This window comes from Lepidochelys olivacea (assembly GCF_965140295.1).
Source record: "Lepidochelys olivacea isolate rLepOli2 genome assembly, chromosome: 5".
Taxonomy (NCBI): Eukaryota; Metazoa; Chordata; order Testudines; family Cheloniidae; genus Lepidochelys; species Lepidochelys olivacea.
The window spans coordinates 82,474,762-82,618,940 of NC_140415.1; the positions used below are offsets into that span (position 1 = coordinate 82,474,762).

Here is a 144,179-nt window from a genome sequence, read left to right on the forward strand (position 1 = left end):
TCATCAAGGAGAAACAAACAGAACTTTCACACCGTAGCCTGGCCAGTCATGAAACTGGTTTTCAAAGCTTCTCTGATGCGCACCGCACCCTCCTGTGCTCTTCTAACCGCCCTGGTGTCTGGCTGTACGAAACCAGCAGCCAGGCGATTTGCCTCAACCTCCCACCCTGCCATAAACGTCTCCCCCTTACTCTCACAGATATTGTGGAGTGCACAGCAAGCAGTAATAACAGTGGGAATATTGGTTTTGCTGAGGTCTAAGCGAGTCAGTAAACTGCGCCAGCGCGCCTTTAAACGTCCAAATGCACATTCTACCACCATTCTGCACTTGCTCAGCCTGTAGTTGAACAGCTCCTGACTACTGTCCAAGCTGCCTGTGTATGGCTTCATGAACCATGCATTAATGGGTAGACTGGGTCCCCAAGGATAACCATAGACATTTCAACATCCCCAACGGTTATTTTCTGGTCTGGGAACAAAGTCCCTTCCTGCAACTGTTGAAACAGACCAGAGTTCCTGAAGATGTGAGCGTCATGTACCTTTCCCGGCCATCCCATGTTGATGTTGATGAGACGTCCCTTGCGATCCACCAGTGCTTGCAGCACTATTGAAAAGTACCCTTTGTGGTTTACATACTCGCTGGCTTGGTGCTCTGGTGCCAAGATAGGGATATGGGTTCCGTCTATGGCCCCACCACAGTTAGGGCATCCCACTGCAGCAAAGCCATCCACTCTGACCTGCACATTTCCCAGGGTCACTACCCTTGATATCAGCAGATCTTTGATTGCGTTGGCTACTTGCATCACAGCAGCCCCCACAGTAGATTTGCCCACTCCAAATTGATTCCCGACTGACCGGTAGCTGTCTGGCATTGCAAACTTCCACAGGGCTATTGCCACTCCCTTCTCAACTGTGAGGGCTGCTCTCATCTTGGTATTCTTGCGCTTCAGGGCAGGGGAAAGCAAGTCACAAAGTTCCATGAAAGTGCCCTTACGCATGCGAAAGTTTCACAACCGCTGAGAATTGTCCCAGAACTCCAACACTATGTGGTCCCACCAGTCTGTGCTTGTTTCCCGAGCCCAGAATCGGCGTTCCACCACATGAACCTGCCCCATTAGCACCATGATGCCCACATTGCCAGGACCCGTGCTTTGAGAGAAGTCTGTGTCCATGTCCTCATCACTCATGTCACCGCGCTGACATAGCCTACTCGCCGGGTATCGCTTTGCCAGGTTCTGGTGCTGCATATACTGCTGGATAATGCCTGTGGTGTTTAATGTGCTCCAAATTGCCAAAGTGATCTGAGCGGGCTCCATACTTGCCGTGGTATGGAGTCTGCACAGAAAAAAGGTGCGGAACGATTGTCTGCCATTGCCCTGACGGAGGGAGGGGCGACTGACGACATGGCTTACAGGGTTGGCTTACAGGGAATTAAAATCAACAAAGAGGGTGGCTTTGCGAGAAACTGAATGGCCCCCTCAAGGATAGAACTCAAAACTGGGTTTAGCAGGCCGTTGATTTCACAGAAGGAGGGAGGGAGGAGAAAAAGAATACAAAACAAACCTGGTCTATTTTTTGTTTTGAGCCACTTCATCTATCTTTATACATCTTGCTGGCAGCAGACTGTGCAGTATCACCGCTAGCCATCATCATCTCCTGGGTGCTCGGCAGGAGACGGTGCAGTATGACGACTAGCCATCATCTTCTGCTAGCTGGAGGTTAAAAGACAGTGCACTGCCGGTAGGACTCAATCGCCACGAGACGAAACAAGGGAAATGACCTGCTGAGTCACTCCCATGTTTGCCCAGGCACCCAGTTAAAAGAGCACCCAGGACTACGTCGATGACGGCTACCAGTCATACTGCACTGCCTGCTGCCAAAAGGCAATAAACTGCTGCTGTGTAGCAATGCAGTACCATGTCTGCCAGGACCCAGGAGACATATGGTGATGGTTAGCTGAGCGGGCTCCATGTTTGCCGTGGTATGGCGACGGGTAACTCAAGAAAAAAGGCACAAAATGATTGTCTGCCCTTGCTTTCACGGAGGGAGTGAGGGAGGGAACGGGGGCCTGATGATGTGTACCCAGAACCACCCGCGACAATGTTTTAGCCCCATCAGGCACTGGGATTTCTACCCAGAATTCAAATGGGCGGCGGAGACTGCAGCAACTGTGGGATAGCCACCCACAGTGCAATGCTCCAGAAGTCGACGGTTGCCTCGGAGCTATGGACACACTCCGCTGACTACATGCACTTAGAGCATTTGTGTGGGAACACACAATCAACTGTATAAAAACGCTTTCTACAAAACTGACTTCTATAAATTTGACCTAATTTTGTAGTGTAGACATACCCTTAGTTTAAAGAGAGGAAGTTTGTAGCAGATGGGGTTTGGGCTGGGCAATGGAAGATTAGAAGAAAGGGCGAATGGACACAAGGGGCGGGGAGTAGAAGCAGAATCTGATGATGCTAATTTAAGATCCCTAACCAAAGAAAGAAGATTAGGTGCTGTTAACCCTTGTGAAAGTGGTTGACTGGATTAAAAGAAAAATAGAGGGTAAGAGCTAAAAGGCTGTGAGATAGTAATCCTTTAGTTCAGTGGTTCTTAACCTTTACTGCAGCCTGCCCCCTCCCCCCCCCCCCCCCCGGTTCTCAAAATATGTTCTTGCACCCCTTATCAAAAATTGTTGAAGTAGGTTAGTTCTTTAAATCTGTTTGTATATTACAGTAATTGTTAAATGTGTAATATTAATACATACATAGGTCTGATGAAACAAAGTAGTTGTACTTACATGCCTGTGCTTAATTTGTGTTTTTGATGATTTACCTTCTAAAAAAATCTGGCATATGCACCCCCGGTTAAGAACCACTGCTTTAGTTGAATGTTAAAACTGATAAACTGCTAAAGAATAAAATGCTAGGGAAAGTTGCCAGCTCTAAAGTATTCCCCTGAAATAAAAGGGGGTAAGGTATGGTGTGCCATTAGAGCTGAGCAATGATGAGATTATCTTCTCCTATGATTTTGGTTAAGTGTTAGTAAGTCAGTAAAACAAAGAGGAGAAAGCAAGCCATCCACAGCTGTACTGACAACACTTAAGGGAGGGACTCTGCCTGAGAAAGTAACAATAGGATTTCAGTTATTCAGAAGCCAAGACATATATTCCCCCTCCCTTAAGGTGTTGTAAGTGCCATTGGTATGGCCACATAGCAACAGTTTGTAAATGGAAAACAAGATGTAAGTGTGGGGAAGAGCATTTCTATGAAAATGTTGTTATACCAATAACATAAAAACCAGCAGGATCTTATTAAAGGGACAAGGCAAAATGCCACATTTATTGTAAATATAATAAAGAAATATAAAACTCACACTGTCCTATCGTTACTTATTCCTTACTTAACTATATATATATATATATAGTTCGTTCATTCATTCATACCAGTTCTGCATAGGGGTTTATAGTTACCAGCCTAGAAGTTGCTCGTGACAGAGTACTGGCCAGGTAACCTGTACACGAGAGTGGAGCCGAGTCCGTGTCAGATGCGCATCCGATGCTCCTGAAGGGTAGTGGCAGAACTGGAGACTCAAAGTTCTCAGTCCTTAGTGTCCATTTTTATAGGAATTTCTTCCTATGCCAGTCCGTGGAATTTGCTTTGTCATATTGTTAGTCATGACTGCTCCAGGCCGGCTGTCAGGTGCTCATCAGCTTTCTTCATCCTTTGAATTGGTCGGGTGGATCCCAGTTTGCCCTCTGGTGGGGTTCTCTGGTTGTCTCCACCTGACGTCTTCTTCAACCAATTGATGTTAAATTCCTAGGCTGGCACTTCCCTGATTATTCAAAACCCACCATTCATTCACATACATTCCTTACTCTAATAAAAACACATTTCTCATTTCACTGAGTGTTGTTATTTTATTTGAGACTCCCTGTCTCTTAACATTCCTTCGGTATTGACTTTCTTTTATCATACAAAGGTGTTATTTATTTGAGACTCCCCATTTTTTAACATTCCTGATCCAAACTATAGAGGGTGGGAGTCTCTATGTGACATTTCTATGAGTGCCGCTCCAATTCGCGGTTCTTCATGGGTGTTACAAACGAGCATGTCAATCTCCATTACAAAGTATCCGTTTGCAAAGTAGAGCCAATTGAACATAACCATTTGAGAGAGTAACATTAATTGATTGGTTTACATTTATAAGCGTCAATCTCAATTACAATCAATGGAAAGTGCCAATACAGAGAAAGCAGAGTCAATTAAGCTGTTTAGTTTTACAAGCGTCAATCTTAATAACAAGTGAGAGAAAGTATAAATTTAGAGTCAATATGAGCGGTTTGGTTTTACAAGCCTCCATCTTAATAACAAGTGAGAGAAAGTATCAATTTAGAGAAAGCAAAGCCAATTGAGCGGTTTGCAAGGTCCGGTTTGCAAGCTTTAATACAGAATTGTAAATTAATATTGCAGATTTACAATTATGTCAAATAGAAGAATTATAAATGCAGATTTAATTGCAGATTTACAATTATGTCAAATAGAAGAATTATAAATGCAGATTTAATAAATATTATAAATCAATATTGCAGGTTTACAATTTATTATGAACAGAATCACAAATATTGGAATATGCCTACATAATCCCCCTTTTGACACTAAGATATACAGATAATCGTCAGTGTCACCTATTATGTAGCCTGTTCAAGAGGAGGTACTGTGAGGCTATTTGACTCTGCGATTCTAATCGAGTGTACATTCTTTTTATCCAAAACCCCATACCACACATTCCGATTATGCAGATAAAATTTAATAATAAAACTATTATCAAGGGATGTAGCATTACTGATACCAGTGGTGGTTGGGGACCATCCAGAGAATATATCATACCAGTGATAAGTTGTTATTTGTTTCTCTGCTGTGGCAATTCTTAACATGTCCCCATTGGTATGTATAATATGAATAGTTTGATTTCCCACCTGATCATTTGTTTGTTCTAGAAAATGTGTCACTTCTTTACTTCTTATTAGACTATCAGTAAGGTCATGCCATTGAATTCCAAGGTCAATGGAGAATTCAGCCAACTCCGCATTTAATGTTAGCTGAGACTTTTTTGGCTGTGGTAAATGGTATGTGTGACTTTTAGTGAATATAGCACTTACATTGCACTTACATTCATCTACTGGAGGACTGCTAACACTCCCGTCTTCCCAGAATACTTCCTCCCAAGAATTAATACACACACATTGTCCATTATACAATACTTTGGTCTCATTATCCAATTCGTCCCATATACATGATCGTAATGAGGTGTCTTTACTACAAGGTTCTGGAGCAACAGGCAAGGTGAGACACACCCACTGTTGAGGAGTCCATTCGGTACAACCTCTAGTGTCCAATAGCTTCCCTCCCTCCCCAGCCCACTGGCTCGAGGTTTGGGGTAGCCAGAAGGATCCCATGTGTAATATAGGAAGTGGGCTAACCTTCCATACCTTTGCCTCCAGGGACCGTCGGTGTGCAATTTTGACAACAATTTCCCCTATTAACAAGTCTGGTTTTACACTACTGGAAACGTACTGCATCCAGTCATATTGATAAGTGTCAAATAAAGATCTCTTTCTTTGTTTTACCAAATGCATCAAAACCTTAATATTTCCCTATATGACCCAGAACATTTCATGTTCCAACGTGACTAGGGCAAGTATCTGCATTTCAGTGCATCCCATGGCTATGGCCGTGTGGTTTCCTATGTCTAAACTTTTCTTGTGCATAAGCCATGTAGTAGTATTGAGCCATTGCCAGAGATTCCACTGTGCTTTTAAGTTGCCCAGACCAATTTGGACCAAGTCTACATTGGCATGTACTTGTTTTTGTATCAGGTTGTCCTGTAGTTGAGCCAGAGAGTTTAATTTGTTTTTAATAGTTTTCAAATCTACTGAGTTGGCAAGTCCTGCTCCTGCTCCGAACCCGCCTAGCATGGTATCCATAATGTCTCTTTTAGTTCTGGGGTGAGGGGTATCTGGAGGGGACAGCTTATGTGTCTTTATCCAGGCTAATAGTATGGGGAGAGAAAAAGGCATACACTTGGGCTCTACTTTTGATACATTTAGTCGTGTCCAATCCATATCAATTCTTACTTTTACCAGCAGGGGGCTCACCAAGGCTTTTACCGGGGTAGTCTGGGTTTTAAATAATGCTGGTTTTGCCATTTGTACCGGGGTGTTTCTTATAAACACATATTCTTTTTCCCAAGTCCATTCACACCCATCTGGGAATGTCATTGCATGTGTGTGACTTGGGCAGTAGACTACAATTACGGTTACAAGGTCCTCTGATTTTATAAACCCCTCCCATATATAAGGGAGCGAGGGGTAGTCTGAAAGTATGGTGATATCTCCCACATATCCTGCCGTCCGTACCCCCACCATCCAATATTTTTTCCTTCCTGCGGTGACTGAGATATTTACTTGTAGCCCCAGTTCCCCTTCTCCAATATATACATGTGTTTCCCCTAAAGTTGTTAATGTGAGATTAGTTTTTAAATCAACCCATCTTAAGTGAATGTCTGTCTCTTGTGGTGGAAGCCATGGTCTTTTGTTGGCTTGTGCATGTATTAGTAAGGCAGTGAGAATTGATTTACCTTGTCCCATGTATCCCGGAGCATGGATATCATTGTTATTGATGGACATGGAAGCGCCTGAGTGTTGTGTTCACCACTGTAAGTAGGGTTAACGCTTTGATCCAGACCGGGGGCTGCCGAGTCTGTTGCAGCTCTGGTTTCCATCTCATTGGAGGCATTGTTTTGCCCTTTTGATAAGGATCAGAGCTGGCGGTTTTAAGCAGCAGTCTTTCGTGCCTGCAGGAATGAAAATAAACGCACCACGTCTGCAGGTCCTGGTTCACAACTGTTATCAGGGTGTTGTGTCTGAAAATACAATTACAGTGTGAGAGGATTAAGTCATGAGAACAGCTTGAGTTGTGAAAGGTGAACCCATTTTAATTTCCCATTCTTGTCTATGCGATAAATGAGAGGGCTGAGGCGATCAACTATGGAGTAGGGTCCAGTCCACTTCGACTCTAGTGTGTGATCCCTTTTGCCCAGCCTTAAGTACATTACCTGATCCCCTGGCTCCCATAATAGTGAGTCCCCAGGTTTTTTGTTTTCCATTCTTGTATTCATGAGCTCAATGGCTTGGCTCACCCTATGCTGTAAGGTGGCTTTATCTTCCTGCAGCTGCTTTAGCCACTGCCAGTGCTCATGAGCTCCGAGCGGATCATTTATCTCCGTATCTGATGTTTGCTCAGGGTTACTGACCAGCCTCATTGCCTGCCCGAAGAGGATTTGGTAAGGCTGTATTTTAGTTCTCAGCCTGTTGCTGCTGCGGATAGCTGCCAGTATTAGTGGAAGCTTCTCAGGCCAGTCTTTACCGGTGCGGTCCACAACTTTCCTGAGAGCTTCTTTAATAGTGCTGTTCATTCGTTCCACTTGTCCTGAGGACTGGGGTCTGTATGGAACATGGAGTTTGTGTGACACCCCCAAGGCTTTAAGCATTAGGATAAATATGTTTCCCACGAATGATCCTCCGTTGTCTGAGTCAATAATTTCAGGAGTCCCATATCTGCAAACTACTTCAGAGAATAGTTTCTTAGCCGCTATACGAGCGCTATTGTCCCTAGTAGGGAAAGCTTCGACCCATCCTGAGAACGAATCTATGATTACTAGCAAGTACTGGAATCCTTCTTTACTTCGTGGTAATTTGTCAATGAAATCTATTTGGATCCTATGCCAGGGACCCAGCCTTCTTTGATGTAGCAGTTGAGGCTGGTATGGGGGTTGGGCTTTATCTCTGGCGCACTGAACACAGTTCCTGACCCATGTTTCTATATCATCTCTCATCCCCCTCCATTCTGCCACTTGCTTCAACCTTCCCAGAGTCCCCTCCACTCTTTCGTGCATGAATTGGTGAGTTATATTCACTAGTTCCTGCCTTTCAGTTCTTCCTGGGACGTGGACTGATCCCAATACCTTCTGTTCCTGCCTTCGGGTTACTGCTGCTATCCCTTCATAGTCTCTGGCTATAGCATCGGCACGGTTATTCCAGATGGTTTCAGCTGCTGAGCCTTTCCCATGTGCCTTTACATGTTTGATTTTTAACTGATTGGGATGAGAGGTAACCCAGGCATAAATCCATTTCCATTCCTCTATATACGCTATTTCTTTACCATCCGCGGCTTTCCAGCCGTTCTTTTGCCAATCAAACATCCAAAATTGCACTCCATTCACGCAATAGTTGCTGTCAGCATAGATGTATACAGTTTTGGGGCATTTTTCTGCTGCATACTGTTTTAAAACTTGATATATTGCATGGAGTTCGGCATGTTGTGCCGAGCCCTGATCTAAATACCCTGTTAACACCTCTTCTTCTAAATTTATGGCTGCATATCTGATTCTCTTTTTACCATGGATCACCATGGAACTGCCATCGGTGAACCAAATGTGTCTTTCCCGACCCACTGTATCTAGTTCTTCAAGGGGGGGCGCTTGGGCTTGCATGATTCTCTGTTCTAGTGTAACTAGTGGACATTCATGCTTAGTCCCCCTTTCGATAAGAGCATGAGTCAGCATGTCAGGTTTAGCTACTGTGTCAGCCCGAACTCCTCTATTTACCAGGGTTAGGGTCCATTGTGCCATCCTGGTATTAGATACCCTGCCTCCTATCAACTTTCCAGACAGGATGTATTTCAGAGGTGTATGTGTGCTCTGTATTGTAATTGGGGCACTGCCGGTAAGCGGCTCAAAGGATTGAACAGCCCATACTGCTGTCAGGCACTCCCCTTCGCAAGTGTCCAAATTTAATTCAGCTCCCTGCAATTTCTTAGATTCGTATGCTACGGGTATCAATTTCTAGTTCTCACTTTGTTGTAAGAGGATACCTGCCATGGCCACTTCATTAGCTGCTAACCGGATGACAAATGGTTTTGATTCATCCGGGAAGCGCAAAGCAGGGGCGGTTAGGGCTTTTTGTTTTAAGGTGTTTAAAGCGGTATCCTGGTCTGGACCTCATTCCCATTGTGTCTTTTTCTTAAGCAATTTCCATAAAGGAAGGGTGATCTCTGCATATTTATAGATATGGGGCCTTAAAAAGTTGAATCCCCCTAGCAAAACCCTTAAGGAGTGTACATCGGTAGGAGCTGGCATTTCAATTAATGCCCTCACCTTCCTTTGATCTACCTGCCTTCCCTCTTGACCAATGATAATCCCTAGGTAACTGACCTGGGTTTGCACCAATTGTGCTTTTTCCAGGCTTACCTTGAAGCCGGTGTCCTGGATTAGTGTGAGGACATCCTCTCTAAGCCTTTGTACCTGCCTCTGGAGTTCCCCGAAAACCAAAATATCATCCACATAGGAAAAAACGAGTAGTCGATCTGCTGGACTTAATTGATCCAGCATATCTACCACATGTCTGTGGGCAATAGCTGGAGAGTCTTGGAATCCTTGGGGTAAGCGTTGAAATGTGTATTGCTGATCCCTTATGGTGAAGGCAAACCGGTCCTGTGAATCAGGGTGTAAGGGTATTGCAAAGAAACAGTTAGCCAGATCTATAACTGAAAAGTACCTGGAGGTGGCTTGTACTTTTTGGATAACTTGTGTCATATCTGCCAGGATGGAAGCCATGGGTATGCTTCCTTTGTTGATCCTCCTGTAGTCAATAGTTAGTAGCCAGGACTGTCCGTCTGCCTTTATGACTGGCCACACAGGGGCATTAAAGGGAGAGTTAGTTTTCCTGATAACGCCCTGTTCTTCCAGGTCCTTGATGATCTGGATCAATTGTGCTTCAGCTTCTTTGGGGTACCTGTATTGTTTCTGGGGCGGTATTAGTTCCCCTATAATTTTGACACAAGCATTGATTTTACCACAATCTGTTTTCTTCTGGGTCCAGACCACGGGAAACTTTGCACGCCACTCCTCTTTCTGTTGGGCAGTGAGGGCTACAATTGATCGGTCTCCTCTTTTGGAAACCACGTTGTTTTGGCTCTCTGTTGATAAAAAAGGGGGGGAGGGCTTCCAGCCTCCACAGGGCACTCCGGGGTAAATCGATTAGGATATTGTTTTTAAACAACCAGTCTGTTCCTAGAATTACATCGTTAGTCATGTATTTTGTTTGAATTAAGTTCCCAGTTGTGCTATAGCATTGCACTGAGAACGGGAAACCTTGTACTGTGAAAGGGACTTGTGTCCATTCTTGTCCCATACTGGGTTTCCCCTGAAATGACTGCAGGATTACCTCCTGCCCCTTCCTGCCATTGTGGGGGGTTGCCTTACTTAAGGAGACTGAGGCTCCGGTATCAATCAGGGCTAGGGTAGGAGCTTGGTCTCCCTGCTGAATGTATATGTGGGGTCTTCCTCCTGGATCCCATGTTAACTTTCCTATGAATCTCCACTGCTGTGCTCCTATACCAGGTGGGGATTCGACATTCAGCGGGCTTCCCTAGAAGTATTCTTGATCCTCTGCAGGGGGAGGAGGCAAATCCATCGGAGGAGCGCTTGGGGTGGTTACCCCAGATACCCTCCTCTGCTGGCTTTGCAGTCTTAGGATTTCCCTCATGATATCAGCCATAGGAGCCTTGTCCCATTTTTCCCGATCCCCTCCCAGCTGCATTAACAATCTCCACATCATTCGACGCATATCTGGATTGAGCTTATCGGGACATCCCTGAGGTGGTCTATTCTCCTCAGTTATTTGAGCTCGGTGTGTTTCTGGATATAACCTCCCTCCTGCATGATAATTTCCCCGTCCTCGAGACCTCCCTCTCCAGGAACCTCCACGGGGTGCTAAAATTCCCTTTTCCCCACTTTCATTTGAATAGGTGACTGTTGGCTCCATGGCAGCCACATATGCCATTCTTTCTTTTTTTAATGTTAGGTTTTGGTCCTGCATGTGTGGTAATTTGCTGCACCATCCCCCTTAATTCTTCTAAAGTAGAAGGATGGCCATCCTGCCAAACAGCCAGTTTCCCTGAATAATATGGTGGTAGTGACGCGGCACAATCTCTCAGGGAGGAGATGGGGAATGGTAAGGTATATAAATTGGCAATGCCAGCCACGGTTACTAGACCAGCCATCACCTGCATTAATGCCCATCGAGTAAGATAGTTTTCTGGGTCTTCATTGGGATCCTGGGCTGAAGCTACAGCTTGGGCTATAAAATTTCTCCTGCCTATTTGTTCCCTGAAAATCGCCATTAGGGATAATTCATTGGTAGCTTCTTCTACCCTAATGCAGTCCAGTGTGGCTCTTATTTCTGGAGCTGCGCATATCCCCATAAGCTGGTAGATCTCTGTAGTGGTTAATCTCTCCCTCCCGGCTAATAGGAAGGCATCGGTACACCACCAGGAAAAGGATTCCCTATTTAGTGTACCTAGGTGGTCAGCCATTGCTTTTAGGTCTGCTGCTGACACCAGGATAGTTGTGATTTGTTCATTACCCCTTCCCTCAGCGTCCACCCTGGGGGTAGTAATGGTGTGCCGTTCTAAAGCAGCCACTGGGGCTGAAGGACTTTCCTTTAGGTCTTCCAAAATATCTTTCTCCCAAATTCCTTGGGGGTCCCAGTGATCCCAGGCTTCCCCCCTGCAATCTGATTTTAGATTAAGGTTGGCAGGCTAACAGCCGCGATTTGAGGGGTGGCAAAGCCCAATTTCAATTTAAGCTGTTTGATAATAGATTCACAACAACTGTGGTTTACTGGAGTTCTGCCTTGTTCTAATGTTAGCTTTTTAACCATCCCTTGTAGGACCTGATTCTCTTTAATTAGGGCTTGGTTTTCTTTTTCTATTTGTTTAAATGCAGTAGTTTGCTCTGTCAGGAATCTTTCTTTACTTTTGTATTCCTGCAGTGCCTCTTATTATTTCCATCTGGCTTTGTGAGTTTATTGCCACCACTTTCCAATTTTCTATCCCTTTTTCCAATTGGGTTAGTTTTTCCTGCAGAGAAATTTTATTTTCTTTACAGGTAGTTAGGCGGAGGTAACTGTTATTACATGCCTCCCATAATAGCCAAATAGCTGCTGCGTCTCGTTTGGCAGCACTAGAAGGTTTGTACATGAGGATGTATTGAGCCAATCTATCCTCTAGGTCTGATATAGTACAGACATCTACAAGGACTTGTTCAGTCCATGGATTATGTCCATATCTTTGGAGGACTTGTTTGAAAGGTGTAATTTCTCTAATGAAAGCTGAGGCTGGAGCTCCCTGCGGTTTCATTCCTCCCTCCATACTGCTTTACGCTGTTTTTTCTTTAACATTCTAACAAATTTTTAATTTTTCTATCACTCCTGATTTTATTCAGTGCTTAATCTATGCTTGTTCTCCCCTGCTACCTTCTCAGAGGCCAGCAGGTCCCCTGCTACCTTCTCAGAGGCCAGCAGGTCTGGTTAACCTAATAGAAATGCCTAGCTCACTAGAGCTGGCGGTGTGCACACCAATATTTACAATAACTGAGGTCTTTCGCCAATATTCCCCCTTTCACAATTCTCCACCAAAATGTTATACCAATAACATAAAAACCAGCAGGATCTTATTAAAGAGACAAGGCAAAATGCCACATTTATTGTAAATATAATAAAGAAATATAAAACTCACACTGTCCTATCGTTACTTATTCCTTAAGTGTGTGTATATATATATATATATATATATATATATATATATATATATATATATATATATATATATTATTTTCATTCATTCATACCAGTTCTGCATAGGGGTTTATAGCTACCAGCCTAGAAGTTGTTCGTGACAGAGTACTGGCCAGGTAACCTGTACACGAGAGTGGAGCCGAGTCCATGTCAGATGTGCATCCGATGCTCCTAAAGGGTAGTGGCAGAACTGGAGACTCAAAGTTCTCAGTCCTCAGTGTCCATTTTTATAGGAATTTCTTCCTATGCCAGTCCGTGGAATTTGCTTTGTCATATTGTTAGTCATGACTGCTCCAGGACGGCTGTCAGGTGCTCATCAGCTTTCTTCATCCTTTGAATTGGTCGGGTGGATCCCAGTTTGCCCTCCGGTGGGGCTCTCTGGTTGTCTCCACCTGACGTCTTCTTCGGCCAATTGATGTTAAATTCCTAGGCTGGCACTTCCCTGATTATTCAAAACCCACCATTCATTCACATACGTTCCTTACTTTAATAAAAACACGTTTCTCATTTCACCGAGTGTTATTTTATTTGAGACTCCCCGTTTAACATTCCTGATCCAAGCTATAGAGGGTGGGAGTCTCTAGGTGACATTTCTATGAGTGTCGCTCCAATTCGCGGTTCTTCATGGGTGTTACAAACGAGCATGTCAATCTCCATTACAAAGTATCTGTTTGCAAAGTAGAGCCAATTGAACATAACCATTTGAGAGTAACGTTAATTGATTGGTTTACATTTATAAGCATCAATCTCAATTACAATCAATGGAAAGTGCCAATACAGAGAAAGCAGAGACAATTAAGCTGTTTAGTTTTACAAGCGTCCATCTTAATAATAAGTGAGATAAAGTATCAATTTAGAGAAAGCAAAGCCAATTGAGCAGTTTGCAAGGTACGGTTTGCAAGCTTTAATACAGAATTGTAAATCAATATTGCAGATTTACAATTTATTATGAACAGAATCACAAATATTGGAATATGCCTACAATGTTATAGAAGGGACACGTCAAACGTAGCAATTGTGGTGGTAATCACAGTGTAGCATGTAGAAAATATATTGCAGCAAGGCAAGCTAAAGAGATACAAAAGAAAAATTAACGTATCTTATACAGAAGCCATAAGGAGATTCTCAAAGCATCAGGTGGGGAAGGAAGAGAATCAGCGCAGGAAACGGAACTGCGGACAACCTCATTCTGCAAAGAATATGATAAACTGTGGAAGGTCTAGGTGGTGATATAGAATAGAATAGAGAAAAAAAATTATTGCATTAATGATAGAAGTGACAAACTACATCACAAACTGGGGGAGGGAGAGAATCAAAAAAGGAAAATTCTAGCAAAGGACAGTGAAAAAATACTTTTATTAGCAACTTGTCAATGGAGCATATTCATGCAATTTTGAATGAAGTTGAATGATTAAATATGACTAGCATGGGGACCTCAGTCTTTTGCTGAAATAGCACATGTTGAAGGACTAAAAGAAAATATCCTGGAAATGAAAGCTAAAACCAAATAGCCTATGTATCCAGGAAATAGGGCTTGCTGAAAAGCTTGCATGTCAAATTTCAGGGTATTTTGCCATTAGGTAAGACTAAAAACTAGGAAGAGGAGGTGGTGTTTGTACTTCCATAAGGGAAAGATTAAACTACCTAGCAGAGAATGAAGAGGTAATCCTAGACTACAATGGTGTTGCAATCCGAATGCAGAAAAGTTGTATATCTTTAAGGATGTATAGTATCTCTAACCCATGTGGGAAATTAGAAAGTTCAGAGCTACAAGAAAGAGGGAAGAATGTTAGAAGGCCATATGCTGTGTGGTGACCCAAATAGTCATAAGTTGTGGGGAAGTAAGAGAATTGATAGAACTGGTGCATGCTTAGAAAAGTTCACTGATCAAAACAATCCAATGGTTTTAAACAGGGATACCCTGTCACAGGATATTCACTCACTGTGGGTAGCACTACCTCCTAGCTGCTCTGGGGATTAGCTCTTCCAAGTCCAACACTTCCCCTGTTGTCTCTCCACAGGTTTCCTCTTTCACTTTACAGCCCCTCTCTTGCTCCAAGAGCTACAGCTACCTCTTTATCTTCCAGCTAGGTCACTATGTAGTTTCCCCTTCTAGCACATAGTCTCACTGGACACATTGGGCAGGCAATGCCTCTGTCGGTGGCTGGTAGGGTACCTGGGCCCACTTGCTACTCAAGATTCTAGCCAGGGAACCTAGAACACTCAGCTGAGATCTGTTCAGTCCCCAACCTTGCTATTCACTCCCTGGGTTACTACCTACTCATCTCCCACAAGCTTTCTTCTCCCACCATTCTCTTTCCAGGGTAAACCCTTCCCTAAGGGCCAGGATCCTACTCTTTCCTAGATTCCCTCCCTAATACACAATAAAGTAATTACAGACTCTCCCTTTTTTTTTTAAGCCAGCTTCCTGGTTTTATCCTAGCCCACCCCATACCTACTCAGGTGACCTTCATTCTTCAATCAGGGGTTGCTCTACCAGCCTAATCCTCTCATGTGAGGCCTATCACACTAATTGGCCCTTTCTGTGCTTCCTTAACCCATTCAGAATTTAATACAGCAGATGGTAGTTTTTTCTGCTTAGACCTGGGAATTATAGTAGCAGATATTGCAAATAAATGCAACTGGGAAATATATAAGGAGGAAGCAATGTTTAATTTGTGCCAAGGCTGAGCCCCAGCATCTCTAGGCCTGGCAGTTTATAGCTCCAGCACCTCTGGGCTTGCTGCATCAATTATGAATGTAAAAAAATTGCTTGAGCCCCAGCACCTCTTTATTACAAAATTAAGCACTGGGAAGAAGGAATGGGGAGTGAACATTTCCCTATACTTATTACTTTTCAAGACTGAAGGTAATTAAAAATTACCTGCCTGGAATTTGAAGAAAGCTAATTGGGAGCTATTTACAAGTAAATGTACTGAATTTGTGAATAGTCATTGTGTGAGTGACAACATAGAGAATTTCAATGATAATGTAACAAAGGGATTAATAGCAGCAGCTGCTATAGCCATACCTAGGATATTGAAGTACTCCAAAACTATAAACTCACTTTCATGGTTGAATGAGAAGTGCAAAATGGCAGTTAAAGAAAGGAACAAAGCCTATAAAAAAAGAAGATAGTGAGGCTCTAATGAAGTATAAAAGTAGTAAGGTAATAACACAAAGAATTATAAAAAAAAATCAAAGAGAGTTGGAGGAAGTACTGTGGGTGGATAAACAAAGATACCAAGACATCAGCAATATATGGCCAAATTAGAAGAATGAAGGCAAAGATAATATAAACATCACCGGCCACTGACAGTACCAGGAGGTGTGAGCCGGTACGACATCGTGCATCAACTAGGGGAAAGGGACTGAGAGACTTTTTCCATTGGAGCATATGAACTGGAACCATAAACTCACTGAACATTAAATCCCACCAAATGAGGGTAAATCCATCCTCATCATATCCACTCATTATACTCCACACCTGAACATAGCCATTATATGAACAACATACCCTCATATCTCAATGTCTGTACTTTGACCTGTTAAACTTTTACCCCCAATCGGCGAGATTGCAGATTATGTATTCCTTACACCACCCATTCCTAAACAGAATTTCACCCCCCTTGATAATCTGTACCTTATTCCTTGATAACCAGAAACTTCTATGCTTAAACTCTGTACCGTTTTCTTTTTACTTCAACATCATCTTAATAAAATTATTAAATGTCTAAAAGTATATCTGACTATGTAGCTGTCATGACAGCCAAACTAGTAGCAATAATGCTAGCACTAAATTGGATCTGGGCTGTATACCCAGCAGTAGCAATCATTTTTTCAAATTCAATCCCAGGCCTTATAGCAATAAAAAGGGGACTCAGTATGTAGAAGTGATTTAATCAGTGAAGTTACATTTTTAATAACAGAGTTAGTACAGATGCGGATACATATAGCATTAGCTTGGATCCCAGCACATACTGAGATAACAATAACAGAAAACAAAATAGCAGACAAATTAGCTAAAAATGCTGTAAGTAATGGAAAGATTGACACAGAAATACCCATTGAGTAAACAGGAATTCAAAAGACTAGTTCAGAAAAATTTAAAAGATGAATGACAAAAAATTTGGACTAATGGAAAAAGATTTTTTTGAATTGTGCCCTATATTTGAGGATTATGATATACTTCAGGGCCTGGAAAGGACTAATAAAATGTTTTTGTTTAGACTGCTAAATGGCCATTGTGGCTTAAACAAAAATCTTTTTCAAATAAAAAGACAAAGGTGGACTAAGTGCACAGTGGAAGAAAACAATTGATCACCTTTTATTGGTATAGAAAGGCTTTGATAAAGAAAGAGAAAAGCTTTCTGAGCAATTCAAACATCTTCAGGTAAAAAAAAAATATATTAAGTGATTTAGTAAAAACATTGGGGGAAATGAAGTATTATTAAAAAGGTGCTGATACATTACCTGAAAGACACAGGGCTGAGTGAAAGGATATAAGGCTATAGACTATTCAGTCAAGTCTGCTTCACCATAAAAAAAGAGAAAAAGAAAAGATGGGGCCTGTAGGGAGAGAGGTAGGAATTTTGCAAGTCACTCTCTGGGATCAGAGGGAGCCCTAGCCCTACAAGAAGGGTGAACTTAGAGGTTGTAGGAGAATCCTGCTTACAGGCTTGATGGTAGGAAGAAGTCTAGGGAGGTGGGAGCAAGGCATTTGAGGCTTGAACCTTATCTTAAGGCCCCCTACATTGGAATCCAATGTACATAATGGCCCTGGGTTTGTCTACTAGGCACCAGTGAGGTGGTGTGAACCCTCTGAGGAGGGGATGGGTGACTAGAAGCTCTGAGGAAAGAGCACATGAACCACTAGGCCTGGCATCAAGGCTGGTGGAGTGGACAGAGGGATTGGACATTTGTTATGTGTTAGCCTCTGTTACCCCAAAAACGGGTGTGACTAAACTGTGACTAGGCCAAAAGGCTGCGTTATAGAAAGAGAAACCACTGGAGCGACTGTTGGCAGGGAGCACCAGAGGGGGGAAAGAGCTGCTATGCCATGCCTAGCCGTGAGGGGCTGTGCCAGTGGTGAGGAAACTCTTTAACGGTGTCTCATTTACATTTCATACAAGAGGGTACAATATAATTCAATTTACCTTAAGCATCTGATTTTCAGAGGTGCTGAGCATGCGCAGTTCCAAATGGAGTCAATGGGAGTTGCAACAGCTCAAACGTCTGAAAATCAAGCACTAAACAACTTTACTGTATGCATTATGGGCTATGCCATAATGTAAAGTACTGCAAGAAGTGCAGCTGCAATAAAAATAAGTGGATTTGATTTAGAGGAATCTCACAGGAAGGAGTGCAGGGTGGGGGAGGAGAGGTGAAGGAGCAATGTGACCAACATGCTGAGCATAATGTAACCAGGAGTTCCTATGCTCTAGCAGTTCCCATTAGTCTTCAAAAACCAAGATGCCCCAAAATATATAATTACACAATAAAAAGTTACTTTCCCAGCAGCCCAGACAGATTTTCAGCAGAATCTAGGGAGTTGCATATGTGGGGAAGGTGTAGCAGATGTCTGGAGAATGGGTCTTGCTACATCTTCCTTTTCCCGCTGTTCACAGTGTTACCACTGATAGAAGCTATTGTATCAAGGTGACAGATGAAGTGGCCTAGGACATATGCGGTGCCACCCATGGTAGCCACATTTGGCATACTTCTGTATCTCAGTACTACCCAAATCTCCTTTTCCCTCTGGCTCTTTGATGGCTTCAGTGTAGCCCTCTTCCCTGTTACTTTCAGTGCAGCAACAAAGAAAAAGAGGAGGCAGCTGAAAAGTCAGGCATAGTAGCCTAGGTCAGGGGTAGGCAACCTATGGCATGCATGCCAAAGGAGGCACACGAGCTGATTTTCAGTGGCACTCACACTGCCCAGGTCCTGGCTACCGGTCCTGGGGGGGCTCTGCATTTTAATTTAATTTTAAATGAAGCTGCTTAAACATTTTAAAAACCTTATTTACTTTACATAAAACAATAGTTTAGTAATATTTTATAGACTTATAGAAAGAGACCTTCTAAAAACATTAAAATGTATTACTGGCATGCAAAACCTTAAATTAGAGTGAATAAATGAAGACTCGGCACACCACTTTTGAAAGGTTGCCGACCCCGGCCTAGGTCGTCTTCACCGAGGTCAATGGGAGTTTTGTCTGACTTCAATGAAGCCAAGATTTCACACACAGTGTCTCATGGTGGGTACTCTAATGAGTGTACACTTCTGAAAATTTGGCTGCATTCAAAATACAAAAGGACAAAAAGAATATGCGTGGACAAGCAGTTCTACATTTATGTGATTCCCACCCCGACCCCCACCTTTGCTACATCTTCCAAACAAAAAGGAAAATCACTACCAAAACAGCTAATTTAACTGTCATTCTGGATACCAACTTGAAAGAGTTGAAGGTAAACTGAACTCCTTATAGAATACGTTCAAGGGCAATGAGGTGCTCAAAAAGAAGGTCTGCTAGCTTAAAGATGATGCAAAAACAAACAAGTGAGGCACAATATGACAGAAGTTCAATTTAAAGTTAGGACATAAAAGCTTGCAGTCTGAGAACAGAGGCAAACTAAAAACCAGCTGGGATCTTAGGCCTGCCTGAGGGATAGAAGGTAAAACACCATGTTCTAACCCTCTGGAGGATAGCTCTAACTGCACTTTCGCTTAGAAATTCAATATGATGAAAAGATTCAGTGCCTGCTCATGAGATTGGTAACCACTCCAAGAACCCCAGATTATCAACATTTTCTATAATTTATTTTTTTTGTGATCTCCAACAAGTTTCCAAAAAGCAAAGGGAGAAGAAGCTGCAAGTGCTAAGCGCTGCAGGTAATTTCTTAGGGCTAGATTCTGTCACCCTTACCCATGTCATGGAGTAACTTATTCCTTTAGCAGCTGGTGTGACTACGTGAGAAGCAAGACATGCTTCAGTTTGAGGAATAGTGGTAGAACCTGGCCCCAAATCAGTAATGACTTGAGACAAACCACTTCAGACATATCTCTGATATCTGTACTTTAGTTCATATCAAGTTATGGACAAAAGGCAAGATCATGGCCCAAGTTGTGCAGCTGTGCAGGGGAGTAAGTGTGCCCTTGTTCCCTGGCATGGGCCACTTATATTGTGAACTGCTGATGCAGAACTGCTATGCTCTCCCGCTATGTATATGGGTGGGCGAGGACAGAAAACTGGTCTGACCCTCCAGTGTTCCAACCAGCATTGCTGGGCTGAGGGACTGTGGAGGGGTGTACTGCCTCTTTAAGGAATAATCTGCAGCTTGTGGCCAAGATGGCCTGGGAAAAAACAAAAGCACTATCTCACATGGAGTCTGGGCTACATACAAATGAAGTTGGGCAAGAATGAGGGGGCCAGAAGTCATGCTGTTAGTTGTAAGCCACAGGTAAGTAGTTTGACTTACCTGAGGCTAGAGGGTGTTTTTTTTATTACTACAAGTTTGGTTGCTCTTTACTAAGAGCCTTGTGAACTAGGTTAACTAGCTCCCCTTCCTGATCTGACACCTCAGGGAAAGAGAGAAAACCACCCTGCCTCCTTAGATCAATAGGAGAACTAGGAACTCTGCTAGCTGAGGTTGATTTGGAGGCCTTTTTAAGGGGGACATTTTGTTTGGATTTAGTCTCCCCCTTCATGGATCCTGTACAGGGATAAATGCTGCACCAGGTATACAGCTAAGGGAATATGCCCCAACCCGTGCAGTAGGAGAAACTGAGAGGTAGCATCTGACTCTAATTTTCATTCTGCTTCCTGGGCTGCTCCCGGGACAGTGCAACAACATACTGCCTCTTGGTTAAGGCTCCTGGAAATCTATGCTTTAGTCCTGAAGACCAAATTCATCCCTGGTGTAAGTCAATACAAGTCCATAGATGTTTTAATCATATGGAGATTATTTATACCTTGCTTTAATAAAATCTTCTCTGAAGTATTTAACCATCTTTATAAAGAAATTTGCTGCATTGAATAGCAATGTTCTGCTCTATTAATTTTGTGTAGTGTTGGCTTTTAAAAGTTTCTTGGTCTTAAAGCAATATAACAAACTATGGACAAGCATTGTGAAACCAGACATGTTCCTCCCTAGCAATCTCATATAACTCCCATTTAACATCTGTCTTCCATTAGATGATACATTCTTCTCTAATGACAGTTCTTCAGTTTTGTTGTTAATCTTATAAACTAATAGTTCTCATAAGGCAATTTCTGCTATAAAAGATGAGTGTTAATACAAGACCTTTTTCACCATCTAATGTTCAGTTTCTGCACAGCCAGGAAGAATTTCAGTCCATTTTGTATAAAAGCCTGTAGTCTGATATAATGATTCAGACAGTAACTTACAATTCTATACTAATTTTAACAGTACTATCCTAATTCTCTCAAATTTGCAGAAGTCCAGTAACTCCTTAGATTTTTAAGTTGTTGCAATTCCATTTTAGACTAACCAGTAAACTATGCTGTAATGTTAATATATTTGACTATTGTCTGATCAACACATTTAATTCATGCTTCCATGCTTCTGAGAGACTGAAATGCACAAATAGGACAATGACAGGCCAAATAACAGCATAAAATTCTGCTACCAGATGATGATGCAGGCTGATTTTATTGTAAGGATTATTAAAAAATTCAGGTGTAGAGTAGGAATGTGAATAACCTGAAATCACATGAAAACTTGGTAGCTCACCAAGGTAAACCCATCTTGAAAGGATGCAGATATACCTAGCATGCTCTCCTGATACAAATCTATAGAGGAAACACTAACCATTTATCATTCCTTCAGCTAAAGGACTTTGCTTATTAGCTTTTGTTTTAAATTCTAGCACTGATCCAGATGGTTGTGTCAAGGATAAATTGTTACATTGTTCCACAATTTGTGCCCTGAGCCAAACATAACTGCTAAACTTCAATAATGGGTCAGCTTTCTCATTTGTGTTTCTAGGAAGAATTGCACACTTCGTTTTTAGCACTTTTAAATGTATTTTCAGTGTATAAATGATTCAGTAGATCCAAGATAACAAGTCAAGTGTGCCAGACACTTGCATAACAATCATGTTGACTGATTGCTTGGAAATGATCTGCCCCCTATCATGGTATTATCAGAACACTTCACAAACATTAATGAATTCTGACTTGGAAGCTGTAAGGTATCTTGTCTTACAAACTTCTAATCTTACTTGTCTTACTAGTAGACCTGTCAAACTTGGAATCTCTCTTCTGCAGGAAATTGACACTTCAATTTATTTTTGTCCTAAATCAGAATGAAGAATTGAATATATGGACCAATACCAGAGGGGGGTGAAACACACACACATACCCCTTATCAGTGGATTTCACTGACATTTGCTACCAAATGAATTGTGAGACTCAGGAATCTTGGGTTCAAATCCAGGCTTTTGAGAAGTGTGTTCTAGTTAGCACAGACTCCGCTGTTCTTTCCCTCCTCCAGCTGGTCCCTATCACCATCCCATATCTCGCCCTTAGTCCACCCTGCCCCTAGTCTCCCATTATTGGGACCTATCTGTCTCTGTCTCCCTTCCTCAGCACATTGGGTAACCCTAAAAAAAAAAAAAAATACTATCTGCTTCATAAAATGCCTTTGTCCTACTACCTAATCCACAACTCAAGAAATGACCATTTTTTTTACCTGCCTCTTTAGGGAGCTTTAAAATCAATATAAACCATTATGATAAAGGGAATTCAAAGGATTGAAATATTATTCCATTACACAAGGCTGCTGCATTTGGTCCCAAGTATAGCAATCTATCTGCTTAATGGTTGGTGAGTCTTCTTTCATCTGAACGGTAAACAGTATGAGGCATATAGGAGAATATGTTTAAACTTTTAGCTGCCCAAGAATTATTACCTCCAGAGTTACACAATAAGATTTACTGACAGCTAATCCAACAAATATCTAAATAATGTTAAGAAGTTTTATGCATACCTGAGTGTAACCAGCTATTTTAATTGATCACTTTATGGAAAGATTTAAAAGTTAAAAATTAACACAGACAACATGGAAAGTTGCTCCGCTCACAAAGAAATGAAAATATCAGTAATTAGAAGTACTTACCCACAGTAGGATAGTTTGATAGGTCACAGTATATCAACAATTTCAATATTAAGCTGAAAGTTTTAGCAGATGTGAAAAAAGATATGCACTTCACCTTAATGGAACTACGATTAATCTATTTCACTACTAAATGCAGAGGTAAAGATCTAGTCTCATTGCTAGACTATAGATAGAAGCAGCCACAGTCATCTATCCTTGACTGGTGGGATTAATGAGAAGAAGCAAGTCAGCTTTGGGAAGGGGACTCCATACATTTAATGTGTGTGTTCATCATTCACCTCAACTGTGAATGTCAGTGTTTCTCAAGTCAGATCCAAGAGTCTCAAGTATAGCACCCTGAAAATAAGGAACATACAATTAGTGACCATCTGTGAAAAGTATGGTTGAAGTGACTTGCCTACCATCACAGGGCAAAAGCAGGGATAGAATCTGTTCTCCAGGGCAGCACTCAACTGCCTTCACCATGAGATTATCCTTTCTCTTCCTCTGATCCCCTGCCTCGCTTGCTACATACCTTCCAATTTCTGCAAAAAAATGAAGTAAGGGTCCCACAGACAAATCTCTTTGGCTACATGCCTCGGATTCATCCCCAGAAAAAGAAAATGAATGATTTTTTTTTTTTTGCAGAAGTAGAGAATGAATACAGGAGTCTGTTTAGAAGACTGCAGTACCACTCTTCTATCACCTTTAACAAAAATAATTTTTGAAAGTTTTTGGCTGTGAAATTTACAGAACTTTCCATTTGAAAGCTGCTCATCTTTTCCACCATTGTTAGATTGTTCTTCTTGCATTGGTCTGTAGTAACATTTGTATAAAAATACTGGGTAGAAGCTTGAACATATATCTTAAATTGTTCCTTTTTCCATTAAATTGGAAACATTACATTTGTCCAGAAGGGACCATTTTACATTTTTTTACTTTGCTTTCTTTTTAAGAAGAAGAAGAATGTTCCCACTCTCTTTAACTTTCATTCAGTTTTTCTGTCATTTTACAATCCCAATCTCATTACCAGAATTTTTACTTTCCCATTCAAATTGAAATTAAAGAAATCAAAAAGAAAATACAAAAGTGAAGTAACATGCTAAGCTCTCATGGAGTCTACTCTACAAGCAACTCTGAGAACAAAATTCTTGGTGAACTCTGCACGCAGCAAAAGTACTTAGAAATTTAAAGATGTACTACCACTAACAAAACTAATCATATCATTCATAACTTTACACATTGCACTGTATAGTTATTATAATTTTTTTCAAATGCACGATATTTCCCCAGATGTCCTGTCCTCAACCTGACAAGTTTTTCTTCCCCAACCTTCCCCTCTTCCAACTTTTTCCATTTTTGACAACACTCTAATAGCCACCATAACCAAGCACACAACCTCTGTGATTATTTTTTTTGTGTGTGGACCCCTCTCTTACCATCTCAGCCACATGCAGAAAGTGGCCAATCCTTTTCCATAACAGTGTTGCCAACTCGCTCAATTTAATGTGAGTAATGCAATTTTAGTCCCTACGGGAGCAGTTCTTTCTCCCTCCCCTCCAGACCCAAGAGGTGTTAGGTGGGGAAGGGATAGGGAGGAGGGAGCAGCCAACACCATTTTCACAAGAGGATGAAGGATGCATAAAAACCCAGCACCTTGCAACACCAAGCCTAGGAAGTAGAAGAGGGGAGTTAAGAACCCATGGAGCTCCCCCGCCGACAACTGTGGTCAAGAAGAGAAAAGAACCTCGTTGCAGCTGCCCACTGAGGACTGAGAGAGAGGAATGAAGTATCCATGGAGCTTGTCAAGGTTCCTCCCCCACTCTGAACTATAGGGTACAGATGTGGGGACCTGCATGAAAACCTCCTAAGCTTACTTTTACCAGTTTAGGTTAAAACTTCCCCAAGGTACAAATTAATTTTATCCTTTGTCCTTGGAATAACCACTGCCACCACCAAACTCTAACTGGGTTTACTGGGAAATGTAGTTTGGACACGTCTTTCCCCCCCAAATCCTCCCAACCCTTGCACCCCACTTCCTGGGAAAGGTTTGGTAAAAAGCCTCACCAATTTGCATAGGTGACCACAGACCCAAACCCTTGGATCTGAGAACAATGAAAAAGCATTCAGTTTTCTTACAAGAAGACTTTTAATAGAAATAGAAGTAGACAGAAGTAAAGGAATCACCCCTGTAAAATCAGGATGGTAGATACCTTACAGGGTAATTAGATTCAAAACATAGAGAACCCCTCTAGGCAAAACCTTAAGTTACAAAAAAGACACACAGACAGAAATAGTCATTCTATTCAGCACAATTCTTTTCTCAGCCATTTAAAGAAATCATAATCTAACGCATACCTAGCTAGATTACTTACTAAAAGTTCTAAGACTCCATTCCTGTTCTATCCCCAGCAAAGCAGCATACCAACAGACACACAGATCCTTTGTTTCTCTCCCTCCTCCCAGCTTTTGAAAGTATCTGGTCTCCTCATTGGTCATTTTGGTCAGGTGCCAGCGAGGTTACCTTTAGCTTCTTAACCCTTTACAGGTGAGAGGATTTTTCCTCTGGCCAGGAGGGATTTTAAAGGGGTTTCCCCTTCCGTTTACATTTATGACAGAGCTGTAAGAGGAGCAGAGGTGCGCTGAGAGATAAGGCAAAGAAGAGCTAGGAGGATGGGTTGGACTCTCTGATATTCCCAGTATTCTGTATTATCCAGGGCCTGAAGAACATGGCAGGGTCCTGGTTTACAGGATTACAGTTTGGTTTAGTATTGTGTCTGTGGGTTGCCTCTGAATCTCCCTGTGTATTTTTCCAATACCTCTTTGGTCATGGAAATGCTTTCCTCAGAAATTGTCATGCTGTCCCTGGCCACTGCTACAATCTCCTGGGAGAGCTCCCTGACTTCTTCCTTCTCCACCCACAAATGCTGCCTCCCATCTCTTTGCCATTTTGTTTTTTCTTTGGGACACTGTCATAAGATTTGAACATTTTATCCTGAGTTTTCTGTTTTTTGCCTTCTCATATTGTCCAGCTGCTTGGCCATTGATAAGGCCCTATCCTTGAGGGTCTTGCTGTTGTAGGTACCCTGACTGTGGGAGTATGAAAAAACACAGTTGGTTGTTCATATTCCAGACTTGGAAATGCTTCTAGCTCACATCCACCTAAAATGGCAGCTGCCATGGGGTACCCATAACAGAAGCTAGCATGCCCATATAGCATGATGCAAATAAATTGTAAAGATAGGTTCTCACATGCTGAAGCTCCCGCCAGATGATTTGCCTCTTGGGTCCTGGTATGGATGTTTGGCTGGGACTCAGGCTCTGTTGCTGCAAGGGAGGAATCAGGGTGGCCTTCTATATGGCTGGCATCAGGATCTTGAGTCCCAAAAAGATCCTGGCTGTCAGGGGATAGCTCCTCACTGGCCTCCTCATTCTCATCCTCTGAGTCTTGCTGATCATGCTCAGAGGCTGGGGGTATTGAGCGAAGAGAGGGGGCAGCAGGTACCACAACCTTTCTGGGTTCCATGGTTGTGTAGTTGTGCAAATTCTGTCCAGTTCTTCAAAAAACGGACAGGTTACATGTCCCGTGCAGGATTTTTTTTCTTGCCATCCCTGATTTTAATGTAGATCCTCCTGAGCTACTTGCTCAATATTCGGTACTGGTTGGCATCCCGGTCATGTCCCCTCACGGACATCTGCTTTGCAATGTCCAAAATCAGATCTTTATTTCAATGATTGGCCACAACAGCTTCCTGCACCAATGTTTCACCCAAGATGGTGATGAGATCTAGGGCCTCAGCATGGCTCCAAGCTGCCTGAGGTGTGATGTGATGCCTCTGTAGCAGTTTCCCATCATTGCTGATATACTGGAATCCAGGAGCAAATAGGCAAAATCTGGCCTTGTGCCAGTTTGAAATAGAGAGGAGACATCCTGTCACCTTAACAGCAGAGCAGTGGACGTCACACAGGTAAACAGACAGGTCAGTAATGGTTGCCTGCAAAGCATTATTAGATAGTTGTTGGAGGACTGCCAAAGTGGTTCTCAGCAGCATTGCGTACACATGAACAGTAGACCAAGCGAATTTGTTTCACAACAAACATAGTGCACTTGGCAAGATGACTCCAGGGTTCATGAGAAATGCAAAGTTAATGCGCTCAGATGGACTTTTGTGTGTATGCAAGTGTTTTCAAACCAGATTAACTCAACTTAATCTGATGTAAACCCCTAGGGTAAACAAGCCCTTAGTTAAAGTAATTTATTCTGAATGTAACTTTTTGCAGTTCACTTTCCACATCTTTATAGCAGCATATTCAATATTTACTTTTAAATTCTTTTAAAGAGTTAAAAACAATATTATATTTAGCATTGTGTTTTATGAGAAGGAAGCAGATATACAGTACAATATGTCTGTTTACAGAACAGTTAGCTATACTAACTCTATTCTTTTGTGTGGCTTTTTAGATTCTTTATATAGAAAACTCTCTAAAGTAAATACAAAAAGCTGTGATGATGGAAGAAGTCACTTTAACATGGGCTTTTGTTTATATTAAGACAGTAGTACATCAATTTATAATGCAGCTAAAAAAGGTAAGTAAGAACCATCTTTGAAAGATGAAGGAATAAACAAGAGCTACAAAACTTTAACCAACATGACTACCTCTGTATTAGTGCAAGTGCATTATATAATAATGGCTTATGTGATTTATTATATTGGTCAGAATTTGTTTCTAAGCTTAGGTAGAAATGGATTTTCAGGTAGCCACAACTGCCAAAAGTTGCCATTCCGATCTGATAGGAATTGGGTACCTACCACTTTATTTGTGTGTTTGAAAATCTCCCTCTCTTATTCTTTTAGCTAATAATAAAACAATGCCTATTCTTAATGTATTTTCAGTGCATGTCCTACCATGAGGTGTAATATACACAGTTTTGGACAATTCCAGTTTTTGCAACAATGTTTGAATTTTCCTGCAAGTATTCAGATAACTTGGAACACAACCATGACATGTGAAGAACACATTTTATATTTACATAACTTTGACATTTAAATCTGCAATTTGATTGGTAAGTAGCTATTTCTGGAAGGCTATTTGTGTTAGAGGAGATTCATCTGTGTTTAATTTTAAAAAAATGCAGTCCCAACTGCATTCCAATTCTTCTTCACAATTTATTTCCAAATCTGATATATCATTTGTTGCTAAGATAATAAATCTGATGCTTTCCCCCCCTTCATTATATTAATACCTAAGACACAGATTCTAGCTTACATGAATTCTTGAGTCCCCTTGCCCTCAGTTTCTGTGGGCATGGAAAGGAACCTCAGCAAGGCTGAGGCTGTGAAAGTGATCCATGCCCTTTTTATAACAGTCAAGTTTTCTTCCAACGAACAGTGAACAGTCTTCTCAGCAGAGCTAAGCAAATAACTGATTGTTTAGTTCACTGGCAATTCTGAAAAAATAAAAAAGTTGTATTTCAATTTATTTAAAAAATGAATGTTTGAAATTTCTGGTTTTAAAGGCCTAGTTTGGCATGTTGTTATTAAAGAATAAAAAATTTTGAGATAAATTTAAAAGGTGTTTTAAATATAAGGGTAGGTTAAGAGCATTTAAAAGAGTTAAATAAAAGAAAGTGGTTAAAAAAGAACACATGGCAAAAAAGGGAATTTACTAACTCAGAGACTGTTTAGTAAGCACATAGTAAAATGTATAAAGGGAGGTTAATAGAAAAGCATTTAAAATGTTAAATATAAGGGTAGGTTAAGAAAAGAGCATTTAAAAATAATTAAATAAAAGAGAAACATATAAAAATAGGTTAAAAGTGAGAACAGGGCAAGAAAAGGGAAAAGAAAGCCCCTTTGCAAAGCAAAGATAGACACACATAGTTAAGTCAGAGAGAGAGAGAGATCTTGCCCTACCAACTATTCCTGGGGAAAGAGGGAGCTTCCAAGGTTCACAGCCCCTCAGGCTAGTTATCTCCACCTTTGGATCAGACCAATCAGATGCTGTTCTACAGTTGTGTCATAGAATACATTTTCCTGAACCAATCCTATTTTCCTGAACCAGGTCAAGATTTTTTAAACAAGAGCCATCTCCCATTCCTCCCTATCGCTAGGAACAGTTGGTAGGGCAAGATCTCTCTCTCTGACTTAACCGTGTGCTGTCTATCCTTTCCCTTTGCAAAGAGGCTTTCTTTTCCCTTTTCTTGCCCTGTTCTTACTTTTAACCTATCTTTATATGTTTCTCTTTTATTTAACTCTTTTTTAAATGCTCTTTTCTTAACCAACCTTTATATTTTTACCACATGCTTACTAAACAGTCTCTGCTTTTAGTAAATTCCCTTTTTTGCCATGTGTGTTTTTTTACCTCTTTGTATTTTTCTCTTTTATTTAACTCTTTTAAATGCTCTTAACCTACCCTTATATTTAATACACCTTTTAAATCTCAATTTTTTGTATTCTTTAATAACATGCCAAACTAAACCTAAACCTAACCAAACAACCTTTCTTTCCTCTAAACTTTACCAAAGCCTTCTTTTTTAATCTTTAAGCTCTCTCACTGTATCCTTTCTACCTTTTTCTCTAAACAAGCAACCAAATATATCCAAGCACAAGCACGCAACATACTCCCTATTCAAAAATAAAAAATAATCAAAAATTTTTTTTCAAAAATGGTTGATGGCACCAAACCTTGACACCAACTGAAATGGGGATGGAGGACAGGACATAAGCCCTAAATGGGTACTGGAAACCTATTAAAAAAATACAGGGTGATGAATGCTATTGAGGTATACACTACTCATGGGTATGTATTAAAAAGCGACCTTCACTCCAGAGTTAAAGTTATAAACCAAAGCACTATTTTAAAAACTCACACAGTGGGTAAATAAATATTGTAACATTAACTATAGTGTTTTTCATACAAATATATTTTCTCCAACCACCGTACAACTGTGGAGTTCAGTATTCAAACATGGACAGTGGAGAGTGCAAATTAGTAGTCACATCTTACGATACAAATGGGAATTCATACTGGCCCTTAATCAGAGCCTGATTTTTTCACTGCTCTTGTATAGTCATTGACACATGTGCAAAGTGGATATAAAATGCCATATTGAGAGAGAATTCTTAGGACCTGAAAAATGTATCCCATAGTCCAACAATTAGGTCCCTTCACTGAGGTGAATAATATTTGTGCAGCTACAACTCTTCAGGCCACATAGCCTCCCTACAATCAAATATTTAGGCTGTTACCTACAGATGAGCTCCACAAAAAGAATAAAACCATTGTAAATGGTATTGGCCTAGAGAGCTTCTTTCTTAGAGAGAGAGATTGGTGAGGGGAGAAGGGGTGCAGGTAGGAGAGCAAAATTACAGAAGTGACTGTCTGTATAAAGTTTGGTTTAAGTGACTTGTCCAACATCACAGAGGAACTCAGTGTTGGCAGAGAGAAGGAAGAATTGAAGTCTCCAGGAAGGCATTCAACTGCCCTAACCACAAGACTATACCTTCTCTTCCTGCAATCCCCTGCCTCACTCAGTACAAACCTTCCATAGCCCCTACCCCACAAACCCCTCTGACACACCACCTGAGTCAGCCCGAATTCCATCTAGTTGGTCCCTCTCTGAACTATGCCCCACTAACATATTTACACACACATACTCCATACCATCCACTTCCTCACTGTTTTGTGTCCTCCTACCAACACCAGGTGGCGGGACCTGCTGCACCCAGCAGAGGATGGGAGCCCCAGTGGGCCAGCCTGTACTTCACCCTAACATGCCATGAGCATAGGTGTGTGGTTGGCATCATTTATAGAGTCCCCTGACACTTGTCCCTTCTGTGGCAAGAGGGAGACGCTGGCACACATCTACATAAAGTGCCAGCCTGCAACCCTTCTTCTGGCTCCTCCAAAACCTCCTGCTGAGGTTCTGGGTTTATTATTCTGCATACCTCCTTATATTTGCACACCATATCCATGGCCCCACAAACTCGTGAGACCTCTGTCAACCTCCTCCTGACACTGGCCAAGATGGCCATTCACAAGACCAGGAGGAGGAAGCTTGATCGCGCAGGGGTGTGTGTGTGTGTTCTATCACTGTGGGGTCTATTTCCAGTCTTTTGCTGTATCACTTCTCCAGGAAGAGTTCTTTTGAGCGGTGTCCACTGGGTCCTTAGACTCCTTTGAGGAGCAGTGGGTGCTGTTCAAGATTCTCTTCTCTGTGTCCCCATCCAGGACCCTGTTTCTCAACTAATGACCCACTCTCCTATTCCTTTTTTTGCATTTGTTGTCCCCTGACTTAAGTTGTGGCCTGGGTTCTGTTGTTCCTCCCCCTTGGTTGAGGGGGTGGGCCTTTAGTTTTGGGTGTGTCTGTCCCAGTACCTGCAGTAGATACAAACCTTCCAACTTTTGCAATAAATGAGGTGTGGGTCCTACCCACAATAGACTGCTTCACTACACAACCCCAGTTCATCCTCAGAGCACATCTGTCCTATGCACTTGAATGAGGTAGGGGTCTTGTAGAAAAACAGTATGTGATCTGTACCTACCATGTAATTGTATCATAATGTATATACACAAGGGGCTGAATTAAGGTTGCATAGCAAATGTTCATTCTGGCATTTCCTAACTTGAGAGTGCTTGACTATCCACCTTTTTAATCCTTAGCTTTGTATTTCCTAATTTTTATGGTTTAGTTTATTGATGAGAACAATCTTAATTAACATTAAATGAAGAATTTTTGTTTTGAGAATTTCATTAGTTTTTTTAATAGAAAGAAAATCTTTTATATGTGTGCTATTTAAATAATAAAGCACTTACACATTTTAGGTCTTCAATGTATAGTCTGTTGCCTTCATCTTTGTAAAGCTCCACATTTCACCATAGCGCTGTGTTGAACAATATATTGAAAATAATTACATTTAACTATTCAAACATAACATGTTTGTGTTTAATGCAACTTCAATTTACTGCAACTTCTAATGTTTTCTAGGGGGGATTTGGTTTTGTTTTGTTTAGTTTTCAATTGTGTAACAGAAAACTAAGTAGGGATGAAAAATGTATAATGTCCTGCTTTTTTAAAAAAGGTAAATATTCAGAAAGCCCTCTTTTCATGAGCAGTATATATAAACAATACACACCCACACAGGAAAAGCAGTTGTAATGTGTTGTCTTATTTTAATGTAAACCTTTGTGAGGAAAGTTATCAACAATTACCCTTTAAAACCCTTACCGCAGTACAACCCTAAAGGAGCATAGAAGGACCTTATCCAAATCCAGTGTGCTTTCATTATTGTTCCTCCCGGGACCCTGCTTTGCACCAAAGTTATGGTGGTCTGAGGAAAACCAGTTACCAAAGGCAGCTGTCACCATGACAACTAGTGCAGTAGTGACTCTTCCCAAGTATGCACATAAACTGGAGGAAAGGAGTACTTGTGGCACCATTGGTTAGTCTCTAAGGTGCCACAAGTACTCCTTTTCTTTTTGCGAATACAGACTAACACGGCTGTTATACTGATAAACTGGAGGGAGGGAATTATGAGTGGCTGGCTATTTCTGATGTTACTACTTAGGTAACAGCAGAGGGCAGCAAATCATGAGTGCTGTATGGAAAAAATCAGGCTTTTCCAGTGTTCCTGAAAAACCAACACCTGTCAAACACAAAGTACACATTGGAGATCATTGCATACCCATTAGTGATGAATCTTTGGTTTAAATTCCTTGTGGCATGTTTATATATAAAGGGTTCCAAAAAAAAAAAAGCGAGACACAGAGATACAGACCCTGTAAAATAGAAAACTCTGATGAAAACTTAACTGTGGCCTTCCTACTGCGAGACCATAATAGAGTTTTGCATCTGTTTTGCCCCAACTTCACCCAGTTCTATGTGGGCATGTCTACACAGTGACAGAAGACCTGTGGCATAGCTGCAGCTGGCCCAGGTCAGCTGAGTTGGGCTTGTAGGGCTCATGCTGCACAGCTAAAAACCACTGTGTGGATATTGACTTGGGAGCCTGAGTTAGAGGATCTGGCCCAGCTGTGAGTTTTTTATGCCTTGTAGACATACCCCGTGAATCCATAAGGTACAACCCAAGCCAAGCCAATACATACTATTTTCCATACTCAAGTCTTAATGTAGCATTTGGGTGTGCTAATTAGGCACAACATTTGAAAATGGGTGTCAATTTATTTCTATGTTTGTTAATACAGTTTTCTTATCTAAAGCTGTACTAAGATGTAGTTTGTAGGAAAAGTTTTATACATAACTAAGTTCTAGATAATTGCTGGAGCAGCCTATTAACTTCCTTCCCTGATGAGAAAGGAAAGGGTCGGGGGGAAGGAGAGTAGCTGAATAGGTTGCAGGGAGAGAGACAGACTGGCTGAGGGATAGATAGGACGGAAGGAAGAGCATGTGGATTTCTGAGAGTGAGAATGAGTGCAGCAGAGTTGCAGAGATGGAAGGGACAGTGGCTGAGTGAGATATGGCAGGTAGGGTGGAAGAGTGAGTGCCTGTATGTATGAGTGGCTGGCAGGGAGATAGAAATAGAGTGGCTATAATATTTTGATGTTTTCTGCCTTACAACAATTTCTGCAGATGCCTTGAAAAATGGACTATGTGTGGTACTACCACTGAAAAGAAAAGACTATGACTGCAGAGCTACATATGCACTCAAAGCCTGCACAACCCTATTCTTTTTTTTAATTAAAAAGGGAAACTGGTAGAGCAGCTGTGGTTTTGGAAGAGAGAGGTGAGGCTCTGGACTGCAGGCTGCTGACAACCCAGGTTCTGGTTGTGTTGTGTAAAAGTTATGTAATGTTGAAATAAAACCAAGTATTCAATACAAGCTCTCCTCCATGCCTAGCGAGAAGAGCAGCACACCACAGGGTGGATTGCAGGCTGTGAGAGTAACTGGGATGCAGAGAGGGAGAAAAGAAGAGCAAGAAGGCTGGCAGAGGTGTTGCAGCGAGCGAGATAGGGTGGCTGAATGGACTTGTAGGCAGTGTGGATGGGTTGTTGTTCAGAAAGAGAGAGATCATAGCTGTAGTTACACACCAGTTGTAGGGGTTACAGAGTGGGAGAGAAACTGTCTGGTTAAGACGTTCCAAGGAAGGCAGGATGAAGGGAAGGAGAGTAGCTGTCAGGAAACAGAAAGCTGGGCTCGTGAAGAAGCCCTTCTGCCAGTGAGCAGAAATTGCGTATGCTCTGGGTTTCCGTGGCCACATCTGTAGGGTGTTCTCCAGCATAGGAAACCCAACCCTTTTCAGGTATGTGGCTTCTGACCCTATTTATTTTATTTTTTTTAATAGGCATCAGGTTTAATACAAACAAGGGGAAATACTTTTTCCACACAATAGCATGTTAAACTGTGAAACTCATTGCCATGGGATGGTGATGGCCAAAAGTATAACTGGGTTCAGTGAAGAAAGAGACAAAGGATAGGTCCATCTATGGCTATTAGCCAAAATGGTCAGAGATGCAACTCCATGCCCAAGGCAACCCTAAACTTCTGACTGTCAGGAAGGGAAGACAGGTGGATCACTCTAACTACCTAGTTCTGTACACTCCCCCTGAAGCTCTGGTACTGGCCACTGTTGGAGACAGGATGCTGGGCTAGATGGACCATTGGTCTGACCCCATATGGCAGCCTATGTTTTTATGTTCTCAAGTTACACACAAATGGCAGGGAAGGGGGCAAACCACAGAATCCGCCGTGCAGCTTCAGGAGCTTCTAGCCTGGCAGGAGGCAATGAACAAAGTCTGCAGGCCCAATGTGCACAATACCCTAAAAGGCAGAACTAGAGTCTAACATGATCAGTCTGCGGGCCATAAAGATCTTCATTGCCCAGAGAAGAGGGCAAAAACAGCAGCCAGCACATTTTCCCACCAGTAGCAGTTACCATGTAAGTATGGCCTTCTTTGCATACCCAGCAGAATTTGCTACCCTAGTGGTCCAGCACTGACATGTAAGTACAATATTAATATTTAAATTTATTACATGGTAAAAATGAGAAATTAAGGAATTTATTAATATTTCAGTTGATTAATTTTATTACATGGTAAGACTGAGATCCCCATCCCTATTTTTGCAAACACGGCAGGTGGCTCATCCCCTTGGGATAACTGTTACCCCTTCTCCCCATCCCAGATGTTCTCCCTGTGCAGAGATTTTGGCTTCTGACATGATCTACAGCATCTCATCCCTGGGCTTATCCCAAGCTCCTACTCCTCCTCCCTGATTTTGCCCCTCAGCCCCTCTCCTGCCACTACTTACAGCTGCTTGACCATCTGGCCAGTAAATTTCCACCCCCTTCTCAGACCCTGACCAGTCGCCCCCGATTTGCCACCTTTTAAACCTTGTGAAGAGCAGGCAGCAGTCTGAGTCCAAGGAAGGGCAGAGTGAGGGCAGCAGCATCAGTAGATGTTACTGAGCCTCCTCAGTACAACCTAGATAGGAAATTCTGCCAGGGAGCTGTATGCCTCCTCCCCTTGATGGAGGGAGGGAAAGGCAACCACTCTGCTTCCCTGGGGAGTCTGAGAATAAATGAGTTTGGTGGAGAGGTGTGCCTCAGATCAGATGAAGGTTGGAGCAATCAGGGGCTGGGGGAGCCTCTGGGTTGAGAGGAGGCAGATGACTGCAGTAAGGTGTTTGAAGGAGATAGAGGGGGAGCTGCCATGTTTGAAGAGACTTGGGTGAGGTACTGGGGAGCCACTGGATTTGTTGGGGACTTAGTATTGACAGCCCCAAGTGTTCAAAATCAGGTGACTGACATCCAGATAATAACATTATTAAATAATACAGGTTTGGGTTCTTTTGATCTATCTTCTGGTTTTCTAAACTTCGGGTGCACTTGGGTCACATTTTCAAGCTTCTCTCCCCAACCAGGAGGACCAGAAATTTGATTGTCACATACAAATCCCATCTCTGTTGGCTCCCAAGATCTGTTGGTTTTTTTAGGGGGTGGGAGAGGGGGAAGAGAGAAGGTTGTGAGATACCTTTCCCAACAACCCAGTACCCTTTGTGATGTATAGTGTACCTGTGGGATCACTGGTTGGGGGTTGAGATATGTATGTGTAGCTGGGCTCTAGGGTTGTGGGCTTGGGAGAGGAAGGGGGCACTGGGCTGAAGCAAATAGAGGGGCCAGCACTATGACTGCATGTCCCAGGAAAGAGCTACAGCCAGAAGGTTCCTGGTAACGTGGGACATATGGTAACACTAGTCACCTTTGTCTCACTTGAGTGAGAGCTGTAGGCAGCCTAACCCCGCTGCTCGCCCCGTCTGCTCTGCAAGGGGTCCCGACTCCCAGTTCTACTCACTAGCTCCAGCAATGGCTTTGGCCGGGGCCAAGTAGCGTGCCCGGCTAGCCAGCGAGCTCCTGAGCCGGGGGCGGAAGAGGGCGGCTCCCTTTCCTGTGTTATATACAAGAGCCGTCCCCCAACGCTGCTCCCGGCGGGACGAAGCAGCAGAGGGTATAGCAAGGAGCGCAGTACCGAGGCTCCCCACCACCTTTTCCGCAAGTCCCTGTCTGACCTTAGCCCCAGGCAGGAGGTCGCGCTCGTCAGGGAGCCCCGGGGGAGTGTAGGGGAGAAGCTTGTTCCACTCAGTGGGTCTTGGGGCCGGGGGCCCGCACTCACCTTGCTCTGCCTGCTGAACGCTGGGGACCCTAGTCCCGCTCCGCTCCTTGGGGGGCCGCGGGCTCGTTGTGCTCGCTGGGTGCCGTAGGCGCGGCGCGGCGCGTTCCCCTCCTTTTGCTGTGAGGACAGGGCGCTCTTGCCACCTCTGCTCGCCGAGCCTCTGAAGTGCAGCGCGGGGAGCTTGCCTCGCTCTGCCTAGAGACTGACCGAGGGTGTTGGCTCGCTCCGCTTGGTGGGACCCCGGGGGCAGGAGCTCTTGGCTCGCGTTGGTCAGTGGGTCCTGCTGCGGGGATGCCCATCTTCCACCTGTTGCCTTGTTCTGAGCTTCTTTGAGGCGCTCGTGCGCGTCTCTTCCTGCCCCGGGTTCCCCCGGCTTGCTCATTGGGGGAAAGCTGCCGGAGTTCCTGAGCTTCCTTTCGGACTCTCCCATCTGGACTCTGACCCGTCTCTCCAGACTCAGGGGCGCCAGTAAAGCACCCCAGTACTGCTGGGTGAGGCGCTTACAGCTGTTGCTTGTTGTCCGCAGCTTGTTTGCTCCGGCTGTTCCGATGTTACCCTATTGGGTAACGGGCGCCGCAGCTGGGATCGTCTCCCTGCATCTCATCCAGAAACTCCTCTTCCCCTACTTCTGGCACGACCTTAAATACCTGCTGAAAGTGATAAAATATGGGCTGACCATGGAGATCTACAGGCTGCGAGGGAAGATTTTCACGGTGCTGGACAGGTTTGTGAAACAAGCTGAAAGGCAGCCCCACAAGCCATTCATCGTCTATGAAGGAGATGTTCACACCTACCAGGACGTGGACAGGAGGAGTAACAGGGTAGCTCAGGTCTTCCTGCAACAGGGAGCGCTGAAAAAGGGGGATACCGTGGCCCTGCTGATGAGCAATGAACCTGACTTCATTCATGTGTGGTTTGGAGTGGCCAAGCTGGGCTGTGTGGTGGCTTTCCTCAACTTCAACGTCCGCTCCAGGTCCCTTCTGCATTCTATCCGGAACTGTGAGCCCAAGATACTCATTGTGGGAGCAGGTACAGTATATACTTGTTTTGTATACTCATGCTTTAACCTCATACACTGCATTTCTCCCCACCTCCTTTCTTTGGAGACCTGGTTTAGACAGATAATGTAATGTTTGTATTAAAGTAGCACCAAGAGGCTCACAAATCATGAGTGGGTCCCTTTTGTGCGGTAGGCTTATGAGGATATAGTTCCTAACCCAAGCAGCTGACAGTCTTAAAAAGTTTTGTGTTATTTGTGTGGTATAGATGAGATGAGACCGCTACAGACTTACAGTAGACAACTAACATTTAGGAGATGGCATGTAATAACCAGGGGTAGCTCACTTTGTTAGCTTCCAAATTATGGGTGGATTTTTGTTGAGTGTTCAGAGGAGATAGAACTCCTTTTTTGACTTGCATGTATTGTACAATGTAATTAGTTTTTATGAGAGAGGGCCCCAAACCAAAACCACATATCCAAAACCAGAGCTTGATTGGTAAACAGCTTCAGCATCCAAATCCAGGTGCTAATTTTTGCAAACGGCTCTTTATCTTTATTAAAAAACTAAGCAAAATCTCAGACTGGAACATTTCTGATCTTTGGGGTTGGAGCGTGTGTGTTTCAAAATTTACACTCTAAATATGCAGCTTTGTCCCATCTCTAAAATTATTACCTCTACCTGCACTCTGTGCCTTGTTTCTGGTTTTCTACGTATTGCTGTGCCTTTACTAGGCTGCGAGAGGGATTTTGTACCCTTTTCACCTGATTGGTGGAATTTCCTTGTTCATGCTATCTACAGTGGTGATTTTCTATTTTTAAAAGTAATCCTAAAACTTCCCCCTGATTATTTTTAGTTTCATTGGATGTTTTGTACTACTGTTCGTATGGGTGTTTGAAAAATATGAGTGGAGAAGAGTGTTATTTACGCAAGCTACTGAAATGAGAACCAGCAATGCAAATTCAGCAGGATCACAAAACACATAATGACTACAGTAGGTGGCAGATAGTTTTCCTATCCCATTCAAAAATTTTCCTGCTCCTCATTGTGATGAAACTAAATCTTTTCAAAGTTTTAAGAGTGAGACCCCCAGAATAGCCAAAAGCTTGGTGATTACGATGCCCACCTGTGATGAGGGAGACCCTGCAAATGAGGCCAAGTAGGAGCTTGATCTCCTACATTCCAACGGAGGGCTGTAACCACCAGACTTTGACTATTCTAATGTGAGGGCTCTTTCAGTCTCTCTTGTTGGGGCTGTTTCACTTTGTATAAATAACTAAGTGAGTGGGGGGCACGGGATGAGACTGACTGCATAGCCTGGTGGAAGACTCTCACCTGGGAGGTGGGAGAAAATGGGTCTGAAAGTTTCAGTTAACAGTTTCTGACCCCCCCCCCCCACCAAAAAAAAGTTAGGTTGAAAAATTCCCAACCATCTCTAATAATGACCTATTGAGTTTACATTTTTCTTGTTCCCTGCTTACCTTATTCAATATATATATAAAATATCTCAATGTAATAGTTTAAAACAGTTAATCCTGCTGGATTGATGGTATTTAGTGTTAGAGTGGAAGGAGGAAATTCGCTTCTGTGAAACTTCTGCTCACTTACGAGATCCTGCCACCCTTACCTATATTGAAACTATAAGGACAAAGTGAGTAGTAAGGTACTACTTAAGATGAGTAAGGGCAGTGGAATCTGATCCTTAAAAGAGCCAAATCATGCAGTCCTACCTAGGCTAAATGAGAGTTTTTGACAAAAACTGTAAATTGTATCCCTTACTGCAGGAAGTTGTATGGACGCAGTAAGTGTTAACAGCATAGATGTAGTACCAGAGTCACCCCAGCTAGCACAGGAAAGTGAACATGGAACTTCCTGGCACCTGTAATGGTAGCTGAACCCTTCCAAGGGTTTAACCGTTGACAGTACATGCAGTATTTCCAGCTCTGGAGTTGCTTGGGGCTTTCCACTGAGAGAGGGTTGCTTTGTCAGTGGCCCCTGACAACTCAGGCTGCTCAGGGGGATGTGCAGAATTGTATCCCCTAGCTGTTCTGATTATGGCTCCTTTTTGACCAGTGTTTCCCACTTTTTTTTCCCCCTAGCTTCACTGACTGCCTAGGAGCCTCCTGGCAGAGGGGAAATTTCTGTTGCTTTCTGCCACTGCTGTGTGCCCTTGTGGAAGTTTTGTCGCTATGGCTCCTGAACCCTGGTTTATGCTGGCAGAAGTCAAGATAAACTAGGAATGAATTTAGATCATAGTCTATGAATGCCCTGGAGAAGGGGAATGAGTGAGATATTTTCAGGAGCTTGTGAATTCAGAACAGCTACTATGACATACAAGCAGCAGAATCCTTAATCAGCTTTTAAAGGGGAAATTGTTTTCTTGATAAAATAAATGTGAATTATTATCTAATACCTAACTTGATTATTTAAACTAAATGATAAAAATAAGAATTATGAGACATCCAGAGCAGCACGGAGTTAAAGACATGCAGTGTGGACTCTTATGGACTGTTCCAAGATGGGATTTGGCTCTCCATTTTGATTGCTTGCTTTTTCCCTTTCCTGGAAACTCACTGGGTCCCCTACCTGAGTCCGTGCCTCCTTCAGATACATCCCAGTGTTTGATCAGTAGTATATGCTAAGTATTTGTAGTTCCTGTACACATTCTAGAATCTTTTGCATGGTCTTCAGTGCATTTCAAGGGAGGCATGGCAGCCAACATAGATTCTTAGCTACATCTGATGACTCCTACAAGCTTTTGCCATAGGTTCTGGAACCATTTTTATAGTGGGGGAGCTGAAAGCCATTGGAACCAAATCCTGTGTATAATGGAAATCACTTCAAACCAAGGGTGCTGCCATACTTCCAGCACCTATGGCTTTTGCTGAACACAATTTAGCAGGAACAGAGAGCCTTTTTGACAGGGAACTAAGTATATGGAGGGAATGCATCTAAAAATGGGGAGTTTGGGACTGGCCTTTTATTGTTCAAAGGATCATTGGTGGCTACCTGGATTGTCACAGCTTATTTAGCATATGCATCAGAGTGCCCTTCAAATATTTTGTCAGCAATATTTCATAAAACTTTTTGAATGAACTGACTAAGATTTTGCTCAGTACACGTTGATCTCATAATCTGATTTCTGTCAGTTATTACTGAGGGTTCATATTTGCCTGCCAATAAATAATTGCATTATTTCCTTGCTCAGAAAAATAGAGAACCTTTTGTATGACTAGCAATGCAGGATGGTAGTTTAGAACCAAAAGGTGTATTGTCTATTATTCGAATGTCACAATTAACAATTATTTATGTATTCAGGTTGTTTGCATCATGTCACAAACCTGCTCAATTGTTCGTAGGGAAGCAGGAGAAGGAACAGGGCGTGGGGGAGATCTCCACCTTCAATAACGCATGAATTTTCCCAGGGAAGTCATGTAGTTAATGTATGTTTGTTCAGCATGTATTGTGTAAACAACACACAGGACTGCTATTTACTCTATTATAGTTAAAGATTAGGTATAATAATAACTCATTGCAAAACAAACCCTAAAAGTTTCTTAGTATGTTGCTAAGAAAAATAGAGAGAGCTTAAGTTCACAACCTGTGACTTGCTTTACCATCTGCTTATGTACATGTACCAGGAACCACCAGAAATGATGTATTGCATTTCTTCCAAGAGAGCTGTTTATTCCGGACATATGGGTAATACAAGTGTAAAATGAGCATCAGGTTTTTAAAAAACATCTGGTGGAGAAATTCAGTGTGCATTAAACAATACATCAACATTGGACATAGTCTTGGATCTTTTTACATTGGTATAAGTGCTCTTTGGAAATATATTAGTACAACGGAGAGTTTATCTTCAGCTCACATTGTTCATGCATGATGCAGAATTAATCTAAGGCTTCCGGCTCTTTTAATATTAGGAAAATATTTAGCTATTTCTGATTGTCTTTTTTTCCTTCAGGAAATTGCTTATGGTTTTTTTGCTGTGCTCTCCTATCTAACCTGGAATCTTTCAAGATAACAAATGGCTACAAACAGTTCAGATACTGTTCCAAATTTTTAATACCAGAGTGCAACTGAAAAGTCTTTTGTAGAACCAACTCACAGTATTAATATTCAATACTAGGTGAAAAAAACAAACCCGTACACAGAAACAAACTTTAGGTTAACTGAGTAATTTTAGAAGTGGAAACAGTAAATCAAGGATATTTTCAGTCTGGGCTTGATCTTAATTGGAATAACATAAAGAAGATGTGCTTCAGTCTAGGAAGTGGGAACCACTGCCTTTCTGCCATTCTTGAATCCTAAATGACAGTTTAAATTGGACTGTAACTATGATATTTTTCCCCTTAGAAAGGATTGCCTGATTAGACCATAGGGTAGTCTTATGACCACAGCCCCCTTCTTGCTTGACTTGTCTGCAGTTTAAATATAATTGACATTTCTCAAATACATTAAGAACTCAGTGTAAATTTATTTCTAAGACTACTGCACTGAAAAATAAAAAATCAGAATTATACCTGAAATTCTGAATGACCATAAAATCAGTGACCAATTTCTTAGTGTTCTTTATGCTCAGTAAGAACATAAGAATGGCCATACTGGGTCAGACCAAAGGTCTATCCAGCCCAGTATTCTGTCTACCGACAGTGACCAATGCCAGGTGCCCCAGAAGGAGTGAACCTAACAGGTAATGATCTAGTGATCTCTCTCCTCCCATCCATCTCCACCCTCTGACAAACAGAGGCTAGGGACAGCATTCCTTGCTCATCCTAGCTAATAGCCATTAATGGACTTAACCTCCATGAATTTATCCAGTTCTCTTTTAAACCCTGTTATAGTCCTAGCCTTCCCAACTTCCTCGGGCAAGGAGTTCCACAGGTTGACTGTGCGCTGAGTGAAGAAGAGCTTCCTTTTATTTTTTTTTTAAACCTGCTACCCATTAATTTCATTTGGTGGCCCCTAGTTCATATATTGTGGGAACAAGTAAATAACTTTACCTTATTCACTTTCTCCACACCACTCATGATTTTATATACTTCTGTCACATCCCCCCCTTAGTCTCCTCTTTTCCAAGGTGAAAAGTCCTAGCCTCTTTAATCTCCCCTCATATGGGACCTGTTCCAAACCCCTAATCATTATAGTTGCCCTTTTCTGAACCTTTTCTAATGCCAGTATATCTTTTTTTGAGATGAGTATTGTATGCAGTATTCAAGATGTGGGTGTACCATGGATTTATATAAGGGCAATAAGATATTCTCCGTCTTATTCTCTATCCCTTTTTTAATGATTCCTAACATCCCGTTCGCTTTTTTGACTGCCGCTGCACCCTGCGTGGATGTCTTCAGAGAGCTATCCACGATGATGCCAAGATCTTTCTCCTGATTAGTTGTAGCTAAATTAGTAGTCATAAACACAGGAAAAATAGTTTTCTGTAAATAAGCCAATGCTGCTTTGGCACCAATTCCATAAAATTGCAAACATTTCTGGGGATGAGAAACACAAGAGACAATAAATCATGGTAGTGGCTCATTTTTTACTTGTAGTCTGTGTATGTTTGGAGAATGGTGACATCTGTTGCTGCTTTCTGCCATGCCATTTGCAAGGGGATAATTTTGGATTAAGCAGACCACTAGAAACACTGCAGTTGTGTCACTAGTGTAGACACTTACTTCAGCGACGGAAGGGGTTCTCTGCTCTCCGAGGCAGTAGCTAAGTCAATAGAAGATTCTTTCACAGATCTCGCTATGCCTATACCAGAGCTTAGGTCTACATAAGTACATTGCACAGGGCATGAAATTTTTCAGTCTTGAGCAATATAGTTAAGCTGGCCTAGCTTTGCAACGTAGACCAGCCCAAGTATCCATAACTAAACTGCAATGCATGAAGGCAGATTACCTTGCCAGATGAAATCTGGAGAGAAACATTAACTACACTTCTCATCTGAAACTTGACTGTAAACTACCCAAGACTGGGTGTGGCCAAGAGATGGTAGTTATTGCTAGTGGGTTTTCATGGAGTGCTGGCTAAAATTTAAAGCATGGGAGTGACAGCAACTGTATGTACCATTGTTTGTCCTTTTCTACATGAAGTCCACCCGACCCACAGGGCACCAGCACCTGATTATATTCCCTTACTCTCACAGAGGTGAATCGGGCTCCTTGTATTTTGCTAACATAACTCTAAAACATTGAAAAACTTGCTTTAAGTTTAGCTTTCTGTAAATACATTATAAAATAGGTAACAATGTTGTTGTTATTTTTTAAGATATGCTTGGGACATTAGAGGAGATTCTTCCTAGCCTCCAAAAAGATATTGGTGTTTGGGTAATGACAAAAGACTGCACTCTGCCAAGTGTTAATACCCTTTTAGACAAACTGGAAACTGCATCTGAAGACTGTGTACCAGTTAACCTCCGCTCTGCAAACAACCTCAAATCCTCTGTACTCTACATTTTTACTTCAGGAACTACAGGTACAGCTCTTTTTTTCCCATGTTTCCATCATTTCCTGAAACTGTTTATGAAACCATCAGTTAATGTGTCTGTATCAGACACTCTAAATGTCTCACTTCAGCCTACAGGAGAAGGTATCAGAAGCTCAAGAAAGGCATTGGTCGTTTCCAAGGCTGTTGGCATAGGGGATCCCGCAGAGGTAGCTCCTTTTTCCCTGCCCAGCCGAATTGCTTAAATCCTGGGGCAGGGCATTATGCCCTTTTATTAAATAGCTACTATTACTGGTGCCTGCTAGTCAACACTGCAAACATAATACTAATATTTTGTGATTCTGTAACACAGCTGTAGAGTTAATGTGTACACCTAGAACTTTACAACATCCTTTTAGAACAAGTTACTATGCACTTATTATGAAGTGGGTCTTCATTAAGCTGCTTTGAATGCAGGTCACCAAAGAGACCGAAAATAGGATTAAGTTACTAGCCTTTTAGTTTAGAAACAGATGGCTGGTTTCATTACCATTGCTCCAGTGGCTAAGAAGTTAAGACTTTTAAAAAAAACTCTGATCAGTGGCATAAAAAGCAGCATCATGATGTTAGGTTAAACAGATTGGTGTTTCTTATTCAACTGAAAACTAACTTGTGGTTTCAGTCATGAGATGTTTTAAAAATAACTTGCATCTTACAACTTGTTTTCCCTGCCCAAGCATAATTATTTTATTGATTTTTATTTGCCTCCATAGAACCATACGTTAGTTTATTTTAGAACTAAATTCTGTTTGTTTTTTAAAGTAATTAAAAAAACCAGAACTGTTGCAAACATTATTCAGAGATTAACTATGTTTGAAATAGTGATGAAAAAATATAGCAGAGCTTGCTACTGTGGATAGAAATTTTGTTCTGAATACTCTTAGTTAAATCATGTTATAGACTTCCCTAGGTAGTCTGTAACCTAGTTCTCAGTGTCATTTAAGGCCTCCATATGAAGCTGAGGTGGAAAGATGCAATGCCCAGAATTAATCTAATATAGTTTAGTTACTTACAGAGGTAAGAAAATTTGAGTGATTGTATGTAGCCTATGCACACTGAAACTTTTATCTCTTTTAAGTACAGTGTGATTGCAAGAAGAGCAGTTATTTAGCATGAATAAAAGTTTAGAGGGAATTGAATCATTATGTTTAAAATCATGTCTTGTGCAATCTGATTCATCTAGTACAAACAAATCCAGCCATCCTTTTCATGCTTTCCTATAATACAAGAACACATGATTGCTGATTATAATTAATAGTCTAGATTTTCTGGCCAAGTTAAAAGGAAATAAAATGTTGTGCAGCTTTTAAACATCTTTTGGAATCTAGTCAGGGGAAATCCAAAAGCAAAAAATCTGTGGATGGATTTTTCAAAGTGTTAGATTATTTTGTTCAATAAAATTTGTGATTATGCATGTTAAAGTAAGAGTGAAGGCTGATTCCTAAAGGAAGGAATCTTTCCTTCACATAAAGCACTGCACAGTGAGCTATTGGTAGGTACAGTATGGTGGGCAGGTTTGTGTGCCTCTGGAATGTCAAGTAGAGGCCACAGTCAGAGCCAGACAGGAGGAAATACTCAATGAACCATTGATCTGATCAGTATGGAACATCTTTTTTTTGTCCTGCGGGTGTATAATTAATCGATCATCCTTGGAAACGATATGTACTTGTGAGTGGCTCTCACCCCAAATACAGCTGTATAAACGTGCTCAGATTACTTAATATAAACTCCTAATTGGTTTTTAATTTTGTATATTTAAGATCAATTATGCAGTCTTTGCTTGTCTTTCTGAGTTTGGAGCACCATCAGCTGTCGTTGTTTAATGTGAGAACAGCATTCATCCAGGAGCACAAGAAAGAGAAAAAAGTTTTTAGAACTCTTTTTCAGAAGGCAAATATCTTACTGCTTCCCACATCTTCTAAGGAGCTAGCTTTTGGGATTGGGGGTGTCAAGCAGAGGCAGGGAAGCCCTTGAATCTTACTGGAGAGAGATGCCATGAAATCAGTGTCAGGTGATGATAGTAAAGAATCCTAGAAAGAGCTAATTTCTTCTAACACTGAACAAGGATTAGAAATAAGGAAAATGATGTTGGTTTATAAAGCTTCTGCTTCAGCTTCACTGTAGTGCTTGTGTCTAGAACTTCCCCAGTCTGCCTCCGAGCAGGATCCCTCGTACGGTTTCAAAGAAACTCTACATGTCCACACATAGATTGCTGTGTGTGAAAAACCAAAATGAAATGGAGCAAAGCATGACAGCTGTGATTTCGTAGATTTCCACCATAACGTCAACCATCCATCCATGAAACTCTCTCTAGAGTACTACCACACCAGCATCAAATTCCTGGACACCACTATCCGCTTCAGCAATGAAACCCTACAGACAACTATACATAGGAAACCCATCGATCGCCACACTTACCTTCACACATGTAGTAACCATCCCCAAACACACCAAGAAATCTTATCTACCAGGCACTCGGATATCATAGAATGTGCACTGAGGACAGAGTCCAGGTACAAACCTTAACACACTTAAAATCACCTTCACCACACAAGGAAACTCCATCAGAAAAGTAGATCACATGATGGAATGGGCTACCGAAATAATCTGACAGAACCTGCTTTAATATGGGGAGGGGAAACAAACCTCCCACTGTACAACCCTAGTCACCTAATACCCTGCACTAAAACCCACACAGGGAATCATGAAACTCGCACCCCAGACTTGATGGGGACCACATCCTCAAATAAATCTTTCCCAGACTCCCTCTTCTGGCCTTCAAAGAGCCCCCTAGCCTCGCCAAGCTTGTCATCAGAAGCGAGCGAGCTCCCCATACACTAGGACATACCAGCTCAAAGCAGTACCATCCCCCACTATAACACCAGATGTGAAACCTGCAGATATGTCCTCACTGTTATGAGGATCAGTACCCCCCACAACACACCTTTCAAGCAGTGGCATAGCCAGGCGGAGAAAACAGGGGGAGCGTAGATTTAAAAAGGTGCCACCCGCTAGTACTCCCCCAGCAGCGCTGAAGGACCCCCCCCACCACTGGAGCGAGTGAAGTACTGCTGAAGACCCAGAGCACCGCCGGGAGAGTAAAAATTAAAAAGGCGCCAAAGAATTAAAAAGACTCTACTTCCGCTTGGTGGGGGAGCGGCCGCTGCCCCGCTCCCCGCCTAGCTATGCAACTGCTCTCAAGATCCATGGTTTCTACCCATGCCTATCATACCAATGTGGTGAACCTTATCCAGTGCACCAACTGCCCTAATAACTACGTGGGGAAAAACCGGACAATCACTGCGCTCTCAAAGGAACTCGCATAGAAAAATGATAAAAGACACAAACTTGGATGAACACTATTCACAAAATGATCACTGCATATCTGACCTCTGAATCCTCGTCCTCTAAGGAAAGGGAACTTAAATTCATAACTCTGCTAGACACCAAAAATCATGGACTTAATAAAGACACTGGATCTGTTCTACCCTTGTATTTAGCTTGACACTCTGGGCATGTCTACACTTAAAACGCTGCATTGACGCCACTGTAGTGCTTTAATGAAGATGCTTTTAGTCAATGAAAGAGAACTCTCCTCTTCCGCTTTGTTAATCCACTTCCCTGAGAGGCAGTAGCTATGTTGATGGGAGAAGTTTTCCCACTGACCTAGTGCTGTCTACACAGGGGGCTAGGTTGGTGTAACTACATCACTCAGGGGTGTGGATTTTTCACACTGCTGAGCAACATAGTTATATGGATATAGGACCCGAACTCTGGTTACCTCTCCCGGACCTGAAGCAGAGCTCTGCGTAAGCTTGAAAACTTGTCTGTCACCAGAAGTTGGTCCAATAAAAGATATTACTTCACCTACCTTGTCTATTTTAACTATACATCAGGCCTGGAGCTCCTTCATATTGCTTCACATCCTGGTCCATCTGTTGTTGAATCAGATGACCCAGTGTGCAGTGAGTTGATGCAGCTATGACTTGCTTGCATACCCCTTACTTCTATAGGACCAACAGACCTAGTGCCACATTAAACTTGCAAACAAGTTCTTAGATGTCTGTTTAGCTAAGTGGCTAGCAGAAAAATTGGCTCTAGAATATAGAAAGGTAGGTAATATTAGTGTTGTTGAAGTTCGTAACAGACTGGATACTCATGTACTCAACAAAAGTGAATGTTGACCTCTCTGTAATGTATAGTTTTATGTCTTTACAGGTCTACCAAAAGCTGCAGTTATTAGTCATCTGCAGATCCTAAAAGGAGCTGCTGGATTATGGGCATTTGGTGCTACTGCAGATGACACTGTTTATATAACTCTCCCTCTTTACCACAGTGCAGCTTCTGTCCTTGGCATTGCTGGATGTATTAAATTGGGTAGGCTCACTTTATTTTATAGCGTTGTTGATTGAAGAGGGGATTAATTTAGAACTGCATTAAAACACAGTGCAGAATCGTTATCAGTGGAGTTAATTAGACTTGGCTTGTATCTTCCTTTCTAAATCAAAAAACAAATGAATCTGGAAATAATTGTAACCAGTTTTGTGATTCCATTGACTAGGTTTTTTTTTGTTTGTTTGTTCTTTTTAAGAAACTGCAGTAAGGTCCATATTGTCCACTTTTATTTTAGAAAATTAAGTAAAATTCTGTTCATCCACGGTTTTGTTTTTGGCATTAGGGTAACAGGCCCTTAAATGAAATTGGCCTCAGAACCCCTGTTGCAGTCCAGGTGTGCCTGTGTTGGTGTAATGAGGCGGGTGGGGCTGCCCTGGGAGTTAAAAATGAGTTCAGAGGCTTGAGAAGGGAATTCGGAACTCCAACCCTGAGGGAAAGCTTAGAAGGAGAGTTCAGAACCCAGAATTTAAAAGGGGAGAGTGTCTAGAGTCCTGAGAGTAAAGAGCTCAGAGGAAGGACAGGGCTGGGCTGAGAGCTTCAGCGAGGAGATGCCCGTGAAGGATGAAATGGTGTGAGTTCCCAGTTTAGGCAGTGAACCCAGAATAATAGGCTGGTGAAGGCAGTTGGGGTCACCTGCAAACTTCTCCAGGCTAGAGAGCCATAACCAGGGAGGGCTGAAGGCTGCGAGCAGTAGAGGGAGATGCTGAGCCAGACAGCTGAAGACGGAAGACCAGAGAGGGCTGAAGGCTGGGGAACAAGGGAGCGACAACCTTGCTGATATCTCCAGGCAAGAGCCGGAACCCTATCCGGGAAGAAAATAGGGTAGATAAACATCTGAGGTGAGGCGAGGTGCGGGGTGAGATGCCAGAGTTGTACCTGGGAGCTGGGCTGAAGCAAGATGAGGGATGTCTGAGCCACACTTAGTGTTGGACTGTTGGACCTAATCTGCTGTTTGGACTGCACTGAGGGATTCTGGTTTATGGTAGCGGGACTTTTGGTAATAAAATAATGCCCCTTGCCCTCTCCCCACAGGGCTATTTATACATTTCAAATGCTGTATTGAGTTTATTTGAGGAATCAAGAGGGGAAAGTGAGGCAATGGGCCACTTGCAGGGCTTCCTTGGGGCCAAGAGGAGACCACACATTTATAGGATAACAACCCTAAACACAAGCTGTTCTTTTTAAAGTCTTAAACTTGCTATAGGCTTACAGTTAAGCAGATCCATAACTTTGTAGAATTGGACTATTCTCATGTGTAAAGTTATGCACGTGTTTAACTGTCTGCAGGCTGTGTAAACACACCAGCATAAATATTGCTGGAGCTCTGTGACTCCCCCACTGACACATTTCACTGTAATGGACAAGGTCTGTGAATTTAGACCTGTCCGTAAAACAAACACATGAGAATGTCGTTTGTATTTGAATCAAAGTTCTTACCTTTACATGACTCTGTGGTACCTGAAGCAGCATTCTTGTCAAGTTCACAAAACCAGTGTTTCCTGTTTTTATTTTCTTAATAAGGTGCAACTTGCGTCTTAAGAAAGAAATTCTCAGCTAGTCAATTCTGGAGTGACTGCAAAAAGTATAATGTGACTGTTATCCAGTATATTGGAGAGCTTTGTCGTTATCTTTGCAACCAGCCTGTGGTAAGTGGAATTAAAATGATGGTTATCCTACCATTTGGTTATTCACTAAACTTTATTTGCATGCTAGCAGTTGTAGCTGTATTTACATTAAAAGGGAAATGTGAAAAGTAATTTTAAAAGAAAAAAATCTGTCCCCTCCACCCCTCTTTCCGTGCAAGGTTGCTGCTGCGTCTGTGACTGCCAATAGATTGGTTCTGGGCAAACTGAACTGGCACCAAGGAGTTGATACCATATTTAAAGATGTAGGGGAAAAAATTGAATCAGTTTTATTTTATTTGGAAAAGAAAATATTCATGCTCAAACTTTAGCCAAGGGTAAGTCTAGAGTACCTACGTTAACATTAATGCATTTTCAAAATCTTGGTTCTTGTGATCAACTTAAATAGACACTGTCAAGTTTTGTAGGCCTACTTTCGGCCCTACTAGCTTTATTTTGGCTTGTGGAACATGCATGCACATAGGCCATCCCTCTGCTCTGTTCTTGAAGGTTTTATAGGGGTCAATACAGTTCAAAGGATCAAGAGAAAATTGTTTCAAGTTCCTATTAGTTTGCCCTTTAGAATTTTCAGCCTTAACTGTGCAGACCAATGTGTCTACCCCTTCTAGAAGTACACATGGAGGGAAGAGGGAGCCTTTCCCTCTTCCTGTCCTTATGCCACACTTGGGCAAAATGGGAGTTCCTGATTTCTGTGGCTGCAAAGTCCCTAGGGGGAGGTGTCCCCATCTGCAATAACTTCCACAAAGGGGAAGAACCATGAATTGGCTAGCAGAGTGAACACACTGCTCCCAGGTCTGGAAGGCCTCATATCTGACCTCCAACTGGGCAGACTAGTGACTATCCACAATCCAGCCGTGTATCTTTAGCATGTTGGTCACTAACCAAAACTTCCAGCTATGTAGAAACCGAAAAACTTAGCATAATTAAGTCCTCAGCAGTGTCTTAGGTATAAGGAATATATAGATATTCTGTCCAAAAAATCAAGTACACTTGACATAATATAGGAAACAATTTGTTACCATCCACTAGAGATATTAGGTTTGCACTCTGTGTACATAAGTCTTATTAGCTCTCATAAATTACATACGTAGGTTAAAAGCTGATATAGCATTTTAGTTGGAAGCTGCATTCAGTGGTGGTATTAAAACCGGGGCATTAAATTATGCATGTCTTAAAAGAACTTTCTGATTTGCTTAAACAGAGAGTAAAATAAGGAAGATTCGAATATTTAAAATAAAAATGCATGTTCGAGTCAGGGATTTTGACTGAGATGTACACACAAGTGCATGTATACTCCTGAAAATATGGGCCTGATTCTTTAATTCAGTGTGTAAAAGCAATTTGAGCAAAACTGAAAAGTTTTGCTACATTAGGGAAGTTGGGTAAACTCTGGTGTCAGTGGTCACAAGCATTTAGTGGGATTGCACTGGTTGTAAAGTAGCCCAGAATCTGACCCTTTACATTAACGAACAGAACCTATGTTTTAGGTTTTTATAAAATTGTATCTAGCATATGACATAGTAAAGAGTTCTGTAAATACACCTCTATATAATAGATCTGGCTTCATTATTTGATGTATGGATAATAAAGTTGGGGGTGGATTCTTCCTTACTTGTACCTGTAAAGTGCTATCCAAGCACAACCGCAGTATTTTATATCCTTTTTCCACAGGTGTAAATGAATATATAAGGTGCCTGGCAATGGAGAATCAGACACTTAAGGCTCTTCTGTATTCAGAATAATTTGTATAAATTAATTCTTCTTAAGTCCTTCAGGGTAGGTCTAGACTGTGTTTGGGAGCAACCCACAGATGTGTTTTATTGGGGCTAAAAATAGCTGTGTAAAGATGGTGTTTTGATGATGTGGCTTGGGCTCACAAGCCACACCTCCCAGGCTTGAGACCTGAGCTTCAGTCCAAACTGGAACGCCTACACAGCTGCTATTTTTAGCCTGCAGGCATGAACCCTGCCAACTCAAGTCTGTGGACTTGGGTTGGGAGGCTCACTCAGATGCACTGTAGACATATCCTTGTAGCATGGAGACCAGGTGCTTAGATTGTGGTACAGAAATAGCATACCTGTGGCATGTGGATCTGTCGCATTTTATCTTGAGAGCAAATAAGTGAAAGTGTCTCACAGCTAAGACTTTATCATGACTCCATGTCTGTGGATTTGGATTTTTTTTCTTTAGACATACAAACTTTCTTTGACTAGAGCAGCTATCTAACTAGTGTCAAACTATCACTTCTGCCTGAATCACAGTCTACTTTAGTCCTAACTTTAGGATGCTTGTTTTGATACAGTATCGCTGTCTAAGGCCCCATCTGCAGTGGACTAAGAACAAAGTTTGCAGAACTAATTATAAACACCATTTATAACTGGTTCAGATTAATTGAATTTAATCATAGTTTGACTGGACAGGGAAAAACAGAGTGAATCTAAGCTATAAAATAATTTCTAAAATCAATTTATAACATTACTTGGTTTCTGTCCTTAACTATGCAGGGAAACTGTGTGTCAAACTGAGTTTAAAATAAATATAACCATCCTAGTTCTTGGTCTTTGTAGATGGAGCCTAAAATTGTTTCTGCTGATATTGACGACTGCCACCTTTATGCTTGTTGTGAGCTGCAGATAATCCTATTGTGACAGTTGTTAATAACTCCTAAGGACCAAAACATACACAATTTTAAGTTGAGTTTTTTGTTTTGTTTTTAAAATGACCATTGTTTACCATAGTGGTGGCTTGTTACCATGAACAGTTTTTATTTATTAAATGTTTAGTATTCAGTTATCTAAATAGATAAATACTCTCTTTACTTAATGGAACAAAGACACTTGCAATTAGTGGTTTTGCTTTATTTAACAGGACTTTCAAAACAACCCAGGGGAGTTTGGCAGCCAATGCCCAGGAAAATGTAGCGGGAGCTGAATGCATAACTGCCTTCTGTGCCTTTGAAAATCTCCTCCTTGCATGCAATAATTATTTTAAATTGTTCTCGGGACTCCAAAAATATATACAATTAGTAAATTTCCCTGTCATTTTGTGGATTTTGTTTAGCAACTTAGATTTTAAGAAAATATGGTGAGATATTTATTAATAGTAATACCTCCAAATTAACATGAAAACTCCTTTCTAATCCAATCCTCTGTCAGTGCTCTTTCAAAATAATCAGCACTGACTTCAACAGTGGGTTCTGTTAACAGGAGATGAATGTGAGCCAAGATTATTTTTCAGCACTATTAACAATTTACTTTTAGAGCCCAATCCAGTGACCACTGAAGTTACTGGAAAGATTCTCATTAACTTCAATGGACATTGGATCAGACATTTTAGTTTTCACGTAGCTTTGCTACAATCCCTAGCAAAGGCTATAGTAACTCAAAATAGTAACCTTTGGGGGTCTAATGTAACCTCTGAATAGTGCAGGAGTGTTGGCCTATAAATTGACTCTGTTTCACTTCTAATGAAGACGTTTAAGTCACGGCAGTCAAAATCTGAAGAAATGTCTACACTGTGTTTGAAAACCCATGGTAGCAAGTCTAAGAGTCTGGGTCTATGGACTCAGGTTGGTGCTAAAAACAACTGTGCAGACATTCAGGCTTGGGCTCTAAAGCCCAGGTCGGGGGCTGGTCTTCAGAGCTCAAGCTCCAGCCTGAGCCATAATGTCTACACTGCTGTTTTTAGCACCTATAGACCGGGGCTCTGACACTTGCGGCCCCAGGTTTTAAAATGAAGTGTGCACATGTTACGAGAGCCAGATTTTGGTTCATGCTCTGACTGCACTTCAGTGGTACAAAGCAGCCCTAAAGCTAGTGGAGCCAACCTCTTAAAGATTCCTCCTTACACATGTGAATCTTTGAGTGGTGTAGATTATACTGGAATTGGAAAAGGTTCAGAAAAGGGCAACAAAAATTATTAGGAGTATGGAATGGCTGCCATATGAGGAGAGATTAATAAGAGTGGGATTTTTCAGCTTGGAAAAGAGACAACTATGTGGGATATGATAGAGGTCTATAAAATAATGACTGTGGAGAAAGTAAATAAGGAAGTTTTGTTTACTCCTTCTCATAACACAAGAACTACAGGTCACCAAATGAAATTAATAGGCAGTAGATTTAAAACAAACAAAAGAACATATTTTTTTCACACAATGCACAGTCAACCTGTGGAACTCCTTGCTAGAGGATGTTGTGAAGGCCAAGACTATAACAGAGTTTAAAAAAAAAACTAAAGTTCATGGAGGATCGGTCCACCAGTGGCTATTAGCCAGGATGGGCAGGGATGGAGTCTCTAGCCTCTGTTGGATCACTTAATGATTATCTGCCCTGTTCATTCCCCCTGGGGCACCTGGCATTGGCCACTGTTGGAAGACAGCATACTGGGCTAGATGGACCTTTGGTCTGACCCAGTATGGCCATTATGTTCTTATGCTAGAACCACTGTTCTAGCTCCAACCCCGCTCCTCCCTCCTGTATGCCAGCACAGAGGATGTTCCTGGGGAAAAAGAGGCATGGTCTGTGAGTCCTCTGGCCAGTGCTCCCCAGCTGTCAGAATGGGATCAGATGGAAATGGTAGTTTCTTATATTCACTTCACACAAATGCAAATTATTGCACAGGATGCAGTACACTGAAGAATTGGGCCCAGGACTATACTGGAAGTCAAACATACCAAGAAGGTGACCATGTATAAGCTGGTTCCTCTACAGCATGCTTTTCTGTTTCTCCCTCACCCCCCTCCTTACTTGGTTTACAAGTTCAGCAACTATCCTCTCAGACAGTTAAGTTTCCCCTCTTTCCATCCCTCAGTTGCTTGACTTTGCTGAAGAGTGCTGCTTGATTTTATTTCATTTTCCTTTACACCTCCTGTGTAATGGTAGGTTTATTTTCATAGCCTAAAACACAGGCACAGCCAAGTCTTTTCTTATGATGGATAATTTAAGGAATTACAAGCTCCATGGAGCCTTAGTTTTTTTAAATTTTAATTTTAGTTACAAAGTTTTTCTTCATATGGAATTTGACACAACAATAACTACTACACTGAGGAGAGATTACACATTCTAGGGCTGAGTTTCCCCTCTCTGTACCAACATGAACTCACACTTCCATTAAATAGCTCCTACTAACATGGGCATACATGTCTAATTCCTTGGCACAGGCACATCCTAAACTCTTCCTACCAATGTACCATTTACTTAATTTGCTGGTCAGATAAAGAAAATCCTAACACTTATCTTCAAAGAGTTAACCTTCTAAACTGAATCCGTTCTAAAGTTTATTAGATTGTAGTTGGAAGAAAATCTGTAATAGTTTGCCATGTTAGAACTGGAGGAGAAACATGTTTATACAAATAAATAGTATGAGTAAAAACCTGTTATTCCATGTAGAGATACATTCATTAATATTTTCCAAGTGAGTGAAATTGTTTACTGTGTAATCTCTAGTTTCACTAACGAGTACTTTTTAAAAAAAAAAAAAATCTTAGCACCAATAGAAATCTGGCTTGCACAAGGAAAAAAATTCTGTGCTGGTATGTGGGTTAAAGGGACAAGGTTGTCATTGCTGTACATGAAAGACTTCCTAATTAACATCTATCACATCTGGAAGTACAATATTCTTTAAAACCAATACTAAATTAAAAATAACCATAGCTGGGTGAAAATCTTTGAAATTTGCAGTTACAGGAGATGGCCTATAGGTACCAATGGGACCTATAGTAAATGAGGAGCTTTTCCTCTTCACTTGCTCATAGGTATAACTTGGAACCCCAAGAATCCAATCTTGGGGTATGTCTACACTACGGAATAAGGTCGAATTTATAGAAGTCGGTTTTTCTGGAAATCGGTTTTATATATTCGAGTGTGTGTGTCCCCACAGAAAATGCTCTAAGTGCATTAACTCGGCGGAGCGCTTCCACAGTACCGAGGCTAGAGTCAACTTCCGGAGCGTTGCACTGTGGGTAGCTATCCCACAGTTCCTGCAGTCTCCGCTGCCCATTGGAATTCTGGGTTGAGATCCCAATGCCTGATGGGGCTAAAACATTGTCACGGGTGGTTCTGGGTACATATCATCAGGCCCCCGTTCCCTCCCTCCGTGAAAGCAAGGTCAGACAATCATTTCGCGCCTTTTTTCCTGAGTTACCTGTGCAGACGCCATACCACTACAAGCATGGAGCCCGCTCAGGTAACCATCACCCTATGTCTCCTGGGTGTGGCAGACGCGGTACGGCATTGCTACACAGTAGCAGCAACCCCTTGCCTTGTGGCAGCAGACGGTACAGTACGACTGGTAGCCGTCATCGTCATGTCCGAGGTGCTCCTGGCCACGTCGGCTGGGAGCGCCTGGGCAGACATGGGCGCAGGGACTAAATTTGGAGTGACTTGACTAGGTCATTCTCTTTAGTCCTGCAGTCAGTCCTATTGAACCGTCTTATGGTGAGCAGGCAGGCGATACGGACTGCTAGCAGTCGTACTGTACCATCTTCTGCCAGGCAGGCAAGAGATGAGGCTGGCTAGCAGTCGTACTGTACCATCTTCTGCCGAGCAGCCATGAGATGTGGATGGCATGCAGTCCTTCTGCACCATCTGCTGCCAGCCAAAGATGTAAAAGATAGATGGAGTGGGTCAAAACAAGAAATAGACCAGATTTGTGTTGTACTCATTTGCCTCCTCCCCTGTCTAGGGGACTCATTCTTCTAGGTCACACTGCAGTCACTCATAGAGAAGGTGCAGCGAGGTAAATCTAGCCATGTATCAATCAGAGACCAGGCTAACCTCCTTGTTCCAATAAGAACGGTAACTTAGGTGCACCATTTCTTATTGGAACCCTCCGTGAAGTCCTGCCTGAAATACTTCTTGATGTACAGGCACCCCCTTTGTTGATTTTAGCTCCCTGAAGCCAACCCTGTAAGCCATGTCGTCAGTCGCCCCTCCCTCCGTCAGAGCAACGGCAGACAATCGCTCTGCGCCTTTTTTCTGTGCAGACGCCATACCAAGGCAAGCATGGAGGCCGCTCAGCTCACTTTGGCAATTAGGAGCACATTAAACACCACACGCATTATCCAGCAGTATATGCAGCACCAGAACCTGGCAAAGCGATACCGGGCGAGGAGGCGACATCAGCGCGGTCACGTGAGTGATCAGGACATGGACACAGATTTCTCTGAAAGCATGGGCCCTGCCAATGCATGCATCATGGTGCTAATGGGGCAGGTTCATGCTGTGGAACGCCGATTCTGTGCTCGGGAAACAAGCACAGACTGGTGGGACCGCATAGTGTTGCAGGTCTGGGACGATTCCCAGTGGCTGCGAAACTTTCGCATGCGTAAGGGCACTTTCATGGAACTTTGTGACTTGCTTTCCCCTGCCCTGAGGCGCATGAATACCAAGATGAGAGCAGCCCTCACAGTTGAGAAGCGAGTGGCGATAGCCCTGTGGAAGCTTGCAACGCCAGACAGCTACCGGTCAGTTGGGAATCAATTTGGAGTGGGCAAATCTACTGTGGGGGCTGCTGTGATGCAAGTAGCCCACGCAATCAAAGATCTGCTGATATCAAGGGTAGTGACCCTGGGAAATGTGCAGGTCATAGTGGATGGCTTTGCTGCAATGGGCTTACCTAACTGTGGTGGGGCTATAGACGGAACCCATATCCCTATCTTGGCACCGGAGCACCAAGCCGCTGAGTACATAAACCGCAAGGGGTACTTTTCGATAGTGCTGCAAGCTCTGGTGGATCACAAGGGACGTTTCACCAACATCAACGTGGGATGGCCGGGAAAGGTGCATGATGCTCGCATCTTCAGGAACTCTGGTCTGTTTCAAAAGCTGCAGGACGGGACTTTATTCCCAGACCAGAAAATAACCGTTTGGGGATGTTGAAATGCCTATATGTATCCTTGGGGACCCAGCCTAGCCCTTAATGCCATGGCTCATGAAGCCGTACACGGGCAGCCTGGACAGTAGTCAGGAGCTGTTCAACTACAGGCTGAGCAAGTGCAGAATGGTGGTAGAATGTGCATTTGGACGTTTAAAGGCGCGCTGGCGCAGTTTACTGACTCGCTTAGACCGCAGCGAAACCAATATTCCCACTGTTATTACTGCTTGCTGTGTGCTCCACAATATCTGTGAGAGTAAGGGGGAGACGTTTATGGTGGGGTGGGAGGTTGAGGCAAATAGCCTGGCTGCTGGTTACGTGCAGCCAGACACCAGGGCGGTTAGAAGAGCACAGGAGGGCGCGGTATGCATCAGAGAAGCTTTGAAAACCAGTTTCATGACTGGCCAGGCTACGGTGTGAAAGTTCTGTTTGTTTCTCCTTGATGAAACCCCCCGCCCCTTGGTTCACTCTACTTCCCTGTAAGCTAACCACCCACCCCTCCTCCCTTCAATCACCGCTTGCAGAGGCAATAAAGTCATTGTTGCTTCACATTCATGCATTCTTTATTCATTCATCACACAAATAGGGGGATGACTACCAAGGTAGCCCAGGAGGGGTGGTGGAGGAGGGAAGGAAAATGCCACACAGCACTTTAAGCAAAGCACTTTAAAAGTTCACAACTTTAAAATTTATTGAATGACAGCCTTCTTTTTTTTGGGCAATCCTCTGTGGTGGAGTGGCTGGTTGGCCGGAGGCCCCGCACCGAGTTCTTGGGCATCTGGGTGTGGAGGCTATGGAACTTGGGGAGGAGGGCGGTTGGTTACAGAGGGGCTGCAGTGGCAGTCTGTGCTCCAGCTGCCTTTGCTGCAGCTCAACCATGCACTGGAGCATACTGGTTTGGTCCTGCAGCAGCCTCAGCATTGAATCCTGCCTCCTCTCATCACGCTGCCGCCACATTTGAGCTTCAGCCCTCTTTTCAGCCCGCCACTTACTCTCTTCAGCCTGCCACCTCTCCTCCCAGTCATTTTGTGCTTTCCCGCACTCTGACATTATTTGCCTCTACGCATTCGTCTGTGCTCTGTCAGTGTGGGAGGACAGCATGAGCTTGGAGAACATTTCATCGCGAGTGCGTTTTTTTTTTCTTTCTAAGCTTCACTAGCCTCTGGGAAGGAGAAGATCCTGTGATCATTGAAACACATGCAGCTGGTGGAGGAAAAAAAAAGGGACAGCGGTATTTAAAAAGACACATTTTATAAAACAGTGGCTACACTCTTTCAGGGTAAACCTTGCTGTTAACATTACATACATAGCACATGTGCTTTTGTTACAAGGTCGCATTTTGCCTCCTCCCACCGCGTGGCTACCCCCTCAACCTTCCCCCCTCCCTGTGGCTAACAGCGGGGAACATTTCTGTTTAGCCACAGGCAAACAGCCCAGCAGGAATGGACTCCTCTGAGTGTCCCCTGAAGAAAAGCACTCTATTTCAACCAGGTGACCATGAATTATATCTCACTCTCCTGAGGATAACACAGAGAGATAAAGAACGGATGTTTGAATGCCAGCAAACATACACTGCAATGCTTTGTTCTACAATGATTCCCGAGTACGTGTTACTGGCCTGGAGTGGTAAAGTGTCCTACCATGAAGGACGCAATAAGGCTGCCCTCCCCAGAAACCTTTTGCAAAGGCTTTAGGACTACATCTAGGAGAACCGCAAATGCCAGGGCAAAGTAATCCTTTCACATGCTTGCTTTTAAACCATGTATAGTATTTTAAAAGGTACACTCACCAGAGGTCCCTTCTCCACCTGCTGGGTCCAGGAGGCAGCCTTGGGTGGGTTCGGGGGGTACTGGCTCCAGGTCCAGGGTGAGAAACAGTTCCTGGCTGTCGGGAAAACCGGTTTCTCTGCTTGCTTGCTGTGAGCTATCTACAACCTTCTCCTCCTCATATCTTCTTCGTCCCCAAAACCTGCTTCCGTATTGCCTCCATCTCCATTGAAGGAGTCAAACATCACGGCTGGGGTAGTGGTGGCTGAACCCCCTAAAATGGCTTGCAGCTCCTCATAGAAGCGGCATGTTTGGGGCTCTGACCCAGAGCGGCTGTTCGCCTCTCTGGTTTTCTGGTAGGCTTGCCTCAGCTCCTTCAGTTTCACGCGGCACTGCTTCGGGTCCCTGTTATGGCCTCTGTCCTTCATGCCCTGGGAGATTTTGACAAAGGTTTTGGCATTTCGAAAACTGGAACGGAGTTCTGATAGCACGGATTCCTCTCCCCAAACAGCGATCAGATCCCGTACCTCCCGTTCGGTCCATGCTGGAGCTCTTTTGCGATTCTGGGACTCCATCATGGTCACCTGTGCTGATGAGCTCTGCATGGTCACCTGCAGCTTGCCACGCTGGCCAAACAGGAAATGAGATTCAAAAGTTCGCGGTTCTTTTCCTGTCTACCTGGCCAGTGCATCTGAGTTGAGACTGCTGTCCAGAGCGGTCATAATGGAGCACTCTGGGATAGCTCCCGGAGGCCAATACCATCGAATTGTGTCCACAGTACCCCAAATTCGAGCCGGCAAGGTCGATTTAAGCGCTAATCCACTTGTCAGGGGTGGAGTAAGGAAATCGATTTTAAGAGCCCTTTAAGTCGAAATAAAGGGCTTCATTGTGTGGACGGGTGCAGGTTTACATCGATTTAATGCTGCTAAATTCGACCTAAAGTCCTAGTGTAGACCAGGGCTTGGGGACTCACTGTCTGTCCTGGCATCTGAGGCTGCTGAAAGCAATTTGGTTTGAGTAGTAGTAGGAACCCCTGTGACTGAGATGTGTACAGGCAGGACTCATCATTGATCTCCATCCTGTGAAGCTGTTGTCATGCTGTTCTGCACTAAATATTTGAAGATTTCAGTAGTGGCAGATGACATAACAAGAAGCAATGGTCTCAAGTTACAGTGGGGGAGGTCTAGGTTGGATATTAGGAAACACTATTTCACTGGGAGGGTGGTGAAGCACTGGAATAGGTTACCTAGGGAGGTGGTGGAATTTCCATCCTTAAAGGTTTTTAAGGCCTGTCTTGACAAAGCCTTGGCTGGGATGACTTAGTTGGTGTTGATCCTGCTTTGAGCAGGGGGTTGGACTAGATGACCTCCTGAGGTCTCTTCCAACCCTAATATTCTATTTGTTTTTTCTTGGTGTCTTTTCTCTAGCATTGACTCTTGTGAACAAACCTTTTCTCCGCTCCAGCCTCTTGACTTGCTGCCTTCTTCTCACACATCTGCAACAACTTTTGCAATGAGAGCTTTCCTGTGCCCTATTCTGCATGCAGTGCTTTAGCAACCTGCAGACGTGTGAAAGGCCACCTGTTACAAGAATACCTCAGTCACCAGATCTCCCTTCTCCACTCAAGGGAGCCTGAAATGTGCAACTTTTGCTAGAGCTCCTAATCAATTGTTGTCTATGCAGCTTTGTTGTTCCAAGCTCCTCTCTCAGCCTCTTTATCTCCTCAATAGAAGTGTACTTTAGTAAGTGCAGCAGAGAGCTAGAGAGTGGCATCTGTATTAATGTACTAATATAGATACTTTAATGAAAAAAGTTAGTCATAAAACTAATAAGTGTTCTTGCTGTCAGGCTCCATTGAAAACCTCTTTGTTGAAAGGGTTAAGTGCTTTGACAAATCTCATAATGGAGTATGGTATCGGGTCAGCTACTGCCTCCCAATTCTCCTGTAGGGTCTGAAATTACTTTTACAGACCAGCACCGTAGTGCAAGCCTCTCTCTGTAGATACAGGTTCTGAGACTCACTGCTGCTAGGATTTTTTTGCGGGGCCATGTAGACATACTGTCAGCATCCAGGGTCATTAGCCATACCTTTCTTCTAATTAGACTGTTGTGAAGTAGAGATCTAGATGAAAACTTAGCCAGTATCTATAGGTCTCATTTTTAAGTACTGAATACTTCAAACCCCAACATTTTTTTAAATTTAGATTTCTTGTAGGGATTTAACCCAGGAGAAAGTGCCAGTGGATAATGGAATGACCTCTTCTACCTAGCAACAGATGCCCCATCAGTACAAGAGTTCCACAAGTCAGAATATCATTTAAACAACATCAAGGCTGAGAAAAACCTGAAAGTTCATTATATAGGCTTTGCATACTCTTTAAGCTTTAGACATGGGGAGAACTGTCTAGGACAGAAGGGAAAGGCAAGTAAGTTTTAATGCTGATAGGATCAGCATTCATTTCCCTGCTGGAAATTCAAATGTTAAAATGGAGAACAGTGGACAGTGGACAGACATCTTTGAGCTAACACTCCTTGCCACAGTATGGAGAGCGATCCCTGTAAAAGAAGGGAGCTTCACAGACTCTGAAGAAGAGGGAAAGAATGGGTGGACAGCATTTCCTCATTCTGTGCAACTCCACTTGCTATGAAGGTATGTCATGGTCCTATGTTAGACAAGGTAATAACACAAGAACAGGAATGAATGCATCACTCTTGTCCAGTAGTGCTGCAACAGTTTTTATAGTGGGGGTGCTGAAGGTGGAAACCATGTATTTGGGTTGTTGTTACCTTTACAGTAAGGAGTGCGACCACATCCCTAGTTCCAGCACCTATGCTTTCATCTGCAAGTTTAGTAGAGGTTTGGCAAGTATCTTGCAGTTTAAAGTTTTGAGGGTTGTTGGGTGTTTATATATAAAATGTGAGTGATTACAACATAGCAATGCCTTGAGAATTGGTGAGTATCACAGTTACAGGGCTTGTTGCACCTCTGTCACTTTTCTGGTCTCTGTGTACACTCCCTCAGATCTTGGGTAAAGGCAGGAGACCTATCTCAGGGGAGTTTTACAGACTGTTTTCAACAGTCAAGATGCCTTTCCTTTTTATCCCTCTGTATGTTTCTCTCTCAGTACAAAACTCTTTTCCTAATTGCACCTTATGGTGAAGTGGGACAACACTTGCAGATTATCTCCTTGTGGTTCCCTGGCTCTGTTCTTTCCCCACCTGGCACCCAGCAGAAGAGCTGGGAATGGGAGTGGTTGGTACTCTATCTATTATTCTTTGCAGATGTAATGGCCCATATAGGATTGTTACAGCCCTGAGACTGCTTAGTTGCACCAGGACCAGAATTTACAAGACAGCTTAAAGTCATCTTCGCTTCCCTCCCGCTCATCATTTCCTGAACCCAAAGTAGGAAGGTAGAACAGAGAATCCAGTCTCTTGGGATTTTTAATGCAGATGTTAAGTAAGATTTTATATTACTACAGTCATGTAGTTCCTTCCACACTCATTTAATATCCTGTTGATTATAGATGACAGTCTCATTTATCAGTGACCTATCAGCTTACTTAGAATAAAAAGGACATTATGAAAGAAAGAATGGCTGAGGAAGATTCCAGCTGTCTGGGTATCTAGCAATAATAAAGCAGATCTGGACTTGTTAGCTAATTACTACAAAAATGTAGCAAACATTCATAAAGGAGAAACCTGTTTCCAGAATTTCAGTTGCACTAAGTACCAGTAAATGTCATATGATTAAAGGAACTTGGCCAAAGGCTCTCAAGAGACATCCAGCTATTTGGTATTCATACATGCTTTCTTGTGTATTATTACTTTAAAAAATTTAATATATTAAGGCCAGAACGGACCATTATGATAATCTGTTCTGCCCTCCTGTATAACACAGGCCATAGAACTTTCCCCACGTAATTCCTAGAGCATATCTTTTAAGGGAAAAAAAATCCCTTTTTGATTTAAAAATTGTCAGTGATGGAGAATCCATCACAACCCTTGCTAAATTATTCTAATGGTTAATTACTCTCGGTGTTAAAAATTTACACCTTATTTCCATTCACCTCTCTCTGTTTTTAGGCTGCATTTAAAACAGAACTTGTAACTTTATATTTATTTTTAAAAATAAAGTTACGAGTTCAAATCCATGTTTCTCTCAAATCACTGTTCAGGGAAACATTTGGATTTAAATATTTGGATTTAAATATTTGGATTTAAAATATTCTGTTTGATCAGTTCACAAATACCATCTTTATAACCCTCAGGGAACCATTAATCACAGTTGTAATTAACCAAAGCTAATCTTTGATTATATCTGAATATCAGAATCATGAATACTTTACTTTTTATAGAACCCTCTGAGGATCTTTAAGCCTTTAAAAATGTTTCTATTGTTACCTAGTTTATTCAGAACTTTAAAGCAGTTCCATATGAATCTGAACTATGTGACAATACAGTCCTATCACCATTGCACTTTTCCTCCTTCTCTCCTATTGTTTGTGTGTGTTTGTTTCACTCATTTGTTGCATTTTTGCCTTGAATTATATTTTAGGCTTTCTGCCACAGGGACTACATCTATTTATGTGTCTTTATTAGATCGAGACTGTGGCATCTAGGTGCTGCCCATAATACCTGTAATTAATAACTTTAGGAATGTTAATCTATTCAGCCTCTCACAATACCCTATGAGATGGAGTAATATTACCACATTTTATAGGTGAATAAATAGAGGTATAGACTGGTACAGAATACCTTGCCCTATGGTCAGAAGTCAATGGCTGGACCAGGAACAGAACCGAGAACGCTCAACTTCTAGTTCTGTACTTTTACCTCTAGAGTATACTCCCTTTCTAAAAATTTAATTTGAACAGAATATCATAAGAACCAGGTACTCATGTACTAACAGGAAAAATATGGTCTAATTGTAGTTCTGTATCTTTGATCTATAATCATTTTTCTCTTAATATGATACAAAATCTTTAGAAGGAATACAGATACTAAGAGTAATTTTACAGAATGCTGGGAGATAATTTTCCAAACCATGGGCCCATTTCTACAAGCCTTTCTCAGCAGAAGAGTCCTACTGAAGCCAGGCTCGGGACTGAGTTTTAAGTTACTATTGAAAAATATCATTAGATTTAAGAGCACAGTTAGAGAATAAAATCTTTTAAGGCAATAGCTTTATACATTAAGAATATACTCAGCAGACAGTAACATCTGATGGTGTAGCACACAATTTAAAACATTAATGGATATAGTGTGGATATGCATGATTTCTATAAAGCTACCTTGTAAATATAAAAATGTAAATCTCATGTGATCTGTCCTTCATTTTAAGATTCACAGACATAATTAATTTTTTTTTTTTAGCAAGTACAAGGGATGATGATTATTAGCATCACTAATAGGGTCAGGAGTTAACATTAATCAATTGGTAATTTACAATGTTTTTGACATGGTATGAAAGCAAAGGTAAACAACTTGCATTAACACTTCTTTAGTTGTACGAACAGAAGACTTCCTGATATTTCAATTGGAAACATTGGGATGAAATTGAAGAGGCCAGATACACTGATTTATAGCATTTGAGGATCCAGACTGACTTCAGTCTAGATTTTTGGAACTATGCTGGTTTACACCAGTTGAAGATTAGTCCCAAGGGTTTGTGTATGTTTGTATGCGGTGGAATTCTGGAAACTCCCAAAAATTCTGGAATTCTGTACATAGGTTCAGGGCTAGTTTTAGGGTCAGGCAACCCAGGTCACTGCCTGGGGTAATGGCTTTGGGGGGCACCAGGCTCAGGATGCTGTAAGTTATTCAGAAATTTAACAAATGGAGGTGGCACCATTTGGTCTAGGGCTGGTCCTGCATGGGTTGGGGAAAGAGAGGGTGAAAACAAAAACACCCCTGTGCTGGAGCATATTGTGGGATTGTAGCATAAACCTTCTGTGACCAGCTATTTCCTTCTGTGAACAGGAATAGCCTTTTGGCCCTTCACCCTCTGATCAGGAGCTCTCACCCATTGGATCTGTTAGTGGGGATCCAATGGCCTATGCCTACCCCAATCCAGCACTTCCTGCTACACTGGCCAATTCAGAGCTGACATGAAGTCAACTTCATTAGCATGCAGGAGTTCTCCAGTAGCTCCACCTGCACTCCTTGTCCACAGAATGTCTCCAGGAAACTTTTTTAAGAGGCCCATCATGCACTTGACTAAATTACAAGCCTTGTAACTTCAACAATTAAATCTAATTCAATCATTGAAGTGTGGGAAGCTGGACTGCAGGAATGGTTGAATGGATTCTTTTAGGACAGCCCCCACTTTTAGGAAAGGTCACTCTCCAGCATTGGGCTTTGGTACCTCAATGTGACTCCTTTGTCCCTTTGCAGGAAGTGCTAGATACTTCAGAAAAACATTTCCTGAAATCTAGCAGCCCTGTCTTTTACTGTTGATGGCCTTAAAGTTGCAGCCAAAAAGGGCTGGTCTATACTACCATGGTAAATTGATTTAACTTACGTTATTCACGTAACTGAAGTTGCGTAACTGAAGTTGACGTAGTTAGAGCCACTTACTGTGGTGGCTATGCTGCACTGTCAATGGGAGAGTGTCTCTTGTCAATTTCCCTTATGCTTCTCAAGGAGGTGGAGTACACAAATGGATGGGAGAGTGCTCTCCCAGCAATTTAGCGTGCCAGACCCACTAAATCAACACTTGCTGCATCAATTGCAGCAGTGTCAATCTACCAGTAAGTGTAGACATGCCCAAAGAGACATTGGGCCAGATCCCCAGCAGTATCTGTGTTTCTTCTCCTCCCGAGAACGTGCCTGTGAAGGAAAGATCCTGTGGGGCCTAGGTGCACTGAATTTAGGGCCATAATGGAGCAGTGCAAAGCCACCATAATGAGGCTGAGGATTGAGATTATTGATTCTGGATGTGCACTGGTGGAAATAACAGAGCCTGGTTCCTTGTGAAATTGTTCTTCAGCATACCATCAACAACTTTGTCTTTGTTCCTGAAAAGTATAAATGGAAACAGTTACCTATATCTTAACTTGATCTCTAAAGAGCTTCAATTTCCCTTGGTTTATGAATAAGCCATTCAATCTATGTATACTTTTTTACGCTCTCTCTTCTGTTCATTGTTGAACAAATTATCTCAGTGAAAGGAGTTCTTTGTTTTGTTTTCAGTGGGGTGTTACCAGAATTCTTTACTTTTGAATGACTGAGAAATCAATGACCTCAGCAAAGGGTAACTGTAGTTCAGCAACTGACACACTAATGTCAGTGTAGCAATGAAATGGAAAGAAAAATAACCAATTCTAAAATAGTTGCTACTTTTAAATCAAATGGACTTATCTATTTCAATTTTATAGCACTCAGAGGGTGAATAGTTTTCTAGAAGCAAAATGAATCACAAAGCTTTTCTACTGAAATTCAAGATGGCATTTAAACACATTTTTTCAAAGTATAGTGGTAGTCAGAAGCTCTTCAATATTTGGTAAATTTAAAATACATGTAAAACCTCATTGTAGCTTTCAGATGTATGAAGATCTACATTATGATACGTGATATGACATCCAAATTTTACTAAGTCAGGCACTTATTGCATCACTGCTGTATTTAGACACTATTGTTACTGGTAACACCTTCCATCAGGTCCATCATGCTGAATAATGAATCACATGTTGAAACAAGATCACAGAGCTGCAGGGGTAGGAAAAGAGCAAAGTTGTGTGTGACTTTATAGAATCAGTGGTTACATAATTCTTACTGCAAATTGAGGTCACTGAGCAGTAGGCGAAGGTAAAAACATGGATGTGGTAAAAGCCAGCTGCATGGAACAGGGATTGTAACAGGATGATGGATGCTTTAGATACTTGCATGGTAAGAGATACCAACATGTACAAAATGTGGATTTATTTCTGGTTCACTGAAGTGGGGTTCCCAAAACTAATAAAGACTTTGCTCTTCCCTCATAATGAGTTATCCATTCTTAAAGCGAACGGGGGGAGGAGGGGGGGAGGAGAAGAAAAATGTGCACTTTTGACACACACACACACACACAGTGTAATATAACTTCCACAGTTCAAAAAAAAAAATACACATTTCAAGTGAACTCTGAACTGAAATACTCATTTTCTCTACCATAGTGTTCTGAGATCTAACAATGGAGCTCCAAATAATATGCATGGCAAGAGCTTGAAATTGCCTCCCTGTTTTCTAAAGCAGCCACTGTTAGTAGGGTTGTCTGACCTCAGTTCATCACTTATCAAGAATGCAGCAATGCATTAGATTTTGATTTGTCTATAAATAGTATTAAAGGTGAGGTAAGATTAAGGCAGTCTTACGCTTCCCCATGATTGAAATCTTATTTTTAATTGCTTATAACATTGCCAAGCTTCAACAGTCTGGGCTGAAATTTTACATGCTATATATCTGCCTCAGCCTGACTTTAATTTCAGCCAAAACACTTCAGCCATTTCCAAGATCAAAGCTGGGGAGGGAATACATTGTTTGACCCCTAATAAAAAAAAAATTCTGGTGACCTTTTTCTTTGAACAGTGGTAGGGCTCCCATGCTTTGAAGCAGTGAGTTGAAATTTAGTTGGAGTGTGATCTTTTGCTGTGCCCATGAAAATGTGCCCGAATTTGATGAGTTTACAGGTCTTTGGAAAAAATTGCAGTTTGCACATGCTTAGAGGAGTTAAAATCGAAGAAGACTCTGTTCTCACCGAACATGCTTGAGCTTCTTACAGCTCCTAGAGCTGATCAGACTCTGCAGGCATCATCCCTACAGAGCAACTGAGCATGCTCCAGCTCAGGGCCATGAGGTAAAGCTGGGCTTTCCCCGAACTGGATGCTCCAAGCCATGGTCGGGCTTGCACTGAAAGTGAGGGCCAGGAGCTTGATCTCTCCTGTGTTTACAATGTCTCTTCTACTGGCACCCAGCAGTGTGGATGAGGGATTTGCTGTTTCCAAAAAAACAGTACACCCCAGTTTACTAGATCCACTGGATCACTGCTCCATGTAACATATAGCACTTAGATATGTTTATAGTGAAATCAAGTAAAAGTTTATTTAATGATAAACAAATAAAGGGGAAGGGTCCCAGAGCCCAAGTTCCAGCCCAAGTCTGAATGTTTGCGCAGCAGGGTTTATCTCTGCAGCCCGAATCCCACAAGCCTGAGTCAGCTGACCCAGGCCAGTCACAGTCACGTCACAGATCTTTTATTCTAGTGCAGACATACCCCAAGTCTCCAATACATTCTTTGTATGCCTTTCTTTGTTGCAGTTTCACTCTAGACTTATTAGCAGATAGACAGTACTATGTATTTGATAGTTGTCTCTCATAAAATCCTATATTTAATTCATGCTCTCAGCTCACTTGCAGGGATTCAGTATTGCCAAACCCACACATTCAGAAAATGAGTTCAGCTTTAAAATCATGAGATTTTTAAAAATAAAAAATGTTGGGTTCTTTTTATTTGCCTTCTAATGTTTGCACCTTTGGAATACACTTGGATCACATTTCCAAGCTTTTCCCTGCAACCATAATCACTAGAAATTTTTTCTAAATGAAAGCTGAGATTCTCATGTAATCAACTGAATCCAGGATCTGGTGCTTTAAGAGAAATGCCTAATATTGTGATTCTCCTGATAAAATTATGAGAGCTAGCAATACTAGAGATTGCAGTGAATAAGGAGGCTAAAATAGTCCAAGAAACATTGAACAAAATTTTGAGATTTAAAAAAAAAAAAGGTTGCAAGTAGGGCTATCAAGCGATTAAAAATTAATTGTGATTAATGGTGTGATTAAACAATAATAGAATACCATTTATTTAAATACTTTTGGATGTCTTCTACACTTTCAAATATATTGATTTCAATTATAACAGAATACAAAGTATACAGTGCTCTATTTATATTTGTTTTGATTACAAGTACTTGCACTGTAAAAACCCCCAAAAGAAATCGTATTTATCAATTCACCTAAGACAAGTAATGTAGTGCAACGTCTTTATCATGAAAGTTGAACTTACAAATGTAGAATGATGTACAAAAATCTCTGTATTCAAAAATAAAACAATCTAAAATTTTAGAGCCTGTAAGTCCACTCTGTCCTATTTCTTGTTCAGCGAATTGATCAGACAAACAAGTTTGTTTACATTTGCAGGAGATAATGCTGCCCGCTTCTTGTTTACAATGTCACCTGCAAGTAAGAACAGGCATTCTTATGGCACTGTTGTAGTCAGAGTCCCAAGATATTTACATTCCAGATGCACTAAAGATTCATGTGTCTCTTCATCTTCAACCACCATTCCAGAGGACATGCGTCCATGCTGATGATGGGTTCTGCTTGATAACAATCTAAAGCAGTGCGGACCGACGCATGTTGGTTTTTATTATCTGAGTCAGATGCCACCAGCAGAAGGTTGATTTTCTCTTTTGGTGGTTCGGATTCTGTAGTTTCTGTATTGGAGTGTTGCTCTTTTAAGACTTCTGAAAGCATTCTCCACACCTCGTCCCTCTCAGATTTTCGAAGGCACTTCAGATTCTTCAACTTTGGGTCAAGTGCTGTAGCTATCTTTAGAAAACTCACATTGGTATCTTCTTTGCGTTTTGTGAAATCTGCAGTGAAAGTGTTCTTAAAATGAATAACATGTGCTGGGTCATCATCCGAGACTGCTATAATATGAAATATATGGCAGAATGAGGGTAAAACAGAGCAGGGGACAGTTCTCCCCCTAGGAGTTCAGTCACAGATTTAATTAATGCATTATTTTTTTAACAAGCGTTATCGGCATGGAGGCATGTCCTCTGGAATGGTGGCCGAAGCATGCAGGGGCATATGGATGTTTAGCATATCTGGCACATAAATACCTGGCAATGCCAGCTACAAAAGTGCCATGGCAATGCCAGTTCTCACTTTCTGGTGACATTGTAAATAAGAAGAGGACAGCATTATCTCCTGTAAATGTGAACAAACTTGTTTGTCTTAGTGATTAGCTGAACAAGAAGTAGGACTGAGTGCAGTTGTAGAACATAAGAATGACCATACTGGGTCAGCCCAAAGCTCCATCTAGCCCAGTATCCTGTCTTCCAACAGTGGCCAATGCCAGGTGCCCCGGAGGGAATGAACAGAGCAGGTAATCATCAAGTGATCCGTTCCCAGTCGCCCATTCCCAGCTTCTGGCAAAGAGAGGCTAGGAACACCATCTCTGCCCATCCTGGCTAATAGCCTAGGCTCTGAAGTTTAAATTGTTTTGGTTTTGAGTGCAGTTATGTAACAAAATAAAATCTACATTTGTAAGGTACTTGTATGAGGTGAATTAAAAATATTTATTTTGTTTATCATTTTTACAGTGTGAATATTTGAATCAAATAATATATATTGATTTCAATTACAACACAGAATACAATATATATGAAAGTATATAAAAACATTCAAAATATTTAATAAATTTCAATTGGTATTCTATTGTTTAACAGTGCGATTGAACTGCGGTTAATCATGATTAATTTTTTTGAGTTAATTGCGCGAGTTAACTGCAATTAATCAACAGCCCTAGTTGCAAGTCTTAATATTGAAGATGCTATAGGAGATGGATCATATGCTCTAATCAGGACAGGAATGCTCATAATTTGTAATTGCCTGAGACGCAACCAAGATTTCATGAAAGTTATAATGCATTTGAAAGGACAAGGAGGTAACTGATAACCTCTCCTGATGTAAATCTGTTACAAAAGCAATTCCTGCTTTTCCCTGTTCATTTTACTAACCTCTCCCCAACATCAATTTTTAATTTAAAGTTGTTCTAGAGAGAAGAATGTTCGGTTAATTTTTCTAAAACCTGCATATATTCATATTCTCTAATCCAAGTATCCTTTTTTAAATATTCATTTAAGCAACATTTTAACCGTTGCAATCAATTTACATGCATATATTTATGACACTGGTTCAGTGTTTGCTGAACTACAGCTGTATCTTAGATATAGTTCACAACATTAGAAATGCACTGTAATTTACTTTAACTTATTAGTTTCTCTTTTGCTTTCTGTTGGATGTCTGAAAGTTTGTACATATTTTTTTTGGTAACATCTGCTACAATCAAACACATGCATTATAATATTTTATTCTTTAAAATCTTCTTTAATTTCTCTTTTCATAGAAAGAAGGAGAAAAAGATCACAAAGTTCGCTTGGCAGTTGGAAATGGAGTAAGGAGTGATGTATGGAGAGAATTTTTAGGCCGATTTGGTGACATCAAAATGTGTGAGTTTTATGGGGCTACTGAAGGAAACATTTCTTTCATGAACCACACTGGGAAAATAGGATCTGTGGGACGTACTAATTTCTTTTATAAGGTAACTATTTAATATTTTATTTTAGAAGGAGGGTTGGGGATAAATGTGATTCTTAATTCAGTAACTAGATCAGAAGAAGTGAGGCTAAAGTCAGTGGGAATGGAGCATGCAAAATCAAGTCCTAAGTCTTTTGATCTAGTTACTGCAGGTTTAACTGACACTGTTCAATGCTCCCAAAATCATGTGTATATAGTGCTCTCACCTGTGCTAATGGCAGCACCAGTGGGATTTTTTTTCCCTTAAAATTTCCTAGCATAGACAAGGTCTAAATGAGTGAAACTCCATCATCCTGAAAGTTTCAAGAAAGTTCTGTTCAGTTCTGCATTCTAAATCTTTGTTACTAGGCAAGAGCCTAGATTACAATTATTTAATGCATCACAGATTTATAACCAGTGAAATATATGTACAAGATTGAAGACTGGGAGGTATACCTGCATGCTCTCTCTGCTCATCAGGAGTCTGTAGATGCTTGTATGTCTCAAGTCCATCTACTTCCCAGTCTTCAAACTTTTATTTTCTGGGTCAGAGCCTGGTGTGGAATTGGAGATCAAGTACTCTCCACTCCATGTTACCCTATCTAGACCCAGGGATATTTTGCCAGGAGCTCCTTTCTGCTGTATCTTGCTGTGTGGCTTCAACTACTCAACTGTGGAAGAACAATATCTACAGGCAGCATGCTTCCTGGGGGTGCCTGCAGTACTGCCAACCCCAAGCTTTCAAAAGTCATGAGATTATTTTTAAAAACCATACATTTCTATTTTTCTGAAACTTTAAGGTGCGCTTGCTTCATGTTTTGAAGCTTTCCACAACCATGAGGACGCAACTTTTTTCATAAAGAAAGCTGGACTTTTCATGCAATCCGATTCCAACACCTGGGGCACTACGAAAAACACCAAAGATCATGAGACTTGATAAAATCATGAGAGATAGTAACACTGGGGCAGTCCATAGGAACAGGCCCTTGGTTTAGAGACTTGCACGATTAAGAATACAGTTCTCCATGGAGTTAGTAGGACAGTAATATTCAGGGCTAGGGTTTCAAAGAATACACTTATCATACACTAATGTACAAATATTCAGCTTAAAATAATAAATCTGAGTAATAATAATAATAAAGATAAACTACTATATCATCTATAATATCTTGATTATGGGTAAAGTGACTAGTGCAATGAAATTTACAATAATGCATGACTAACTCAGTGTGGCCATTTTACCTCAAGTTGGTTTTCCATACTTCTAAATTTAAAAGATAAAAAGGACACTAATATATTAGCTTGACTGGAACAAAAGAATGATATACAGGAATGCTAAGAAATATTTCCTGTCTCCAGTCACATGGCCAAGTCAGAGTTACAAAAAGTTCATACCCCGTCACATGGCAAAAATCAAAATCCACCGAGTCTGTAACATTTATTTTGTTACTTTAGATTAAAACTGGAAAGATAAATCAAATTTACTTTTCACTATTTACTGCATGGTGCATGTGTTGGCATTTCACTCAGCTTAGACAATAAAATATGTGATTGGGAAGAGGGAGGGTCGCTCACATCACCTGTATCATCCCTTCCCTGCAAAATAGGAGGTGAGGAGGAGTTCTGGAAGTAAGTGGAGAGTGCCTTTACAGTTGTATGCTGAGGTCAGCATAGAACTTGATCATCCAAGCCCACACGGGGCTCCCCAACCCCATTTTAAAAGGATCCTGAAAAGTTCAATTTGGGTGGATCTCTTGAACTCTACACTATGCTCACAGGCTTAGTGGCACGCAGCCATTCTGTACTAAGCCTCTTAACATTGTTAAAACCAGTGGAACTTAACCAGGCTTGGTGATGGTGGGATATTTTGATAAAAAACATCTCTAGTATAGACAGGCCTGGAGGGTGAATTCCTGGGTGACTTTTATAGAAGAACCTAAAACTGCTTCTACAGAAGGATACTGCAACAAAGGTGAGATGCCAGAATTAATTAGCCTTTAAATATCTGTTAAAATCCGTGGGCCATATTGTAACGGCCCAGTGCAACAATACACTGTATGTAATCAGTCGCTATAGTATATGGAGAGAAACGGCAAAAAAAAGTTATCCATGTAAATAGTTCAGATATTTTTTTTAAAAAGCCTTAATCTAAGGGTATGTCTTCACTACCCGCTGGATCGGCGGGCAGCAATCGATCTAGCAGGAATTGATTTATCGCGTTTAGTCTAGGTGTGATAAATTGACCCCCAAGCACTCTCTCGTCGACTCCTGTACTCCAGTGCCACGAGAGGCGCAGGTGGAGTTGACAGGGGAGTGGCAGCAGTCGACTCACCACGGTGAAGACACCATGGTAAGTCGATCTGAGTACGTCGACTTCAGCTACGTTATTCATGTAGCGTAAGTTGCGTAACTTATATCGATATTCCCCCCCCCCCCAGGGCTAAGTGAATGGATGAAACTATTATGAATTGGTTTGGACCCTAAGTGTAGCTCCTGAGACAGGCTGCTGCTGATCATGTTGGTAGCACTTTTAAAATTTGGCTGCCCTGGCCTCCTGGAGTACTATCAGCGTGACTCTTACACATCTTACTTTCACGTTGGATCTGTTCCCATTTATTGGGTGTTTTTGTGTGGTGACAAGCTGTAAAATTATAAAGGAGTATAGTCATCTCATAGTTTGAAAGTTGTGAGCAAACAGCTTAATAAGTGTTTTTTTGTGAGGCTAAGTGACATTTGAGAAAGCTTCTGAATCTGGACAGACATGTTTATTGCTATCACTACCTCTTTAAAGTCTGAATAAATTCATTTGAAGCTAAGGTCAACTGAGTAAAGCTGTATCAATTACACCACAGATCAGTGTAATGTTAATATTTAACTTTTTGATGGTTAAAGTCAATGCATTGTAAAGCAGACTTGAGTAAAGAAAAGTAAAAACTGCAAGATGGGTACTGAAGGTTTAGTCTTTCTGTTTCCCTTTATTAACTGTTAGGACTTTTGTATAGAGATGAAACCCATAGGATTTTATAGAATTTACTCTAAAACCCTATGGAATTTAATAGAAAATTAGATCATTTGTCTCTAGTTTTTTGATCCTGGATAGATATTCTATAGCAGGGATAAAATTTTCTATTAAATTCCATTGCTAAATAACTCTACAGAAAGACGGTCCTTTTTATAATAAATTCTGTTAGACTTTCCCATACAGTTCAGTAGGGGAAAAGGTGGAGGGGTTCTTTCTTTATATTGTGTGAGAGATTCTTCCACTCTCATTGGGTTCTTGTTTTTAATTTTATTTTTTGTAAACCCCTTCCTTCACCCTCCCTCAAGACCTAGTGTCACAACAACCATCTCCCAGTTAGAAAACGACAGTAGATGGATCTTCCTGTGGCTCCTGTTAACATCATTCCTTTAAATGGCTGGAGAGATTTGTCTCTAAGAAAGTTGCATCCAAGGGTTTAGATAATTAAGTGATAGGTGTCTTCTTCAGAATTTCTACTCACTAGGCAGCCAATTTAACCTTGTACTATTATTGAGGCCCAGTCCTGCTCTTCTTGAAATCAAGAGCAGCACACCCATAGTATGGAATATTAAAAAGCAACTAAATATTTAGCAGCATAAATCCCATTGATTTAGAATGAGACTTGTGTTCCTAAGTCACTTTGGCGCATTTGAAAATTCCATCTGTAATCTTTGGTTGGTTCAGGATCAGGCCCAGAGTTGTTATATTTCCCTCTGTGCCCTTCTATCCCCAACCCCCCAAGTCTTTAAACCATGTAAGGTGTGGAATGTTGTTTTATATTTGTTTCATACATTAATAAAATGGTACTTTTTATATACCCAGAAAGGAAGATTGATACTTTTTCTTGAATATAAAGTAAAGGTGCTATTTGTTCTCCTCTGTGGTTTAGTCATACGACTTGAATTAGCCACAATACACTAGAAATAAGGATACTGCTGCAATCCACATTTTAAAAATTCTGTTAATTTTATTTATTTATTTTTGCAACTGGATAGTGAATGTCTACAGACATTTCTGCTGTAAATTCTAACCGGTTGGCATTACTGTGCCCTATCAAAGTATCTATCTAATTTGATAATATAACTGTGAAATCATCTTCCCTCACCCTTTCTCAAAAATGAAAATGTGAAGAATGCAAGACCTCTCATGAACAGGAAATGGCCGCTCTGCAATTATTCTGCCTTCAAAATTAGTTTATATTGTCTTTTTAAAATACTGCTCAAACTCTTTCTTCTCCAGAAAATAAACCTGCATTAAGGGCTAGATTCACAAAGAAAATTAGGTGTCATGATACTGAATGTTGATGGATAAATAATTAAAAAAGTCAGAGTACAACAGCTTCAACAGGAGAAACCGAGGGAGCCCCACATCAGAATATCCTAGACGAGGGCATTCACCTGAAAGGTGGCAGATCCCTGTTCAACCCTTTTTCAGCCTCAAATGGAGGGGAGACTTAACTGGAGATATCCCAGATGACTACCCTAATCACTGGGCTAAAAGTTGTGAGGGACTTTCTCTCCCCCATCTCCCTTATTTTGTATGAGATTGCCTATTAGGGGCCTGATCTAGTAGCTGAGGTCGGAGCTTGCTTTCTAGATCAGGCCCCGCAGGTGAATTAGGTGGAGGAACACCTATCTACCTACTCCTGGTTTGTGAATTTATGAGGACTTAGGCATTTGGATGCTTGCCGTGCAGTTGCAGTGCTTATGCTCAGAGGTAGAAATGTCGGTGCCCAGGAAACTTTACTGCAAAAATTTAGGTGCTGAGCGATTTTTAGGTTCAGGCCTACAGGGTTCAGGGGCAGCTGACCAGGGTTTTGTGAATACCTGTGGGACCTGATTCTGGGATTTAGGTTCCTGCAGTGGCAGGCGCCTAAGTCCTTTTGTGAATCTAGTCACTAGTGCAGAGGCACAGGATCTTTGATTTAACTACACTGGCTGCACTTGAATACTTCAGTATTTTCCAGGTGTTTTGTTGGGTCCCATATGGAAGACAAACCTATCTGACACCTCAAGAGAATGACTGGGGAGGAATTCTGAAGGGATATTCTTGCACATGCTTCCTCTTCCAGAACTCTCTCCCCTGGATTTTTCTACAGTGGGACGATCCAGTCCAAAATATGTACACTTGTCTCCACCCCCTCACCTCCCAAGCCTCTCCAAAATGATGCTCCCTTTCTCTTTGAAGGGAATATTTCTTGTGGAGCCACATTGCATGTTTGATTTTTCCCTGTGATGTATAAAATACTAAGACAAAGCAAGAATCTACAAACTAAGGGCCTGACCCTACATCCCTTACCCATATAAGCAGGCCTACTGAAGTCATCTTAAAATGGTCATTCCCTCACTTCTCTTTCTGCCACATTCCTGTTCATAACAGCGGATAGCTCCCCACTCTGTTATGGCACTGGTACTATTCACCTGAGTAAGAGTCTTTGGTTAGACTTCTCTCAGCAATGGATGAAAAAAAAGCAAAGGGTAGGAGAGGGCAAGAAGGAATGAATGTTACAAAAGTAAAAGGTCACTAGATATGGTTTTTGTTACTTTACACTCTTTCCTCTGGATTTAAAAAAAAGTATGGGGGCAGTGTCTGAACTGCAGGGGAATGAACATTCACACTGCTCCTTTCTTTTGGTGTTTCTGATTGCACTGCAGTTGAATACTGATTGATACAAATAGTTTCTGAATCATAATACCCTGGGCCAGTTTCCTTGTATACTGAGGGGTTTCCTAAAAACAAATAAACAAACAAAACCCTTACAAATCACTGACTGGCAAACACTATATTTCAGAAGCGTAGATGATGCCATGGTTTTATTCCACTTTGAGTGTCACTGGTTGGACATCTCAAAGCGTGACAAGGAGAGCGGCTATGACTTTGAAAAGTGTGTCAGATGTGACAGATTGGAAGCTAGCTGAAAATCATTTGAGGAAAAACATGTTTGTGGTGTATACAAGAGGCCTCATTGAGTCCTAATGGTTATTACACACCTTTCTGCTAATACGGTTGTGCTGGTGGGAGCAGACAGACATAACTTTAAGTGATACATAAAATCCAAGTAGGGTAACTGAATACACACATGCTACTTCTCTCTCCCATGAATGGGAAGAAGAGAGCTTCTCAGATACTCTCTGAGATCTCATTCCCTAAATTGGAATTAGGACAAGGAGAGAGAAGTTGAGGATGGGAAAAGAAAATCACGTGTGAGCACGTTTGCAATGGGCCTCCTGTCTTACCCCCACCACACCCAGGAATTTCTCTTTCTGACTTCTACCTGTTGGAGGCTCTAGTGTCTTTTCTCACTTCGTTGCCTTTCCATTCACACTGAATCCGGTGCAAAACAATATTAATAGAGAATAGGTAGAGATTTTTTAGGAAACCCCTCAGTATTCAAGGCTTTTCCCTTTTAAGGCTCTTCCTCCCAGATTGGTATGCCTTACAGGTGTGGTGGGGTAAGACTGCCTGAGCTCAAAGCGGGTTTGCACACCCCATCACAATAGGATATAAAACCTCATGGTTGCAAGCATAAACCAGCCACTTTGTGGGGATAGAGAGAGAAATAGGAAAACATATCCCCTATGGACACTTTATCTCATAGCTGTCCACGGTAAGTTTCCCTGCATCTTCTTCTGATGCAGCTAGTACTGGCCATTATCGGGCAGTACACAGAACTATATGGTTCACCAGTCTGATTCAGTATGGCAGTTCCTATATTTGTATGTTGAAGTGATGAGTGTGGAACAGTATCTAAAGATTAAATACAGACAGATGAGACAGCAGATGCTAAAGCTGGCAAGACTGGTACAGGCTCCCAAGATAATGAAAGCGAATTTTCTGTCACTAACTGCCTTCTCCTAAAGCAAGGAGGCAAAGATTAATGTGTGATTGATGTTCCACTTGCCAAATTATAGGTGATGCAAAAGATACAATGCTAGCAACCAGAAAAGCTAGTGAGAAGACAGAAGTAAATGAATTAATATTGATAGTGATGATCTTCTGTCAGCCAAATCATATTTTATTATATTTTCAGTTGTGTGAAGAAAAGGGTGAATGCTGTAGTAGTGTGTCATGTATCCAAAGAGCCACTGGATGTGAGATGCTAACTGGAAAGTGGTGTTCTTGTCTAGGAATAATTTAGTTTATTTGTACTGTGTAATCTCTAGGTACAGTGGGTCCTGTTGATATATTTGAAGGCACAGTTACTCAGTCCATCTGTATAAACAGATTTTTCAAAAACAAGGATGTCTATATGTCTCAGGTGAATAGAATTAATGCAGTAGAAAATGGGAGCCTATATCTGCTAAGGAAACAAAATTTGCAGAAGCCTCTGAACAGGAATGCACACAGCAGCTTCAGACCTTTTATGCATATATGATTTGTGTGATGCATAAGGAGTTAGGCATGAGACTTCCATTAATATTGATCAAAGATGCATGGAAAAGACACTCCACATTACCCTTAAAATGTACCCCAGGCTACAAGAGAGAAAATGCAACAGGAGTGAGGGGAAAGAGAACTCATACATCATAAAAAGTGGTAACAGGGAGTACAAATACTATCTACCTAAAAATCAGCTTCTAAATATTTGTATTCAGAACTTTGCATGTAACATTTTTTTTTGCCAGTGTTTTAGTTTAAAAAAAAATTGTAAAGGCCTGAATCTTTCTCCAGGACTCATTCTGTGTAATACCTTGTTTTGTTGTTCTCCTAGAAATCAGTAGGACTGCTTGCATGATAAGGCATTACTCTATATGAGAATGGATGACAGAATCAGGTGCTAAATTAATAATTTAACCTTTTATTCTGATGGAAAGCTTGACTGTGGCAATCAATCAAAAAACATTGTAGCATTTTGTTGAGGCTTATTGCCTTTCTTTCACAGAACAAACTATTTCAGAACTGACCCAATTCTAGTGGAGTTTGTTTTTTGTTTGTAATCTTAAAATTTAAAATAACAGAACAGGTACTTTTTAACATGACAAGAAAACTTCATGTCAAGTTTTAGCTGAAGCAGATATTTATAAGCCTCTGGAAATCAATATTAACAGCACAAATGCTTAATGCGTTTATCAACAGTGTTACTAGAAGCTTCTATGATCTTTCCCTGTTCAGCAAAGGTTAAAACATGTCTGAAGATTAGTACCACTCCTGCTCTTTTAACAGTGAGGTTATTCACATAGCTTTTGACAAGCATGGTCTAATACTGCCACTATATTCCAAAATATCTTACTGTACCAGTATTTTCTGGGTTAGCACCAAATATGTTCTTTGCAAGGCTTTTTTTTTTTTTTTAAATAGTTGGTCCTGTCACTGGCTAGCCAAATCACGAAGAGAAACAATTTAGCCCAAACAGGGTTAAATAGTGTTCAAACTCTGTTTTCATACATGGTTCAGAGTTCATCATAGATAAGGCCTTGTCGTTATGAAACATAGTTAATGTATAAAGAAAAGGAGGACTTGTGACACCTTAGAGACTAACCAATTTATTTGAGCATAAGCTTTCGTGAGCTACAGCTCAGTTCATCGGATGCATACCTAAATTCAATGATATTATAGGACCCCAATCCTGGAGGCAAAACTGCCAGTGATAGCAATGCACAAAGACTGCAGGATCAGCTGGAGGGTTCCCCAGTCACCAGTTCCACAGCTAGGCAGAAAGCAACCAGAACAACAAGCCCTGTGTGCATGTTGCTCCCCTGCCGGTGGAAGTACTTCACACGGCTCCGTTGCTCCAGTTCATTGAAAGCTTCGCTGCCCGGTGGTTAAACTAGTCTGCAGGGAAGAGGAGGGGGGCAACTGTGCTAGGGAAGGAAAGTAGTTAAGTCTTTGAATTTGTTTGGATGGTGGATCCTGAATCTTAAGGCTTGTATACAAAGGAAAGCTATTGCAAAATAAAATTAGGGTGTGAACTAAAAATACAATAGCTATTCTGCACTAGTTCCCCATGTGGACACACTTACTCCACACAAAGTGGATTAACCTAAACCAAATGAAAGCACAGTTTAGGCTGTGTCTACCCCGAGGGAGACAGAAGTGTGATTCTCAGCGCAGGTACACACGCTCATCAAGCTAGCATGAATATAAATAATTCTGCAGCCCTGGTAGCACAGGCAGCGGTGGCACAGCTTAGCTACCCGTTTCAGGTGGGCTTGTACTTGGCATGGCTAGGTTGTGTCTCTGCTGATGTTCCCTGTGCTATCATGGCTACTGCTTTAGTACTATTTATACTCGTACTAACTCTCTTCGACCTCGCACGAGGATGTGTAAGTGAGCTGGGAACCTTAGTATAATATAACCTTAGTATAAGGCAGCCTTAGTAAGGAACAAGCATTCACATTGGGAACTCATGTGGAATAGCTATTCTGGGCTATTTCCCTGTGCAGACAAGTGTACAAATGTAGCAGTTTGTTTTATAAACATCTACCAGGGTATTCAGCAGTAGATTTCCTGTAAAATTTCCAGCTGACAAACCAAACCAAAGGCAAAAGCTGATGCATATTTTTACTGGTCCACTGTGAGTTTAAAATATAATAATTTTTAAACAATTTTAAAAATGTATTTGAATTGAAATATTGTATTTAAAAAAGCAACGGTGTGACATTATGATGATACTGTTAGCTAGAAAAAAAGATGGTCCTGTAGTTAGGGTATTAGCTTAGCACCTAGAAGACCCAGGTTCAATATCTTGCTTTGCCCCATGCTTTCTGTGTGACTGTGGGTAAGTCACTTGGCCTCTCTGTGCCTCAGATCACCCGTTTTATAGATGGGGATAATAGCACTTCCCTACCTCACAGGGGTATTGTGAAGATAAATGCATTAAAGATTGTGAGGTGCTCAGATACTATGGTAATTTGGCCATATAAGTACTTTAAATAGTTAAATAATATCAGAGCAACATAATCACAGGGAAGTGGTGATACAGAGTATGGTCAGATTGCAATTTATCTGGTTGAAAGGTTCATGTGTTGTATAATATTTATTTATCCAGTAAAACAGTTAAATTAGATGAATGATCCACTGCATTACACTGTGTAGAATAATACAGTAATGTTTGCCTACAGCCCTTCTTTCCCCATAATTTGAAATAGCCAAGATGAAACAAATTTAGGTCTGTACCCACAGCAGTATGATGCAGTGCCACTTGCTTTGCCACGGTGACTCCAATTCACAAACTTTAATGCAGAAGGAAAGCAGCTTGCATGTAGACAGGTTTACAGTATTACAGATGCTGATGAGTAGGTTCAGTAAATCTCAGTTCATGTGTCCAGTCTTTAGATCCTTGGGCTGATACACAGTAGCGCACTGTAAGAGGTACTCTCCTTTAGACCAGGTGTTTAAACAAAGGTTCTTTTGCTCTGGGTCGTAGTGAGATCCAAAGATGCATTTTGGATGCAAAGATGCATCTTTGGTCAGGGAAATCAGGTAATCTCAACATTTCCTCTGTCAGTGAAACAGATTTGCTCAAACAAGGTTGTACTTGAGTGCCTGATGACAGTTGAATTCTCATATGCAGTCAGTTGCTTTGCTACCAAAATCCATCCCTTTACATTATAAAGCATTTTCAATATGTCTAATTCAAAAAGTAAAGTTTATAACTAAGTCCCAGTCTCATTCAATTTCATATTACAAAAGGTGTGAATAATGTGTGGCTGCATTCACTAATCCAGCATCCAACCACCACAGACTTGATTCTTTCTAAATTGTCCCCTGTGCTAATTAGTGGTTGCTATAAAAAATCAGGCATCAGTGACAACAAAATGAATAGTGGTCTGATCAGGTTAAGGGATGATAAAATCATATACTATTCAGTCAAATTAACTGAAGTCAAATGAGCATTTTATGTTTTAGCATCTTATCCATTACATGAGACATCTTCCTAATCCCATTTCCCTAATTACATTGTATTTCTTGCTGGTGAAAAAAAGTGCTGTGTGATTTTAAAATATATATTTGCAATTAGTTTCTCCCACACTGGTCCTGTCAGTACTTCTTCTGCAAAGATTTCCAGAAATCCTTTGTTAGTCCTACTTTTACAAGAACTACTGATGCACTTCTTTAGGAGAAAGAAGATGAGGAGAGTAAGGAGGCAGGCTAATTGAATGCACAGAAAGATAAGTGAATATCTGATAAGAAATGCACCCTGTCCATATGATGACAAAGACTCTGGGTCAAGTTATCATTTACATGAAAACCACTTTACACTACTTGCAAAGGGCCCTTAGGCCAGGTCTACACAACAAATCTGTATCGGTATATCTGTTATCCAGGGGGTGTGAAAAATCCGCACCCTTGAGCGACATAGCTATACCAACCTAACTCCCCGTGTAGACAGTGCTGCATTGATGAGAGAGCTTCTCCTGCTGACATAGCTACAGCCTTTGGGGAGGTGGATTAATCGTTGACAAAGGAGCATCTTTACTAAAGTGCTACAGTGGTGCAGTTGCACTAGTGTGAAAACAAGCCCTTAGTGTAAATGAGAATCAGGTCCTGAGTATTTAGTGGAAAACAGCGTACCTGGGTTTTTAATGTTGGGAAGAATATGGGGCCCAGTCCTGCAGCCATGGCCAGATTCTGTCTAGTCTTATGCAAGAGGTCCCAAGAACCTTTCACCCCAGCTTCAACTCTGGTGTGCAGCCTATGTAGGGGGTCAATCAGAATAGCAATGTCTGTGATCGGGGGAATATAGAAACTTCTGTCCCTATGCTCTCAGGAGTGGACAGTACCCAAAAGGAGGATGTGAGGCCCACTGAACAGGACTGGTGCCCAGCAGGGAGAAGCTGCAGTCCATAAAGAAGTATAGTAGTGGAAATGCTCCCCTCCCTGTTGACGTTTAGGGAAGTAGAATGCTCCCAGTCTTCTTGTTCAGGTAGTGCAGCTTTACCAAAATGAGGCTTTTCCTAAGAGCCATACTGTAGTGCTGAGTGAGCGTGAAAGTTTTTAGGATCCTAAGGACTGCTGCTTTTGGTTCATCTACAATCCTTTTCTGACATTTTAATCTGCTCTTGACAATACTTCCACAGTCTACAACTTCAAGCATTCTCACGAGCAAGCAATGCTAAAAACTGTGGGCCAGAGCCTCATCTGGAATAAATTGGCATAACTCCAGTGAAATAAATGGAGCTACAGTCATTTACACCAGCTAAGGATCTGGTTCCAGGAGTAGTTTTTGTAGCAGGCACCACTATCAAATACTATAGCTAAAGTTGCAGATCTGATTCTATTATTATGACATCCTGGTGCTGATTCTGGTACACTGCTCCAATGGTATATAGGGGCCACAGTTGTACCACAGGATGCTGTATGGAAATAAGTGAGATTACATATGTGTTCTTGAGATATTTTTAATGTTACAGAGTTATTAAAATCAGATGTTGCTTTTCTTCAGTGAATAGTATAAGTTTATCTTGTGCACTTTGTATTTACATAAAACTGGATTCTACATTTAGGTAAAAAAGATTTGAATGCTATACATAAAATACAAAATATACAAAAGCCTGCTGCAGTTTCCACGATATGCATCTGAGGAAGTGAGCTGTAGCTCACGAAAGCTTATGCTCTAATTATAAAGCCTGCTGCAGTTTCCACGATATGCATCTGAGGAAGTGAGCTGTAGCTCACGAAAGCTTATGCTCTAATAAATTGGTTAGTCTCTAAGGTGCCACAAGTCCTCCTTTTCTTTTTGCGAATACAGACTAACACGGCTGCTACTCTGAAACCATACATAAAATTGTTTCATTGCTTACTTCTGCTGCCACCAGATGTCGCTGTGTTTATAAATAAGTGATGGTTCATCTGTTCTCTTCTCTTTTCAGCTTTTTTTCCCCTTTGACTTAATCAAGTATGATTTTAAAAAAGATGAACCGATTAGAAATAGGCATGGTTGGTGTGAGAAGGTTAAGAAAGGTAAGCATTCATTATAACAGGATATGTCCACCCTATAAATAACTTGCAGGTGTTTTTTTTTTTTTTAAATGAACTGTATTGTTGTGTTACAAGTGATAAAGCACCAACATCAGCTAATAATAACCTATAACAATCTGCCTACAAAATCAGTAGGTTTAATGACCTGAAGTGGTACATTTTTAAACATGTGAGGCTTTAGAAGCACAATCTGTTTAATGGTAGACTGCCTAAGGACAAAAGCACGAATAGGGAAAAGATGGTCTTTCTTTTCTGCTTGAAATTTCAAAATTTATCAGAATGAAAACCTTTTTAAGTGTCAGAATTTTCCAGACAATGAAATTCTGAGTTTTGACAAGTTCTAACTGTATCTGGGAAAATAGTGGTTCTGAAAAGATATTAGGCTTCACAGTGGACAAGCAACTCCTTGTGAGCTCTCAGTGCGATGCTGTGGCAAAAACGGCTAATGCAATCCTTGGCTATATAAGTAGGGGAGCAGTGAGTAGGTTTAGGGAGATGATTTTTACCTCTGTATAAGTGATTGATGAGACAGATACTGTATACAGTTCAGATTTCCATATTTTAAAAAGCATATTGTAAAATTGGAGAAGATACAAAAAATAATTAAAGGGCTGGAAAAAATGCCTTACTGTGAAAGACTAAAAGAGCTCATTCTGTTTAGCTTATCAGAAAGATTGAGAGACTACCTGATACATGTATAAGGAGACTACCTTTCTGGAAGTTATGTGTTAACCAAACAAAAGTTATAGGACTCAATACAGGGGTAATTGGGTAAAATTAATGGTCTATGATATAAAAGAGGTTAGAGTAGATGCGCCTGTAGTACCTTCTGGCCTTAAACTTTATGAATCTAAGAAAAGCAAGGCAAAACCCTGTTATGTAGTCTTTTTATGCTTTCTCCAGGATTTGGTCCTAAACTCCTTGTAACGTTTTCTATCCCTTTTGGGTATATTTTTTATTGGAGTACTTTTCTCTGCTAGAACAATGTAACCCTCTGGTTTTACTGTTCAGAAAACGCTTTAATAAATGTGAGACCCTACAATTAAAACTTGTGTGTATGGGTAACCCTAGAATGCTCAGGGACACAACCAACCGTTCCAGGAATGCGCTGTATACTTTGTGTTTCGAACTAGTAGTCCATAGAAGTATTCTACCCATGCATTCTATGTGCAACAAGCAGACTTATTTCCTCCTCTCCTAACTTGTCTGTTATTTTCTGAAAATAGATTTGGTTAACTTTTATAAGTTAATTGGCAAAGAAAGAAAACTGATTCTGTATAAATATAATCCACTTTTCTGGCTTCAATGGAAACTGCTGTGGAGCTCAGTACTCTTGAAAATCAGGCTATTTAAATATGGATTTAATACCTAGCTTTAGACATACATTTTTTGCAAATCTTAGGTACTTTATTTTGAGTATTAAAAGGAAACTAATGCTGACAATTATAATTCACTAAGAAATGTGAGATCTAATCTTTCTTGGCAGGTGCACTTTAGTAAGTGATATCTCTAAAACAGAGCAGAGTCTGATCCTCCACTGCCTTGCATCTTGTGTAGTGATATTTATCCTGTAAACAGTTAATGGGGATAAGAGGGAAGGTCCTCTCCTGGAACAGTAACTGGTTAAAATATACAAAACAAAGGGTAGGAATAAATGGTCAGTTTTCAGAATGGACAGAGGTAAATAGTGGTGTCCACCAGGGGTCTGGCTGGTGCCAGTGCTGTTCACCATATTCATAAATGACCTGGAAAAGGGGGCAAACAGTGAGGTGGCAAAACTTGCAGATGATAGAAAACTACTCAAGATAGTTAAGTCCCAAGCAGACTGCGAAGAGTTTCAAACGGATCTCACACAAACTGGGTGACTGGGCAACAAAATGGCAGATTAAATTCAGTGTTGATAAATGCAAAGTAATGCACATTGGAAAACATAATCCCAACTATAGATATAAAATGATGGGGTCTAAATTAACTGCTACCACTCAAGAAAGAGATCTTGGAGTCATTGTGCATAATTCTCTGAAAACATCCATTCAATGTCCAGCAGCAGTCAAAAAAGCAAACAGAATGTTGGGAATCATTAGGAAAGGGGTTGATGATAACACAGAAAATACCATATTGTCTCTATATAAATCTATGGTATGCCCACATCTTGAATTCTGCGTGCAGATCTGGTTGCCCCATCTCAAAAAAGATATATTGGAATTGGAAAAGGTAAACAAAAATGATTAGGGGTGTGGAAAAGCTTCCATATGAGGAGAGATTAAGCAGACTGGGACTTTTCAGCTTGGAAAAGAGATGACTAAGGTGGGGGAAATATGATAGAGGTCTCTAAAATCATGACTGGTGTGGCGAAAGTAAATAAGAAAGTGTTATTTACTCTTCCTCATAACACAAGAACTAGGGGGCCACCAAATTAAATTAACAGGCAGGAGGTTTAAAACGAACAAAAGGAAGTATTTCTTCCACAGGTTGACAGTGCATTGTATGAACTCTTCGCCAGAGGATGTTGTGAAAGCCAAGACTATACCAGAGCTCAAAAAAGAACTAGATAAGTCCATGGAGAATAAGTCTATCAAAGGCTATTAGCCAGGATGGACAGGGGTGCAAAATCATGCTCGGAAGTGTCCCTAGCCTCTGTTTGCCAGAGGCTGGGAATGGGCAACAGGGGACAGAGCACCTGATTAACTGTTCTGTTCATTCCCTCTGAAGCACCTGGCATTGGTCACTGTCGGAAGACAGGATACTGGGCTAGATGACCATTGTTCTGATCCAGTACGGCCATTCTTATGATCTTATGTAATGTAAAACACTATCTTTCCTATTTGGCAGCAGTTTATATGCACCTTGGACAACTGCAAAGGACTACAGAAGGTGCAAGGCAGTAGAGCAGAAGACACACTATTGTTTGTTGGTCTCATAGGCTAATTCCACCATGTCGAGTTGGGTATCTAGTATCTTAATATTGTAAATGTAGGATATGTACTCAATTAACATTAATGTAAACATTAACATGAACTATCCTGTGATATCTTACATCACTATTCACCTTAACTTTTCTCTGTAGGTGAGGCTGGTCTTCTTATTTCCAAAGTGAATGCAAAGAATCCCTTCTTTGGTTATGCTGGGAGTAAGAAACATACAGAAAAGAAATTACTCTGCGAGGTGTTTAAGAAGGGAGACATTTATTTCAATACAGGGGATCTGATGGTTCAAGACCAAGAGAATTTTCTTTACTTTTTGGATAGGATTGGGGATACCTACAGGTACAATCACTATGTCCTTATTAAAAAGCATTAGTGCATGGGATAGGATAATATTGCTTGACCTGTTTTGCTCCTCTCCTCGCTCCCAAGTGTCTCTGGTTCATATCCATTCTTGAAGTATATAACAGTGCTAGTGTTTAATTTTGTGAGCAGCATGCAACCATACCTAACTTCATTTTGTGGCAGGTTTTCATTCAACGTTCCTCATGATCCTTCTCATGAGCATTCTAGCAAATGGTGGGCAAGGAGACTTGGCACACTGAAGTAGAGAAGTGGGGAAATGTATCAAACAAAATAGATGTCTACATTTGGTAGATTTAGCTGGATATAAATGTTGAAAATAATTTATTTCAGATTAGTATAGGATTTACTTGTTTTCATTATTTATTTATTTATTTTTAAATGCAGCTGTTTTAGCAAAGCTTACTCTTATGGTGATCAGAGCATCACATTAACTGGACATGCTAGAACAAATGTAGGGTATATTTAGACCAATGTACTCATAATTCCTATAAAAGGTAATATTACTATTATTAATTTGTATTATTATAGTGCCTAGGAGCCCCAATCTTGGATCATGACCCCACTGTGCTAGGTCCTGTACAAACACAATGGAGTCAAGGCCCATGACTGTGGCTACTAGGCACAATAATAAGATAAATTATTATTATTATTATTTTATTATTAATAATAATATTAATGTTAGCTTCCCCCAAAGAGCTCATAATATCCATCAGGAGTACAATATGCCCATATGTTTTCATGAGGGTACAGTGTTTTGTTCTCCACTCCCGACTCCATTTAGATGGAAAGGAGAGAATGTTGCAACTACTGAAGTTTCTGATGTCATTGGTATGTTGGACTTCATACAGGAAGCCAATGTATATGGTGTTCCTGTGCCAGGTAAGAACCTTTTATTTCTAGAGGTTTTTCATTAAATTCATGCTTCTATTCCTCATAACTTTTATTTTTGCTTTACAAAGTTATACAATCACTTTTAATTAACTTGGCTATTTAATATTCAGCTCTCTAAAAAGCTCTTAAGAAGAGCTCAGATAACAAAAGATTGTGGATCAGCCATTTAACCCTGTACTTTGATTTATGTGGAATATAAGAGAGACAACTTGATGTTGTATTGTTGTTATAAAGGTTATTTTGCCATGAATTTGAGACTACTGCATAACTTGAATTAATCCTCTGAGCATCATTAATATGGTATCTGGGAAACCCAGACATTTGTATGGAAAAATAGAAACATTTCAACAGAGTGAGGAAGCAAAGAACTTTTAATCACTTAAATTAAAAAAAAAGTCACATTAAACTAAGCATTTGAGCTAGTTTGCTTTCATCTTTTAACGCAGTCCAGTAAACTAGTGCTGAGGGAGAATTTCCCTGGGAACCTAAAAAGAAATGAATGAAATATGTAAAACAGTATGATGATAATAAACAAAAAAAAAAAGTTTGCCGAAAATGGTCTGGGCCTGATTTCCATTCATGCTACAGCCTCTTTACACCCCACTGGGAGGTTAAAGAGGTTTGAAAGTAGGTGCAAGTTTAATTTACTCACACTTTAAAGCCCCTTTACTCTGAAAGAGCAATGTAAAGGAGCCTTACTGTAACTGAGAATCAGGACTACTCTGTCTACAGTGGTCTCCATTGTATGTTCAACACTGGCCAACAAATAGTATAATTTTTACCCAAATTTTAAAAAAAAGGAATAATTGCAATATCTCACATGCCACTGTGGGACAACTTTTGGCAAATACTGAATTTTTAATGGCAGCCGCCCTCTGTGTATTAAAAGTAAGAGACCACATAATTGCAAGGTGATATAAAAAGGTTTATTGTTATGAGTTTAGGGTGGCTGCTTTACTCCAGAGTGGCAGAGGCACTCATCTGGAATAGCTTGCATAACCTGTGAGTGGATAATAAGGCTAAGATTTTATCACAGATATTTTTAGTAAGTTACGGACAGGTCATGGCCAAAAGAAAAATTCAAGGAAGCCTTGACCTATCCCTGACTTTTACTAAAAATATCTGGGACAAAATGGGGAGCTGCGGGTCCCAGCACTGCTTGAAGTGGGGCAGCTGTGCAGGGGGTAAGAGCAGCTTGCAGCAGGTGGGGGGCGTAGGGTACTCCTGCTGCCTGCAGCTCTGGGGGGTCCCCCCATTGCCCGTGGTGGCCAGGAGCTGTGGGGTGCACCTGCCTCCCATGGGAGCAGGGAGCTGTGGGTACCCCTGCTGCCATTAGAGGCAGCAGGGGTACCCTGCAGCTCCCTGCCCCCCACAGGCGGCGGACTGAAGTCACAGAGGTCACTGGAAGTCATGGATTCCATGACCTCCATGACTAAATTGTAGCCTTGCTAATAAGTAATGCAGTCATCCTAAACAGAAAAAATATTACAGAAAGTTCTAGAAACCTAAGCTATCTAGTTATAACTTTTCTTTTCTGCCAGTACTTAAGTTATTCTCAGACATTCCTATAATAATTTCCCCTATAAAATTTGTGACAAAATATACGATATGGTGATGAAGTATAAGGAATTCATTTGAGACTGCCTACATAACTCACTTATGGTTCTGGTACATAAGAGTAATGTAGTCATTCCACATTTATTCCAGTAAAGCTTTTGTCATTTTGTGTGTTCACGTGTCTATTTTATCGTTTGATTGAAACATAAATACTACATACATTCTTAATCAGACAAATTTTCAGTATATTAATATATGATTTTTAAAGTCAGGTTACACTAAGATTGAAAATTTCCAGATTATGTAGCATATAACTAATTTTAAACTTTTTTTCACAGATCATGAAGGAAAAGTGGGAATGGTCTCTGTTACTTTGAAGCCTAATAAGTCATTAGATTTAGAACAAATGTATGAACAAGTTGTGACATATCTACCAGGCTATGCTTGCCCACTATTTTTAAGACTCCAGGTAATTTACATTTATTGTGCAGGACACACAAATATCACATGTGAACAGAACACTGACAAAGATCATAAAAGGCAATATGGTGGGTTGAAGAGAAGGTATCTGATGGTGTATTGCACAGATTGACCGTATGACCAGTCCTATTTACCATCTTCATTTATGATCTAAAAGGGGAAATTATACAGCATAGTAATGGAATTTGCACATTATGCTAAACTGGGAGGAGTCATGTACAGCTGTGAGGACGGAGATAATACAAAGAGATTTACAGAGATTAGAAACATGGACAGGGAATAACAAATTATATTCAGATTAATAAATGGTACCTAATGCATCTGGGAAAATAACCTGAAATCTATATAGTTAATGGAAGGGAGAGAGCTGGGAAGAAGTAATGCTGAAAGAGAAGGGGTGATAGTAGACAGCGAACTAGACGTGCATTTGCAGTGTGACATAGCCACAAAAATGCCAAGGTATCCTGTATTGGAGCAGAGTTAACAAACCTTCTCTATATAGCTCTGATGCTCCTGCACCTGGAATAGTATATTTAATTCTGAGCACATATTACCAGAGAGATTTTGACAAATTGAAGGGAGTTGAAAGGAACATAATATTATCAGGAGGCTGGAGGAAAGGTTAAGAGCAAACTGTGTATTGTTTGTGTAAGCAACAGTAAAGGTGCAAGAGGTAATGCTACAAATTTCTGAAGGGTGTTAATAGCAAGGGAAGAGAGGAATGATGTATTGTTATAAATTGGAGTAGCTGGATGAAACTAGAAAAGCAAACCAGGCTAAATAGGGAGGAAAAAATTTCCTGACAGACAGATATGAGGTTCTGACTAACCTACCATTCCCATTTCCCTCCCCCTTATCCCCCCCTTCCCTCGCCAGGAAGGAGTGATTTTAAAAATTAGACTAGGCAGAACATTACAAAGTATTTAGTAGAGAGCAATCCTGCATAGCAAGTGGATGGACTTGATCAGGGTTTCTCAAACTGGGGGTTGGGACCCCTCAGGGGGTCATGAGGTTATTACATGGGGGGGTCGCGTGCTGTCAGCCTCTATCCCAAACCCCGCTTTGCCTCCAGCATTTATAATCGTGTTAAATATGTAAAAAAGTGTTTTTAATTTATAAGGGGGGGGGGTCGCACACAGAGGCTTGCTATGTGAAAGGGGTCACGAGTACAAAAGTTTGAGAACCACTGGACTGGATGATCCAATATGACTCTTCCATCTTCCGTTTCTGGATATTAGTATGGGAACTTATTGGGGGAATTCAGAGATGCTCATTTACATTATAAATAGAGGCTCTTGATTGTGACAGTCTGTACTTTGTGAACATCTTCCTAAATTTTGTCTTTATAAATGTTCACAAATGCAGAGTAGTTAAGAAGCTGGGCTATTTCAGTCAAATGTGGGCTCTCCTATAAAGCCTTTGATTTGATACTACAGTTGCAAGATCCAAAATATAGTTTGCAACATTCTTCCCTCTTGTTTCAAACTCTTGCCCCATGCCAGCATGCGGGTTCTGTGGCTCAGTCCCTGAAGAGGGAGAGTAAGAGAATAAATTAGAGAGACATATATGTTTGTGTGTAGAAGAATATTTAATAGAGGGACAAGGAAACTCGAAATGTGGCCCAGCCTAGGCAACAATAAAAGGGCTAAGACCCAGATTGAATAGGAGGGAGGGTTAACTGTTGTCACCATGGAGCTGTCAGTCAGCAAGAAACGATTTTGCTCTGCTCCTTGTGGTTTTGGAACATAAGCAGGAAATTTCACGCTAGTCTTGATTGGGCCTCAGTTACTTAAGGGATGGACTGCAAATTTGTCATCACTGGGTAAACCAACCTTACACTTAAGTCAAGAAGGTAGGTGTCCATGCAGACAAGAGAAAAAGCATTAAATATTTCCACTTAACCTTAAATAATTTTCTTTCTCCCCTAGGAAACAATGGAAATGACAGGAACTTTCAAACAACAAAAATTTCGGTTGGTGAGGGAAGGGTTTAATCTATCTGCAATCACTGATCCACTTTATTTTTTATACAGTTCTAAAAAATCTTATGTTCCATTAACCAAAGAACTTCATGACAAGATCTTATCTGGGCAACTGAAACTTTAATTAGTGTTAAATTAACAGATTTGATAACTACTTTGTAAGAAGCAACAAAGGCACTAAGTAATATTTCTATGTAGTTTGTATTCTTGATATTTTGCAGCCATATCTTTTTGGATTCAGAAGTTTCACTACACCTTTCAGTTTTGATCGTCACTGAACACTAATAATTTTCTATCTCCTGAAACACCAAATATACTTTATATTACTTATGAAACATGTTTAAAATGTATCTTCTTTGTGATTTGGGGTATGAACGTCTTGAACCTATTTTCTATATCAGACATGAATGAGTGATAGTTACAGAAAAATAATAATATACACAAATAAATTATATTGGAAAAATATACTACTGTTAGTATTGTTGCTTGAGACTAACATCTATTTTACTGTACTTAATAGTTTTCCTTTAAATTTCATAAAGCCAAATGATTATTTATAAAATGTTAAAATTAAAAAGGAACTGAAGAAAGGTACGGAAAAAACCACAAACTATAATTTTCCTGCTCTATGAAAACATTGACTTAAGCTGCTTAGTTTCAATACATGGAAGGCATACAGCATACATTGTTCTTATCTCCTTCCCACATGGCATCTGGATCTTGGTTCTGTCCTCATCTGATTCCTAATCCACTTACCTTCTGCAGCATATTTAAATTCCTTGTCCACATGCAAGATGCAAGTTTACTGCTCTAAGGGCCCAGGCCAAAGCCGTTGAAGGCAATGGTGATCTCTCTGGCTTTTTCCATTCACTTCCATACATGGGGGAACCATCCCTCTTCCTGACCTTGTTTTCCATAATCCAATCTTAAACGCACACATGCCTAAAGCCTACAGATCATAATGCTCCCTCAAAGCAACATCAACAAGATAAATAAGAAGAGAGTTGGACATCAAAAAATCCTCTTAACAAAACATGGAACTAACGAAAGGTGTGGTAGCTTCACTGCTCAGCAGCATGCCTTTTTGTTGCCATCTATTCCCTTCCTTCATTTGTACCTTGTCTCTTTAGACTGTAAACTTCTGAGGGCAGGGTATACTGTCTGGTAAAGCAACTAGCACACTTGTGGCACTGGATAAAAATATCCATGCATTGATGTGCATAGTCCTGGTCTGTTGGGTAGTGTCACTCAGATGTAGTTAGGACAAATGGATTGGAAGTCATTGCCAGCTGAGGGCAAAAATTGTTCTTAGAACATTAAAAAAAATGTATAAAACAAGAATATTAGTTCTTTAAAAGATTCATCTTAATTAACCAGTGGGTGCCTTGTTTTCTTAATGACTGATTCGGATTATTATTTGAAGGTATTTTAAAATTCTAGACATACATGCTAAAACACTGTTCTTAAGAGTTTTAAAATAAAGTGTAAAAGTTAAAATAAACTGTATTAGTGTCAGTCTGATTTAGGATTAATGACAAAGTTTTGTTTTGGGATTGGTTACATTATGCGCCTCACAGAGGACAGATGGCGGATTTAAAAAATATATTAGGTTAGATTGTCTCCTCTCCTGAACCTTCCTGTTATGCCAAATTTCTCCAATTAGTCCGTCAATCAGGTGTGATATTTACAGACTTTTACAAAAATTGAGTCTTCTACTCCTCATTGTTCAAAATATAGTGATGCTGCTGCTGCTATTCAGCATTGGACACAACATCTCTTTATCTGGTATGATTGCAGCACAAAGACCACCTGAAAGTCGTAGTCTAAAATGGATTGCTTACAATTTACATCTTCTTCTTTTATTTTTAACTTTAGAAGTCTGTTGAAGTCGTGTTATTAATGTTTATACTAGAATGTACAGTACAAATACTGTTTGAGATCAAAATGTAATCTTTGCCTTTCTGCAGTCCTTTTTCAGATTACAAATTTGATTTGGACCTTAAAAAAATAAAAGGTCCTACCATTGCGCTATTTGAATGTACACTACCTTGCATGCTCCAACAACTCTCAGGGCTGATTTATGCTTGACATAAAGAAGGCTGCTTTAACTTAGGCTGGCTAGCAACAGCCTTCCAGGGGCTATCTGTTAGCTGGGATCACTAGAGAACAACAGAATTCCAGCAAAAGTCATGCCATTACATGAACCAATTTGCCATGTAGAAGATCTTATTGGCTCAACAAAAGCCTAGATTGTGGTTCTGGCTACTCAGCCAGGCAGAGGAGTGGCTGAATTAACTGTGCCCAGAGAGTGACTCCAGGCAGAAGTGGTAGGGCATGTTCTGGGAGCGCTATATTACCCTTTGCCCCCAACAAACAAATGAGCAGGTATTGGGCACAGCCATGGTGGAGCTGGCTGGGTACAAGAAAGGAGGGCTATAGCAAAGTACTCCTGACCCTACCCTACAGCAAGAGGCCTCTCTGAGATGCAAAACCACCCTGAGTTTCTCCTAGGATGGTGCAATTTACACATCCCCCTTATTCTGGCCAGGTTTACACAAGAAACTTTTACCAGGATAATATCGGTTAGAGGCCTGATTCTTAACAACATTTTTGTAACAGCAAGAGCTTTAGAGTAAATGCATTTATCCTGTCAAAAATGTCCTTTTGCCAGTTTAGTTTGTTTGGGGAACTGCATTATTTTGCCACAATGAACTACGTCTCCACAGGGAAGTGGGGCTGCTGGTATAGCTGTCCCAGTGTAACTATATTGGGAAAGTCGTTCTAGTGTAGACCTGCTGTCTAGAATCAGCCTAATGACTCAATCTAAGCCAAAAGGAAAAAAATCTTAAATTCAGTGTTGAGTACAGACAATATTTTAAGCACATTTTGCAATAGGGTGATTGACTGCCTTGATGCATATTATCTGAATTCTGATATTGAAAGAGTTCTGATTAATTCTGCTCTTTAATTCAAAATGACCTGCTGTGTGCAGATACCCACAATTTTCAAAAGGGTGAGTGATCCTTCAAACACAACTCTCAGTGTTTACTGTATGCAAGGAAACACGTTTGTTTTTAAAGTGTTAAAGAAAATGGCTTACGTAAGTTTTCCATTTGATATATGGCCAGATAATAGATTTTGGTAGATAGCTGTATTTCATAATGGAACTTATGTATTTGTGACCAAAGCTAATGAGATTACTGTGTGTATAATAGAAACGTAAGTGGCCAAACTATTTGTATTGGTTTCCAGATCAGACACCCTATTTCACTGATGCAGGAGATGTTTATAATCAGTTGCAAACTCTCACTGTGGTGACATTTTTTATGTTTACATCAGTCAAGTCAACAGTTTACACAAAGTATACATTCAAAACACAGATCTGAGTTATGAAAGTGGAGCATTTTTTGTCCTATTAAATGAACAGATGACAGATGTTTAAGAAAAATACATTTTTTCTAATTGCAGTTACTCAGCCTAAGTAAACGTATTTGTTAGTGAGGCTGAGGATGTTTTTGTATAGTTTCGGGTTTTCATTCCAATTGGTAGGCGATGGATAGCTGAGGCTACAACTGGCCATTTTTTGAGTTGGCTACAAGATTCTACTTTTGCATTAAAAGGCCTTTTACCCTTTTATTCACAGCGGTGAGCATTTATTCAGGTGAGTAGTCCCACTGAAACCAGTGGGGCTACTTGTGTGGATGACTGCTCACCAGTGTGAGTAAATGGGTCATCATTTAAGCAGGATTACCTTTAAGCAGGAGATCGCACCCATTTGGACCTATGCACAAGACAAATTCTAGCTAAATAGACAGGCCTTGACCTGATCCCTAAAGATTAAAAAAATCATAACAGGGTCACAAGACCTGCAAAACTCCAAAATTGAGGACCTTCCACCAAAATTGCTGTTCCACAAGGTTTCCAACACTCATTCCAACATTAATTTGAGCTCTGTGACTGACCTCAATCATCATGAAGATATAGGGGAGGAGAGGTTGTCTATAAAGACTGAGGCCAGATAGAGATTTATACAATATATTAAAAACAGTATGTGCAACAATGAAGAAACTAGTACAGTGTAATATGTTTGGGGTATCTAGCGCTACTGAGCACTGTATTGAAGTCATCAAGAAAAGTCACAAGGCGGAACACATTACGATAATCCAACTGTCATAAGCATAAGGGTAGCCTAAAATTCCTCCTTATTTGTAAGGGGTTAAGAAGCTCAAATAACCTGGTTGGCACCTGACCAAAGGAACCAATGGGGACAAAGATACTTGCAAATCTGGGTGGGGGGAGAGGCTTTGTTTTGGGTTCGTTTCTGTGTTCATTCACTCTTGGGACTAAGAGGGACTGGACATCAATCCATGTCCTCCAAACCATTCTGAACCAGTCTCTCATATTACAGAAATTGTAAGTACAGCCAGGCAAGGCGTATTTATCTTTGTTTTCTCAACTTGTGAATTTTCCCTTTGCTGGAGGGAGGTTTATCCCTGTTTTGTTGTAACTTTGAAACTAAGGCTAGAGGGGGTTCCTCTGTGTTTTGTGCATCTTTTGTTACCCTGTAAAGTTATCTTCCAACCTGATTTTACAGAGGGGATTTTTACCTTTTCTTTTTTTTTTAAATAAAATTATTCTTTCAAGAAATGATTGATTTTTTTTTCAATATCCAAAGATCCAGGGATTTGGGTTTGTGTTCACTTTGTAACCAATTGGTTTGGATATTATTCTCAAGCCTCCCCAGGAAAGGGGGTGTAAGGGCTTTGGGGGATATTTTGGGGGAACAGGAACTCCAAGTGGTCCTTTCCCTGATTCTTTGTCTAAATCACTTGGTGCTGGCAGCATACTGTTCAAGTACAAGGTGGAATTTGTGTCTTGGGAAAGTTTTTAACCTAGGCTGGTAAAAATAAGCTGAGGGGGTCTTGCATGCCAGTCCCCACATCTTTACCCCAGAGTTCAGAGTGGGAAAAGAACCCTGACACCAACCTTGAAGATACAAAGTCATGCACCGTCACTGTGAGGTCCACATCTGAAAGAAAAGGTCATGCACAGTATATAACAGAGTAGGAAATGGTTTTCCCAACCTGCACAAATTCGAGATTTTGAAAAATTTTCCCATCCCAACTTGGGAAGAAAAAACAAAATTTCAAAAATTTTCATGAATTGAAAATGCGTGGAATAAAAAAGAGTTTATAACTATACATTCAATTAAATTTCTAAATAAAAAATCATTTTGGCCCAGAAGATAAAACTCTTTGGTTTTGTAAGTGTAAAAAGTCTCATTATGACAATTTTAAAAAAATGTTGAACAGGAAATTAACCAAAATCACTCCTTTCCCACAAATGGCTACCTTTCGCACCCCCCCCCCAAAAAAACCCAACAAAACCAAAAACAAACCCCTCTTCCCCACCCCAAAAAACCCACACACAATTTTAATAGAATCATAGAAATATAGGGCTGGAAGCAACCTTGAAACCTTGTGAAGTCCAGCCTCCTATGTTGAGGATGGAACAAGTAAATCTAGACCATCTCTGACAAGTGATTGTACAACCTGTGCTTGAAAAGCCTTCAATGCTGGGGATTCCACCGCCTCTCTGGGTAACTACTGCAGTGCTTAACTACCCTTAGAGTAGAAAGTTTTTCCTAATATCTAACCTAAAGCTCCCTTACAGCAGATTAAGCCCATTACTTCTTAGTCTACTTTCAGTGGGCCTGGAGAACAATTGATCACCATCTTCTTTATAACAGTCCTTAACATACTTGAAGACTTATGATCAGGTCCCCCCTTTGTTTTCTTTTTCTCAAAACTAAACATGCCCTTTAACCTTTCCTCCCAGATTAGATTGTCTAAATTTATCATTTTTGTTGCTTTCCTCCAGACTCTTTCCAGTTTGTCCATATCTTTCCTAAAGTGCCCAGAATTGGACACAATACTTCAGCTGAGGCCTCACCACTGCCAAAGAGAGATGGACAATTACCTCCTGTATCTGACATACAACACTTCTCTGAATACACACATAATGATATTAGTCAATTTTGCAACTGTATCACATTGATGACTCTCATTCAATTTGTGATCTACTATAGTCCTCAGATCCTTTTCAGTAGTGCTACCACTTAGTCCCCATTTAGTAGCTGTGCATTTAATTTTTCCTTCCTAAGTACTTTGTACTTGTCTTTATTGAATTTCATCGTATTGGTTTCAGACCAATTCTCTAATTTGTTACGGTCATTTTATATTCTAATCCTGTCCTCCAAAGTGCTTACAACCCCTCCTACCTGCTTGTCATCTCCAAATTTTACAAGCATACTCTCCACTCTATTATCCAAGTCATTAATTATTATCCTGTGTCCCCCCACTAGATACACTTTGCCAATTTGATGGCAAACTCATTGAGTACAGTTTTTCAAACAATTGTTCCCCTACCTAATAGTAATTTCATCTAGACCCCATTTTCCTAGTTTGCTTATGTGAATGTTGTAAGGGATTGTGTCAAAAGCCTTATTAAAATCAAGGTATATCATGTCTACTGTTTCTGCTTTATCTACTATGGTGGTAACCAGGTCAAAGAAGGAAATTAGGGTGATTTGGCATGATTTGTTCTTGATATATCCATGCTGGCTATTTCTTATAACCTTATTATTTTCTAGGTGGCATCCAGAACTGGGGACAGTACTCCAGCTGAGGCTTTACCTGTGCCAAATAGAGCAGGACAATTATGTCCCACATCTTACATACCACACTCCTGTTAAATTACCCCCAAAAGACATTAGCCTTTTTTGCAACTGCATCACATTGTTGACTCGTATTCAATCTGTGATTCACTATAATCCCCAGATCCTTTTCAGCACTACTACTGCCTAGCCCCATTTTTGTAGTTGTGCATTTAATTTTTCCTTCCTAGGTGTAGTATTTCATACTTGTTACTAAATTTCATCTGGTGGATTTCAGACCAATTCACCGATTGGTCAAGGTCATTTGGAATTCTAATCCTGTCTTCCAAAGTGCTTGCCACCCCTCCCCCTCCCATCTTGGTGTCATCCACAGTTTTTATAAGCATACTCTCCACTCAGTTAGCCATGTCATTAATGAAAATATTGATTAGTACCAGCCACAGAACAGGACCCCTGCAGAACCTCACTAAATACTACATCTCCATTTAACAGCAAACCATTGATAACCACTTTTTGAGAATGGTCTCTCAACCAGTTATGTACCCATTTCATAGTAATTTCATCTAGACCACATTTTTCTTGTTTGCTTATGATGGTAGATTGTGCATGACATCTTTAATCTGAAGACAAACGGAAAGATAGCATTGCTTTATAAAAATATTTGTAATTCTACATTTTGCTAGCAACAAGGCCAGTGGTATAAATTTAGCTGATTCTTTTTCCATTAGAGTAATGATCAAGGCTAGGAGATAATCCGATAGGTGACCTGTTAGTACATTAAAGCATGGTAATAATGTTTTGTTTCTGAGATCATATACATCTAGAAAGTCATATTTCATCATAAAATGAACCCCCCCACCTTTTTTTAACGTGGTGCCTCTGCCCCTTTTTCCATTGTGAAGGGCATTATCTAATTTGTCTGAGGAGAAGGTTTCACATGTCATATGAAAATATCTGTAATCTGTCATTAATGGAATGTTTTTGTTGGGATATTCATGTTCAAGATAATAGGGCTGACTCACCACTGCTTCACTGCCATTTTACATCAGCAGAACTGCATTAGACTGGAGAATCAGACCCTGTTACGCTATTCTGGTACAAACTTGAAAGAGTCTGAGTCTGGAGACTGTAGCCATTCCAGTTTGTGTGTATTTGTTATTTCAAAGACCTTTCTGCTTCTTGTATGATATTTAAAAATGACATGTATTTAGCAAAATGTTAATCTTTCTGGTTTTATCATTTGTATGTAAGTCAAAGTATTACAGAAATAAGCAAGTAACAGTATTAGGATATACCATAACATTAAATGAAAGCTTGGTCTTAAGTCATTGATCACAAGTTTTAATTTTCCTGATTGTTTTAGAACAATGAGAAAAGCATTAATTGTAAGGAACATAATAAAACACCCAATGTATTCATGTGACTATCACGTTGTGGGGTGCTTCAGAGTTTTGCTTTCTTTTCTAAATTCCAAAAAATGTATTTTACTATTCCGCTTGAACTAATTTCTGAGGATTATTGGACACGAGAAGGATTTTAGCCAGTCATCACCCAGAAAAGTCAAATGCTATTATCTCATGAACAGTATTGAAGTTTTTATTGACACTGCTGTTCTCACTCAGTTGAATTCAATGGAATTATACCAGGAGTGGTTTTGGCCCTACATATCCAGTCATATCTCTCCATATTCACAAAAATTCCATTCAATTATTTACTTTTTAGACCTGGCCTCATTTTATAACCTATCCTTGAACAATTAGTCATACAAGCCTTGCCCCCCAATAGTGGCATCACTGAAAAGGCCAAGAAAGCTGCAGCACAAAACTTTCAGAAAAGCAAGAAACAATTTTATTTTTATTTCTTGAGGTGTGTTGATTCTTCTTTTGCCCTGAATAAGAAATAGTGTTCATTGGGCCAAAAGAAATCTGATGAGGTTCAACAAGGACAAGTGCAGAGTCCTGCACTTAGGACGGAAGAATCCAATGCACCGCTACAGACTAGGGACCGAATGGCTCGGCAGCAGTTCTGCAGAAAACGACCTAGGGGTTACAGTGGACGAGAAGCTGGATATGAGTCAACAGTGTGCCCTTGTTGCCAAGAAGGCCAATGGCATTTTGGGATGTATAAGTAGGGGCATTGCCAGCAGGTTGAGGGACGTGATCATTCCCCTCTATTCGACACTGGTGAGGCCTCATCTGAAGTTCTGTGTCCAGTTTTGGGCCCCACACTACAAGAAGGATGTAGAAAAATTGGAAAGAGTCCAGCGGACGGCAACAAAAATGATTAGGGGACTGGAACACATGAGTTATGAGGAGAGGCTGAGGGAACTGGGGATGTTTAGTCTGCAGAAGAGAAGAATGAGGGAGGATTTGATAGCTGCTTTCAACTACCTGAAAGGGGGTTCCAAAGAGGATGGCTCTAGACTGTTCTCAGTGGTAGCAGATGACAGAATGAGGAGTAATGGTTTCAAGTTGCAGTGGGGGAGATTTAGGTTGGATATTAGGAAAAACTTTTTCACTAGGAGGGTGGTGAAACACTGGAATGCGTTACCTAGGGAGGTGGTGGAATCTCCTTCCTTAGAAGTTTTTAAGGTCAGGCTTGACAAAGCCCTGGCTGCGATGATTTAATTGGGGATCGGTCCTGCTTTGAGCAGGGGGTTGGACTAGATGACCTCCTGAGGTCCCTTCCAACCCTGATACTCTATGATTGATTCATTGCATTGGCGCATACTTACGATAAATAACTTCTAAATGTTTCAGTTGCACTTGGATGCTTAATTGCAGAAGGAGATGGCTGCCACTCAGACCTCACTACCGTGAACATAATCTGTTACTTACACAGGTGTTTCAGACCTGCATGGAATATAAGGCCACAGATTCTGTTCTCTCAGGGTGATCTACTCCTACAATTTCAAATTTTCTCTGTGCTAGGCATCTTAATTCCTTTGCATTCTGTTTCTCCATTAAAAATAAAAGTAAATCCTGTGGAAGAATCTGGCATGGAGTAAATCTTAATTTAATGCACACTCACTCATGGATCAAGGATTTCATGAATTAAATAGGTCAGTCTCAGGAGTAATAAAAACCTCATTCTTTGAATAGCTGATAATGCAGACATTTGTCAGGCAGATGTAAGAGGAATCGAGTTAAAAAACCTTTAAAGGAGCATTTGAGTTTGTAAATTACATCTGCAGGATAAAATATTAAGAACTGGCAAATTAAGAAGTATAGAGTAATTGTCTTTAATTTTAAAAATAGATACAAATGAGAATGGTCCCTGACAGTGGAGGAGCAGAAACGAGAAATCTCTTTTCTTCTGAGCTCCATTTTTAATTTCCATAGTTTCTACAACGTTCATATTTGTTGATGTTCATTATTCTCCATGACATATCAATTACAGCTGGAACCACTCTTTTTGATTTAGTTACTGTATGCCAAAAGGAAAAACAAAGGAACAAATTCTGATACTACTCTGATGGCCATGGTATACAAACAACAGAATAAAACAAAATTCCTTTTGACAACAATGGGAGTTTTGGTTGATTGAGGGCTACGAAATTTGGTTCAAAGTGACTTTTTATTATCAAAGTCTAAAAGCCAACTTATTGGGCTTTATCAAATCTGCCATGCCAGGCTTCACATGTCATTTCCCCCTGTAGTTCCAGACAAGTCTGCTTTTTTGAAGTCCTATATTCTTCTGCTCTCACTCCTACCTTTCCTTAGGATCATGAAGTCTATCTCACTTCATGATCACTTTCACCCAAATTGTCTTCCACCTTCAGATTAGCAACCAAATCCTCCCTGTTGGCTAGAATCAAACCTAAAATGGCTGTTCCCTGGGTTACTTCCTCCACTTTCTGAAACAGAAAGTTGTCCCTAGTACATTCCAAGAATTTGTTGGAAATGTTGTGTTTTGCTGTATTACTTTTCCAGCAGATGTCTGTGTAGCTAAAGTCCCCAACTGCTACAGGGTGTTGTGTTTTGAATATTTCTGTTATTTGTTCTAGAAATGCCTCCTCCTCCTCCTCTTCCTGATTTGATGGCCTATAGTAGACCCCTATCCTGATGTCACCCATATTTTCCAACTTTTATCTTTCCCCAGTGACTTTCAACTGGTCTTTCTCTCACCTTCTTCTGGACCTGAGAACAAGTTATATATTCTTGATGTATAATGCAACAGCTCCTCCCTTTCTTCCCTGCCTATTCTTCCTCAACAAGTTATAGCTCTCTATACCAATATTCTAGTCATGAGATTTATCCTCCCAAGTCACTGTGATGCCAATTAAATCATAATTCAACTTATGTACTAATACATCCAGTTCATTTCCTATATTCCTTGCATTTGTGTGTAGACATCTAAGATGCTGAACAGATTCCTCCACTGATTTTCCTATTGTTGTTCGTAATTTTCCATGCTTCCCCCCTGCCACCCCAAAACATCTAACTCTCTGTTAAGGTTGCTTTTTTTATGCTTACCTGGTAGCAATTGTCACTGCCCCTTTTAAAGCTAGTTTAAAGCTCTACTCACCAGGTTGGCAGGTTGATGCACAATTTATGTTCTTCCTCTTCTTGGTCAGGCGGACCCCATCTCTTCCCAGCAGTCCTCCTTCTCAGAACAGCATGTTCAGTTCCTAGGGTGATAATCTGAAGGTACAGACTAGAGACCAAGGACACTGTTCTTCCTTCCTACACTGGGACAGGAATGGAAGAAGATTGGATGGAAGTGGTGTTCTTAGCCACTGCTCCCTACATTCTGGCACAGTCAGGAGCCTGCCCAGCCCCTGATGTAAGTAGCTCTCAGTCTCAGTACAATGTCTCTGGCTAAGCCCAGACCCTTCCCTGGCCTACCCGTTTCCTCCCAATATGGAGGGACTTTGAGCATGGTTAGCTTTAGAGTCCTCTTGCTATCTCTACATCAATGGGCAAGGCCTCATGCTCAGAGAATATTCTCAGGGAGCAACTCCTGCACCCTTTAATACCTGCACCCTTAAGTGATCTCATTGGCAATCAACTATCATAAACATTTCAGATAGTCAAACCTTCCACTAGAAAATCACATTGCTATATATCAGATTTAATCATTTCCCCCCATCCTTTAACTTGCCTCAAACATTATATTTGTAAGCTCATCATATGACAAATGCTTTTAAAAGACAATGGTCTCCCAGTACTTTCTGCCAGCATATTGTATGTATTCACAGGAATATGCATCTCATGATAGTACAGATTTACATGAATATCTAGATATTCATTAAAAACTATCAGAATACCCACATATTTGGGGGGGGGGATCTCTATTCTCCCGGGCCTGACTCTGAACAGAGAGTTCAGATGGCCCCATTAACAAGGAGGGATTTCACTGGGGGCTCTGCACAGGGATCTGCTACATGAGGTTCATTGAAGGGTCAGGACCTTCTTTTTCCACTGCACTTGTTCATCTGATTTACAGCCCACAGGAAGAAGCAATATTTGGTTCTCACACCTTAAAGAACTATAATGTAAATACACAACTCACAGCATTAGGAGAGACAAGGTGATGCTGGGAAGATGGAAGGATATGATAATCCCACTTTTCACATGCAGTTAAGTATTCAGTATCTGAATAAGAAGTCAGCACCAGTTGAGAATTCAGAGACATAAAATTATAAACCTTTTTATAATCAATTGATAAGCAATAAATAATTTAATAGAAATGACTACTTTCTATATAATAAATATCCACTTCTGGATTCTAGCTTTAGGGCTGCAATATAATGAGCACCTCAATTTAAGGCTGGCAGCAGTATATTTCCTGCTCATTGTATTTTATTTATTTATTTCAATTTCTTTGACCTGTCTACCAATGGCTCTAGGCACTTTATACAGTTAAAACATACAACATCAGACTAAATCTACAAAATACATGATGCACACTGCATAATATTATGCCAATATCCATGCTGGAAGAAATAATTATAACAAAAATAATCCCACACAAACACTCTATTACTTTAAAAAAAAGGAATACTTGTGGCACCTTAGAGACTAACAAATATATTTGAGCATAAGCTTTCGTGAGCTACATTTATGCTCAGATAAATTTGTTAGTCTCTAAGGTGCCACAAGTCCTCCTTTTCTTTTTGCGAATACAGACTAACACGGCTGCTACTCTGAAATCTATTACTTTAGTGATTTCTTCCCATGTCTTAAAGGTTAAGAAATTCTGGTTCTGAAGGTCCAAAGTGGGGACCTTCCACAATCCAGGAAAGGTCACATTAGTCTCACCAAGCAGAGATTACCTTTTTTTTCTCTTTGCCACAGTCACTACCTAATCATCTAGCAATAATCCCAGATCTAATGACTCCCCCTCTTTACACAACATAGGTAACATGAAGGAACCACAAGGGAAGAGTGGTATCTGCATAATTATGTTTACTAAATATATGTATAACAAGCAAAGCCTAGCTACATGCACTCCTGCTCTGATAGGGTTCAGGTGGCTTCTTTATCAATTTGACCTTTAGTACATTCTACAGAGGTAACAGATCTAGGAGCAAAAGCAACAGCCTTTCAGGTTGTTGACTTAAAGGCTTGGCCACTGAAATGTACTCTCTCTCTAGACAAAAGGTCGGCTCTCAACCAAGAGAACTGGTTTGTCACAGGAGAGGTCACCTATCAATGAAGTTACTTGGTAGGATTCTGTGGTCTCCTGTTGAGGCTGACCAAGGAGTCACCTGACAAAGGAGATTGGAAGGCTATAAAGGGCAGAAGCTGCTCTGTTTGGTCTTTCTCTTCAGACATGTCACACCAGCTTAAATGAGGGAAGTTGCTGCAGGAGCTGGATGAAGTCAGGGGAAGGAGTGGACCCTGCCTGCCTGAATACAGATGATTCTCTAAGGACAACCAAAGGAAAGATGAACTAGAATAAGGGGAAATGCATGCAGGGTTTATAATTTTTAATAGATCTGTGTAATTCTCATGTGATCAAAGAAGTAGCAATAATGATTTAGAATTCTGTGGAACGTGTCTGTATGTTATTGGCTATACCTACCATGTAGCCCCTTGCACAAGGCTTACATCTTCAGTGGGATTCTAGCAGTGGGTGTATTTAAGCTACAGGAGTCTGAGGAATCACTACTGGTTCCAAGGGGCAGGGGACAGTGAGGTCTCAGCTCCCAGGCAGGAGTGTTAGGTAGAGCTCTGCATTCCAAGAGTGCCCTTGAGGACCCTAGGACTTGGATGGTGCCTGGGCTTTGTTACGACTCCAGAGGCTTAAAACACCCAGGGATCCAGAGACTGGATTCTCACAAAGTGATCTGGTGGGCTGTCACCAAAGGTAGCCACACTGGATCTGTGACCACCTCCATTGCCCTCTTGTTTAATTTTTCAAACAACCACCTTCATGCTTTTTCACATGTTGCCCTTCCTGCTTAACTATCTCATTATGATCCTTCAAAACCCTCCTTAAAACTCTCCATTGCCATGAAGCCTACAAAAAACTTGACAATGGCTAGGTTGCTGGTGTGCAGCAGAGACCATTGCATATCATGCTGACCAATATTGTCTCATTATTTCCTTGTACTTCCCCATAACTCTATCTGTATCCATCTGTTGTCTCTTGTCTTATACATAGAGTGAGTCTTTGCCCCAAAGAGCTTAATCTTTTTGTTCTGTGTTTCTTCTCATAATGGAGTCCTGCTCCATGACACTACAATAAGCACTACAATAAAAGAAATAAATAATAAATAATAATGTAGGTATTCTGTTGCGGTCTCTTACTTCTTTCTTAGGGCTTATTCAACAACAGTCAGTTCCCTCCCCTGGTACTGAGAATCCATTCAGCAAATTGATGGTTTTCAAATACATAATATGAAAATTAAATTCCCACAGAAAATTAGAAGCTTCTAAGGTAAATATGGGCAGACACAGCTCTAACCTTTATATATGAATCTGGGAGTGACGGGTAAGTAAAGATGTTGACTTTAGATATTGAATACTAAAACTGGAAACAATTAAAGTGCGGAGGACAAGCTGCTATAATTTTTAGAAATGGCACATCACAGATTAAGATCAACGAAAACTGATTAATTCAAATAGGATAAATAGGATTCACACAGATTATTGAACTTGTCACCTTTTTCATTTGGAGAACTGGAATTGATTCAAGCTAACTGACTGACCCATAAAATTGTTTAGTTCAAATGCTTCTACTTAATAGTATTAAGTGACTGGCTGTAGTCATTAACTGTATCAGCAGAACAGTAAGCCTAGATAAGCAATTAAAAAATAAATCCTGAACAACTGGCTAGTTGGCAGGCGTGACTACATGTTCTTCACAGACTTTGAAACTCATCTCAAAATGTGTATTTCTAATATAACAAAAATAATAACTTGTAATTAACTTCAAAACATCCCAGTAAGGAACATACTATTATGTTTACTGTACAGCTATGTAACCTGAGAATGGAGAGTTTAAGTCACTTGGCAAATGTCAGATAGTAGATCAGTGGCAGAACCAGAAATCAAAGTCAAGGGTGCCTGCTTCTAAGTCCCTTGCTCTAAGAAAATATTTGCAGATGACATTAGTTCTAAAGGGTTGATCCTAAGTATGCTAAATGATTGATACATTTTAGATATGCTACATTGATATGTTGGCTTTATGTTCTCTTAACATAGCGGAATTGTGTTCATACTTTTGCACTGAACCTTAAATGTATGCTAGGAGAAAATCTTTATCTAAATTAAGCCATGTAGATCACAGAGAGGCAGCTGCGGTTTCCACTAAACTAGACCATTCTTTCTTTCCCTGCTAATCCATGTGATTCATTACTTTAATCATTATGGGCCTGATTCTTCCACTCTTTACCACAGGGAGTGGTGTCTACTCATATGAGCAATCCTATTGATTTCAGTGGGACTACTTATGTAAGTACTAACTCAACATACGTAAGGATGGCAGAAATGGGCCGTTATTAGTCATATTGTGGTCTAAGTTCTGACCTCATTAGTGTCTGTGCAAACTTGCTGAATTTAGTGGGAGAAAATTAGGACAGAGTCAATGTATGTTTTGGACCGGTATCTTGATACACTTTTAAGACTCTTTTGGTATAACTTCTGCTTACAGAGAATCAGAACATCAGTTTGAATGTCTGCTCCTGTAACGTAGAATTTTCACTAAAAACAGCTGCTGAATGGGGTCTTCATTAATCAGTTAAGGCTGTTTTAGTGTCTGCCAAATGTGACAATTTACCATCAACAGGGAAAAATACAAAATTGAAGGACTACATTTGCTAGCAACTGTATTTTTTTAATCAAGCATAAGATTTATTCTCTGCTAAATTTGCAGTCAAGTTAGTTCTTGAGCATTATGATAATTGTATATCACACAGTCACAGATTTCCAACATGTGTATTTTAGAGAGGCATTCAGTAAAGTCTGTGAACTGTTTTGAACTGGATGACCATCGGAAACTTATCAGACTGTATTTTGCATTAAAATGTATTAACCTATCATATATGTCCATCATGACACGATGAAAAACTGTCCTGAATCTAAATCAAAGTCAAAGCTCAGGCTGCAAAGCATTTTTTTTTTAAAAGAAAGAATTAAAACACAGGCAGTCTTCAGGCCATATCAATGGCATATTTATTATATATGCACACATAATATTACAGTCTCCATACTGTTAAAGCCTTAAACATGCAGCAAATCCTCGCTGAAGTACACACTGCAGATAAAGGACAATTTTTGTTTAAGTATCAGATTGTTTCATACTTTCCATTTCACTATGTAATGATAAATCTTATCTTTACTGGCTGGTAATCAGATCTAATGCCAGCAGCACTCCATAGGATGTGTTCACTCCATAAAATACCTTTATCCATTTGAGGTAATTACCAAATAGGAATAGTCTCAAAGAATTATCAGGTTTTGTAAAGGATTATAAAGTTATAAAACTGACTTTTAGGCACTACCAACAAGTGCTAGACACAGGCCAACACGAGCTCAGGGCAGTCAGCCCTGGCAGCAATTCCACATTATGACACAAACAGCTCCCTGCCCCCATTCTCTACGTTGGGTGCACGGAGCATGCTCACCCGAACTGAGCATGCTCAGTAACCTTCGCTGTTGCCACTGCCCTCTCTCTGCCCTTACTTCTACTTGTGATTTGCTGCCTCCTCTTTGGAGGAGTTAAAGGGGGGGGGGGGGGAAATCACAGCGTGTGTGTGGGTGTGTGTGTGTGTCAGTCAGTAGCTGAGCAGGAAGCAGAAATTTACTGGCCGCGGGGCTCAAGCTACTGTAGGTAGCTGCAGGAGAGGGGCTGAAGGGGAAAATCGGGGGTGGGGGCCGGGTTTAAGCCCGGGGGGAGACGCTGCCGGACCCTATGGAGGGACAGAACCCCCGTTTGGGGGGGAGAGGGGAACAGTGGCCCCGTGGGATTGAGCCGCGTGCTGTGCTCGCAAATCTAGGGGCGTGGGGGGTGCAGAGGCGTGTTTCGTTCTCCTCACAGGAGGCTGCATGTCAGGCGGGGGGGCGGTTCCTGGGGCCGGGTTCTTAAAGGCCCAGGCCTCCCAGTGCCTAGACTGTCAATGCTCAGACACCGCAGCTGCAGGGCTAGGTTACTGCTACAGCCAGGAGACGGAATGCTGTGAAATATTGTATAGACACCCCCCCACCCCCACCCCCGGAAACTCTGTACCTCACATTTGAATATGTAAAAGAGTCTTCTATCAGTTTCTATGTCTATATGAAATCACTGCAGCTCCTTTCTCTTATATAACATGCTGAGTTGCTAACTCCCTCCCAGAGCCCATGTCTGGACCCGCTCCTGTACCCCAATCCCCTGCCCCAGGTCAGAGCCTGCATCCCTCACTCAAACGCTGCATAGCCTGCAACCCTCCTGCACCCCAACTCCATCCCAGAGCCTGCACCCCAAAAAGGGTCAGATTAACCTTTTGTGGGCCCAGTGCTAAACATATTTGTGGGCCCCCACAGAGTCCTCAGAGCGAGGAGTTGGCCGGGGGCAATGGGAGACGGGTCATGGCACAGCAGGGACAGCCCCGCTCCCCACAGCCCAGTACAAGGGCACTGTTTACAAACTGGGAATTGCCAGATGCACACTGGCCAGCCCGGCCCTGCGCTGCCATCATGCGACCCCCCCTGCCCAGCATCCCTCTGACTCCCTACACCCAGTGCCACGCCACTCAGAGACCCCCACAAACCCCCATCCCCAGTGCCCTCCCACAGACCACTATGCCCAGCACAGCCCCCCCCCAGAACTCCCCCATAGCTCCTCTCACTGCCCAGTGCCCCCCTAGCTGATCACCCCCCACAGCCCTCCCACAACTGCACAGCACCCTGCACCTCCCTGCCCAGAGCCTCCCCCACAGATCCCCTCACTGCCCAGTGCCCCCCACCGCCACAACTGCACAGTGTCCCGCCCAGACCCCCCACACTTCCCAGCACCCAACACACACAGATCTTCCCACCCCCCACTGCCCAGCACCCCCGCACACCCACTAGAAACCTACTCTCCCACACCCTGACCCCCAGCCACAATAGCTGGCCCTGATGGGAGGTGACTGTGTCCGCCAGGCTGAGCTGGCAGCGCAGCCAGAGCTGGTCCTGGGGCAGGATAACTCCGGCCCCTTGGGAGGGTGCAATCAGCCAAGCTGGAGCAGGAGCAGAGCCTACCTGGGCCAGGTTCCCTCAGGTCCCATATGCCTGGCAGGACCCACCCAGCTGAGCCCCACCGCACTGTCCCCTGTGACTGGCTGAGACTGGCCCAGCCTCTGCACCAGTCCCAGGTGGCTCTTCCCCTGGGAAGGAAGGTGGGGCCCCACAGGTCCCAGGCAGCAGAGACAGCTCAGAGCTGGAGCAATGCTGGGGAGCGGGGCAGGTTTCTGGGACGTGACTCCTGAGATCTCACCCAGCCCACCCACACCCATTGGCCCTGTGGCCAGCAGCCCTGCCGAGCCCGCATAGTGGTCCCCAGCTGCTAGGTGATGAGCCTCCTACAGGCGAGTGGAACCTGCTGGCTGAGAGCTGCTCACATAGCAAGGCCTGTGTGCTAGACTTCCCCAGGTGAGGGGCCAGACCTGGCTATGTGCCATTCGCACCATTGTAAACCTGGTACTGACCCCAAATCCACTCCCACAGCAATGCTCTTTTGGACCTTTTCTGGATGCCACCAAAAATATAAAAATATTCTGCCCTGGTGCTACTTTACTGCTACACGAGACCTGATGCAGTGAAATAATTTCCCTACATTCCATCAAACTCTGCATCACACATTCTGAGTATTTAAAAGAGTCTCATCACTATTTGTCTACGTGAAGTCTCATAACTTCACAAATTTTAGGATTGCCTTTTGCTGCATTTATCTCGCAAGTGACTCCAGCCCTTACAATCCCATGTTCACATGTCATTGCTTGTGTGTAGAAGCTGATTCACAAATATTCAGTAAGTGTATCATATGCTGTCATCTTACATCCTTCCCAAGAGCAAAAATCTTTTGCACAAATCGCAGTGTGTGTGTGGGGGAGGGGCGGAGGTGAGCAGGGGGCAGAAATTTACTGGAAATTTTGCAACAATGAAGGCTTGGGGTCATGAGCAGCAGCTGCAGAAATTTTGGATGCGCAAGTCCACATTTCTGCATCTGTGTGCAAAACTCACCAAATTAAAAGCTGTACTTATAATGGAGAAGAAAAAATAATTGCACTATGGGGATCTGCAACACCAGATTCTTATTGGTCAGTGAGTGGTCTCTCTCCTAAACCAAGGTGGAATGGATTTCTTTAATGTAAGTAGTCACAACATATTGTTAAAGATCATTTCATGCTCAACGCCCTCAATTATGTCACAGATAATACCTGTCTTCTTGGGAACCAGGGCACAGTATCCACTCTGTCTGACTCATGAAAGGACGCTCCCCCACCAAAACTGATCAGAGAAAAAACTTGCACAGAGCAGTGAATGGCGGTGTAAGACACACCTAGATCCCTGGTGACAAGTTCAGGCAGCTCCCCTATCCTCACCTGCATTAAAGATGTGACAGACTCATCTCAATTAGCATACAGAATGGAGAACAGAGGCCACTCCCCTATCCTCATCTGCATGAAAGATGGAACAACCAGACATCACATTAGCATATAGAATGGGAAAAAAGAGAACCGCACAGTACTCTGGGACCAAAAAAGCAGGGAACAATGGCATCATGGGAGATCTTTGCTCCAGATGTTAATGAACCTATGCTGCACACACCCAGCTCAGCAGTTAAACCAATTCTAGTAGCGAAACTTTGATTGATATCCAAAATACTGAAGCAGCCCAATTTCATTGTTAACCCCCTGAAGGAACACCAGCCATAGTTAAAAGTGATCAGCTCCTATTGTCTAGCCTAAAGAAATTCCTTGAGTCATCAGTGTACCCATAAACAAATCTAGTGTCCTCCCTTGAACCATTGTATTTTCTCTACAAAACCATCTACTCACCCTCCAGTAAGTTTTCTGATGCGTGCATAGACCCAAATTCTGCCTCATTTCCACTGGGGTTTCATCTACTCCTGACTGATACAAGACTCTGAGCTATCACCATTGCCTGGGAAGCCTCACAAGTTCAAGCTTCTGGAGTGGGTGAGATCCCTCATTTTCCCTCTCTGTTTCCTTTTCTACCTCAGGTATTAACCTTTAATAATGTAACTTATTTTGTTTAGGCTCTCCTTGAGTAGTTATCACTATTAGTCCATAAATAACTTTACTCTTGTGTTTGCATCTTCCACATTTATTCTGCAGCAATGCTTCTTTTACCTAAGCTACAGATCCTTCTTTTAATAACCTTTTATGTACTTGAAAACTGTTATCATGACCCCTTTAGTCTTCTCTTCTCCAAACAAAACAAACCCATTTTTTTCCAATCTTTCCTCATAGGTCGTGTTTTCTAGACCTTTAATCATTTTTGTTGCTCTTCTCTGGACTTCCTCCAGTTTGTCCACATCTTTCCTGAAATGTGGCACCCAGAACGGAACACAGTACTCCACCTGAGGCCTAATCATCATGGAGTACAGCGGAAGAATTACATCCCCTGTCTTACTTGCAACACTCCTCCTAATACATCTCAGAATTCTGTTTGCTTTTTTTAGTAACAGTCTTACACTGTTGACTCATATTTAGCTTGTGATACACTATAACAACCAGACTCCTTTCCACAGTACTTCTTCCTAGGCAGCCATTTTCCATTTTTGTATGTGTGCAATTAATTGTTCCTTCCTAAGTGGAGTACTTTGCATTTGTCCTTATTGAATTTCATCCCATTTACATCAGACCATGTCTCCAGTTTGTTCAGATAATTTTGAATTTCAATCCTATCCTCCAAAGAATTTGCAATTCCTCCCAGCTTGATATACTTCCATTTCATTCTTAATCCCCTGCATACCTGTTATGGGTACATTCTACTCCCTTCTATTTACTGTAATAGTCCTAAATACAGGAATTTAGGAGCAAAACATTGAAAATAAAAACGTCTCTGCCTTTTAATTTTCAAATCTGCTTCTTCATATCCCTTTAAATATCCCTTCTATTGGGCCTTTCCTGACATTTCGTAGGAATACCTGCAACATTTTACCACTATTACAATTGTCTCAACAACATAAGTCAGTGCATCCACAACTATCCCAACATCTTTTTGCACAAAGAGCCTTATGCAGATAAATCCTCAAGCTAGATTGCTACGAAGGCTGCACATATAATTGGTGATCTCATTAGTGGTGTTTGGATTTCAATGATAATATCTTGAGATTAGTAGCAATTACTTCCTAGTAATGTACCAAGATGATATACCTTTCTGTATCTTTTAAATACCTTTATGTCTATATAAACCTTTATGTTTAAGTAAACAAGCATTCTGCTTTCTTTATCCTGTTAACTTTCTTCATGACAGTCTAACTAGCGAGGCACTTATATTACACTCATCAGTATTCAGAGTAACAGCCGTGTTAGTCTGTATTCGCAAAAAAGGAGTACTTGTGGCACCTTAGAGACTAACCAATTTATTTGAGCATGAGCTTTCGTGAGCTACAGCTCACTTCATCGGATGCATACCGTGGAAACTGCAGCAGACTTTATATACACACAGAGAATATGAAACAATACCTCCTCCCACCCCACTGTCCTGCTTGTAATAGCTTATCTAAAGTGATCATCAAGTTGGGCCATTTCCAGCACAAATCCAGGTTTTCTCACCCTCCACCCCCGCCCCCACACACAAATTCACTCTCCTGCTGGTAATAGCCCATCCAAAGTGACAACTCTCTACACAATGTGCATGATAATCAAGTTGGGCCATTTCCTGCACAAATCCAGGTTCTCTCACCCCCTCACCCCCCTCCAAAAAACACACACACAAACTCACTATCCTGCTGGTAATAGCTCATCCAAAGTGACCACTCTCCCTACAATGTGCATGATAATCAAGGTGGGCCATGTCCAGCACAAATCCAGGCTCTCTCACCCCCCCCCTTTTTTTCCCAGGGACACACACACACAAACTCACTCTCCTGATCCCTGGACACTACAGTGCTAATAAACAATGGTCACATAAACACCACCCTATACCGGAAACCTACTGACTGCTATTCCTACCTACATGCCTCCGTCACTTTCACAGGCCTTGGGAGGCAGGTCAGTCCTTGCCCACAGACAACTCGCCAGCCTGAAGCATATTCTCACCAGCAACTACACACCGCACCATAGTAACTCTAACTTAGAAATGAATCCATGCAACAAACCTCGACGCCAACTCCACCCACATATCTACACCAGCGACACCATCACAAGACCTAACCAGATCAGCCACACCATCACTGGTTCATTCACCTGCACATTCACCAATGTAATATACGCCATCATATGCCAGCAATGCCCCTCTGCTATGTACATCGGCCGAACTGGACAGTCCCTACATAAAAGGATAAATGGACACAAATCAGATATTAGGAATGGCAATATACAAAAACCTGTAGGAGAACACTTCAACCTCCCTGAACACACAATAGCAGATTTAAAGGTAGCCATCCTGCAGCTAAAAAAACTTCAGGACCAGACTTCAACGAGAAACTGCTGAGCTTCAGTTCATTTGCAAATTTGACATTATCAGCTCAGGATTAAACAAAGACTGTGAATGGCTAGCCAACTAGAAAAGGAGTTTCTCCTCCCTTGGTGTACACACCTCAACTGCTAGAAGAGGGCCTCATCCTCCCTGATTGAACTAACCTCGTTATCCCTAGCCTGATTCTTGCTTGTATATTTATACCTGCCTCTGGGAATTTCCACTACATGCATCTGATGAAGTGGCAGGCAAAATGGTGGGGAGCCTAGGTGGAACATGGCTGAGATCCTGAGGAAGAGGACGAAAGGGATAGGGCCATAGGTGGTGCAGCCAGTGGACAGGGTGGTAGGGGCCCAACAATTGCTCTGGCTCAGGGCCCCGAGAAACCTTAATCATCCTCCGTGCTCCATCTTCTATGATCAACAGAGGGGACATTGTTCCATTCTGCAAAAGGAAGAAAGGTTACCCTACAACTCTTTGAAAGATATCATGACAGTCTATTGGGTGGACATCGAGGAATATTCCAAATGAGGAATATGCTGACATCAAAATACTATTGGCCAGGGATGACAAAAGACATTGCCAATTGGGTATGTAAAGTAATGAAACTAAATCCTGAAGAACGCTATTTACAATTGAAATAGAAGTTCAAAATGTATAAAAGAAATATAAAAATATATTTGGTGTGCAAATGTGAACTCTGTTCCCTTGCAATACTATTTCCATGACGAAATGTTAATATCATCATATTGTTCTATCAAAACCAGGTTGCACGATGTCTGACTTGCCAGAAAGAGAGAAAGGAATTAAATTGAAAAGCATAAAGGTGAATTTTGGAATCAGACACATTGTTGTTTATCATTATCCATTGTTATTTCTGCGATACAATGAGGCTTTGATTTTGAAACGAGTCCAATGCATACAAGTGGCACAGCATAGTGCAGCAATTACCGCTATTGTGTCTTTGCACTGGCTGGGGATATTTCTTCAGCTTTACTCTTGGATGGTTTTCCATAACCCATTCCTGTACTTCTTTTTGTTTGTTTGGTTTTTCTTCTGTATTTAAAAGTGGGTTTTACATTCTCTGCTTACGACATATGGGTGGAAGCCTTTCCACTTAGAAGTAAGTCAGCATCTGAAGTGGCAAAGGGCATGTACAAAATGATTGTTCGACGTGGATGCCCAAAGCGGATACTGACAGATCTTGGTCCGGAATTCAATAATAAGGTAATGACTGGTTTTTTTCTGGTTATTTGTACTATGTAGTCAAACTAACTCTCAGGTCACCCATTGATCTCAAACAATCACCATACTTTTTTTTTTTTAAATAAACTGCTGTTGGTCACCGTCAGTGTTTCTATAAAATTATTTTTCGGTGTCTTCATATCTAACAAAGAAATGCGCAACGACTTGTTTCCAAAACAAATATTAAAAGATGGGCTATTCCTGTTGCTAATTACACATAAAAGTACAGCAAATACACAAAGGAACATTCCTTAACACAAGTCTATATGTAAGTTTATGGTGTAACTTATTTTCTTTCAGTTTAACCTGTATATTTGTGAAAGATTGAGAAAAGAACGTAGCTTCACCAGCCCGTACCACGCATAAACCAATGGCTTGGCTGAAAACGCTAATAAATCCATAAAAAGGTAAGTGAAGGGGTGGGAATATTACAGTATTAATGGTAAGTAGAGTGTGCTATGCAAGAAGATGTAACTCACAAAAAAATCTTCAAAAGCAATGTGTTACATGGAAAGTCTTTTTCATTATGTATTACACCTTTTTGATTATGTTTGATCTGTTTCAGTCAAGACCGCACATATGACTTTCTTTTTTTAAACAAACCAATCAATCAATGAGCATTTGTTACAGAGCACTGCTGAAGATGGTTGATGACAATGGGAGTAATTGGGATGAATTACTTGACCCTATTTTGTTTTCTTTGCAAACTAAAGTACACGCAACAACAAAAATTTCACCCTTTTGACTAATGTTTTGTGCTGACCTAGTGTTTCAAGAAGAAGTCTCAGAGAATTACACGGTAAGTGTATGTTATTACCAGCACCTTTCATGTATACATGGCATTCAGTGTGTCTTCATTTTACAAATACAATCCCTTCTCCATTTGTTTACAAAGATCCCAGATATGAATATGTTTGGGGAAGATTTCTGCAAAGAGTACAGCATAAATATGAAATCGAGACATGATCCTGACATTGCACTGGCCCTAAATAACATTTCTAAAGCACAAGAAAAACGACAAAGACATTATGCTAAAAGAAAGAATTCTAAATATGGGGAAATAACATTTGATGTTGGGGACTCTGTTCTGTTACTGAATGCTAGAAAGAGAACAAGAAAAGGAGGAGTACTGGAACCTAGGTATATTGGACCATACAAAATTACGGCTGTTGAGGGTAAGAGAGTGAAATTACAAACCATCTTAGGGAAACGGTTAGGAACCATGTACAGTATGGCACACTTAAAACCATTTAAAGAGCCACCAACATTAGCTGCTGCAAGCACATCAGAGGGAAAAATCGGAACTGAAATTGCAGTTAGTGACACTGAACCAGAAACACCCACAGAAGACTTTAGAAAAGTGGATGGCACTGTATCCCATGACAGCACAGTGAAAAACATAGAGGTCACAGCAATGGAAGAAGAGAAGTATGTAGGGCAAGATGTTTCAAACAATGATTCAAGTGATGCTGATGACAATTTTGATGACATGCTTTGGAGGAGGTGGAAGACAAGCAATGGATTCTGAAAGGTAACTGGTTACCACACCTTTCTTAGCCCTGGTCTACACTAGGACTTTAGGTCGAATTTAGCAACGTTAAATCGATTTAAACCTGCACCCGTCCACACAGTGAAGCCCTTTATTTCGACTTAAAGGGCTCTTAAAATCGATTTCCTTACTCCACCCCTGACAAGTGGATTAGCACTTAAATCGACGTTCCCAGCTCGAATTTGGGGTACTGTGGACACAATTCGATGGTATTGGCCTCCGGGAGCTATCCCAGAGTGCTCCATTCTGACCGCTCTGGACAGCACTCTCAACTCAGATGCACTGGCCAGGTAGACAGGAAAAGAACCGCAAACTTTTGAATCTCATTTCCTGTTTGGCCAGCGTGGCAAGCTGCAGGTGACCATGCAGAGCTCATCAGCACAGGTGACCATGATGGAGTCCCAGAATCGCAAAAGAGCTCCAGCATGGACCGAACGGGAGGTACGGGATCTGATCGCTGTTTGGGGAGAGGAATCCGTGCTATCAGAACTCCGTTCCAGTTTTCGAAATGCCAAAACCTTTGTGAAAATCTCCCAGGGCATGAAGGACAGAGGCCATAACAGGGACCCGAAGCAGTGCCGCGTGAAACTGAAGGAGCTGAGGCAAGCCTACCAGAAAACCAGAGAGGCGAACAGCCGCTCTGGGTCAGAGCCCCAAACATGCCGCTTCTATGATGAGCTGCATGCCATTTTAGGGGGTTCAGCCACCACTACCCCAGCCGTGTTGTTTGACTCCTTCAATGGAGATGGAGGCAATACGGAAGCAGGTTTTGGGGACGAAGAAGATGATGATGAGGAGGAGGTTGTAGATAGCTCACAGCAAGCAAGCGGAGAAACCGGTTTTCCCGACAGCCAGGAACTGTTTCTCACCCTAGACCTGGAGCCAGTACCCCCCGAACCCACCCAAGGCTGCCTCCTGGACCCAGCAGGCGGAGAAGGGACCTCTGGTGAGTGTACCTTTTAAAATGCTATACATGGTTTAAAAGCAAGCATGTGAAAGGATTACTTTGCCCTGGCATTTGCGGTTCTCCTAGATGTAGTCCTAAAGCCTTTGCAAAAGGTTTCTGGGGAGGGCAGCCTTATTTCGTCCTTCATGGTAGGACACTTTATCACTCCAGGCCAGTAACACATACTCGGGAATCACTGTAGAACAAAGCATTGCAGTGTATGTTTGCTGGCATTCAACCAAAATCCGTTCTTTATCTCTCTGTGTTATCCTCAGGAGAGTGAGATATAATTCATGGTCACCTGGTTGAAATAGGGTGCTTTTCTTCAGGGACACTCAGTATAGCCCATTCCTGCTGGGCTGTTTGCCTGTGGCTGAACAGAAATGTTCGCCGCTGTTAGCCACAGGGAGGGGGGAAGGTTGAGGGGGTAGTCACGCGGTGGGAGGAGGCAAAATGCGACCTTGTAACGAAAGCACATGTGCTATGTATGTAATGTTAACAGCAAGGTTTACCCTGAAAGAGTGTAGCGACTGTTTTATAAAATGTGTCTTTTTAAATACCGCTGTCCCTTTTTTTTCCTCCACCAGCTGCATGTGTTTCAATGATCACAGGATCTTCTCCTTCCCAGAGGCTAGTGAAGCTTAGAAAGAAAAAAAAACGCACTCGCGATGAAATGTTCTCCGAGCTCATGCTGTCCTCCCACACTGACAGAGCACAGACGAATGCATGGAGGCAAATAATGTCAGAGTGCAGGAAAGCACAAAATGACTGGGAGGAGAGGTGGAGGGCTGAAGAGAGTAAGTGGCGGGCTGAAGAGAGTAAGTGGCGGGCTGAAGACAGGGCTGAAGCTCAAATGTGGCAGCAGCGTGATGAGAGGAGGCAGGATTCAATGCTGAGGCTGCTGCAGGACCAAACCAGAATGCTCCAGTGTATGGTTGAGCTGCAGCAAAGGCAGCTGGAGCACAGACTGCCACTGCAGCCCCTCTGTAACCAACCGCCCTCCTCCCCAAGTTCCATAGCCTCCACACCCAGATGCCCAAGAACTCGGTGCGGGGCCTCCGGCCAACCAGCCACTCCACCACAGAGGATTGCCCAAAAAAAAGAAGGCTGTCATTCAATAAATTTTAAAGTTGTAAACTTTTAAAGTGCTGTGCTTAAAGTGCTGTGTGGCATTTTCCTTCCCTCCTCCACCACCCCTCCTGGGATACCTTGGTAGTCATCTCCCTATTTGTGTGATGAATGAATAACGAATGCATGACTGTGAAGCAGCAATGACTTTATTGCCTCTGCAAGCGGTGATTAAAGGGAGGAGGGGAGGGTGGTTAGCTTACAGGGAAGTAGAGTGAACCAAGGGGCGGGGGGTTTCATCAAGGAGAAACAAACAGAACTTTCACACTGTAGCCTGGCCAGTCATGAAACTGGTTTTCAAAGCTTCCCTGATGCGTACCGCGCCCTCCTGTGCTCTTCTAACCGCCCTGGTGTCTGGCTGCGCGTAACCAGCAGCTAGGCGATTTGCCTCAGCCTCCCACCCCGCCATAAACGTCTCCCCCTTACTCTCACAGGTATTGTGGAGCACACAGCAAGCAGTAATAACAGTGGGAATATTGGTTTCGCTGAGGCCTAAGCGAGTCAGTAAACTGCGCCAGCGCGCCTTTAAACGTCCAAATGCACATTCTACCACCATTCTGCACTTGCTCAGCCTGTAGTTGAACAGCTCCTGACCACTGTCCAGGCTGCCTGTGTACGGCTTCATGAGCCATGGCATTAAGGGGTAGGCTGGGTCCCCAAGGATACATATAGGCATTTCAACATCCCCAACAGTTATTTTCTGGTCTGGGAAGAAAGTCCCTTCCTGCAGCTTTTGAAACAGACCAGAGTTCCTGAAGATGCGAGCGTCATGCACCTTTCCCGGCCATCCCACGTTGATGTTGGTGAAACGTCCCTTGTGATCCACCAGAGCTTGCAGCACTATCGAAAAGTACCCCTTGCGGTTTATGTACTCGCCGGCTTGGTGCTCTGGTGCCAAGATAGGGATATGGGTTCCGTCTATAGCCCCACCACAGTTAGGGAATCCCATTGCAGCAAAGCCATCCACTATGACCTGCACATTTCCCAGGGTCACTACCCTTGATATCAGCAGATCTTTGATTGCGTGAGCTACTTGCATCACAGCAGCCCCCACAGTAGATTTGCCCACTCCAAATTGATTCCCAACTGACCGGTAGCTGTCTGGCGTTGCAAGCTTCCACAGGGCTATCGCCACTCGCTTCTCAACTGTGAGGGCTGCTCTCATCCTGGTATTCATGCGCTTCAGGGCAGGGGAAAGCAAGTCACAAAGTTCCATGAAAGTGCCCTTACGCATGCGAAAGTTTCGCAGCCACTGGGAATCGTCCCAGACCTGCAACACTATGCGGTCCCACCAGTCTGTGCTTGTTTCCCGAGCCCAGAATCGGCGTTCCACAGCATGAACCTGCCCCATTAGCACCATGATGCATGCATTGGCAGGGCCCATGCTTTCAGAGAAATCTGTGTCCATGTCCTGATCACTCACGGGACCGCGCTGACGTTGCCTCCTCGCCCGGTATCGCGTTGCCATGTTCTGGTGCTGCATATACTGCTGGATAATGCGTGTGGTGGTTGATGTGCTCCTAATTGCCAAAATGAGCTCAGCGACCTCCATGCTTGCCTTGGTATGGCGTCCACACAGAAAAAAGGCGCGGAACGATTGTCTGCCGTTGCTCTAACGGAGGGAGGGGCGACTGACGACACGGCTTACAGGGTTGGCTTCAGGGAGCTAAAATCAACAAAGGGTGTGCCTGTACATCAAGGAGTATTTCAGGCAGGACTGCACGGAGGGTTCCAATAAGAAATGGTGCACCAAAGTTATCGTTGTTATTGGAACAAGGAGGTTAGCCTGGCCTCTGATTGATACATGGCTAGATTAACCTCGCTGCGCCTTCTCTGTGACTGACTGCAGTGTGATCTAGACAGGGGAGGAGGAAAATGAGTACAAAACAAATCTGGTCTATTTCTTGTTCTGACCCACTCCATCTATCCTTTACATCTTTGGCTGGCAGCAGACGGTGCAGAAGGACTGCATGCCATCCACATCTCATGGCTGCTTGGCAGAAGATGGTACAGTACGACTGCTAGCCATCTTCATCTCTTGCCTGCCTGGCATAAGATGGTACAATACGACTGCTAGCAATCCTCATCTCTTGCCTGCCTGGCAGAAGATGGTACAGTACGACTGCTAGCAGTCCGTATCGCCTGCCCGCTCACCATAAGACGGTTCAATAGGACTGCAGGACTAAAGAGAATGACCTGGTCAAGTCACTCCAAATTTAGTCCCTGCGCCCATGTCTGCCCAGGCGCTCCCAGCCGACGTGGCCAGGAGCACCTCGGACACGACAAGGACGACTACCAGTCGTATTGCACCGTCTGCTGCCAGAAGGCAATGGGTTGCTGCTACTGTGCAGCAAAGCCGTACCGCGTCTGCCAGCACCCAGGAGACATAGGGTGACGGTTACCTGAGCGGGCTCCATGCTTGCCGTGGTATGGCGTCTGCACAGGTAACTCAGGAAAAAAGGCGCGAAATGATTGTCTGCCCTTGCTTTCACGGGGGGAGGGAGGGTGGGAACGGGGTCCTGACGATATGTACCCAGAACCACCCGCGACAATGTTTTAGCCCCATCAGGCATTGGGATATCAACCCAGAATTCCAATGGGCAGCGGAGACTGCGGGAACTGTGGGATAGCTACCCACAGTGCAACGCTCCGGAAAAGTCGACGCTTGCCTCGGTACTGTGGAAGCGCTCCGCCGAGTTAATGCACTTAATGCACTTAGAGCATTTTCTGTGGGGACACACACACTCGAATATATAAAACCGATTTCAAAAAAACCGACTTCTATAAATTCGACCTAATTTCGTAGTGTAGACATACCCTTAAACAGATTAACATACTTCAGAAATGGAACTGTTAAAGGTTTTCATGTACAAAGTGGCGGCATTCACAGTAGTAAAACAGAGAAAAAGGAAACTGTATTACCATGCATGTAATATGTGTTAATATTTTTTTCTAGTCAAATTTATAATGATCACCAAACACACAGAGAGACTGGAGGCCAAAGTGAGAAACATAAAAGTGTATGGCTCTTCCTTTCATTGCCTGAAACCGAGAAGCTGGATAAGTGATGAGGTATATTTAAGTACCACTAAACATGTATTTGTTAATGGGATTGATTCATCAAATATTATTGAAATTGTGCCTTTTCTTTCATCATGTGTTGTAGGAGTCAGGTAATTACTTTCTACCATATACTGTGGACTCATGAGGCACATGTGAAGATAACAGGAAGAGTGGAATTATGTCACATAGCAGACAGTTATCTTAATACCCCTAAAGTGGGATATCTCACAGGTTTGGTTCTGTAATGATGACTATGAATCAATAATATCTTTAAGTACACAAAAATTTGAATGGGGTGAATGGTTGCTATTGATTGACCAGTTGAATTAAATTTGTAGTTTTATATACCGGTGCGGTAAAAATTTGAGAAAATATGACTCACAAAAAAGAAAAAGATACGTTCAAACCAGTGACTGGATTAAAATATTGACATTAAAAAATAAATTAACATTGACATTAATTAATAAATCAAGATTTGCATTTTCAGTGTTGGTTGTAACATATTCATCATTTCATATATTTATTTTTAAGAAAGCGTGGAGGACTACTGCATATACCGCAACCTTGTCAACTGTGAAAAGGAAAGTGAGGATTGCACGATGGCAAGAAACATAGAATTGTATGAGAAATAAATGCCATAAAAATTCCACATCAGTAAACATTTTCATCATGCTGACAGGCATATATGTTAGGTAATGCTGACATATGGAAGGAATAGCATGAGTGAATGCAAAGTATGTGCATCCGATGAAGTGAGCTGTAGCTCACAAAAGCTTATGCTCAAATAAATTTGTTAGTCTCTAAGGTGCTACAAGTACTCCTTTTCTTTTTGCGGATACAGACTAACACGGCTGCTACTCTGAAACCTGTTATTATAACTTTTGTGATTAAATTTAATCAACGGTTACTTATCAAAGGTCAAGTGTGATTCTTGCGAGAGGTGGACATCTATACCATGCATTACAGAAGGAACCAATCAAGACTACCTGACTGATGAGAAGAAAGAGTACAACTGCAAAAAATGTGCATAGTTCCCTTCTTTACCAAAAAAACAAAACACAACAAAAAACCCATTATATTTAAATGCCTCTTGTTCAAAACATAATGCAACCAAAATATTTTTTATTTATATATCAGATTATAATAAATGTTTTTTATTTGAAAAAAAATTATTCTCGGTATTTGTGTCCATGTGTACAATGCAAATTATAAAAGCAGCAAGGAGGAAGCAAATTGTGAGTGTTTTCGACCAAAACCCCCATCCCTCCTGATTCACAACCATCCCTGGACCAGTGATAGGTGCATGGGCAGCCAAGTAATTGGAAATAACCAAGGATGAAGCCAGTGAAAAAAATCAAAGGGGCCACTCTGGTATTACCTTGGGCTCATGGGCATGCTCCGAAACCCCAAACCTTGCCTCCCTTTTCACGCACCTCTCAATCATCAAATACATCAACTGTGCACGTTAGCAAGGAGGGAGGGAATTGTGAGTCTTTTCGACCACAAAACCCCATCCCTCCTGATTCACAACCCCTGGACCAGGCAGTACAATCAATTTGGCACATTAGCAAGGAGGAAGCAAACCGTGAGCGTTTTCGACCAAACCCCCATCCCTCCTGATTTGCAACCCTGGCAGGCGGTAGCAAGTCCTGAGCAGTAGCCAAGATGGTCACGTTTGCGTGGCGGAGACTGCACCTAGTTGCAAAAGGGGAAGGTTGCTATCTGCGTCGTCCTCTCAGTGCTAATGGTGGGGCCCGGCGCTGCAGTACGAGGCCCCGATCCTGCACTCGGATCTGAGGCGTGGACGCCAGGGCAGCCCAGCTGAGGTGAGCGCGGCGCCGCCCCAGGGGACCCTCTGGGGCCGTGCAGCGGCAGGGCCCGGTCCTCGGGCGCTCATCCAGCCCCGTGCAGAGGGCCTGCCTCAGCAGCGGGGCGGCGCGGCCAGGCCGGGGCCTCGGCTCCTCCTAGCAGGCGGGGAGCGAGCCGGGCTGAGGGTGAAGAGCCCTTGAGCCGGGGGAAACGCCGCTGGGCTGGGAGCGGGGCACCTGGGCTGGGCCTCATGGTGAGGAGGCGGAGCAGGAGCCGGGATTTGGGGCCGCCCGTCTGCCTGGGGGCGGGAGCGGGAGCGGCTGGCGGAGCAGCAGTTGCGGCAGCTTGGGCCGCAGGGAGGCGCCTGAGCGGCTGCCCCTGAACATGGCGGCGGCTGCTCCTCCCGCGGGCGGCGGGGGCTGCTGCCCGGCCGGGTCTGGCGGCGGCTCGGTGCCCGTGCTCTTCTGCTTCTCGGTCTTCGCCCGGCCCTCGACCGTGCCGCACGGCGCCGGCTACGAGCTGCTGATCCAGAAGTTCCTGAGCCTCTACGGGGACCAGCTCGACATGCACCGCAAGTTCGTGGTGCAGCTCTTCGCCGAGGAGTGGAGCCAGTACATCGACCTGCCCAAGGGCTTCCTGGTCAGCGAGCGCTGCAAGGTGCGCCTGGTGCCGCTGCAGATACAGGTGAGAGCGACCCCAGGGCCAGCTCCCGTCCCACAGCTTCCCGCCCTCCCTGTGCCTGCCTCGCTCGGAGTTATGGGCTCCCTGAAGCACATGGGGGTGACTCACACTCCTTCGCTTCTCTGAAGCGCACGCCTCGCACCCTGTCTGCATGAGTGCGCTCCCGGCATCTCTCAGCCTGCAGGGGCCCTGCCTTGGTTTCCCCTCACCCCCCATTCCTTTAAACTAAGACTTTCCCAGCGCGCTTCAGGTCTCCTTAAGACACACCCCCCGGGGGTGCTGAAGTGGTTTCCCTTATATACAGGCTTCACAGTTTTTTTTCAATGGCATCCAGCATCCTCATTGTAAAAACTGTTCCAGTGCCACAGCCCCCAGCCACCTCTCTCTCTCAGGCACACACCCCTTTTCACACCCACTGCCTGCTTCCCTCTAAAGTCCACACAGGCTGTTGAAACCCCCTCCTGTAGCCACCCCTCTCTTATGTAACCTGTTCTAAAATTTCTGTTGGAAAATGAATGTTGAAGGAATATAACCCCAATTTCTCTTTACATGCGCATGTAGAATTCTATGTTTACAGTTGTGACCAGAGTTTAGAGAGAGGATTTATTAGTTATCACTTTTATTATTTCCCAAATAGTTAAATGATAAATACAGTTATCCTCAAGAAATCTCAGAGCTTCCACATGTTGCAATAAATGTCTTCGTTTTAAATATGACGCAATATAGAAGACAGATTATAAAAAGGATTGCATAGCAGTGTCTGTGAGTGCCATGTTTTCTGACTAGCGTTGTAATTGCAATGTCTGAGGGAAACTTCAGTGCAGAGTAAAGAACGGACCAGGCAAAATCTAAATCTGTGAGGAAGCAATACAGCAAACCTACATTTCATATTATATGGATACATTTATCTTATTAAGCCCGTAACCTAATGCACTTCACAGAAACACATGTATCTTACAGCCACGCTTGAATCTTGGTTTTATTGTCATTGAATCAGACCATATTTTCCCCAAAGGTGGTACAGTACATAAAACAGTAAACATTTGTCATTTGAAATAGACAACCTGTGCTTTCTTTTCTTTTCTTTTCTTTTCTTTTCTTTTCTTTTCTTTCAACTTAATTTGTGCTAAGGTGGAGTTGAGGTTGGGGTCAGGGTTCAACATTGAAAACAAAGATTAATCTTTAATTACAAATTTTATTGTGCCAGAGCTTTGTACCATGCATTATATGTCCCCAGTTTTATATTCAGTCCTGCTTCTGATAAATTATAGGATAGTAACTCACTGGCTTCATAGCAGACTGCTAGACAGATATAGTACGTGTTTTTCATAGTAAGATATCTTCATGCATACCAGAGATTTATGCCAGTCGTGCTGTAATGACTGCATTCAGAACAAAATTGCATCACTTTTCTCTTTTTCCAGTGTAGGGAGTTTTAAAAGTCAACCATTTTTCAGTAATGAAAATTGAATTTTATATGGAGAGGAATGTTCATGTTTTAGCTGCAGTCAATTAATTTTTCTCTGTCAGGCAGAAATTCTGGATGAGTTGGAAATGCAATGTAAAAAATGAATAATTTTTATTATTTGGAATATGGCTATTCTTTGTATCACCAGAAAATACTTTTTGGGATGTTATTCATAAATTAGCCTTAATAGAGTCCTGTGCCCTAGCAGGTTATCAGGTCAGACTCCCTCTTTCTCAGTGACTCTCAAACTTTCCAGATTTCTGTACCTCTGTCAGGAGTCTGATTTGTCTTGTGTACCCCCAAGTTTCACCTCACTTAAAGACTACTTGCTTACAAAGTCATACATAAAAATACAAATAGTGTCACAATACACTATTACTGAAAAATGGCATACTTATTTTTACCATATAATTATAAAATAAGTGAATTGGAATATAAATATTTTACTTAATTTCAGTGTATAGTATATAGAGCAGTATAAACAAGTTATTGTCTGTATGACATTTTAGTTTGTACTGACTTTGTTAATGCTTTTTTATGTAGCCTGCTGTAAAACTAGGCAATTATCGAGATGAGTTGATGTACCCCCAGGGGTACATGCACCCCTGGTTGACAACCACTGCTTTACGACTAAATACTGTTCCCTACACCCAGAATGTTATGTATTTTTTGTTATTTCCTTTGCTCATGTGTCAAAGACCCCTCTTAGTATCTGTTCCTTTGTTTACCAAGTCTCCCAAGGAAGTGATGGAAACCTCATCATTTGGTATAGTCAGAACTAGGCAAGAAAACATACTATGTGGAACAAACATTAACAGAAGGAATGTCTAGAGGTCTGAATTATTTTCCATCCTCAAATTTACTGTGTGTTTGGGGATAGAAAAAGACTTCAGTCATCTAGCCATTGTTAATTTAAAGTGACATTATACTGCTGAGTTGGAAACATGAAAAGATGAGGTCCCCTCCATGAAACTGACCAGTGAGGCCTTTCTGAGTTGAGTTAAAGACAAAATAGGCAGCTAAATTGTGACAAGAAAACTACAGGATTTTAAGATTAGTTTAAATAATTTAAAGTGTCATTAATGACACAGATAAGACTCCTTCCACCGCAAGTACAGGCCTCACTTCTGCAAAGACTTCTGCTGGTTGTTCCCTATGTTGAAACCATTGACTTCAGTGGGATCCCCCACACTCACTTCTTAGCAGGGCCAGGGCATATCTTTTATCTTGAACTTGACATCCCTGCACACATCTCTTTGAAGAACTGGGCCATAATTTTTATCTTGACCTTGAAAAGTCAGTATTGTGATATCTGGTAATACATTCTTGTTAAACCTCATATACATATTACTCCATTTTAGTCTAATACAGACTTGCCAAACGCTGTCATTGTGTGGATCACATTTTAGTACAGCAGCAGTCTCGTGGGCAGCCTGCCCTCTCATTGGTGATGCCATTACATCTCTGAGGTTTTTCATGTAATTGTTTAGATGAAAAGGTAAAATTAGAGCAGATTAGATACATTATTAGATACATCTTTAATGTATCTTAGCTGTTTCTGAATGTAATTTAGCAGCTGGTAATGAGGTGGAAAGATCACCATGTGACCAGCCAGCTCACCTTGAACCAGCAGCCAGTGTTCCCAGATCTCAGGTTGGGAACCTCTGGTCTAATACAGTCATAATTGCATGTTTCGGATTAACTGGGAAATGTTAGTCAAAGAAAAAAGTCCTTCATCTGCACGAGTGTGATAGGGAGGGCGGTTGCACTAGATACCTAATTTTTTTTAATAAAATGATTTAAAAAAACCCAATAACAACAAATTGCTGACCCCTTAACTTGTATAGTTTTATCATACGCATAGCCTAATCATCAGCCATTCAGATATCTCCTTCCATAAACTCATTGTAATTGTGATAGATATTTAGACATCGGGAAAGGAAGAGAAATTTGATTACTGTACCAGTTAATGCTCAGAAAGGGACAGCACTGCCTGGTTTCTTCTACTGAAATATTCAATTCCTTCCTCCATCCCTCCGAAGTTCAGAAGGGTTGTAACCTCGCTCTGTATTAATTTTGTCTCTGTATGGTCTTTTCTGAAAGCTACTTTACACACTTCAGATTAGGATATGTCTATCAGGGAAACTTGCATTTACTTACACTGGTATACATACACTGATGTAAATTCTTAATGTAGACATGCTGCATTGTTGCAATACAGGGTGTCAGCCAGTCAAATTCTTAATTGTCTACCAGTAGTTATACACAAGGCTGCAAGTCTTACAGAAGTCATGGATTCTGTGACTTTCCATGACTTCTGTAGTGGCTGGTGCTGGCTCAGGGACTGCCCGACTCAGGCAGCCCCTGGGCCAGCAGCAGCAGTTTGGGTGTGTGAGGTCAGGGCTAGAGGCAGAGGGTTGGGAGTGTGGGAGGATGTTTACCTCGGGGTGGGGTGCTCCCACTGTCATGGCCCTGCAGCTCCTAGGTGGCAGAGGGGTTGAGGGGGGGGAGGTCAATGCTGCCTGCACCTGCAGGCCCCACCCCCACAACTCCTATTAGCTGTGCTTCCTGGCCAATGGGAGCTGCAGCAGCTGGCGCTTGTGCCTCTCCGCCACCTAGGAGCTGCAGGGACGTGGAGCTGGGTTGCTCTGCCTGCTCTGCCAGCCTTCCCCTCTCCAGCTTCAATTTTATCTTTTAATTCCCTGTCTGTAAAATGGAGCTACTACTTTCCTATTTCACAGGGAAGTTGTCAAGGTAAATTCAATAATGTTTCTGTGTGGTGAGTATAATAGAAAAGCCTGTGAGGAAATTAATAATGCTGTATTCAGTGAAGAATTTGCATGGTGTGCAGTAAACAAAGCTTGGGACCACACATTGTATGAAGAGGATAAAATGAAATACTGAACAACTGCCTCATTCCCTGAGCACTGTCCATTATATGCACTGATGGATGTGGGGGTCCTGGAAGGTGAAATAGTGTGACTATACAGTTAAAGACTCCATCATACTGTCTATGCACAAGCAACCTTCATTCTGCATTTCCTAGCTTTTGGATGCTTGACTTTCCAGTTTTATAAATGGTAATAACAGAAACAAAGTATGTATAACAGAACATTGTCATGAGTAATGTCTTCTGCTGGCAAAATGTTTTGGTTTTTGTCTTAACATTTATGTGGAAACCATTATTTTGTAACATTATTCTCTTTCATAACCAAATCAAGTACTCTATACGTCACAGTGCTTTACAGTATCTCAAAAATAGACTTAAAAACTCATTATTATAGTGACCTATGCGAAATTAGCATATCACCTTAGTGCAGCCCTTAGTGTCCATTACACTACTGGTGCTATTAAAAGCCTCAGAGGACAAAGAGTAAATTGACGTGTAAAACAAGCTATCATCTTGCTCCTAGAGGTGATCCTTCCAACTCTGGATTCCAATGCAATGTGGCCAAATTTACACTGCTGCTAATCATGAAATACATGTTCAGTTGTTTGAAGGCTCCAGCCACCATACTGTCAAGTTTTATCAGCACTAAAATACGCTCTTTTAAAAGCTGAACTGTAAGGGAAAAAATGCCAAACAAATAAACCAATAAACCTTTTTAATTCTTGATTCCATCTCCCTCTCCTGATCCCTTTTAGGAATATCAGGCCCTTGCTGCTGTCTTGGTGGAGATGGTCCCCAGCAAGATCTTGAAAAGACCTTATGTCACATGACACTGTAACCTGATGCAGCTCTCTCTGCCCATCTAGAATAGCCACCTCTAGAGCCCTGCCTAGAATAGGATTTAAAATGGTTAGATTACCAAATTACACACACCTTTAAATCCTAGTCTAGACAAAACCTAAGTATTAGGGAGTAGTTGGTTTTTCAGATTGATTCAAGCTTTGGCCTCCGAGGGTATGTCTCCACTGCAATAAAACAGCCCTGACTGGCCTGGGTCAGCTGTCTTGGGCCAACCGTGGGCATTTTATTGCAGCTTAGACATACCATAAGACTGCTGTTTGTACAAAATGTTATGGTCACTGTGGACTGCACTAAGACGGCACATTAATTTCACAAAGGTCACCATATATTCCATTTCAAAATCAACTTTAGGGAATCCTTATACATTTAGAATATTACCATTAAGAATCAGTATATCTACCCCTTTTATGGAGGAAACTGGGGAGGGGGAAGGTATGATGAGTGTGGCCTCTGTGGTACTGCCCCAGTAACATCACCATTCCTCTTACAAACATCTGGCCAAGATTCTCCAGCAAAGAGAAGGAATTGAGGACCAAACAGCCTTGATATTTCATATTTGAAAGATGAAATAGAAAAATATTTAGAAAAAGCTTGAAGCCATTTTTAGAATCATAAAGAAGCAGAAAGGATGCCTACAAGTTTTGTAAAGGTGAACAGCAAAGCAAACCCAAAAGTAAACTATCTGAAAGGTGAAAGGACCACACAAACAGGAGACATTGACTATACTGTGGAACCAAAGAAAATGAGTTCATACAAAGTATATAGAAAGAGAATTTTATTTTAAACTTTCAGTTATACCGCTTTTAAGTTTTACTTTGTAACATTAGTAGGTAAAACAGTTTTGTGAGAAGTTTGTTTAAGTAATGTCCCTTTAGTTGTGGCTGCAGAATTGGATGTATGTTTGTCAAAAGGTTAAATCCGGTGACTGGCAGTTATATTTTAAAGTATACAAGTCTTGTTGTGTATTTAAACTGTCCTGAGTGCATCTCTCACTTGATAAAACTGTGGATTCCTGTTGGTTACTGCAACACTGCTGCATGTCTGGGTCAATATTTAATTGATTGCCACATGTTAGTTTTAAAAACAAATGAACAAAATAAAATAAAATTCTTAAAGGTCCTTTTTCCCCCCTAATTTTCTTGTTCTTCAGTATGCATTCAACCCATATGCTGATAGTTTTAAAAAAACTATTTTTCATTCCAGAAATCTCCTCCTTTTTTTTTACTAATCATTTAAAAATTTAATTGAATTAAAACGGTGATGTTAAATCTGTATTTTTGTTTTCAGATAACTACATTGGGCAACCTGACACCTTCAAGCACTGTATTCTTCTGTTGTGATATGCAAGAAAGATTCAGACCTGCTATCAAATATTTTGGTGATATCATCAGTGTAGGACAACGTTTGGTAGGTTTACTGATTTTCCCCCTCCCCCTGCACTACAAAAATATTTGCAAATTATCATCAATGCACAGATACTACCAGTGACTGGTGTCTTATACAGTCCAGATTTAAATATTGTACGTTCACTCCTCTCATGCTTAAATAACTGTTTTATTCTTGTGGATTTTTTTTTCCTTGCAGCTCCAGGGTGCACGGATTTTAGGAATTCCAGTCATTGTGACAGAACAGTATCCCAAAGGCCTTGGAAGCACCGTGCAAGAAATTGATTTAACAGGAGTTAAACTTGTGCTTCCAAAAACAAAATTTTCTATGGTATTGCCAGAAGTAGAAGCTGCATTAGCAGATATTCCTGGAGTCCGCAGTGTTGTCTTGTTTGGAGTAGAAGTATGTACTTGTTTGTTATAGTACTGTATTATTACTATAGTATGGTTGAAAACGTGTTTATATATTGATGTCTTTGCGCAAATCAGTGTTATAGTCCAGATACCACTTAAAGGTTAAGTTGTGATCATTTCAGTTGTTCAGAGCGGATAATCTCATAAGATACTTAGATATAAATCGAGTTTACAAGGCCAGATCCTGCAATTATGCAGTTTGCATTCAGAACTCCCATTGAATTAATTATTAATTTAATGTTTGGGAAAATTATAGGATTGATCCCTAATTTAATCTTGTACTGTAGTTCCAGGTAATCCTGTAAATACTTTTATAATGCTGGTATTTTTCTGACAGACTCACGTGTGCATCCAGCAAACAGCGTTGGAATTGGTTGGCAGAGGTCTGGAAGTTCACATTGTAGCAGATGCTACCTCATCAAGAAGTATGATGGACAGAATGTTTGCCCTTGAGGTAACATGCATAATTTAGGCAGACTTTCTTCTACATCTTGGTTCTATGTTTGGTTCTCTTATTGTTACAAACCATTGAGAAAGTCACAAGCATTACAGCAAGTGACTAACTCAGTGAGAGGTGTTAGTCATGTAGTCATCCACAGAATAGGTCACCATGCAACAGGAGGGCCAGGATTTTTTAAAAAACGTAAACATTTTGGTGACGTGTCTATATGCAGAGCACAGGGTTGGGGACATCAGGTCAGAATTTGGGAGCTTATCATGAAATGTTGGATATTTTAAAAAACTACTGACTTTTCGTGGCCCCTTGGGTGACCTCGTAAGACAGAATTCTCTATGAAACTGTATAAAAATACTATACAACTTTTTATAGTTCAGAATGGTATTTTGCTCGGCATGCTACTGCCGTTAAACACTTCACTTCAAAGTATAAAGGGGCTCCAGTTCTGAAGTGCCTTCTAATGTGCAAAAAAAAAAAAATAAAAAAGGCAGCAAATTCAGTAAAACTCCTACTTGCCTCTAAGGAGCTAAAAAGATTTAAAGTCCAGATTTTTAAAAAGTTTCATCATCACAATTAGAAAAATTCTGGTAGTCCAACTGAATATGTTACAAATGTTGCAGAAGTGACAGTACATAAAGCTAGAAAATTTTAAAAGTGCAGCTACATTTCATACACAACTTCATGGTGGTTTTATTGAAAACAATGTACTCTAACTAGCTTGCAAGCTTCACTGTTGTGTTAAAAATCCAGGATGGAAAAGAGAACTGTATCTGCACTGAACATGGGAATTTTTGCTCTGGATTTTAGCAGAATAGTTGAAAATTAAACTCTTAAAACGAACAATAATTCCATAACTTTGTGCCAGTCACCTAGAAGGTGTGCAACTCCTTTTTTTATTCTATGTCTCCTAGAACCTCAGAGCTTAAGTAAAGTCAGCAGTATTGAGCATTTGATAAAAATGCAGTATCTTTTTGATTAAGTGCGAGCTTAATGAAATCTGCCACATAATGCATATGATGCACAAGGACTACTATCAGAAAAATAAGTCACAGACTCATCTGGAAACTAATGCAGTATTACTATTACTTAATATGTACGGCAACAGAAAAAACCAAAATTTTGGTGGTTTTGCTGTTTCTGTACATTTGCTTAGAACAAACAACACATATCTTTCATGCGCGCATGCACACACAAATCACAGTTCTGTGTATTGTGATAGATTTTGAATCGCCCTGGACAAGTCCTGGATTTTGTTCAGTCAGAATAGATCCATTATAATTATAAAAAAGTAGATAGCTGCACTCACTCAAAGCTCCTAGAAGGGCACTTCAGACAAATTAATTGGTTCTAGATAACTTTTCTTTATTTGAGGAGTTTGGGGTAAATGTCAGTGGTTCTCAAAATGTAGTTCAGAGAGCACTTCCTGGCTCTTTGTGGAGAGCTTACAGGTTACATGTTACTGGCTCCACTTCCAGCCACCTCTACAAGCTTCTAGTTTCCTTTGTGCAACGAAGAGCCTATATTAGGGCTGCTGCTTAATATTATAGGGGAGAGGAATTGAATGCTGTCTTCAGGGACCATGGCTGAGGAAATGGGGACCAGGAAACAGGAAGGCATATACAGGAATGTTGTATGATCAAGGGACTGATTGTCTTAAGATGTGTTCCATGATTTCAGAACATTTGATAACCTCTGGTTTAGGCTAAATACACCATAAGAAGAAATATTTAAAGCCTTCAATTTTTTTCCCTTTCACTGGATTTACAGGTTAAATTTACCTATCCCATGGGGTGGTGTAGATTTAATTCATTAATATGTGTTACTTCAGATATGCTCGCAAGTCTTTGAGATCCTCTAGTAGAGGGTACTGTAGAACTACAAGCTATTATGTAGACACTTTAACACAATTTGATTCTAAATTATTGGTGTACAGTGCATTTAAAATTTTCAAATTAGACCCATGTACACGTCAGAATGATTGTACTCTGTATAATGAGACACATTCTGGCAAAAAACAGGAATAGGTCTTCACTCTATCCAATGTTAGTGTCAGCCTTTTTTTCTGCTGCCCTCAGCCCTGTCTGCATTGCTCTACTCTGTGCAGATTACTCCTTCCACATGATGGGGTGACTGCCCTGTAATGTTTAGATTCTGATCAAGGAGAATCCTGCATGAAACGTGAGTGTAGTCAAAGCTGAAGAAGACAACTTTCATCCTGTGGTCTCCTCTTTTGTTGTTACTTTTTAGATATATACAAATCTATGTAGCCCCATTTAGAATTCAGTCCTGCATGTTGAGATTTTTTTTTGCCATCATGAAGAAAGCTCTAAAAGACATTTGTTTTACAATAAGTTAGATTTTTGTTATGCTTGAACAAGTATAAGTAATCAGTTAAGCAGCAAAATTTTTGAATGCTAACTCAAGCTATCTTGAGGCTCCTGTTAGTTTCCTCAGTTGCTGACATAAGTGGTAGTGTGAACAAGCCCTAAGGCTATGTCTACACTATAGCTTATGTCAGCAAAACTTATGTTATTGAGGGGTGTGAATAAACCACCACCTGAGTGACATAAATTACACCAACATAAGCGATGGTGTGGACAGCGCTATGTCAGTGGGAGAGCCTGTGGAAATGGTTTTATTATGCCAGTGGGAGAACTCTCTCCTGTCGGCATACAGTGTCTTCACTGGACACGCTGCAGCAGCGAAGCTGCAGCGCTGTACATGTAGATGTGCCCAAGTCTTTTCCTAAGACATTTAATAGCCCATTCTGTGGAAAAACAGTTTTGCCTCTTGGGCTGAAGAGGTTAATGGTTTCCTAAAGCAGATCTGCAAAGCTAATGCAAAGCTAGGTCATTTACACTTTTACTAGCCATTATAGAGAAGAGGCATATACCTTTGCGTATGCTACTTTCAGAACCATTTAAGCCCACAAGATAGTGACCATTATGTCTCACCTCTTCACAGGGTGAATTTTACCCTCAGCGTTTTCTTCTCTTAAATGTATTTCTTTAACAGCCCACTCTCTGTTGCAATTCTGTTTTAATGACACATGCATTACTGACATGAACACAGATTTCAGCTATACTTCTGAAATGTATTTCTGGTAGTGCTTTATCATTTGCATTTTTTGGATAAGGATTTTTGTTTTTGCTTTTAAGTGTGAGTGAGTCTCTTGTTTTTCCCTAACCAGTTTTCATTCCATTCCAGCTCCGATTTGTAACTCTCTCCTAATAGTTAGTGCTCTGATAATCATTTTGGGAATTCTAACGGGAGCCTCAAGTCCACATGTTTGGTACTTAAATTCGGCTATTTCATTTGCTGCTTGTATCTGTTTAAGTATATGACCCAGGGAAAATGTATCTGTTGTTGTTAGATAATGAACATTTCCACCGAGAAATACTCTATGAAACGTTACCGGCAATATATTTTAAAATCTTTAACTGAAAAATATGTGTGACCTTCATGTGGATTACTTATTCACTACAGTGCTGGAGAATGCACTTCTTTTTTGCAATTTAAGATTAAAACCTACAGCCATGCTCTCGTGCAGAAAGTGTTAACTTGAAGGAAACAATCTGCATTTGTTTGTTGTTTTACAAACTACATGCTTACTGTATAAGGTAAGACACTTAGCTAAAAATAGTGATTTTCCCCTGTACAAAGATTACGACAATAATGTGGGGGATATGAATATAGGGATGCGTATCCCACAACTGCCTAAACTAGCTACCAAGGGGTAAAGATCCCAACCCCTCATAACAGGTTAGGGTACTTTTTTCCTCCACTGCTCACAATAGAGACCAAGCCTGGAAAGTCCACTTCCTTTGCATTTCCTCTCCTACCCACTGTCCCCTCCATGGGAATAGTGGGCATGGGAGGTAGACAGGACCCAGAATAGGGATCTACAATATCAGTGAGGCAGGGATCTGATGTAGTCACCAAACAGCTGAATAACTCTTTGCTGTGGAGCTTTGGCCTAGCAGAGGGAGCCAGCCTCTCTCCAGGATACATTAGAATATCCTGCTGTTACAGACAGCAATTGTAGCCTTCCAGGGTTTGCATGCACTGCAAGATGTTTGGAGCTAGACAGAACATTACTGAATTTAATTGTATTTGTATGAAATAACTTAAAATATAGGTGGTTTCTTTTAATCCTAACAATTTTAACTTTTATCTTGAGAACATTTTATAGTCTTTCAGAAGAGTTCTTTGTGTAAATGTCCCATTACAGGCTAAGTATAATCTTTGCATTGTTAATAAAAATTATTGCTGTCTGACTAATATGAGTGAATTACAGTCAACAGCTAAGGCTTGTAAAAGAGTCTTCCTCTCTTACTTTCACAAGACTGCTGGTTCCAGGGCACTGTATAATCTCATGAACAGGGTATTGGATGGTATCTAACAACCTCTGAAAAAGGAAATTCAGCGTCAGTAGCAGCTAACTTATTTTCTTTATAATAATGCGTCTTACCTACATAGCATCTTTTATCTGAGGATCTCAAATTTTTAAACACTGGATGAGATAAGCTTTTCAAAACTGCTGTGTTGTGGGAGGAGTATAATCCTCACTTTATGTATGGAAAAACATTCACGTAGAGGGAAGTGACATGCTTAAATTCACATAGAAGATCTGAACTGGAGAAAGAAACCCTTCTGAGTACCATGCCTTTTCTTTAATCCAAGACTGTCCTTCCCCTTAATATTCCATAACAAAATGGAATTGACTTTTTCCTCCCCGCACCGCTCTTAATTCTCACTGGCCTCCTGGTTTTATCCTTCCCATCCGTAAATACTGGGGGCAAAACAGCACAGGTTTTATTGTTTGTTTAGTGAATATTTTAAAAGTGTTCTCCATTTGGTATACTGTATGTGCTTATCCACAGTTGCAAGGGTGTCACCTTTTCCTGTCTCTGTTCTTTTCTCTTTTAGCGTCTTGCTCGCACTGGAATAATAGTTACCACTAGTGAGGCCATCTTGCTGCAGCTGGTAGCTGATAAAGACCATCCAAAATTCAAAGAAATTCAAAACATCATTAAGGCAAGTGCTCCAGAATCAGGGCTCCTTTCCAAAGTATAAAGAGGGCTTTTTGAAAGAGCAGCACATTGTCATCTTTAAGGAAGAACTAAAGTTGTAAGCAGACATGCGTGCACACTCTCACACTAACTTCAGTAGAACTATAAAACTAAAAGTTGGCGTATTTGTGCTTGCCTTAGCAAAATTTGTCTGGGTGCCAGTGTGTTCTGTTTAATCACAGCTGTCAAAGACCTTGAGTACCATCAGATGCTTTTATTGTCAGATGCTCTATTATTTATTTAAAAAAAAAAACTTAACAGAGGTGCCTGTTAGTCTGTACTATATCCACTGATTGTTACACTTCTCCAAAAAGTGCACATTTCTGTGAAATCTCTTGATTGTTCACTTTGTAAAAGAGTACTGTGATATTTTGCTTCACTTTTGTATTGATTGAGGTAAATGTGATGTGATAATATGCTTTAACTTTGTGCATAAATTAAACTATTTTAATAGAGAATTTCAGTAGTATAAAATAGATGGACTACATGTTTACATTGTTTGTCTTTTAGAATAAAAGCTAAATGCTTGTCTTATTCAGTAGACAAACCAAGTAGCTCAAGCAACAATTTAGGCTTAATTATTTTGTGTAGCTGAAGTGGACTACGTTGATTCTTGATTATTCCAGACTTTTGACTCCCTAATCCTGTTTTAATGTTCTGTACTTCAACTACAAGTTCCAGATGGAAGCAATCATTGGGTCACTGCTCCTTTCAAAATTATAAAGAAATCTGTCAATTTGTTAATGAGATGATCTAAAAGATTGGTTTACAGTAATTCACAGCTAGTGGGAGACTACCAGCATTTAAAATTGGAAAAAAAAATCTTAAACTCTTTCAGTTTCGATTACTGAAGGCTAATTATTTCTAGAAATGTCCTCAGATTGTTTTAATCCTTTTATGACTAGATTTAATAAACTCCATCTGGTTTCTGCATTAAGCCAAGCAAGCCCTGAAAAAACTTTTCAAGTGTGTTGCAAACTTCTGCAGCACTGATGTTGGAATTTGATTGGAATCTAGCCTAAAAGCGTAATTTAAAAAGGAACATCTGTAATTTGTTGCTATATATTTTGTAGCTGGAACTAAACTTTAACACGATTGTTCTTCTTGAAGGCACTGTCTTCATGTTCAAATGGGTTAAAATTTGTTATATAACGTTTACAACAAGAATGTAACTTTAGAACCTTTGGTTTTTTGTTGTTGGTTTTTTTTTTTTTTTTTAGGAGATGAAAAAACTATTGAACACTGATCTTTTAGGTATAAAATACTGATCTTTTAGGAATAAAAATTACAGTAAATGTATTGTTTGAAATGATTTATTTTCCCCACAAGATGGCTCTAAAAGAATTGTATAACCTTTATATGTTTAAAGCAAATAAAATGTTAACATTTACTGTCTCTCTTACTCTTGTGGTATTTGTGGAATGGAGAATCCTAAAAGCTATTATTTACCATAGCTCTTACTCTAGCTTTTGCTGCCTGTGAAATTCCCATAGATGTCATGGAAATTTGGTGCCAAGATTAAGGGCAGAGTATGGCCCAATTTGCTTATGTTTTTGAGAGAACTTATTTTGTGCTCTAAAATTTGAAGAATGATCACCACGCTTGTGGCTCGGGGCAGGAAAGGAAGAGTTTAAGAAGCCATTGTCCCACATCACTGACCTATTTTTACCCTTTTTTGAGGGGGAGGCGAGGGAAGAGGCTGCTATGTTAATCATGCTGTCTAGCAGAGTAAAGTCCACTTATATAAATCAACAACTGTGCACAAAAGTGCTATAAATATCTCATGAAATATTATTCTGTTTCTTCAATATTTATACATTTATATTAGCTGCAATAGTGAGGAGGGGGAAATTTCCAACAATATCTTTTATGCATATACATTTTTGGAGTTGATTGAGTGTTAGTAAAATCAAACCATTGGAGCCACACTGCCAGGTTAAGCCATAGGGACCCGAGAGCCTGAGCAGTGTCTCCTCAACCTCCAGCAGATCCCAGAGAACCATAAGGTTTGTGGACTGGATCCATTGTTTGTACTGCCAGGGTTTGGGGAAAACTAAACCCTGTCCCCTTCCCACAGATAGGGAAAAATATTGGAGGAAACACTATGAGAACTCCACAGAGATTTCCCTTCAATGGGTCCATCCCAATGATTTTACCACAAGAGAGGTCAATCAGGAATAATAAAAGAAAACACTATAGAGGATCCTTATAAACTTATTCATATTACCAATGATGCCTATTTGTACCTAGTATATACTTGCTGAATTTATAGATTTTGCCTTTAAAAATGTTAATTTTTTTAAAAAACCCACTTATGTTTTTTCCTAAGTTTAAAAAAAACACCCCAAAGCATACTGAGAGATAGTGTCATATAAATGAGTGCTTGCATGTGAAGTGAGGCACAAGGTGAATCAAATTGCTGTCTTTCACTTGAGACTTGTTAATCAGCACAATTGGATTGTCTGGTATGTTTAGTGAGATTCTAAAACTGATTAAAAATTAATTATCCAATTTTGTGCCTAGGGGAACAAAAATGAGAAGAAAATTTTGCCCTAATTTCTTCATGCTTTTACTCAACTGCACTATTCTGTTCTCCATGCATCTGTGGATTGTTGGTTGACATTAATGGACATATTTGTAGAGTAAAATTTCAAAGGTGAGAGTAGGAAAGGAAGTCAAAGTGCTTTATTTTCAGAGGTGCTGAGCTTCTGCAGTTACCTTTGATCTCAACACTCCAAAAATCGGGCTCTACACCTCTGGCAGGGATGCACAACGAAAATGTCACCTTTGATTTTAGTTTTAAAAGCTTGATAAACTGTATGGTTTTTAAATGTTACTTCCTCCCTTCTTTCAAATGCAATGTTTTATTGCCATTCATTTATCTTCTCTCCTCCCCAAATGATTTGTCAGATTATTTTTGTAACTGAAATCTTCCAGCCCAAGCTGTTTACTGCTGTTCACAAAATGATACTTGCCCAGCTATTTAATCTAAGATATTTCTAGCACAGCTATCAGTGTGAAATGGAAGAGTCAAGCCATGAGAGGAAATCACCTACTTGAAAAGACTGAACTGTGTCATAAGGCTAAAGCATAGTCATGGAACTATAAAAGCTAATCACAGTCCAGGCTTTTTAAAGCTCACTTCATAATTTTCTAATGGTCCTTGTATTAGATATGTAAAAATAACACACGATCCTTTAGCCTAATCTTTTTCTTTAAAACAAGTCTATACTGACCTAATACTGCTATCTTCTGAAATAAAAAGTTCCCACAATCTAAGTAGTCATAAAAAGTTATGGCTTTACCTAAATAAATGACCATGAACCAATTGGAGTGTGTGGCTACACAAAACTACCTTCCTAACCTGTTCCTTTATCTGGCTGGATAATACCATTATTCTAAGCATTACATAAACTGTACATCTGAGCCAATGTATAGGATTGTAGTAAGTGGCCTTACTGGTGGACAGACCTGGAAATCTGAATAATATATATGAAAACATTTCATAGTAATGTGGTCCCTACCCTGATGAGCTTACACACCAATACATATTCAATAAATCTGCTACCATAACGATTCTCAAGGCTTGATTTGATCCCTTGGGCAGAGTGTGTAGTGTGTACCCCCTATGTCTGATGGCAAATTCACCGCTAGGTGCGTACACCACAGACTGTGTGAGCAGCTTTAAACTCCAGTTAACTGGCTTCATGCAGACAACAGAGTTTGCAGGTGGGCTTTCTGCTACAAAATTCCCATAGCTTGTGTTTTGCTGGCAGAAGAGAATGTCACCCAAAAAAACTGAATTAGTGATTTCAATGAGATTTAGGTTCCCACATACCGTTTGAGGATCTGGGTCTTTAGTGTATTGTATGGTCTCGGCCAGTAACATTGGGCAACAGTCATCTTGCTTCTTTCTCCCATTTACTAGCAGGAAGTAAAGGAAATACTCTTATCAATATAACTATTGTAATATCAATACAAGTATATTTATATGCACGTTTTGTTTCCAAAGCTCATCTTTTTGTTCTTTTAGGGATGTTGAAGAATCACAACTTTTTCAATATTCTCCTACCCTCACCACTTGATATATCTACATTTAATAAAAAATGGAGAAGATACTTGTTAAATTTGGTAGAGCTAAAATTATCCCTATCAACTGGAGTTTGGATCAGAAGTGTATAACCTTCCATTCCTGCATTCTGAATAATCTGTTGTGAGTTAGTCTCACTGGCTGCAGGATATATCTGTCTGCTCATAAGAAGGAAGCAAGTAAACTGAGTAGAACTGAAAAAATAGTTTGTTATACTCAACTGCAGTAGATTGTGAACAAATCTAATGCCCTGGGTTTCATACAAACCCATCCCAGTCTAATTCAAAATCAGTTAATGTTTTGTTTCAGAACTGTGCAAACTAGTCATGATGACCAATTTGTCTGAAGAATTTAGCCCTCGTTTTCATAAACGAGCTTTGATTTTTACTACTGTATTTAGTGTTTGAAATTATTCTGCAACTAGGTTTTATAATCGGTTTCATACATTTATTTTGGCCTATGGATGAACTGCCTGGAGTCTTGTAGCTTGCTTCTGCTCCATTCCCTTATGTGGCAGTTGTTGTGCCCTTTATGGAGTGACTGGAGGAAGCGTACGCAACAGTTCACCCAGCATGGGGTTGGTGTCTCGCTAACTGACAGCTGAGTCAGCAAAGGTTCCAAACAGACACCCCCTTGAGGAAATGATTGATAGCTCTGAAATAAAGCTATTAGCCCCTGCAGATGGTTTCAGTGGGGCTTGAACCTCTGGCCTAGCAAAGTGGGAGCAGAAAAAAAAAGACTGCATAGACAACAGGAGAAAGGGCAGTTTTGTCCTTGTAGTAGGGGGTTCATTTGTTGACACACTGGTCAGTTCCTGTAACCCTGTATAAAGCTGCTGAAGTTCTGCTGACTCACTGTGGTCGGTTTTGCTTATAAACTCCACCCAGATGAAGGTAGTTGGGTTCTAGGGCTTAAAGGAAATGGGATAAAGAAGGTCCTGGAGACAATCCTTAGGGACAGTGAGGCTCAGTGGAGGAAATTTTAGGCTGAGGTTTATGTTCTGTTTTTTGTTTTTGTTACCAACAAGCTAAACCCTTAGAAGGATGAGTTTGTATGCTATCTTAGAATCTTTTTGCTGCTTTGAGGATGGAGTTGCGATTCTGCCCATTAACAGTACTCCAATTCCTGGTCCTCTCCCCATGTGGCAGTTTTGATGTGTTAATGCAGACCCGGTTCGAAATAACCTCTACAAAGCCTGAGTGGTGGTGCAGGATAAGTGGAAGAACAGTTGTAGTGGTCAAGGAATTAATCAACAACTCCGCAGGTCCCTAATGCAGAGATGCT

The 144,179-nt window shown here is 41.3% G+C and overlaps 2 protein-coding genes across 2 annotated transcripts; both read left to right on the forward strand.

Annotated features, from left to right (window-relative positions):
* The first annotated feature begins 36,252 nt into the window (after positions 1-36,252).
* On the forward strand, positions 36,253-94,533 carry SLC27A6 (solute carrier family 27 member 6). Its single transcript, XM_084628525.1, has 10 exons — positions 36,253-37,461; positions 43,704-43,910; positions 48,138-48,296; positions 49,836-49,960; positions 71,771-71,965; positions 84,772-84,862; positions 87,948-88,146; positions 88,952-89,049; positions 90,957-91,087; positions 93,027-94,533. Exons 1-10 carry the CDS (start codon positions 36,981-36,983, stop codon positions 93,201-93,203), a joined length of 1,863 nt encoding a protein of 620 aa, XP_084484651.1. The 5' UTR covers positions 36,253-36,980; the 3' UTR covers positions 93,204-94,533.
* Positions 94,534-124,941: 30,408 nt separating this feature from the next.
* On the forward strand, positions 124,942-140,200 carry ISOC1 (isochorismatase domain containing 1). The gene is made up of 5 exons (XM_084628089.1): positions 124,942-126,261; positions 132,765-132,884; positions 133,062-133,265; positions 133,614-133,730; positions 138,663-140,200. The coding sequence occupies exons 1-5, from the start codon at positions 125,962-125,964 to the stop codon at positions 138,807-138,809; spliced, it is 888 nt and encodes a 295-aa protein (XP_084484215.1). The 5' UTR covers positions 124,942-125,961; the 3' UTR covers positions 138,810-140,200.
* Positions 140,201-144,179: the final 3,979 nt, after the last annotated feature.

Excerpts from the sequence above, each read along its gene's own strand:
- ISOC1 (XM_084628089.1), top strand. The coding sequence starts at position 125,962 with ATGGCGGCGGCTGCTCCTCCCGCGGGCGGCGGGGGCTGCTGCCCGGCC. Across the intron at positions 126,262-132,764 it reads TGGTGCCGCTGCAGATACAG|ATAACTACATTGGGCAACCT; the intron begins GTGAGAGCGACC and ends TTTTGTTTTCAG. Across the intron at positions 133,731-138,662 it reads ACAGAATGTTTGCCCTTGAG|CGTCTTGCTCGCACTGGAAT; the intron begins GTAACATGCATA and ends TTTCTCTTTTAG.
- SLC27A6 (XM_084628525.1), top strand. The coding sequence starts at position 36,981 with ATGTTACCCTATTGGGTAACGGGCGCCGCAGCTGGGATCGTCTCCCTG. Across the intron at positions 43,911-48,137 it reads TTTTACTTCAGGAACTACAG|GTCTACCAAAAGCTGCAGTT; the intron begins GTACAGCTCTTT and ends ATGTCTTTACAG. Across the intron at positions 88,147-88,951 it reads AGGATTGGGGATACCTACAG|ATGGAAAGGAGAGAATGTTG; the intron begins GTACAATCACTA and ends GACTCCATTTAG.